Source organism: Ranitomeya imitator, chromosome 7 (assembly GCF_032444005.1).
Source record: "Ranitomeya imitator isolate aRanImi1 chromosome 7, aRanImi1.pri, whole genome shotgun sequence".
Classification (NCBI taxonomy): domain Eukaryota; kingdom Metazoa; phylum Chordata; class Amphibia; order Anura; family Dendrobatidae; genus Ranitomeya; species Ranitomeya imitator.
This window is the reverse complement of record NC_091288.1, coordinates 223,891,832-224,036,010: the sequence shown is the minus strand read 5'-3', so window position 1 is coordinate 224,036,010 and position 144,179 is coordinate 223,891,832. Positions and strand designations below refer to the sequence as shown.

The 144,179-nt window shown below is 46.0% G+C and overlaps 5 protein-coding genes across 7 annotated transcripts; 2 read left to right on the top strand and 3 right to left on the bottom strand.

The window, feature by feature from the left end:
- Positions 1-6,392: 6,392 nt before the first annotated feature.
- LOC138646237 (taste receptor type 2 member 8-like) lies at positions 6,393-7,352 on the bottom strand. Its single transcript, XM_069735703.1, has one exon. The coding sequence runs from the start codon at positions 7,350-7,352 to the stop codon at positions 6,393-6,395; it is 960 nt and encodes a 319-aa protein (XP_069591804.1).
- A 1,795-nt stretch (positions 7,353-9,147) lies between these two features.
- LOC138645703 (uncharacterized) lies at positions 9,148-30,632 on the bottom strand. The gene is made up of 10 exons (XM_069735179.1): positions 30,538-30,632; positions 19,997-20,038; positions 19,814-19,888; positions 19,448-19,736; positions 19,103-19,294; positions 18,921-18,955; positions 13,972-14,001; positions 13,725-13,754; positions 11,554-11,589; positions 9,148-9,765 (listed from the first exon to the last, which is right to left on the bottom strand). The coding sequence occupies exons 2-10, from the start codon at positions 20,015-20,017 to the stop codon at positions 9,751-9,753; spliced, it is 723 nt and encodes a 240-aa protein (XP_069591280.1). The 5' UTR covers positions 20,018-20,038; positions 30,538-30,632; the 3' UTR covers positions 9,148-9,750.
- Positions 30,633-40,708: 10,076 nt separating this feature from the next.
- On the bottom strand, positions 40,709-71,754 carry LOC138645702 (uncharacterized). Its single transcript, XM_069735178.1, has 11 exons — positions 71,721-71,754; positions 71,094-71,182; positions 69,964-70,237; positions 67,567-67,812; positions 51,714-51,748; positions 51,432-51,485; positions 51,119-51,172; positions 48,037-48,090; positions 42,113-42,166; positions 41,809-41,861; positions 40,709-40,841 (listed from the first exon to the last, which is right to left on the bottom strand). The coding sequence occupies exons 3-11, from the start codon at positions 70,226-70,228 to the stop codon at positions 40,823-40,825; spliced, it is 834 nt and encodes a 277-aa protein (XP_069591279.1). The 5' UTR covers positions 70,229-70,237; positions 71,094-71,182; positions 71,721-71,754; the 3' UTR covers positions 40,709-40,822.
- A 6,300-nt stretch (positions 71,755-78,054) lies between these two features.
- LOC138645701 (mas-related G-protein coupled receptor member H-like) lies at positions 78,055-84,975 on the top strand. 3 transcript variants are annotated; one of them, XR_011314750.1, is made up of 2 exons: positions 78,055-80,122; positions 83,140-84,975. XR_011314750.1 is itself a non-coding variant. In XM_069735176.1 (2 exons), the coding sequence occupies exon 2, from the start codon at positions 83,180-83,182 to the stop codon at positions 84,176-84,178; it is 999 nt and encodes a 332-aa protein (XP_069591277.1). In that variant the 5' UTR covers positions 78,072-80,122; positions 83,140-83,179; the 3' UTR covers positions 84,179-84,975. The 3 variants fall into 3 exon arrangements, 2 of the variants coding, with proteins under 2 accessions (XP_069591277.1, XP_069591278.1); XM_069735176.1 differs by having other exon boundaries at positions 78,072-80,122; XM_069735177.1 differs by lacking the exon at positions 78,055-80,122 and adding an exon at positions 80,150-82,203.
- Positions 84,976-125,208: 40,233 nt separating this feature from the next.
- Positions 125,209-126,144, top strand: LOC138646236 (olfactory receptor 1G1-like). Its single transcript, XM_069735702.1, has one exon. The coding sequence runs from the start codon at positions 125,209-125,211 to the stop codon at positions 126,142-126,144; it is 936 nt and encodes a 311-aa protein (XP_069591803.1).
- The last annotated feature ends 18,035 nt before the right edge of the window (positions 126,145-144,179 follow it).

The following is a 144,179-nucleotide window of genomic DNA, read 5'->3' as shown; positions in this document are numbered from 1 at the left end:
CTAACATTTCCTCCAGTTCGGTCTTGACAGGTAAAGTGTCTCCTGTACTATTCGGACTGCATTAGAATTGGGGGAGAAGGGAAAGGATTTATATCCACGATGTACAGTCAGTCGGATAACCATTTGCAAAGACACCATAAGAGGGAACCGGTCACGTTGATCATGGAACCTGATTTATGGACAGCATGGTATAAAGAATGAGAAGCTACTGAGCTTCTGCTTCTTTACGCCACGCTGTCCACAAATCGGACTCCATGATCAACACGACAGGTTCCGAATGAAATGTATGTCAATCTGACCAGCTTCTCCTGCTCTATAACATCCGGCCTACAGGTCAAATAGCATTTTCAACATGGCAGGTTCCTTGTAAGGTCAAAAGAAAAAATACTGTAACACCAAAGATGAGCGAATCTATTCTAAATAACTGAAACTGTTCAGAAGTTCCAAAAATGTGAAGATTCCCAGAGATTCCATCCCACTCACTATCAAGCAGTCTTTACCAACCATTTGTTATCTCTCAATTATTATCCATGATTCATCATCCAACATTTGATCTCCACCATTCATAGTCTTATTCATTACCACTCACTTGTTATTTATTGTTTATTCATTGTCCACTATTCTTTATCCTACATTCTTTTATCCACCATTCTTTATTCACCATTCTCTGTCCCAAATTCTGTATTCACCACAGGTCACCGGGTATAAGATTCCCTCTATTCCTTCAGATCTTCTCTCCATGCCACGTTATCACCACTCGTATTATGAAAGCCAACACAGCGTTACATGATCACATACACATATGTCTCAGAAACCTCATAGGACAATATTAACCACAAAGAGCCTCAGCAAGACGACACCTGGACAATACGTCAGCTGTGATCAAGAGTATTACACCTTTATTATATTTACCTTTCATGCATGATGTCTACAGTATCAAAAAGAAATGGCACAAACCTACTAAAATGAGTCCAAATTGTGAAAAGTAAACGTTATTGTTATGTTTTCTTACATCAATATTCACTTTATAGATAGAGGAAACAAGTCCAGAGTCTTCCATTGGTTGCCAAGGAACCTCATGGAACCTTCACAGATGGAACCACAAAACAAGAGCAAACTTTAGAAAATTTGGTTTTGATTCGTCAAAATTGCCTATAAAGTTCTTAATAAATCTTAAGTTCTCCAAAAAGACTTTTTATATTCTGAATTCTTACTTGCCCCACGTGACCACATGAGGTAGAGTCAGGTAGAGTAAACTGAAGAAGACAATCAAAGGAGGACAAGTGATGGGGGCCTAGGACAGGTGACTATGATGTATTACTAATTTCCAACCTTGTCCTGGCCTTCAAAAAAAAAATCCAGCACAATGGTGACTCGTTTGGCTGCCATGTTTTTTGATTCATTTGTATCCAATCTTGTAAAATTCCGAATTCTAGAAAATCCCAAATTTTCATGAAATTAATGATGCATCCAGATAATTTTGTTTTCTCCCATCTTTAGTGCCCAACGTTTATCCTTAGTTTTCTGCCATTTCATGCTTAGCACAGTACCCAGTCCTGATGTCCTCATGTCCTGATGTCTCCTGGGCCACCTTTATTTCTAATGTCTACAGCTCCTCACACACTTCATCAGCTCTTTCCATGCTCTCTTCAGCTGCGGGTTACCAACGACAAGAAGCACAGACTGAACCGAAGTAAATGAGGACAAGAGGATAAGAGATACCCAAAACCCTGGGCTCATCTCTGTGAAAACAGGCAAATAAAAGAGCAACATGTCAGCAAAAAACAGAGAAAAAAAGAACAATAGCCGCAGCATCCTGAAGACAGCGCTTCCGTATGTTCCCAGCTGGATGTTGCCCGAAGGTCCCATGTTCTGCTCCATCTTTAGCGTGTGCCGCCTAAGGACCACAGCCGTGGAGATAGTGGTGACCAAAACAGTGAGTAAAGGCAGGAAAGTGACGACTATGACTATATATATGAATTGGCGTCTGAGTTCTCTCACCCCAAAAGCGCTAAATGAGACGGAAGCGTTATTCACTGATGCTGGAGGGACAATGATAAAAAATACACTGAAAAAGCTCCCCAAAGATACAAGTTCTGCCACCAGAATAACCCAAGATACAGTGGAGCTGATATTTGTCTTTGCCCAAACTAAAAATCTGTTCCTCACGTTGACAATCTTGACGAAGTAGAAGAAGCTGAGAGTGGCGCTCAGCCAGGAGCACGAGCTGATGCAATACATGGTGAGCGGGTACAATATGTCAGTAGTGAAGGTTCTCCTCTGCTTCGTGGGCCAATAGAAACCACTGAAGACATTGGCAGTTGTTATGATGGAAAAATAGACGTTGGACAGGCCCAGAGCGATCCGGATCTTATTTCCAGTCCTCATGTTTTTCTTTTTATGAAAATCAAGAAGAATTATGATGATGACGTAGACACTGGACAGGACCCCAGCACCGGCTTCAAATATCACTACTGTAATACAAGCTAGAGTCGATAGCTGAATGGTGTCCATGACTTGGAGAAGACGCCTCTGACCTTCAGATCTACAACCTTCACTGCTTCTGTTGGATAATGTGTTCAATATCCAGTTTTCAGGTGGCAGAGTATCGTGTCACATATTTGCCCCTTGTCCCCAAGGAAATGATCAGAGACCTTTCTCACATCTCCATCCAGCTGCACGAGTATTTCTTCTTTTTATGGTCTAGCATAGCCTTTCTTGTATGGAAACTATGGATGTATTGAATTTCTTTCAGACTTTGCATAGCTGGCTGTAAATGTGATCATCACACGCAAGTCATGGTCTTGACCTCTAGGTATCAGAAATCCTTAAACACCACTCACCTTCCATCCATTTTTTTAACTAATCGTCCTGATATGCATAACATTTTTCATTGTCCTTCATTAAATAAAAATTATGAAAAAACCTTTGTCACAAAATATAATCTTTAGAGTCTTTAATAAAGATGTGCAAAACAAGGCAATTCACCAGATTTGTGAAGGGTGGGATTCAGGACTATTCTAGAGAGGGGCAATAAGTTGGAGAGTAGCAGAGGTTGTCCTTGAGATCATCTCTTAGAAGAAACCACTAAAGAAGGCTGAGAATGGTTCACAATCCAGCCAGCCAAGCTTGAATCCAACAAATGTACGGATCATGGAACCAGCAGAACAAGTGATTCTGAAGATTGTTGTGAATTCTGTGGCTGAGTTCACTTCTGTGGTCACAAGTGGTATTGCAGTCTCTGGGCTTCCTCCCTCAGGTGTTTTGGTGAGCTCGTTGGCTGCCTTGCTATTTAGCTCCACCTGAGTCTGTCTTCCTTGCTCCTTGTCAATGTTCCAGTGTTGGATCTGAGCTACTGCATCTTTCCTTGGGCCTGCTGCTCTGCTAGATAAGTGCTTCTAGTTTGTTTTCTGTTTTTTCTGTCCAGCTTGCTATTAACTTTTGCTGGAAGCTCTGAGAAGCAAAGGGGTGCACCGCCGTGCTGTTAGTTCGGCACGGTGGGTCTTTTTGCCCCTTTGCGTGGTTTTCGTTTTAGGGTTTTTTGTAGACTGCATAGTTCTCTTTGCTATCCTCGCTCTGTCTAGAATATCGGGCCTCACTTTGCTGAATCTATTTCATTCCTACGTTTGTCTTTTCATCTTGCTAACAGTCATTATATGTGGGGGGCTGCCTATTCCTTTGGGGTATTTCTCTGAGGTAAGTCAGGCTTGTATTTCCATCTTCAGGCTAGTCAGCTCCTCAGGCAGTGCCGAGTTGCATAGGTAGTGATAGGCGCAATCCACTGCTGCTTATAGTTGTGTGAGGATAGATCAGGTACTGCAGTCTACAGAGATTCCACGTCTCAGAGCTCGTCCTATTGTTTTTGGTTATTGCCAGATCTCTGTATGTGCGCTGATTACTGCACGCTGTGTTGCCTGATTGCCAGCCATAACAGTACAAGGAGCCTCCTGCCCCTGTTTTGGTGGAGGGGGAATTGGAGTATATTGTGGAGAAGATTTTGGATTCTCGTGTCTCTAGACGGAAACTCCAGTATCTGGTCAAATGGAAGGGTTATGCTCAGGAGGATAATTCCTGGGTTTTTGCCTCTGATGTCCATGCCCCAGATCTTGTTCGTGCCTTTCATGTGGCTCATCCTGGTCGGCCTGGGGGTTCTGGTGAGGGTTCGGTGACCCCTCCTCAAGGGGGGGGTACTGTTGTGAATTCTGTGGCTGAGTTCACTTCTGTGGTCACAAGTGGTATTGCAGTCTCTGGGCTTCCTCCCTCAGGTGTTTTGGTGAGCTCGTTGGCTGCCTTGCTATTTAGCTCCACCTGAGTCTGTCTTCCTTGCTCCTTGTCAATGTTCCAGTGTTGGATCTGAGCTACTGCATCTTTCCTTGGGCCTGCTGCTCTGCTAGATAAGTGCTTCTAGTTTGTTTTCTGTTTTTTCTGTCCAGCTTGCTATTAACTTTTGCTGGAAGCTCTGAGAAGCAAAGGGGTGCACCGCCGTGCTGTTAGTTCGGCACGGTGGGTCTTTTTGCCCCTTTGCGTGGTTTTCGTTTTAGGGTTTTTTGTAGACTGCATAGTTCTCTTTGCTATCCTCGCTCTGTCTAGAATATCGGGCCTCACTTTGCTGAATCTATTTCATTCCTACGTTTGTCTTTTCATCTTGCTAACAGTCATTATATGTGGGGGGCTGCCTATTCCTTTGGGGTATTTCTCTGAGGTAAGTCAGGCTTGTATTTCTATCTGCAGGCTAGTCAGCTCCTCAGGCAGTGTCGAGTTGCATAGGTAGTTATAGGCGCAATCCACTGCTGCTTATAGTTGTGTGAGGATAGATCAGGTACTGCAGTCTACAGAGATTCCACGTCTCAGAGCTCGTCCTATTGTTTTTGGTTATTGCCAGATCTCTGTATGTGCGCTGATTACTGCACGCTGTGTTGCCTGATTGCCAGCCATAACAGAAGATAGCCTACTGCAAAATGCAAGAAGCAGGTCAGTCCGGTATTCTTGGACCTGATGTTCTTACTTTGGATTTAGATATTGATGAAGAGTTAAAGCGTTTAAGATTCTGCTGTGTAAATGATGGAAAGAGTTATAGACAAATGCTGGAGTTGAATGATCATCTACCAGTGACGAGAAAATTGGCCAAAGTTCAAATTCCCCCGTTCAGTCGAATTTGTCCAGGAAGTTCAATTTGCATTAAAGTTATTTGGTGCACCTTGAATGCTCTTTATTACACTCTAGCATTTCTCCAGACCCCAAACATAGGGTGAAAAGAAAATCTACCCTGCCAGTCACCTGTCCTGCTGACACTTAGTCCTCAGACATCACAGCGTATTCTTTTGACATGAAGCATATCCTATCATACCAACACAACGCAGCTCGAGGCACTGATTACAAGTTGGGTGATGCATGTTGTGACGTCTGAGGCAAATTCACTGCTGGTAGACCCGGCACTGAGTGAAGATCACTTATGAGGACGCATAAGAGCACCTGAAGAAAATAGAAGATGACTTGAGGACATGTAACAACACTTGAAGATCACTGAAGATAACCCAAGGATGTGTAAGCTGAAGATCACTCAAGATTACCAGAAGACTCATAAGTGTGCCTGAAGATCACTTAAGATGACCCAAGGAAATGTAATAGCACCTGAAGAGCACTGAAGATGACCTAGAATGAAAAAGAGCACGTGAAGATCACTGAAGATGGCGCCAGGATGTGAAAAGAGCACCTGAAAATCACTGCAATGAACCAGGATTCAAAAAAGCACCTGAAGATCACTGAAGATGACCCAAGAAGATGAAAGAGCACCTAAAGATCACTGAAGATGATCCAAGGACTCATAAAAGCACCTGGAAATCACTGAAGATGCCCCGAGGATTTGTAAAAGCACCTGAAAATCACTGAAGATGATCGAAGATAAACGAGAAGGTAAAGAAGCAAGAAGTTTGGTAAGGATGATGATCGGGAAGTAAAGGAAGAGTAAGATAAACAAGATGATTGAGGAGGCAACAAATGAATATGATTGAGGAGGTAACAAAGAAGATGAGGAAGTCTGGTAAGAAAGATAATCGAGAAGGTAACGAAGATGATGAAGCAAGAAGTCTGGAAAATATAAAGAAGAAGATTAATAAGGGAATCTTTAAATGTTCTTGAAACAGAAGAAATTTTAATCAAAACAATTTAGCCTTAATTTATTATTCAAGAAAATATGTCAAATCATTAATACAAGCCTTTATATTACTTTTTGCGACATTTCTACAGTCACTATATTATTTTGGTCAATGGTTTGATAAATAAGTATTGACAGTTATGATATTTGATGGCCTCGTATTGGTTTCAGTCAAAGATGAACTATGACCTGTTTACCATCTGTTCTATTTAGGCCTCAGGTGTAGATAGAGCATGATTCAGTTCTCTGGTGAGGAGATGTTCCTGCTCTCTTCTTCCTTTGTGGACATCACTTTCCAGTAGAAGACCTTCATCCAGGCTTTCTTCAGTTTGGTGTTAGAAAAAATTAGAAGAGTTGATTGAACTGGAGCATATAAAGATATAATAATCAGAAACACCCAAAACCCGGTGGTGTATGTGACAAATAGGTTAAAGTAGAAAAGGAACAATGTGACGTAAAACATCCCATAGAAGACTAGAAGTCGTATCATGTTGCGGACTGTATTTTCGTAAGCTTTCACATTGACAGAAGATTTTGTTTGATTTTTCTTCATCTTTTTGCGGTGTCTGTTCAAGGAACAAACAGTAGCTGCTGTGGTCACCACACTTATGAGAAACGGGAAGCAGCTGCTCACAAACGAGATGTACAAATTGTTGGAAAATATCCCATTGGATTTTGCCTTCATCTTGGCCAACTGGACCAGGGAGATGTTCTTTGAAGATTCATTGTGTTCAAGAAACTCTAGAATGTTCAGTGAGGCGGAGACAACAGATATAAGCTCGGCCATAAGGATCATCCATGGAATAGCAATGTTCACCTTCATCTTTATCCAGGAGAGGAAGCCAGATCGAAAAGTTTGGATCTTCATGAAGTAGAAGAAGCATAAGCAGGCAGTGAGCCAGGACGAGGAGGTGATCATGAATGTGGCAAAGACGTAGACGGCTGGCGTTATAAGGGTTTTCAGGAAAACTAAGGGATTAAAATAGAGCAGTAAAATATTCACATATGAGACACAGGCGTAGAGGACATTGGAGATGCTCAAAGCCAAGATGATAATATTACTGACTCTCCTGTCCAGTCCACGAGCATAATAATAGGAAAGGAACAAGATAATGACGGCATTGGTAGACACTCCATAAATGGTCTCCAGACTAAGGATAACAATGTACATAGTGATTATTGGGTCATGGTAGACCATGGCTATCCCAATACAGAGGATCACCTATAAAGAAGAAGGTGAAGACATCTACACTTTCACAAGGAGTAGATGATGGTCAATGAAGCCCTCAGGAGCCAATTCTTGTCCTGGCTTTTTATACGCTCATCATTGCTCTTGAGATTGGTCAAGTCTTTTCCTAGTTTATACGGATTGGCCAGCTGGATTCATGCACAATTGTCATCAATCCGAGACTGAACGTAAAATGTTCTCCAGAAATTACTTCTGAGACCTGAATATATGAGCAAAGACTGAAAGTCCAGAATTCATGGCAACATGCAAAACCCGAGCACATAGTGGAACTCCGTTGTGTCAACAGCTTCGGTCTACGCGTATTTGCATTTATGAACTAACCCAATACATCATTCAAATCAAGGCCACATCCAATAAGTCTGATCAATAACTGAGTCCAGGACCAGCAGCAACAGAACACTGCTCCAGAAAGTTCATGCAGAGGTACTGACAGATCCAAAAAGACATGATCCAAAGATCTGGGCAGTAGTGAAGGGGCAAGGGATTCACTCATTTGTTTTTGTGGTCAGGATGCTTAAAACATTAGTCTATATGGCAGAATTTGCACCTGATTTCCATGCAGCTCTTCACCTTCCATGTAACTGATATAAGATGATTATCTGCTATTTACCCTGTGGGATAAACATGAGTCCCGCTAAAACAGAGAGACGGGGCCTCAGAGGGCACAAGTCCCAATACTTTTCCCTGGGTGAAGCCGAGGGCCCAAAACCAGACAGAAAGATGTCACCAGCGCTGTTTCCTTATCTTAATTTATGTGATGCCTTCTGCTGGGCTATGACCCAGATGTGAGAAGACAAAGTCTATTATGGATCCCTGGACTCCTTGCCTGCTGTAATGTACGAGTATAAATGCACAGAATTGTATAAAAACGTTGATCGGTGGCAAACATCATATGGTTAGTGGGTCCAAGTCCTGCGCTCCCATCAGTCTAATGAAGGCAAAGGCAGAAACGCTTGGCTTATATCGAGGATGAGCATGAGCCAGACTTGGTTGTGGGTCTGTGCCCGGCTCTGCTCCTATTGGAGAATACACCGAGAGCTTCTGCTTCTATTGAGCAATCTGTAGGGGGCTCACGACCTGGACCCCAAAGATCCAAGCTACTAAACAGTTGCCAACAACATAAAAAATATCATTAGTACTGTAAGGCTGAAGTGTAGACTTACCCACTACAATTACACAAACCAAAGGTATGGAACTATCTATGGGTTGGCCCATGCCCCTGCGGTGTTGATCCCTCATGACCCCCACATTAGGACACAAATTCCTTCATGTCTCCAAATCTACCAATCAGAATGAGTCAATGGATCATTGTCCCATCTTCAGTAGTCGGCTGTCGTCAGGACTACTATTACTCTATAACATCTCCATTATTAGAAGCTCACTGACATCTAGGTCATATGTCTACAGACCCTCATGAACCAAACCCATGCAATAACACCATCAGACCCTAGAATATCGGGGATGCATGGTGAAGTGAGGCATAGATAGGCACGAGGGTCTCGTGTTTGGTATCCAAGACTCACTACACAGAAAGACGGGTGATATAGAAGAGATTTCCATATAGACCATTTGTGGAATCAATACGGGAAGAAATTATTGGCCTTCTGGACTCACGAGATGATTATCCTCCCGTCATTGGTGGCCGTCTTCTCTGCAGGAGATTAGAGGCTGCAATGGTGGAAAAGTCCTAAAATATTACACTGTGTGAAGAGGCTCTCGTAACTAAAGGTCAGACATCACCAAGTGACTACAGAATGTTTTATTAATTAATTGTATCAGGAGATAACAGGTGAAGCTACATGAGATAATCCCCATCTTCATTCATTCAAATACAGAATACAGAAGCCTTCACAACTTAGACAACAGACATTTCTGACCCCAGAAGACACAAGCTTTGCCGCTAAACGTTAGATAAACTTATGATCTTCTCTGATATCGACTCCACAAATGACCCCAAGTGGATGTGATCAATGATGAGATAAAACCATAAGTAATAAAAAGTCACCAGAAGTAAGAGAAATTGTGGCTGTATGAAGGGTGACGGAGAAATTGGGGCGACTCCTCTCCTCTGAGGTTACAATGTATCAGTCCAATGCGTCGTCACGGAATAGGAGATTTCTCTGTTGGACAGAATCTTCCATTGAGTGATGAGATGTAACCTCATCCGGTCGGCGAGATGCGTCACATTCTTATGGATTTTTATGTTTCTCTTTCCAACGTTGGACATATATCCTTCATCAATATATTCCGGGATTCCTGAGTCCTCAGGGCCGACAGCTGGGGCGAGCCATAAGAAGGATGTGACGAGACGAGGTGACAGAACCGGGCCAAGAAGATCCGCTCTGGGTCAGGCAAGTAACGGCTGAAAGACCAAAGAAAACTAGATGATATTATTTGAGAATAAATTTTTATTGGCACTGGTACAAGAGTATAATGGAGCACATTTGACTTCTTTAGCATGTTAGATGTTTGATGTGCGGCCTGGCGCCGGCCGTCTCTCGTGACTGTGACGTGGGCGGAGGAGGGGATGGGAGGGGTTTGAGGTCCAGGATGGGCGCGTGTGCATAAATAAAATATTTGATAGGTTGCTGGCCGGTCATGTGACCTTTATACTGGACAGCTGCCACACTTAAGCCACGCCCCTGAGGAAGCGGTAACAATGCCAAATATGCATCGAGGAACGTGGCTGTGGTCTTGTCAGGATCTACACGAACTATGGGTGATTCCTCTTGTCATTAACTGTCCCTTTTTCTATTACATTTATGGCATGCAGCATACTCAGTGATACTTTATGTTCCACTGTTCTTTCATTGGAATATTTTCTCCTTTGCTATATACTGAATATAGGAGTATCAGATGACATGGATGCCTATTACGGATCCTTTTCATAGCTGAGCTTATTTTGCATTGTTACCTTTTTAAATTTTACATTGTTCATATATTTTTCTGTGTTTTTTGTAATACGAATAAAATCTTTATATTTTTTAGCATATTTGGACTCTTTGTTAAGCAGATTATAGCGGCGCCTGCATCATGTACACTATGAGGAGGGGACTGTCATGGGGCTACGGCGACAGAGAGGTTCCAGAGAACCGCAGCGCTCTGGGCCTCGTTCACACACAGTGAACAGAAGCTCTTCACCTGTATTCTGACCTGGCTGCTTTGTGCCAGCAGTGCAGGAGTTAACTTTATTTGCTAAGTTGCTGTGAGCTGGGTCTCTCAGCTGAAGTGGATTTTGTAATCTTCTCCTCTATATAGACCCAGCCTTGACTACAGCTAGTGTCAGTGATCAGTTCTGCTGCCTGGCTTGGAGGTTGAAGGAGAGTGATATTAGGAGTTTGGAGATTGGTGTCTGCTGTTTTGGTTGTTTGTTAAACCTGTTTTCCTTCACAGTTTTCTCCTTCTCTTCCCTTCTATGTGTACCCTCTGTGGTCGTGTGAGCATTCGGTGAGTTTGAGACTTTTAGTTACTTTGTCTGTATACCCTGTTTATTGTTGTGTTTATACACTGGTGCAGTCCTCCTCCCTGGGGAGGAGAGGGGGCCACTGATAGGGCCTGCACAGGAGACAGGGATACGCTGGCGGCTCGGGCCTCTTAACCATCATAGGTACCCCCGAGATAAGGGAAAGCCAGGGCCCCATTAAAGTAGTAGGGACAGGTGCGGGTCCCAGTACGCCATCCTGCACCTTTAACGCCGCTTACGGCGTGACAGGGACATGTTGGAGGCAGTGAGCGGAGCCTCGCCTACTCCAGGTTCTGCTCCGGCAGAGTGATACGTCATGTGTGATGTCATCACATGAATGATTTGTCAGTGATGTCAGAAATCATGGCGCTTCTCATGGCTGCCGCGGTCATGTAACGTCCCTGCAAGGTCTACACTACGGAGCAGCAGAACCTGGAGCCGGGGTCCCAAAGCGAGGAGATTACAGAGGCTTTATCACTTGTCAAGGGGACTGAGAGGTTGTAAAGATGCCAAATGTTATCCTCCTCTGCCATCCCGGAGGAGACTGAGCGACTCGCTGAATGTAAACATTTGATCTAAATTTTGATGTATATGTTTATGGCGTGCTCGCACTTTCCTTACGTCTGACATTTCCGGCCCCAGATGTCGCCATTTCTGATCACGTTATTCCACTATACTATCCGTTACCTCATCCAGCTCGCCTGGTCCTCTTCTTCTGTAAGGCTACAAAGAAGAAAGATTTTAGACATTTTGTCTTGAAGAAAAGTTCTCGATAGTAAACTGAGCCAAGACATGAAGAGCAATGTTCTCCGGTCTGGGCCTGACCTCCATATTTGTCTTAGTATACCCGACTTTAGAGAGATGAATTATGATGATTATTGGCTGCACTGGAAGAAAGAACAAAGAACTGCTCGATGGATCCGAGACCCAGACGTGTAACCTTATTACTATGGAACGTGTGTGACCCCACACACTACAATCCCCCCATATACAAATAAGTATTGAACATGCCACCAGTTTTCTAAAGCTGCTATTGCCATGAAATTCTCACAGGATGTCGGTCACAACCCATCCAATCCACAGAGGCAAAGAAATCACTATAGATGTCCATATATTATGTGTAATAATGGGAAGTGACACAGGGAAACATATTGAACACTAGAAGAAGAAAAAGAGGAGCAAAAAGCCCTAAAAAGTCCTGTCACCTGATGAAATCTATCAGTAATTAGAAAGCAATCCTTCCACTTAGAGAAAAATTACATCTGCTGGCTCACCTGATGACTATAAATGGAGTCTTATTACCAGTGGGCCACACAAGAAACAGCTCATGATGGGAAATCCATTGAGCTGTCTCAAGACCTTCACAACATTACTGTTGCAAAATAAACTTATGGCATTGGTTATAGAAGAATTTATAAACTGCGGCCATAATCCAGAAGTGCAAGGAACATAATTTCACCATAAATCGGCCATGACCAGGTGCTCCCCGCAAGACTTCACCATAAACCAGAAATGACCAGGTGCTCCCTACAAGATTTCACCATAAACCAGCCATGACCAAGTGCTCCTCGCAAGATTTCACCATAAACCAACCACGAGCAGCTACTACGGGCAAGGTTTCACCATAAACCAGCCACAACCAGGTGTTCCCCAGAAGATTTCACCATAAACCGACCATAAACAGGGGCTTTCTGCAAAATTTCACCATAAACCAACTACGACCAGGTGCTCCTCGCAAGATTTCAGAAAGAGGACTGCAAGAATTATCAGAAGAGTTGTCCAAAAGCCAAGGACACCTGTGGAGAGCCATAGAAACACCTGGAATCAACAGGTACAATTGTTTCACAGAAAACTGTAAGTAATGCACTCACCCTCCATGGCCTGTATGCACTCTCACCACGCAACCTCCATGGCCTGTATGCACGCTCACCACACAAGACTCCATTGCTAAGTAAAAAGCATGTTCAAGCACGTTTACAGTTTGTTCAACAACATTTAGACAAGTCCGTGAAATACTGGGAGAATATAGTCTGGCCACATGAGACCAAAATTGTACTTTTTGGATGCCATAATTCACATACTTGGAGGTCAAAAGGCACTGAACATCACCTCAAAAACACCATACCAACAGTAAAGTCTGGAGGTGGGAACATCATGGTGTGGGGCTGACAAACTTTATTTCAGTGAAGGAAGGATGAATAGACAAATGTACTGAGACCATCTACCAGGGTGATGAAGATGAAACAAGGGTGAATGTTTCACAAGACAATGATCACAAACCCACAGCTAAGGAAACTCTGAATTGGTCTCACAGAAAGAAAATAAAGCTGCTACAAAGGCCGAACCGATCACCGGACTGGAATCCAAGAGAAAATGTATGGAAGGGACTAAAGCTCTGAGTTCATAGAAGGAGCCAAGGAAGCTTCTGGATGTGAAGATGTTTTTATGTGAAAGACTAGGCCAAAATCACACCTGAGCAATGCCTGCAACTAGTTTCTCCATGCAAGAGGCATCTTGAAGCTGCATCACCAACATACTTGTATGAACTATTAAATAAATTTCAGTAAGCCAGTTCAATGCTTTTTTGCTGTGTCATTTCCCATTATTACCCATAACTTAATTTATAGACATTTTCCGTGATTTCTTTCCCGTGTGGATTTGATCGGTTGTTACCGATATCTGGAGATAATTTCATGTCAATATCACCTTTAGAAGCAGATTTAGCTAGAGAATTTGTCACTTTTTCAATACTTATTTCACCTGCTGTGTAACAGTCTGGTGTGTGATCCGACACGGTGTAGTTCCCCATATGTAACGGTGTGATTTAAGATCACAAGTTGGTAATGATGATTTCTTACCACTGCCGTAGATGAGCAAACTGCAGAGATCTGTAAAAAGGAAACACAATGTAACACAAATAATACTGGACAAAACGAGCTGGAAAAGTAACGGTGTAGTAATCATATAGCACAGTGATAGTAAGCTGCACAGGAGACACAGAGGACTCACCACAGAGGAGCCAGGAGAGCCACAGAGGAGGAACAGAGGAGAAGACAGAGAAAGACACAGAAGAACCATCTCAGGCAATATCACCATGTAACTCACATTATTATGGACCCAAACAGCCAAAGATTCCTGGAAAGCAGAAATTCAGTTAGACTTGGCATCTAGAGCAGGTGGAGAGGTCAGAGATGGCGGAGGGTCATTGTCACATCTACGTCCCGTTCCTTAATGGGAAACTGTCAATCAATGCTGACAAAGACTCAGGCACCACAACCGCAGCCCGGCTGCCACCATGTATACTTCCATGTGTCCACTTAGCAAGAGACCTGTTAGAAGCTCGGAGAAGCTCTACAACTGTATCTTCTCTGACATCGGAGCATTTGAAAGTGACGTTTCTGGATGCGGTCATACAGCCGGGCTTCGATTCATGCTGCTGAAGCAGGTGACATTTTCCCTTACGGTCGGTCATACCCATGTGAAAGGTCTATGAGATCACCAGTACTCCCTGCAGAATGGACATTGTCCTGTATTCAAGAGATGGGACAATTCTAGAGAGAGAGAACACTGCTGACACATAGCCAGGGAATGGTTAACAGCTAGCCAGCCCTGGCAAGACGAGCAGAAGACCTTTCTCCATAAGTGCTGGTCAGAGTGCGATAGGGAGAGAAGTGAGGACTCGGAGTGAAGAGACCAGACCGCCTAGGTGAGGGAAGGAAGGACAGAGATAGCAAGTCTGTAATAGAGTCTGATACGTGACGGTGGATCTGGAATAAGGATGGCTAGTCCAGAGGTCCAGAACAGCGAGACAGGAGATAACGTCAGTGGTACGAGGCCAGAGGTGCAGAAGAGGTTCCTCCATAAGTGCTGGTCAGAGTGCGAAAGGGAGAGAAGTGAGGACTCGGAGTGAAGAGACCAGACCACCTAGGTGAGGGAAGGAAGGACAGAGATAGCAAGTCTGTAATAGAGTCTGATACGTGACGGTGGATCTGGAATAAGGATGGCTAGTCCAGAGGTCCAGAACAGCGAGACAGGAGATAACGTCAGTGGTACGAGGCCAGAGGTGCAGAAGAGGTTCCTCCATAAGTGCTGGTCAGAGTGCGAAAGGGAGAGAAGTGAGGACTCGGAGTGAAGAGACCAGACCGCCTAGGTGAGGGAAGGAAGGACAGAGATAGCAAGTCTGTAATAGAGTCAGGTACATGACAGTGGATCTGGAATAAGGATGGCTAGTCCAGAGGTCCAGAACAGCGAGACAGGAGATAACGTCAGTGGTACGAGGCCAGAGGAGCAGGAGAGGTTCCTCCATAAGTGCTGGTCAGAGTGCGAAAGGGAGAGAAGTGAGGACTTGGAGTGAGGAGACCAGACCGCCTAGGTGAGGGAAGGAAGGACAGAGATAGCAAGTCTGTAATAGAGTCTGGTACGTGATGGTGGATCTGGAATAAGGATGGCTAGTCCAGAGGTCCAGAACAGCGAGACAGGAGATAACGTCAGTGGTACGAGGCCAGAGGAGCAGAAGAAGTTCCTCCATAAGTGCTGGTCAGAGTGCGAAAGGGAGAGAAGTGAGGACTCGGAGTGAAGAGACCAGACCACCTAGGTGAGGGAAGGAAGGACAGAGATAGCAAGTCTGTAATAGAGTCAGGTACGTGACGGTGGATCTGGAATAAGGATGGCTAGTCCAGAGGTCCAGAACAGCGAGACAGGAGATAACGTCAGTGGTACGAGGCCAGAGGTGCAGAAGGTAACTGTGGGGTAGTGGGGACCCTGAGACGGCAGGAAACAGGGATAGAGGCTACGTGTAAGCCAAACCTGAAAGTGTTAGTGATAGAATCCTGGAGCTGCCGGGCCGGGGCACGGAGGCCGCACATCTGTCCCATGTGAAAGAAGAGCAGTGGGTCAGCAGCACCCAGCAGTGGCCACCACCAACCACAGAGTATTCAGATCTGTAGTGTTCAGCTCTGCAGCTGCTGAAATCCGTCTGGCGGCACTGCTCTGAGGATGGCCTTAGGGTAGGGTATTAATACAAAAGTAGTGGAGCGACCCTTTAACTCCTCAATGTCGGGCCCATTTTGGTCCACTAGGACTTTTCTTAGCCAATGTCGCTGTATTGACGTCTCTTTATCCTGGGACGAGCTGTATTTGTCAGCGGCAAAACTTTTATTTGATGCTTATACGGAAAATTTGAAAAAAAAACAAACATTTTTTTTTAGATTTTAAACTTTCTGCTTTTCCTGTGGTGTTTCCTTCATTATGAGGGTCCGTGGGATTATGGCGGCACCACATTCAGGTCTCATCACTTTTGTACCATAAATACTCTGTAAAGAAACAACAACCGTTTCTGTCACCGTCCTCCGGTTTACAACGTTCCATCATTCAGATACACAGGGGATTCATTTTTGCAGGACAAGACGTAGTTTTCACTGTTGCTCTTTTCTGGTTGATCACTTTTATTACATTTTTTGGGGATGGAATGTAAAAATAATTTTGATTTTTTTTTTTACGCACTGTTCACACTGCAATTGAATTGATGAATTGACCTTATTCTGCAGGTCAGTAAGAAAATAAAACCTTATGAATTACTACTTTTACACAAAAAATAATGTTATATTAATAATGTCATAATATTCTGAGTCCGTCACATTCTGCGTTTTTATGTGGGTAGAGCCGGGTGAGGGCCCGTTTTCAGCCGTGGTGTCATTGGTGCCATTGTTTTAATACAAACGACTTTTGATTTCATCTTATATAAGGTTGGATGAGTAAAACCCAGAAATTCCGCTATCGATTTTGTATATTTTGCTAATAACATGAATTATACTTTGTTAAACACACATTTACAGCTTTTTCTCTATAATATACAGTGGGGCAAAAAAGTATTTAGTCAGTCAGCAATAGTGCAAGTTCCACCACTTAAAAAGATGAGAGGCGTCTGTAATTTACATCATAGGTAGACCTCAACTATGGGAAACAAACTGAGAAAAAAAAATCCAGAAAATCACATTGTCTGTTTTTTTAACATTTTATTTGCATATTATGGTGGAAAATAAGTATTTGGTCAGAAACAAAATTTCATCTCAATACTTTGTAATATATCCTTTGTTGGCAATGACAGAGGTCAAACGTTTTCTGTAAGTCTTCACAAGGTTGCCACACACTGTTGTTGGTATGTTGGCCCACTCCTCCATGCAGATCTCCTCTAGAGCAGTGATGTTTTTGGCTTTTCGCTTGGCAACACGGACTTTCAACTCCCTCCAAAGGTTTTCTATAGGGTTGAGATCTGGAGACTGGCTAGGCCACTCCAGGACCTTGAAATGCTTCTTACGAAGCCACTCCTTCGTTGCCCTGGCGGTGTGCTTTGGATCATTGTCATGTTGAAAGACCCAGCCACGTTTCATCTTCAATGCCCTTGCTGATGGAAGGAGGTTTGCACTCAAAATCTCACGATACATGGCCCCATTCATTCTTTCATGTACCCGGATCAGTCATCCTGGCCCCTTTGCAGAGAAACTGCCCCAAAGCATGATGTTTCCACCACCATGCTTTACAGTAGGTATGGTGTTTGATGGATGCAACTCAGTATTCTTTTTCCTCCAAACACGACAAGTTGTGTTTCTACCAAACAGTTCCAGTTTGGTTTCATCAGACCATAGGACATTCTCCCAAAACTCCTCTGGATCATCCAAATGCTCTCTAGCAAACTTCAGACGGGCCCGGACATGTACTGGCTTAAGCAGTGGGACACGTCTGGCACTGCAGGACCTGAGTTCATGGTGGCGTAGTGTGTTACTTATGGTAGGCCTTGTTACATTGGTCCCAGCTCTCTGCAGTTCATTCACTAGGTCCCCCCGCGTGGTTCTGGGATTTTTGCTCACCGTTCTTGTGATCATTCTGACCCCATGGGGTGGGATTTTGCGTGGAGCCCCAGATCGAGGGAGATTATCAGTGGTCTTGTATGTCTTCCATTTTCTAATTATTGCTCCCACTGTTGATTTCTTCACTCCAAGCTGGTTGGCTATTGCAGATTCAGTCTTCCCAGCCTGGTGCAGGGCTACAATTTTGTTTCTGGTGTCCTTTGACAGCTCTTTGGTCTTCACCATAATGGAGTTTGGAGTCAGACTGTTTGAGGGTGTGCACAGGTGTCTTTTTATACTGATAACAAGTTTAAACAGGTGCCATTACTACAAGTAATTAGTGGAGGAAAGAGGAGACTCTTAAAGAAGAAGTTACAGGTCTGTGAGAGCCAGAAATCTTGATTGTTTGTTTCTGACCAAATACTTATTTTCCACTATAATATGCAAATAAAATGTTAAAAAACAGACAATGTGATTTTCTGGATTTTTTTTTCTCAGTTTGTCTCCCATAGTTGAGGTCTACCTATGATGTAAATTACAGACGCCTCTCATCTTTTTAAGTGGTAGAACTTGCACTATTGCTGACTGACTAAATACTTTTTTGCCCCACTGTATATATATTTTTTTTCGTTCACATTCTGTACTTTTTCCGTGTTGCATTTCCAGAGCGATCAGAGGGCTTGTACCTTGAGTAACGAGCTGTAATATTAATTGGAGCCATTTTAGAATTTGTACAACTTTGTTTCTTTGTGAGGGGAGATGAACACAAATGGCAATTTCTTTTTTTATTTATTTGTGTTTTTGCAGTGTTCACCACGTAGAACAAATAATGACAGTGTTCTAGGAAATGTTGAAGAGGGCATGGCGTTACCAAGGATTTATTGGTCCCCTTCGAGGACATGAACGTGTGGTCTTACGATGGCATCTATAGAGGGCGACACCTACAGAGGCGGCAGCACACACCTGGAGGAACCTGCTTCACTGGGAATATAATGAAACCCCTCGGCCTGTGCGACCCTGAGATGGAAACTTGTCAGCGCGTCTTACATACACGTCTGGTTGTACTTTGGGTCAACGGCAGAGATAAAAGAGAATCATCCTGGGGCCGAAACAAGCAAAAACTTCCAACACAGAAGAGACGGGGTTAGATAAAATGCAGGATTTACAGAGACTTATTTTAACTCCAGACCTTGCAGATGATTTTCTTACCAAATAATTCCACAAATTCACTGTAGTCCAAGACCCTGTAGGAGACAAAGACGAGTCAGAGATTGATGCACTTATTCTGAAATTTACCCTAAAGGTTTCTCCAGCCTGGAGCCCCATGGTACTAACATGCGGCAATACTTCACCGTCTACAACCTGCCAGATCCTCAGGAATGACCATTTACCAGCAGAGATGTTGGCCTTGATGTCCTGCAGCTTTTGGTCCAGTAGATGTGGGTGCCGCTTCTCGTTGCCAGTGACCAGTATCAGGTCTCGGGAGTAGATTGTGATATCGGGCTGACCATCCAGAATACGGCGCTTCTCTTGGTAGTCGCTCTTCTCCAGGTCATCCACCAAAACAATCACATTGTCCCTGCCTTAAAGTAAAATAAATGTTCCGATTATTTCCAATAGACCTGAAATCATCAGGAAGATATCTCGATCAGAGCTGGAGCTTGTAGATCTCAGGGTACAATCATTGCCACCACCCAGTGACCGTGGGAACAATCGCAGCCATCACCAGACTTTACCTTTAGAAGAAGCCATGTATGTCAGCTCCTCATCGTATAAGGAGTCCGTCACGTTGATGATGTTGATCCTCCCACGGTTCTTGGTGTGATATAGAATGACAAAGTCACAGTCTTGGACGGCCTCTCGGAAGTGACACTCGTCCCTGTTGGAGATGTACACGGGCCGGGGCTCTGCCACAAGACCAGTAAACATGGGGGATTTCAAGGCCATCATCAGCCACTCGTAGTCAACCGTGGCAGAGCGTGAGAAAATCCCAACAACACGAGGGGAGAAAAAGGAGCCACAAATCTGTGTAGGATGGAGAGACGCAGATATAATGGCGGTAATAATAATAATAATGAATAAATGTTACACTTCATCCTTACCAGAGACACCAATACTGATACCGAGTAACGTAAAAGGACCCCCAAACAAGCAAAAGGGAAGCAGAAGACAGAGACCTGAGGAGAGAAGGCCAGCATATGGATGAGTAATGGTGACCACCGTAGTCTGGACACAAACTCCATGTGATGGGGAATATGGGAAGAATGGATAGGACCACATCTTACCAGGCAGGAGAAGTAGGACATGATGACCACTGTCCCAGAGCTCTACAGAGAGAAGAAAGACAGAACTTCAATGATGGGAGGCCGAGAACAAACCCCTGACGTATTACTTCCCAGATGTGTCATATCTGGATAAGTGTAAGAATGTAATAGTATGCTGGTTCTGACTATGTCATCACGGAACAGACAGTCCAACAGTTGAGGGGTTTAATAACAGGAATCAGGTTCTCCTCGCAGGGAGGAAGCAATGGAAAATAACTAGCAACAAAACAATGCAAAAATATGGGAGTCAAACGATGTAACAGAAGTAAGCAGGATTTCTTGAGAAAAGAACACTTATCAGTCTGATGAGGACTTGCTTGAAGGGTCGTCTTCTCCAATGTAGGCACCGAGAAACAGCGGCACTTGTCGTCCCTCTGTTGTCCGTGGGCTGAGTAGTCTTTAGGAGCCCGCTGCCTGGGGTTTCGGGAGTTAATGTGATATGCACAGGCTCTGAGTCTTTAGCTTTTACAGCACAGCCTATCCCAGGAAAACAATGGTCAGTCTATTATTGAGTCTCTCACCAGAAGTCAGGGGCTCTGCACTGATAACGTGGGTACCAGGGGTCACAGTCTCTGTACTGATGCCGCGGGTACCAGGGGGTCGCAGTCTCTGCACGGGCCAATGTCTTTACACGGGTCTCAAAGTGCCCCTCTCCAGTCAAAGCAGAGTCCGCTTTCATGTACTCCCAAGATGCAGTATTTCTGGGCAATTTCCCTGTAATTGTCCTCTGACCGGGAGCTCTCTCTCTCTCCCGGAGCGCAGCTGCACCCTGCTCTGACCACTATTCACGCTGCTCTGTTCCTTGCGCGGGTGCCTTTCTGTTGTGAATTCTGTGGCAGAGCTCCCTCCTGTGGTCACAAGTGGTACTTCGGCTGATTCTCTCTGTGAGCTTCCATTGGTGGAGGAAAGTGGTACTGCGGCTTCTGAGTTTCCTCCCTCAGGTGATGTGGTGAGGTCGTTAGGTGCTTCTCTACTTAACTCCACCTAATGCTTTGATCCTGGCTTCCTGTCAATGTTCCAGTATTGGACTTGTTTTTCCCTGGATCATTCCTGTGGCCTGCTGCTCTGCATAGCTAAGTTCTTCTTTGCTATTTGTTTGCTATTTTTTCTGTCCAGCTTGTCTAATTGTTTTGCTGGAAGCTATGGGACGCAAAGGGTGTACCTCCGTGCCGTTAGTTCGGTACGGAGGGTCTTTTTGCCCCCTTTGCGTGGTTTTCTTTAGGGTTTTGTGTAGACCGCAAAGTTACCTTTCCTATCCTCGCTCTGTTAAGAAAGTCGGGCCTCACTTTGCTGAATCTATTTCATCTCTACGTTTGTCTTTTCATCTTAACTCACAGTCATTATATGTGGGGGGCTGCCTTTTCCTTTGGGGTATTTCTCTGAGGCAAGGTAGGCTTATTTTCTATCTTCAGGCTAGTTAGTTTCTCAGGCTGTGCCGAGTGGCATAGGCAGAGTTAGGCACAATCCACGGCTGCCTCTAGTGTTGTTTGGAGAGGATTAGGGATTGCGGTCTGCAGAGTTCCCACGTCTCAGAGCTCGTTCTATGATTTTGGGTTATTGTCAGATCACTGTATGTGCTCTGACCGCTATGTCCATTATGGAACTGAATTGCCTTTCATAACAGTACAGGAAGCCAAAAGTGCTAATGATTCTCAATAGAGGGAAAAAAGAAGTTCTGAGACCATTTTTTTTTCTTTGCACTGTGTTTTGCCTTTTTTTCCCCCTAGACATTTGGGTGGTTCAGGACACAGGTGTAGCAATGGACATTAAAGGTCTGTCTTCATGTGTGGATCAGCTCACGGCAAGAGTTCAAAATATTCAAGATTTTGTGGTTCAGAATTCTTTGTTAGAACCGAGAATTCCTATTCCAGATTTGTTTTTTGGAGATAGAACTAAATTTCTGAGTTTCAAAAATAATTGTAAACTATTTCTGGCTTTGAAACCTCGCTCCTCTGGTGACCCAGTTCAACCAGTTAGGATCGTCATTTCTTTTTTGCGTGGCGACCCTCAGGACTGGGCATTTTCTCTTGCGTCAGGAGATCCTGCATTAAGTAATATCGATGCGTTTTTCCTGGTGCTTGGATTGCTGTACGATGAGCCTAATTCAGTGGATCAGGCAGAAAAAAAATTTGCTGGCTCTTTGTCAGGCTCAGGATGAGATAGAGGTATATTGTCAGAAATTTAGAAAGTGGTCCGTGCTCACTCAATGGAATGAATCTGCGCTGGCAGCTATGTTCAGAAAGGGTCTCTCTGAAGCCCTTAAGGATGTCATGGTGGGATTTCCTATGCCTGCTGGTTTGAATGAGTCTATGTCTTTGGCCATTCAGATCGGTCGACGCTTGCGTGAGCGTAAATCTGTGCATCATTTGGCTGCATTACCTGAGCTTAAACCTGAGCCTATGCAGTGCGATAGGACTTTGACCAGAGTTGAACGGCAAGAACATAGACGTCTGAATGGGCTGTGTTTCTACTGTGGTGATTCCACTCATGCTATCTCTGATTGTCCTAAGCGCACTAAGCGGTTTGCTAGGTCTGCCACCATTGGTACGGTACAGTCAAAATTTCTTCTGTCCGTTACCTTGATCTGCTCTTTGTCATCGTATTCTGTCATGGCATTTGTGGATTCAGGCGCTGCCCTGAATTTGATGGACTTGGAATATGCTAAGCGTTGTGGGTTTTTCTTGGAGCCCTTGCAGTGTCCTATTCCATTGAGAGGAATTGATGCTACGCCTTTGGCCAAGAATAAGCCTCAATACTGGACCCAGCTGACCATGTGCATGGCTCCTGCTCATCAGGAGGTTATTCGCTTTCTGGTGTTGCATAATCTGCATGATGTGGTCGTGTTGGGGTTGCCATGGCTACAAGCCCATAATCCAGTATTGGATTGGAATTCCATGTTGGTGTCCAGCTGGGGTTGTCAGGGGGTACATGGTGATGTTCCATTTCTGTCAATTTCGTCATCCACCCCTTCTGAGGTTCCAGAGTTCTTGTCTGATTACCGGGATGTATTTGATGAGCCCAAGTCCGATACCCTACCTCCGCATAGGGATTGTGATTGTGCTATCAATTTGATTCCTGGTAGTAAATTCCCAAAAGGTCGATTGTTTAATTTGTCCGTGCCTGAGCACACCGCTATGCGCAGTTATGTGAAGGAATCCCTGGAGAAGGGGCATATTCGCCCGTCATCGTCGCCATTAGGAGCAGGGTTCTTTTTTGTAGCCAAGAAGGATGGTTCGCTGAGACCTTGTATAGATTACCGCCTTCTAAATAAGATCACGGTTAAATTTCAGTACCCCTTGCCATTGTTATCTGATTTGTTTGCTCGGATTAAGGGGGCTAGTTGGTTCACCAAGATAGATCTTCGTGGTGCGTATAATCTGGTGCGAATCAGGCGAGGCGATGAATGGAAAACTGCATTTAATACGCCCGAGGGTCATTTTGAGTATCTAGTGATGCCATTCCGACTTGCCAATGCTCCATCAGTGTTTCAGTCCTTTATGCATGACATCTTCCGAGAGTACCTGGATAAATTTCTGATTGTGTACTTGGATGACATTTTGATCTTCTCGGATGATTGGGAGTCTCATGTGAAGCAGGTCAGAACGGTTTTTCAGGTCCTGCGTGCTAATTCTTTGTTTGTGAAGGGATCAAAGTGTCTCTTTGGTGTGCAGAAGGTTTCATTTTTGGGGTTCATCTTTTCCCCTTCTACTATCGAGATGGATCCTGTTAAGGTCCAAGCCATCCATGATTGGACTCAGCCGACATCTCTGAAAAGTCTGCAAAAATTCCTGGGCTTTGCTAATTTTTATCGTCGCTTCATCTGCAATTTTTCTAGTATTGCCAAACCATTGACCGATTTGACCAAGAAGGGTGCTGATGTGGTCAATTGGTCTTCTGCTGCTGTGGAAGCTTTTCAAGAGTTGAAGCGTCGCTTTTCTTCTGCCCCTGTGTTGTGTCAACCAGATGTTTCGCTTCCGTTCCAGGTCGAGGTTGATGCTTCTGAGATTGGAGCAGGGGCTGTTTTGTCGCAGAGAGTTTCTGATTGCTCAGTGATGAAACCATGCGCTTTTTTTTCCAGGAAGTTTTCGCCTGCTGAGCGAAATTATGATGTGGGCAACCGAGAGTTGCTGGCCATGAAGTGGGCATTCGAGGAGTGGCGTCATTGGCTTGAAGGAGCTAAGCATCGCGTGGTGGTCTTGACTGATCATAAGAACTTGACTTATCTCGAATCCGCCAAGCGCTTGAATCCTAGACAAGCTCGTTGGTGGTTGTTTTTTGTCCGTTTTGACTTTGTGATTTAGTACCTTCCGGGCTCTAAAAATGTGAAGGCGGATGCTCTGTCTAGGAGTTTTGTGCCCGACTCTCCGGGTGTATCTGAGCCGGCGGGTATCCTCAAAGAGGGAGTAATTGTGTCTGCCATCTCCCCTGATTTGCGGCGGGTGCTGCAAAAATTTCAGGCTAATAAACCTGATCGTTGTCCAGCGGAGAAACTGTTTGTCCCTGATAGGTGGACGAATAAAGTTATCTCTGAGGTTCATTGTTCGGTGTTGGCTGGTCATCCTGGAATCTTTGGTACCAGAGAGTTAGTGGCTAGATCCTTTTGGTGGCCATCTCTGTCGCGGGATGTGCGTGCTTTTGTGCAGTCCTGTGGGATTTGTGCTCGGGCTAAGCCCTGCTGTTCTCGTGCCAGTGGGTTGCTTTTGCCCTTGACGGTCCCGAAGAGGCCTTGGACACATATCTCTATGGATTTTATTTCAGATCTTCCCGTTTCTCAAAAGATGTCAGTCATTTGGGTGGTCTGTGATCGCTTTTCTAAGATGGTCCATCTGGTACCCTTGTCTAAATTGCCTTCCTCCTCTGATTTGGTGCCATTGTTCTTCCAGCATGTGGTTCGTTTACATGGCATTCCAGAGAATATCGTTTCTGACAGAGGTTCCCAGTTTGTTTCGAGGTTTTGGCGAGCCTTTTGTGGTAGGATGGGCATTGACTTGTCTTTTTCCTCGGCTTTCCATCCTCAGACTAATGGCCAGACCGAACGAACCAATCAGACCTTGGAAACATATCTGAGATGCTTTGTTTCTGCTGATCAGGATGACTGGGTGTCCTTTTTGCCTTTGGCTGAGTTCGCCCTTAATAATCTGGCCAGCTCGGCTACTTTGGTTTCGCCATTTTTCTGCAATTCTGGGTTCCATCCTCGTTTCTCTTCAGGACAGGTTGAGTCTTCGGACTGTCCTGGTGTGGATACTGTGGTGGACAGGTTGCAGCAGATTTGGACTCATGTAGTGGACAATTTGACCTTGTCCCAGGAGAAGGCTCAACGTTTCGCTAATCGCAGACGCCGTGTGGGTCCCCGACTTCGTGTTGGGGATCTGGTTTGGTTATCTTCTCGTCATATTCCTATGAAGGTTTCCTCTCCTAAGTTTAAACCTCGTTTCATTGGTCCGTATAGGATTTCTGAGGTTCTTAATCCTGTGTCTTTTCGTCTGACCCTTCCAGATTCTTTTTCCATACATAACGTATTCCATAGGTCATTGTTGCGGAGATACGTGGCACCTATGGTTCCATCTGTTGACCCTCCTGCCCTGGTTTTGGTGGAGGGGGAGTTGGAGTATATTGTGGAGAAGATTTTGGATTCTCGTGTTTCAAGACGGAAACTCCAGTATCTGGTTAAATGGAAGGGTTATGCTCAGGAAGATAATTCCTGGGTTTTTGCCTCTGATGTCCATGCTCCCGATCTTGTTCGTGCCTTTCATGTGGCTCATCCTGGTCGGCCTGGGGGCTCTGGTGAGGGTTCGGTGACCCCTCCTCAAGGGGGGGGTACTGTTGTGAATTCTGTTGCAGAGCTCCCTCCTGTGGTCACAAGTGGTACTTCGGCTGATTCTCTCTGTGAGCTTCCGTTGGTGGAGGAAAGAGGTACTGCGGCTTCTGAGTTTCCTCCCTCAGGTGATGTGGTGAGGTCGTTAGGTGCTTCTCTACTTAACTCCACCTAATGCTTTGATCCTGGCTTCCTGTCAATGTTCCAGTGTTGGACTTGTTTTTCCCTGGATCATTCCTGTGGCCTGCTGCTCTGCATAGCTAAGTTCTTCTTTGCTATTTGTTTGCTATTTTTTCTGTCCAGCTTGTCTAATTGTTTTGCTGGAAGCTATGGGACGCAAAGGGTGTACCTCCGTGCCGTTAGTTCGGTACGGAGGGTCTTTTTGCCCCCTTTGCGTGGTTTTCTTTAGGGTTTTGTGTAGACCGCAAAGTTACCTTTCCTATCCTCGCTCTGTTAAGAAAGTCGGGCCTCACTTTGCTGAATCTATTTCATCTCTACGTTTGTCTTTTCATCGTAACTCACAGTCATTATATGTGGGGGGGCTGCCTTTTCCTTTGGGGTATTTCTCTGAGGCAAGGTAGGCTTATTTTCTATCTTCAGGCTAGTTAGTTTCTCAGGCTGTGCCGAGTTGCATAGGCAGAGTTAGGCACAATCCACGGCTGCCTCTAGTGTTGTTTGGAGAGGATTAGGGATTGCGGTCTGCAGAGTTCCCACGTCTCAGAGCTCGTTCTATGATTTTGGGTTATTGTCAGATCACTGTATGTGCTCTGACCGCTATGTCCATTGTGGAACTGAATTGCCTTTCATAACACCTTTCCCTCTCTCTGCCCGGCTTCCTTCCTGTCCTAGTGTCTAAGTCTGCCCCCTGGGGAACCTGTAGCACAGCTCAATGGTTCCAGGCACAGAGCCGAGAAGGTAACGGCCCCCGGACTCTTCTTGTGCTTCACCTCCTTACAAGAACCATATCCTTACGCTGTTATCACTGGAGACTAAATCATAAGCGGGAACCCCGAACTTCTCCTGAGCTGCCCCATGTGTCATATGGACAAGTGTAAGAACCACATCCTGGTACCATTATCTCTGGAGACTAAATTATAGGAGAGAACCCAGAGCTTCTCCAGAGCTGCTCCATGTGTCATATGGATAAATGTAAGAACCACATCCAGTTACCATTATCACCCAAGACTAAATTATAGGAGAGAACCCAGAACTTCTCCAGAGCTGCCCCGTGTGTCATATGGATAAATGTAAGAACCACATGCTGGCACTGTTGAAATCTGGATGAGGGACGGCCACAGGATGAGAGGTACAACAGCAATCAGCAGACTCGCACAAAGATTAGATAATATAATATGAATATTTACTAACCAGTTTCTAAAGAATGGAAGGGAAACAGTGTATAAGTAACAGACACAATGACAGCAGTTACTATCGATAACACTAAGAGCATACACAGATACAGTAACAGATACAATGAGGGCAGTTACTATCGATAACACTAAGAGTATACACAGATACAGTAACAGATACAATGACAGCAGTTACTATCGATAACACTAAGAGTATACACAGATACAGTAACAGATACAATGACAGCAGTTACTATCGATAACACTAAGAGTATACACAGATACAGTAACAGATACAATGACGGCAGTTACTATCGATAACACTAAGAGCATACACAGATACAGTAACAGATACAATGACAGCAGTTACTATCGATAACACTAAGAGTATACACAGATACAGTAACAGATACAATGACAGCAGTTACTATCGATAACACTAAGAGTATACACAGATACAGTAACAGATACAATGACAGCAGTTACTATCGATAACACTAAGAGTATACACAGATACAGTAACAGATACAATGACGGCAGTTACTATCGATAACACTAAGAGTATACACAGATACAGTAACAGACACAATGACAGCAGTTACTATCCATAACACTAAGAGTATACACAGATACAGTAACAGATACAATGACAGCAGTTACTATCGATAACACTAAGAGTATACACAGATACAGTAACAGATACAATGAGGGCAGTTACTATCCATAACACTAAGAGTATACACAGATACAGTAACAGACACAATGACAGCAGTTACTATCGATAACACTAAGAGTATACACAGATACAGTAACAGATACAATGATAGCAGTTACTATCGATAACACTAAGAGTATACACAGATACAGTAACAGATACAATGATAGCAGTTACTATCGATAACACTAAGAGTATACACAGATACAGTAACAGATACAATGAGGGCAGTTACTATCCATAACACTAAGAGTATACACAGATACAGTAACAGATACAATGACAGCAGTTACTATCGATAACACTAAGAGTATACACAGATACAGTAACAGATACAATGACGGCAGTTACTATCGATAACACTAAGAGTATACACAGATACAGTAACAGATACAATGATAGCAGTTACTATCGATAACACTAAGAGTATACACAGATACAGGTAAATTCTGCATTTAATTTGGAAATCCAGGTCCCAGAGTCTGGAGGAAGAGTGGAGAGGCCACAATCCGAGCTGCTGGAGGTCTAGTGTGAAGTCTCCACCATCAGTGATGGTTTGGGGAGCAATGTCATCTGCTGGTGTAGGTCCACTGGGTTTTATCAAGACCAAAGCGCAGCCGTCTACCAGGACATTGTAGAGCACTTCATGCTCATGCTTCACTTTTTGATGATATTCTCGTTTTGTGAGACGCCCCTGTATAGTTGAGCATGGTGGGTCAGATTTTCGCACTGTACTATATAAAAGGCAGCACGTTGGCTCGGTAGTTAGCATTTTAGTATATATGGGAGCACAGTGGCTCAGTGGTTAGCACAGTACTATATACAGTATGTATAGGACAGCACGGCGGCTCAGTGGTCAGCACAGTACTATATACAGCATGTATAGGACAGCACAATGGCTCAGTGGTTAGCACCGTACTACACATAGGGGAGCACAATGGCTCAGTGGTTAGCACAGTACTATATACAGTATGTAGAGGACAGCACAGTGGCTCAGTGGTTAGCACCGTACTACACATAGGGGAGCACAATGGCTCAGTGGTTAGCACAGTACTATATACAGTATGTAGAGGACAGCACGGTGGCTCAGTGGTCAGCACAGTACTATATACAGCATGTATAGGACAGCACAATGGCTCAGTGGTTAGCACCGTACTACACATAGGGGAGCACAATGGCTCAGTGGTTAGCACAGTACTATATACAGCATGTATAGGACAGCACAATGGCTCAGTGGTTAGCACAGTACTATATACAGTATGTAGAGGACAGCACGGTGGCTCAGTGGTCAGCACAGTACTACATGTAGGGGAGCACAATGGCTCAGTGGTTAGCACCGTACTACACATAGGGGAGCACAATGGCTCAGTGGTTAGCACAGTACTATATACAGCATGTAGAGGACAGCACAGTGGCTCAGTGGTCAGCACAGTACTATATACAGTATGTAGAGGACAGCACGGTGGCTCAGTGGTTAGCACAGTACTATATACAGTATGTAGAGGACAGTACGGTGGCTCAGTGGTTAGCACAGTACTATATACAGTATGTAGAGGACAGCACGGTGGCTCAGTGGTTAGCACAGTACTATATACAGTATGTAGAGGACAGCACGGTGGCTCAGTGGTTAGCACAGTACTATATACAGTATGTAGAGGACAGCACGGTGGCTCAGTGGTCAGCACAGTACTATATACAGTATGTAGAGGACAGCACGGTGGCTCAGTGGTTAGCACTGTACTATATACAGTATGTAGAGGACAGCACGGTGGCTCAGTGGTTAGCACAGTACTATATACAGTATGTAGAGGACAGCACGGTGGCTCAGTGGTTAGCAGAGTACTATATACAGTATGTAGAGGACAGCACGGTGGCTCAGTGGTTAGCACAGTACTATATACAGTATGTAGAGGACAGCACGGTGGCTCAGTGGTCAGCACAGTACTATATACAGTATGTAGAGGACAGCACGGGGGCTCAGTGGTTAGCAGAGTACTATATACAGTATGTAGAGGACAGCACGGTGGCTCAGTGGTTAGCACAGTACTATATACAGTATGTAGAGGACAGCACGGTGGCTCAGTGGTTAGCACAGTACTATATACAGTATGTAGAGGACAGCACGGGGGCTCAGTGGTCAGCACAGTACTACATATAGGGGAGCACAATGGCTCAGTAGTTAACACTGTAGTAAATATAGGTAGCCCAGTGGCTCAGAGGAAAATAAATATGTATCACTGTATATAATGACCCCCGGCTACAGGAGATGACGGAGTAAGGCTGAATGCAAAAGCCGAGATAAGAGGAACAGCATGAAGCCCCTTACTGAGGTCCGTGAGATGTTCGGTCTGGAGACCCCTGACCACTGCGGACCCCGTGGTCTGTGCTCTGATCACCAATGTCCACGTGTGAACCCGGCCACAAAGACCGATGTCCCTCACATCCCAGACCTCACCCTGGAAGTCCACGGCCCAAGAGGTCCACTACCTGTCATCTCAGAGATCCCCTCCCCCACACATTGTGAGAAGCTGGGGGTTATCCTCCTCCTCCTCCTCCTCCTCCTCATCACAACCCCATCATCATCATCATCATCCTGAGAATTTAGCATTTATTTTATACTCACATAAAGGCGCAGTCTCCTGAAATGTTCACAACCAGGAAGACGCGAGAGAGAAAGTGAAAGTGAAGAACAGAAAGTGTAAAGATAATGTCCGACCGGGGCGGAAATGACAATGATAACATAAAATAATAATAATAATAATAATAATAATAAAAGATACAATATTACTGATACATTGTAACTGATAACAATAAACAACAAGACAGGAAAGAGAAAGCAACATGAGTGGCCATTACTCCCTGTTATCAGCCATTACTGGGGGACGTTACTGGAGGATAAAAGATGATGGTGAACAGCAGAATAGTGAGTGCAGCTCTGGAGGTGACTGGAGGATAAAAGATGATGGTGAACAGCAGAATGGTGAGTGCAGCTCTGGAGGTGACTGGAGGATAAGACATGATGTAACAGCAGAATAGTGAGTGCAGCTCTGGAGGTGACTGGAGGATAAGACACGATGTAACAGCAGAATAGTGAGTGCAGCTCTGGAGGTGACTGGAGGATAAGACCCGATGTAACAGCAGAATAGTGAGTGCAGCTCTGGAGGTGACTGGAGGATAAAAGATGATGGTGAACAGCAGAATGGTGAGTGCAGCTCTGGAGGTGACTGGAGGATAAGACCCGATGTAACAGCAGAATAGTGACTGCAGCTCTGGAGGTGACTGGAGGATAAGACACGATGTAACAGCAGAATAGTGAGTGCAGCTCTGGAGGTGACTGGAGGATAAAAGATGATGGTGAACAGCAGAATGGTGAGTGCAGCTCTGGAGGTGACTGGAGGATAAGACATGATGTAACAGCAGAATAGTGAGTGCAGCTCTGGAGGTGACTGGAGGATAAGACACGATGTAACAGCAGAATAGTGAGTGCAGCTCTGGAGGTGACTGGAGGATAAGACCCGATGTAACAGCAGAATAGTGAGTGCAGCTCTGGAGGTGACTGGAGGATAAAAGATGATGGTGAACAGCAGAATGGTGAGTGCAGCTCTGGAGGTGACTGGAGGATAAGACCCGATGTAACAGCAGAATAGTGACTGCAGCTCTGGAGGTGACTGGAGGATAAGACATGATGTAACAGCAGAATAGTGAGTGCAGCTCTGGAGGTGACTGGAGGATAAGACACGATGTAACAGCAGAATAGTGAGTGCAGCTCTGGAGGTGACTGGAGGATAAGACACGATGTAACAGCAGAATAGTGAGTGCAGCTCTGGAGGTGACTGGAAGATAAGACATGATGTAATAGAAGAATAGTGACTGCAGCTCTGGAGGTGACTGGAGGATAAGACATGATGTAACAGCAGAATAGTGAGTGCAGCTCTGGAGGTGACTGGAAGATAAGACATGATGTAATAGAAGAATAGTGACTGCAGCTCTGGAGGTGACTGGAGGATAAGACATGATGTAACAGCAGAATAGTGAGTGCAGCTCTGGAGGTGACTGGAAGATAAGACATGATGTAATAGAAGAATAGTGACTGCAGCTCTGGAGGTGACTGGAGGATAAGACACGATGTAACAGCAGAATAGTGAGTGCAGATCTGGAGGTGACTGGAGGATAAGACACGATGTAACAGCAGAATAGTGAGTGCAGATCTGGAGGTGACTGGAGGATAAGACACGATGTAACAGCAGAATAGTGAGTGCAGCTCTGGAGGTGACTGGAGGATAAGACATGATGTAATAGAAGAATAGTGACTGCAGCTCTGGAGGTGACTGGAGGATAAGACACGATGTAACAGCAGAATAGTGAGTGCAGATCTGGAGGTGACTGGAGGATAAGACACGATGTAACAGCAGAATAGTGAGTGCAGATCTGGAGGTGACTGGAGGATAAGACACGATGTAACAGCAGAATAGTGAGTGCAGATCTGGAGGTGACTGGAGGATAAGACACGATGTAACAGCAGAATAGTGAGTGCAGCTCTGGAGGTGACTGGAGGATAAGACATGATGTAATAGAAGAATAGTGACTGCAGCTCTGGAGGTGACTGGAGGATAAGACACGATGTAACAGCAGAATAGTGAGTGCAGATCTGGAGGTGACTGGAGGATAAGACACGATGTAACAGCAGAATAGTGAGTGCAGATCTGGAGGTGACTGGAGGATAAGACACGATGTAACAGCAGAATAGTGAGTGCAGATCTGGAGGTGACTGGAGGATAAGACACGATGTAACAGCAGAATAGTGAGTGCAGATCTGGAGGTGACTGGAGGATAAGACACGATGTAACAGCAGAATAGTGAGTGCAGCTCTGGAGGTGACTGGGGATAAGACATGATGTAATAGCAGAATAGTGACCGCAGATCTGGAGGTGACTGGAGGATAAGACACGATGTAACAGCAGAATAGTGAGTGCAGATCTGGAGGTGACTGGAGGATAAGACATGATGTAACAGCAGAATAGTGAGTGCAGCTCTGGGGGTGACTGGTGGATAAGACACGATGTAACAGCAGAGTAGTGATTGCAGCTCTGGAGGATGAGACACGATGTAATAGCAGAATAGTGACTGCAGATCTGGAGGTGACTGGAGTATCAGACACGATGTAACAGCAGAATAGTGAGTGCAGCTCTGGAGGTGACTGGAGGATAGGTGCCCACAATCAGTCACACCCTGCTAGGAGCAGCACCTGTCTTGTGAGCTCCAGCACTTCCAGCAGGAGGCCCAGAGTCGGCCTCTCTTCTCCCCAGGGAGAGGCAGGCTTCCTGGGAGGCCGGCATGGCTTCCCAGGCTTCTGTTCCCCGGTCTGTGCCGGCGGGGGACAGAGAGCAGCTGCGGCAACCGGCCCAAGAGGGACTGAGGAGGTCGGGACGGGTGAGAAGAACCATACCCACCTACCCCAACCCTGAGACGGCTCATCGTCCGCCCAGAGAGGGAGACAGGGGCGCCCCAGGCCCCAGGAAGGAGAGGAACATCCTGGGGGGAGACGAGCTCCGGCGAGTCCACGAGTACCTTCTCCTCCCGAGTGGTCGCCATGCTACGTGAGTACAAGGACGCCGGCAAAGCACTGACCGGGCTGAAGGAGAAGCTGCGGGAGGCTCGGGTCCTGAACACCCAAACCTCTAACAAAGAGAGACCCGCGACCTCCCAGAGGTCCAGAGCCCTCAGAGATGAGGTGGTCCGGTTAGTGCTCCTCCGGGAGGGGATTGAGAAAAGTGCAGGTCCCTTCCTGGAGAGGTTTAAGAACCAGCGGCGGTTCTCAGAAATGAAGGGGTTAAATACCTCAGGAGAGTCGCCAGCCGGCGTCCTAAGCGACGAGGAGGAGGAGGAGGACGACGTGGCTGTGACTGGAGTCCTACAAGCTGGAACCAGCCGGGAGAGTGAGTCGCAGAGCCGACAACAGGGAAGCGGCCTCCCGACACGGCAGAGGACTCCGACAGCACAGGCTGGAGTGTCAGCGGAGGAAGAGGAGGAGGGCGGTCTGCTAGAGGAGGAAGAGGAGGGTGGTCTGCTAGAGGAGGAAGAGGAGGAGGGCGGTCTGCTAGAGGAGGAAGAGGAGGAGGGCGGTCTGCTAGAGGAGGAAGAGGAGGAGGGCGGTCTGCTAGAGGAGGAAGAGGAGGAGGGCGGTCTGCTAGAGGAGGAAGAGGAGGAGGGCGGTCTGCTACAGGAGATACGAGAGCTGGAGTCTCCAGTGAACCTGGACCGCTTTTCCTTTGGTGATGACGAGCCAGCAGAGGAATCCAAGAAGAGGAAGAAGAAGACGAAGGAGACCGCACGGGAGGTGGTGAGATACAGATATGTACTGATGGATGATGTTACACCTACCGCCTCCTGTGTAAACCCCACCAAACCTAAAGGCACGGGCTCTGCAGTGGGTCCGGGGCATAGGCAAGGTGGGGAGAGGAGGAGGACGTCCGGCGGTGCTGCCGTCTGTGCGGGGAACAGTGCAGGGGGCGAGGCTGTGGTGGTACTCACGGCGCCGGACATAGGGGACCCCGAGGAGTTTCCCTCACTGCCCTCTGCGGCTAAGCCGGTTATCACCGGGGCCAAGGAGGGCGAGGGGGATGTCCATGCTGTTGCGAAAGTGGGACGGTGTGGGCAGACTCCATCCCTGCTCACTACGGCTGAGCCGGCCGACGCCGGGGCTGTGGGGGGCAGGTCCGAGAGACTTGGTGCGGCAAAAGGGGGGCGCACTGTTGTGACGGGCGCAGGGCGCCTCAACAGAGGAGAAGAGTCATGCGGCTGCGACAGGGGGGCCGTGTGTCAGGAATCTTCCTGAATATAAGAAGCAGGGGAAAAAGTCTGCAAACAACACTAGGCTCCTTGCCGCAACGGGGGGACAGTGTACCCGAGTGACCAAACAGGTCACTAAAATCCTGAAGTCTAGGGGTGCAAGGCAGGCGTCTGACAGTCTACCGAGGACAATAAGGGGCACGATGCTCCAAAAGCACAGTAGAAAGTCATCACTGTTCCAAAAAAATGGGTGCGGTGCTGCACCCGTCCCCGGTCCAGCAGGTGTGAGTGCAGAGATGCCAGACACAAGGGAGGAAGGAATGGATGTGATTGTGGAAGGTGCAGAGAACAGTGGGACCAATGGTGGTTAGAATACTGGTAATGGGGTGTCAGGAGGTGACAGGTAAGGGGAATGAAAGCTGTGCAGAAAATAATGGTAGTAGTGGAGTGAATGATGGGAGGAATAGTGGAGTGAATGAGGAGAGCAGCACTGGTGTTGGTGGAGGGGAACTAGGTAGTGGTCCCACAGCCCCCCCAGCGGTGGCGGGGCTTCAGCCCCAAGCTCTTCAGGAGCCGTCACTGCTGGGGGTAGTAGTCTTGTCTGGTGACCTTGGCGGGTTTCTCCTGAAGCGGGCCATGTAAATATGCTTTGTTTACACTTAATAGAATCCCTCTGATGTGGAGCACATTCTGATCACTGTGTTTTTTGTATACGAGATTCATACAGCGAGCTAGGTATAAAAAATGGTTGCCATCACTAAGAAAAGGGGAGGATTCAGCCTCTAAGTGATGTCACCACAGGGGGAGTGGCTTGGTTTTAGGCTAGGAAATAAGTGAGTGAAGCAGGAGTCTTCACATGTCTTTGTCCAGGGTCTAGCTGATATACAGATGTGTGTAATGCATCTAGATGTGTCCCCTCCTCCACAGCAAAGGCCAGCCATGAGATAAGATGACATCATGAAAGTGTTCTTTTCAACTTTAATCCAATTTTATTTATAATTGTACGGTACATATGATACTCGTCTTTATAATATCTTTTTATACTTTGAAAGCACTGCCTACCCTTTTTTTGGAGTAAAATATAAAACTACTAGCTTGTCTCATTGCTCTATAACGAACTGTCATGTCCTCTGAAGTGAATTACGCTACTAATCTGGGTTGGCTCCGGACCCGTGAATAATTATGAAATCGGAGCTGGTGGCAGGGGATTTGTCCTGTGCGGTTGGGAGTCTTTGTAGCGACTGGCGGCGTTGATAATTATTGTTCCCGCCTGTCACCAATACGTCACAATCGGGGTGACCTTTGGCCAGCCCACTGCTATCACATGTGCAGGGGCTTATCTTAGTTATCACTCCACTGCTCCAATGTGATGAAAACACAAACAAGGCTATTGACCTCTTAGTTTACCGCAGGGGCTTATTTTAGTTATCCCACTGCTCTGCTATATAACACGAACTGCAGGGATTTATGTATATCCCACTTTACACTTGAAAACTTGCAGCTCTCTGGCACCCCCCTTTCCCTCAGGTCAGATTAGGTACTGCACCTAGGGTAATTAGTCGCCAGAAAGGCTGCCTGCTATCTACTGGCTATTGGGCATGCTGCAACGAGGGCGATATAACTACTCCCACTCAGGCAGGAACAATAATTAATGTCGCCGTCGCTACAACGACTCCCCAAAACGCAGGACAAGGTATGCCACCACCAGCTTCGATTAACGGGTCTGAAGCTAACCCAAAACAGTAGCGCAATTCCCTTCAGAAGACTTAGGGTACGTTTTAGAGCAGGAGAACAAAGCTAGTATTTTAAATATTTTACTCCATAAAAGAGCAGGCAGTGTTTATAAAAAAAAAAGGTATACAAAGATGTTACAATATGAGACAAAGTATGTATGTACAAAGCAATTATAAAATAACATGGATTAAAAAAGAAAGTAACACTTACATGTGCTCAGATCATATCAGGCAACCATGCTGGTAGGCGGAGCCAAATATCCCAGTTCATGAGATAGTCTTTCTATAGTGAGAGACCAGGCAAAAAACTGAAGGCTGGGTGAAGTGCAGGAACTTATACCAGGTCGGCTGTGACATCACTAAAAAGGCTGGTTTCCCTGGACCCTCCCCTTTCCTCAGACTATAACTTTTAACAGTAATTCTTACAATTATCCCATCTTCGCTCGAGAACGTGTCAGAATCATAACACACACCTCATGCATCTTGTAATAAAATTGGCTTTCTATTGGTACAAAATTTGTCCTAGTGGTTCCACACAGTTCCGGAGAAATCCGCACTTTGTACTTGATGTGTTTAGTGGCTCGCGCTTACAGTGTTTTTCAGTTCTACCGATGGAAGTTAGCAATATGTACTAATTATTTTCCTAGCCCAAATCGGTGGCACAATATCTTACTATATTATAACAAAGAACCTCCTGTCTTGAGGGACAGATCAGACCACTTTCAACTGGAGTTGGATGGAGATTTGTGCATCTACAAGCGCAATAAAAATTCTTGTGGGGGGGTCATGAGGGATTTGGGATCCACATACACACATCTCAGCCAGCAGAAACACAGAGAGGAGGGGTGTCAAAGCCCACAGTGGTGTGCTATCAGGGAAAACTAATAATCATATTACATTTTATACATTATCGTGACACCATGCTGCCTGGAATCAAGAACATTGATTGGATGGAGGAAGGAATAATATTTCTGTTGGACATGACTTGGTTGAGAACATTATTATTATTATTATTTTGGCGCCATTTATTCCATGGCGCTTTACATGGGAGGAGGGGTATACATAAAAACAAGTACAATAATCTTGAACAATACAAGTCACAACTGGTACAGGAGGAATGAGGACCCTGTCCGCGAGGGCTCACAATCTACAAGGGATGGGTGAAGATACAGGAGGAGAGAGGACCCTGCCCGCGAGGGCTCACAATCTACAAGGGATGGGTGAGGATACAGGAGGAGAGAGGACGCTGCCCGCGAGGGCTCACAATCTACAAGGGATGGGTGAAGATACAGTAGGTGAGGGTAGAGCTGGTCATGCAGCGGTTTGGTCGATCAGTGGTTACTGCAGGTTGTAGGATTGTCGGAAGACGTGGGTCTTCAGGTTCTTTTTGAAGGTTTCGATGGTAGGTGAGAATCTGATGTGTTGTGGTAGAGGGTTCCAGAGTAGAGGTGATGCGCGAGAGAAATCTTGTATGCGATTGTGGCAAGAGGAGATAAGAGGGAAGTAGAGAAGGAGATCTTGTGAGGATCGGAGGTTGTGTGTAGGTAAGTACCGGGAGACGAGGTCACAGATGTATGGAGGAGACAGGTTGTGGATGGCTTTGTATGTCATGGTTAGGCTTTTGTACTGGAGTCTCTGGGTAATGGGGAGCCAGTGAAGGTATTGACAGAGGGGAGAGGCCGGGGAATAGCGGGGGGACAGGTGGATTAGTAGGGCAGCAGTTTAGAATAGATTGGAGGGGTGCGAGAGTGTTTGAGGGGAGGCCACAGAGCAGGAGGTTACAGTATTCGAGGCGGGAGATGATGAGGGCATGGACTAGGGTTTTTGCAGATTCTTTGTTGAGGAATGTACGGATCCGTGATATATTTTTGAGTTGAAGATGGCAGGAAGTGGAAAGGACTTGGATATGTGGTTTGAAGGAGAGATCAGTGTCAAGAATTACCCCAAGACAGCGAGCTTGTGGGACTGGGGAGAGTGGGCAGGCATGTACTGTAATGGATAGGTTCGTTGGGGGGGTCGTGTGAGATGGGGCAACATGACAGAGATTCCCTTGCACAATGTTTTTGTCATACAAGATGCTGCAGCTCTTTATTAGATTACAGTGTGTCTGTGACGAGAAGCCACTGAATGCCCGAGCACATGATCCTTTCATGGATCTTCCCACCATTTCTGATTTTCTAGAACAGCTCTGTATTAAGCCTCATTCAGACATCCATGTTTATTCACGTACGCAAAAAACACAGTACGAGTGTCATCAGTGATTGGGCAACAGAGACAGGAGTTTAAGGGGCCACTGCAGTGGAAGAGCTCCTCACAGTGCCCAACTCGACCGGTTCTGGAGTTGGATGTGGCCCCCTGACCTCCTGGGCCTCTGTACAGCCGCAAAGGTTGCAGCTCCTCCCATACATTACGATGTTTATCACAGGTGGCACACACTGGACGCCAATCCATCCGTGTACTGGCCAGGATTTCCAGGAACCTGTATACTTGAATGTTGCTATTTTCATCCATGACTCTGATAAGTAAAACCACGGACATGTGAAGAGCCCCATAGACTATAACAGGCAGTGTTCTACCACTGAAGATGCGGGACTGAGGGTGACGGGGATACCATAACAGAGACGGACTAAAGATTGCAGGGTTTGACTACACGTGCACCTGCACTTGTTCGATCTGCTTTGTCTTCCAGTTAAATGTACATATTTCCCTTGCTCTGTGGTTGCAAGAGTTAAACAGTTCTGTTTGTCTCCTAGAGCTCTCTGTCCTAAGTGATCTCAGCTGTTCTAAGTTCTCCACTCCCCTCTGGTATAAATGGTCACCTCTTAGCTTGAGTAGTTGCCACTGATAGCTTGCTATGACCTGGTTTGGAGGTGGAGGTGTGAGCTGTGGAAGAGAAGTCATCTGGAAATTGTCTCTGGAGATGGAGGTTTGGATGTTTGTCTGGTGCCTCCCATTACTTTACCTCCTATTTGATTTGCCAAATCTTTTCCTTCCCCTTCCTGTAGTCTGGAACCATGTTGAGTGATTACTGTTTCTTTTATGCTTGTCTGTTTCTCTTTGTGTCTTTACATTAGGGCAGGACTAGCGTTCCTGCCGCCAAACGCAGAAGTCAGGGTCACTCTCCAGGTAACATAGGGATAGGAACTGTCATGACCTGGTGGTTAGCACAATAATGGACCAGGTGGTTAAGAGCACACGGAAAGACCTGATAGTTAATAATAATACAGGACAAGCTCTGGGACGTGGGAACTCTGCTGACCGCAATCCCTAATCCTATCACACACACTAGAAATAGCCGTGGATTGCTACTAACGCTCCCTATGCAACTCGTCACAGCCTAAGGAACTAGCTAGCCCTAAAGATAGAAAAATAAAGCCTACCTTGCCTCAGAGAAATTCCCCAAAGGAAAAGGCAGCCCCCCACATATAATGACTGTGAGTTAAGATGAAAATCACAAACACAGAGAGGAAATAGATTTAGCAAAGAGAGGCCCGACTTACTGAACAGACAGAGGATAGGAAAGGTGACTTTGCGGTCAGCACAAAAAATACAAAAAAAAACCACGCAGAGGGCGCAAAAGACCCTCCACACCGACTCACGGTGCGGAGGCGCTCCCTCTGCGTCCCAGAGCTTCCAGCAAGCAAGACAAAAATCAAAATAGCAAGCTGGACAGAAAAATAGCAAACAAGAGAAAAACAAGCAGGAACTTAGCTTCTGTTGGAGAAGACAGGTCACAAGAACGATCCAGGAGCGAACAGACCAATACTGGAACATTGACAGGTGGCATGGAGCAATGATCTAAGTGGAGTTAAATAGAGCAGCCAGCTAACGAATTAACCTCATCACCTGTGGAAGGAAACTCAGAAGCCGCAGCCCCACTCACAACCACCAGAGGAAGCCCATGGACAGAACCAGCCGAAGTACCATTCATGACCACAGGAGGGAGCTTGACAACAGAATTCACAACAAGGAACATGATCACCGCATGTGGTGAAAGAGCCTGTCTAGGGATGCTAGGGAGCTCGGGGCTGCACAGGGCAAGTGTCAGTGGCGCCCCCTTTCTTCTTTCCCTAGTAGCACAGCTCCTGCGGAGCCGGGAGGCTGTGATTGCGAAGCTGGGAGACTGTGATTACGGAGCTCTGGAGGCAGAAGTGGCCCACTTATCTCTTGGGCTTCTGTGGTTACTGTTGTAGCTCCTCCTGATGTTTTGTGTTCGGGACCCCCGCTCTGGTCAGACACCCTCCCACAATAATTATCTCTGTTCTGTTTTTTTTCAGAATATTTATTGAACACATGACAGAAGATACAAGTTGTAAAGTTTTGTTGCTCTGCAGCCAATGTCACTGATTGGAGATGGTGGCCGGGTCCTGGCTCTTGTTCTTATTCTCATGGGTTACTTGAGGTCCTGCAGGTACAGACAATCTCTAAGATATTAATCATATGGACATTGGGGTCCGGAGCTGCTATACATTGACCGGCATGATGCATATAGGAAATCACCTGGAATGAACTAGTGAAGGAAACGGACAACATGAACCAAGAGACCATATGTTAATTTCTACTTTGTAGTACTACCTCCGACCACACGGTGCGCTCTAGAGAAGCAGCACACAGAACAGTCATCCAGGTCCAGGGAAGTGCATTACAGTGCCATCTATTGGTGAGAGTGTGTCAAACAGAAATCAGTCCCAGGAGCGCTGAAGGAAACTCAGACAACATATGTCGTTTGCCACAACGCGTTTCAACGGTAAACACCATCTTCTCCCACCTGAAGAAGACGGTGTTTACCGTTGAAACGCGTTGTGGCAAACGACATATGTTGTCTGAGTTTCCTTCAGCGCTCCTGGGACTGATTTCTGTTTGACACACATTCTTATCCTCCTTTGGAGGTATTCAGCTGGAGCTGCGGTGGTGCTCGACAACTCCCTTTCATCTCCCCTTCCCTGAGTCAATTCCTCTGCGCTCCCCTCTGACTGCTTTCACTTATCTTGCATCTATTGGTGAGCGTTATACTGCGACATCTGCTGGTCTAATATCTCATGTTCCCTCACCTAGTGTGTCCTCACCCACCCCCTGTAGACTGTGAGCCCTCGCGGGCAGGGTCCTCTCTCCTTATGTACTTGTGTGTGCCTTGTATTGCTCATGTTTATTGTACTTGTATATGTATGCCCCAGTTTCACAAGTAGAGCCCCATGGAATAAATGGTGCAATAAAAATTTATAATAATAATAATCTTCATCCTCTGATATTTATCTTCAATAGTAAAAGTGATAATGGATGAGGAGATTAGTGCGTGGAGAGCAGCATCCCTGAAAACTGCAATAAGCACAACTCTCACCATCATTCAGAAATTGGAAAGTGTTACCACGTACCGTGGGGCTCTGGTTATTGCATCATGGATGATCAGGAGGAATCTCCGCACCATCTAAGGGAAGACGTAGAATCCATGTAATAATTGTTACAGTGTGAATCTATGAATGCTGGAGTCGGGGGACGATGTGCAATATACTGCTCCTCAAATACGAGGCACCTGCCAAAGCGAACAATGAGAGATCACCGTACAGGGGCCGGGGGTCCAAGCAAAGATAGTAAGGGACCCCCTATTGTGATTGATGGTCAGTGGTGAATGTGGCATTAGGGAAAGTATCACCCCCATCATCCCAGGAAGCTTCTTACCATGACACACTGGATGGACTCTTTATAGACGAGATAAATGACTCTCACTGGCATCTAAAGAAAACAGAAAATCATCTCTCGATTCAGATAAAAAGTTCAAAACCCCAAAAATATAAAATGTCCCGAACATCGAGCATTATATAAATGAGAGAGAAAGACATCAAACTGCCCCGAAGCAGCACAGAGATCTGACCACCGCTCCCACATCAAGGGCGGCACGGGAGAACTGACCATCGCTCCCACATCAAGGGCGGCACGGGAGATCTGACCACAGCTCCCACATCAAGGGGGGCACGGGAGATCTGACCACCGCTCCCACATCAAGGGCAGCACGGGAGATCTGACCAACGCTCCCACATCAAGGGCGGCTCGGGAGATCTGACCACAGCTCCCACATCAAGGGCGGCACGGGAGATCTGACCACCGCTCCCACATCAAGGGCGGCACGGGAGAACTGACCATCGCTCCCACATCAAGGGCGGCACGGGAGATCTGACCACAGCTCCCACATCAAGGGGGGCACGGGAGATCTGACCACCGCTCCCACATCAAGGGCAGCACGGGAGATCTGACCAACGCTCCCACATCAAGGGCGGCTCGGGAGATCTGACCACAGCTCCCACATCAAGGGCGGCACGGGAGATCTGACCACCGCTCCCACATCAAGGGCGGCACGGGAGATCTGACCACCGCTCCCACATCAAGGGGTGCACGGGAGATCTGACCACCGCTCCCACATCAAGGGCGGCACGGGAGATCTGACCACAGCTCCCACATCAAGGGCGGCACGGGCGATCTGGCCACCGCTCCCACATCAAGGGGGGCACGGGAGATCTGACCACCGTTCCCACATCAAGGGCAGCACAGGAGATCTGACCACAGCTCCCACATCAAGGGCAGCACGGGAGATCTGACCACAGCTCCCACATCAAAGGCGGCACGGGAGATCTGACCACCGCTCCCACATCAAGGGGGGCACGGGAGATCTGACCACCGCTCCCACATCAAGGGCGGCACGGGAGATCTGACCACAGCTCCCACATCAAGGTCAGCACGGGAGATCTGACCACCGCTCCCACATCAAGGGCGGCACAGGAGATCTGACCACCACTCCCACATCAAGGGCGGCACGGGAGATCTGACCACAGCTCCCACATCAAGGGCAGCACAAGAGATCTGACCACAGCTCTCACATCAAGGGCGGCACGGGAGATCTGACCACAGCTCCCACATGAAGGGCGGCACGGGAGATCTGACCACCGCTGCCACATCAAGGGCGGCACAGGAGATCTGACCACCGCTCCCACATCAAGGGCAGCACGGGAGATCTGGCCACCGCTCCCACATCAAGGGCGGCACGGGAGATCTGGCCACCGCTCCCACATCAAGGGCGGCACGGGAGATCTGACCACCGCTCCCACATCAAGGGCGGCACGGGAGATCTGACCACCGCTCCCACATCAAGGGCAGCACAGGAGATCTGACCACTGCTCCCACATCAAGGGCGGCACGGGAGATCTGACCACAGCTCCCACATCAAGGGCAGCACAGGAGATCTGACCACAGCTCTCACATCAAGGGCGGCACGGGAGATCTGACCACAGCTCCCACATCAAGGGCGGCACGGGAGATCTGACCACCGCTGCCACATCAAGGGCGGCACAGGAGATCTGACCACCGCTCCCACATCAAGGGCGGCACGGGAGATCTGGCCACCGCTCCCACATCAAGGGCGGCACGGGAGATCTGGCCACCGCTCCCACATCAAGGGTGGCTCGGGAGATCTGGCCACCGCTCCCCCATCAAGGGGGGCACGGGAGATCTGACCACCACTCCCACATCAAGGGCGGCACGGGAGATCTGACCACAGCTCCCACATCAAGGGCAGCACAGGAGATCTGACCACCGCTCCCACATCAAGGGCAGCACGAGAGATCTGACCACCGCTCCCACATCAAGGGGGGCACGGGAGATCTGACCACCGCTCCCACATCAAGGGCGGCACAGAGATCTGATCACCGCTCCCACATCAAGAGCGACACAAGAGATCTGACCACCGCTCCCACATCAAGGGCGGCACGGGAGATCTGGCCACCGCTCCCACATCAAGGGCGGCACGGGAGATCTGGCCACCGCTCCCACATCAAGGGTGGCTCGGGAGATCTGGCCACCGCTCCCCCATCAAGGGGGGCACGGGAGATCTGACCACCACTCCCACATCAAGGGCGGCACGGGAGATCTGACCACAGCTCCCACATCAAGGGCAGCACAGGAGATCTGACCACCGCTCCCACATCAAGGGCAGCACGAGAGATCTGACCACCGCTCCCACATCAAGGGGGGCACGGGAGATCTGACCACCGCTCCCACATCAAGGGCGGCACAGAGATCTGATCACCGCTCCCACATCAAGAGCGACACAAGAGATCTGACCACCGCTCCCACATCAAGGGCGGGACGGGAGATCTGGCCACCGCTCCCACATCAAGGGCGGCACGTGAGATCTCACCACCGCTCCCACATCAAGGGCAGCATGGGAGATCTGACCACCGCTCTCACATCAAGGGCAGCACGGGAGATCTGACCACCGCTCCTACATCAAGGGCGGCACGGGAGATCTGACCACAGCTCCCACATCAAGGGCAGCACAGGAGATCTGACCACCGCTCCTACATCAAGGGCGGCATGCGATGAAGTAGTCACAGAGCTGACCCCTCTCATGTCAACAGGGGGGCTCATGTCAGGGAGACAGAAATCTTCCCCCCTCCTGTGTCTGTAATGGGGGGCTTGTCCTATGGAAGCACACTTAGATGGAGACCTGTTGCTGTATCACACATATCGGCATTTGTTCTGGCACTTGGCTACAGGATGAAAAACACCACGCAGTACTCTGCAGATGAGTAATAACAAAACGCGTCTGCAGCCTGGTGAAGTGGTCCACCATCTCATATCAGGAAGGACTGGAAGAGGGGTATTAGTCACCTCCTGTGCATTGTGTCCGCTGCGACCATTCTATTCATTTATTTGATGCCTGTACTTGGGGGCAGCTATTAATATGGTAAATGGTGCAGGTGGTTATAGGTCAGACACCGCCAGTCAGTGAGTCATCATCACCGAAGCTACGCCGCTGGGATATCTTATCGGTACAATACTGACAGCACTACAGGGAGATAATGACAGCGTATCGCCCAATGGTGCTCCAATCCTCTCCATCTCTTCCTTGCTCTGCCGGACGGCCATCTGTCACGATTCACACCGTGACCGTCATCCCTACGTCACGGATCGGGGTGACTTTAGGCCAACAGACGGCTATCACATGTGCAGGGGGCTTATCTTAGTTATCCCTCCACTGCTACAATGTGATGACAAAACACACACAAGGCTATTGACCTCTTAGTTTACAGCAGGGGCTTATTTTAGGTATCCCACTGCTCTTCAATATACCACGAATTGCAGGGATTTATGTATATCCCGCTTACAGTTCCACTTGAAACTTGCAGCTCTCTGGAGCCCCCCTTACTCTCAGGTCAGATTAGGTACTGCACCTAGGGTAATTAGTCGCCAGAAAGGCTGCCTGCTATGTATGCTATTGGGCACACTGCAACGAGGCGCTATAACTACTCCCGCTCAGGCAGGAACAATAATTATCAACGCCGCAGTCGCTAGAACGAATCCCAACTACCCATAACACGGTATGCTGCCACCAGCTTCGATTAAACGGGTCCGAAGCTAACCCATAACAGTAGCGTAATTCCCTTCAGAAGACTTAGGGTACGTGTTAGAGCAGAAGAACGAATCTAGTATTTTAAATATTATACTCCATAAAAGATTTAAGGCAGTGTTTATAAAAAGTCATATAAAGATGTTACAATATGAGACAATTGAAAATATGTACAAGGTAAATTATAAAATAAACAGGGATTAAATAAGAAAAGGTACAACTCACATGTTCTCAGTTCATTTCAGGCAAAACCATGCTGGTGGGCGGAGCTCCCAAATGTCCCAATGCATCAGGTCTGGCAGTGAGGGCTCCTCTGGTAAAGCTCAGACTCAGACTGAAGGCTGGGTTAAGGGTAGAGACTTTTAAACCCCAGCCTTGTGACATCACTAAAGGGGTTGGTTTCCTCGGACCCTCCCATCTCCTCAAACATACCAAATGTTACACAAAGTTTTATAATGCTCGTATCTCCGCTCCAGAACATGCCAGAATCCCAGCACACCCCTCATTCAGCTTATTTTAAAATTGGCTTCCTAATGAAACCAAATTTTGTCTATTTGGGACATACAGTTCCAGAGAAATCCATACTTTTTTACCTGGTGGAATTAGAGGCTCGGGCTTACAGTGGCTGATAGATCCGCCGATGGAGGTTAGCAATATGTACTTATTATTTTTCTAGCCCAATTCAGTGGCCCAATATCTTACTATAACAGAACAAAGAGCCGCATGTCTTATCAGACTAGTTTCAGCTGAAGGGAGAATTGTGCCGCCACAAGCGCAATAGACCTTCCTGGGCTTGGGGGAAGGGCAGAGCATTGAGAGGAATAGTTTCACACACACATAGAAACAAAGAGAGACAGAGAGAGAAGGGGGGGGGGGGGTTAGCCCGCAGCATGGGTCTAACAGGCAAGCTACAAAATCATATATAGTAACATAGTAACATAGTAACATAGTTAGTGAGGCCGAAAAAAGACATTTGTCCATCCAGTTCAGCCTATATTCCATCATAATAAATCCCCAGATCTACGTCCTTCTACAGAACCTAATAATTGTACGATACAATATTGTTCTGCTCCAGGAAGACATCCAGGCCTCTCTTGAACCCCTCGACTGAGTTCGCCATCACCACCTCCTCAGGCAAGCAATTCCAGATTCTCACTGCCCTAACAGTAAAGAATCCTCTTCTATGTTGGTGGAAAAACCTTCTCTCCTCCAGACGCAAAGAATGCCCCCTTGTGCCCGTCACCTTCCTTGGTATAAACAGATCCTCAGCGAGATATTTGTATTGTCCCCTTATATACTTATACATGGTTATTAGATCGCCCCTCAGTCGTCTTTTTTCTAGACTAAATAATCCTAATTTCGCTAATCTATCTGGGTATTGTAGTTCTCCCATCCCCTTTATTAATTTTGTTGCCCTCCTTTGTACTCTCTCTAGTTCCATTATATCCTTCCTGAGCACCGGTGCCCAAAACTGGACACAGTACTCCATGTGCGGTCTAACTAGGGATTTGTACAGAGGCAGTATAATGCTCTCATCACGTGTATCCAGACCTCTTTTAATGCACCCCATGATCCTGTTTGCCTTGGCAGCTGCTGCCTGGCACTGGCTGCTCCAGGTAAGTTTATCATTAACTAGGATCCCCAAGTCATTCTCCCTGTCAGATTTACCCAGTGGTTTCCCGTTCAGTGTGTAATGGTGATACTGATTCCTTCTTCCCATGTGTATAACCTTACATTTATCATTGTTAAACCTCATCTGCCACCTTTCAGCCCAAGTTTCCAACTTATCCAGATCCATCTGTAGCAGAATACTGTGGCACAATACAATATTGTGGCACCATCGTTCTGGGCTATAGGTGCAGTGGGTCTCGGCAGTTACATCTGCAGATATATGGCTGCTCTGTGCACAGTGCAGGATCACGTAGAGTTCTGCAGGTCTGAATTGTGTTTAATGATTAAGAGGCTGGATCCTCCCATAGATGACGCCATGCTCCTCCCAGAGAGCATTCTGCCCCTGGACAATTGGATATTCTCTATAAACTGTGTCCCGGCTATTTCTGGGGATTATTAGGAGGAGAACGTTGTGGTTTCCGCGGTTTGTTTGTGTATTAAAAGTTAATTTTTAATACCAATTTCTGTACTTTCAGTGGTGGACGTGGTATTTTGGAAAGTATCACCCCCATCATCCCAGGAAGCTTCTTACCATGATGCCCCGGATCGACTCCTTATAGACGAGATAAATGACTCTCACTGGCATCTAAAGAAAACAGAAAATCATCTCTCGATTCAGATAAAATCCCAAACCCCAAAAATCAAAAATATTCTGAACATCGAGGATTATATAAATGAGAAAGACATCAAGCTGCCCCGAAGCGGCACAGAGATCTGACCACCGCTCCCACATCAAGGGCGGCACAGAGATCTGACCACCGCTCCCACATCATGGGGCGCACAGGAGATCTGACCACCGCTCCCACATCAAGGGCGGCACAGAGATCTGACCACCGCTCCCACATCATGGGGCACACGGGAGATCTGACCACCGCTCCCACATCATGGGGCGCACAGGAGATCTGACCACCGCTCCCACATCATGGGGCGCACAGGAGATCTGACCACCGCTCCCACATCAAGGGCGGCACAGGAGATCTGACCACCGCTCCCACATCAAGGGCGGCACAGAGATCTGACCACCGCTCCCACATCATGGGGCGCACAGGAGATCTGACCACCGCTCCCACATCATGGGGCGCACAGGAGATCTGACCACCGCTCCCACATCAAGGGCGGCACAGGAGATCTGACCACCGCTCCCACATCAAGGGGGGCACAGGAGATCTGACCACCGCTCCCACATCAAGGGCGGCACAGAGATCTGACCACCGCTCCCACATCAAGGGCAGCACAGAGATCTGACCACCGCTCCCACATCAAGGGCGGCTCGGGAGATCTGACCACCGCTCCCACATCAAGGGCGGCACAGGAGATCTGACCACCGCTCCCACATCATGGGGCACACGGGAGATCTGACCACCGCTCCCACATCATGGGGCGCACAGGAGATCTGACCACCGCTCCCACATCATGGGGCGCACAGGAGATCTGACCACCGCTCCCACATCAAGGGCAGCATGGGAGATCTGACCACCGCTCCCACATCAAGGGGGGCATGGGAGATCTGACCACCGCTCCCACATCATGGGGCACACGGGAGATCTGACCACCGCTCCCACATCATGGGGCACACGGGAGATCTGACCACCGCTCCCACATCATGGGGCGCACAGGAGATCTGACCACCGCTCCCACATCAAGGGCGGCACAGAGTTCTGACCACAGCTCCCACATCAAGGGCGGCACAGGAGATCTGACCACCGCTCCCACATCAAGGGCGGCACAGAGATCTGACCACCGCTCCCACATCATGGGGCACACGGGAGATCTGACCACCGCTCCCACATCATGGGGCGCACAGGAGATCTGACCACCACTCCCACATCATGGGGCGCACAGGAGATCTGACCACCGCTCCCACATCAAGGGCAGCATGGGAGATCTGACCACCGCTCCCACATCAAGGGGGGCATGGGAGATCTGACCACCGCTCCCACATCAAGGGCGGCACAGAGATCTGATCACCGCTCCCACATCATGGGGCACATGGGAGATCTGACCACCGCTCCTACATCAACGGTGGCACAGAGATCTGACCACAGCTCCCACATTAAGGGCGGCACAGAGATCTGACCACCGCTCCCACATCATGGGGCACATGGGAGATCTGACCACCGCTCCCACATCATGGGGCACACGGGAGATCTGACCACCGCTCCCACATCATGGGGCACATGGGAGATCTGACCACCGCTCCCACATCATGGGGCACACGGGAGATCTGACCACCGCTCCCACATCATGGGGCACACGGGAGATCTGACCACCGCTCCCACATCATGGGGCGCACAGGAGATCTGACCACCGCTCCCACATCAAGGGCAGCACGGGAGATCTGACCACCGCTCCCACATCAAAGGCGGCACAGGAGATCTGACCACCGCTCCCACATCAAGGGCGGCACTGGAGATCTGACCACCGCTCCCACATCAAGGGCAGCACAGAGATCTGACCACCGCTCCCACATCAAGGGCGGCACAGAGATCTGACCACCGCTCCCACATCAAGGGCAGCACAGAGATCTGACCACAGCTCCCACATCAAGGGCGGCACAGGAGATCTGACCACCGCTCCCACATCAAGGGCGGCACAGAGATCTGACCACAGCTCCCACATCAAGGGCGGCACAGAGATCTGACCACCGCTCCCACATCAAGGGCGGCACAGAGATCTGACCACCGCTCCCACATCAAGGGCAGCACAGAGATCTGACCACCGCTCCCACATCAAGGGCGGCTCGGGAGATCTGACCACCGCTCCCACATCAAGGGCGGCACAGGAGATCTGACCACCGCTCCCACATCAAGGGCGGCACGGGAGATCTGACCACCGCTCCCACATCATGGGGCACACGGGAGATCTGACCACCGCTCCCACATCATGGGGCACACGGGAGATCTGACCACCGCTCCCACATCATGGGGCGCACAGGAGATCTGACCACCGCTCCCACATCAAGGGCGGCACGGGAGATCTGACCACCGCTCCCACATCAAGGGCAGCACAGGAGATCTGACCACCGCTCTCACATCAAGGGGGGCACGGCAGATCTGACCACCATTCCTACATCAAGGGCGGCACAGGAGATCTGACCACCGCTCCCACATCAAGGGCGGCACGGGAGATCTGACCACCGCTCCCACATCAAGGGCGGCACGGGAGATCTGACCACCGCTCTCACATCAAGGGCGGCAGGTTCTGACAAAGGCACACAGTTGACCCCTCTCATGTCAGTAATGGGGGGCTCATATCAGGGAAGCCGAAATCTTCATCCACTTCTATGTCAGTAACAAGGGGCTCTATAGTGATTTGTTATAAAGCCTGCGACAGATTGGGTTGTCATGTTGTAAATGACTTGGATGTGACCGTACAATACTGAAAAATTAGGATCTGATAAATGGTGATATCAGTGTGTGAAAGGTCCTGCAGGGCTCTAGAGAGGATTCTCCTATTCCAGAGATGGATGGAGCACAAGTCCTTGTAAAACTGAGGTTTGGTGCAGGATTTTACAAACATAGAACACTCATTCTGTTGACTGCGTCCCTCTGTCTTTTTTTTTGCTGGAATGGGGATGCTCTGCTGGCGTAAAGCACGTGATGTCTATTACTTACCATGACCCAGAAGATGACCGTATTGTAGTAAGACAGAATGACTGACATCACCGCCTGTAACGACACAAACCACAGCTGCTGTCAGATAAAATCAGCTTCATATTCCACAAATGCAGTAATAATGGCCGCTCGGTCACCGCCTCCAAATCCTGAACGCTGATGACCCGTGGAAGGTCTCGGCATGGCTGCAGGTCGGTGGACGGGTTTGGTGTCGGATTTTACCAAATTAAGCCTTGGACTTTTATTGCACATGGGGGGTTGTTCATGTAGTAACTAGAAGTCCCCCAATGCTATATGTTTCCTTATTACGCACCGCGACAGCCTGTCCCAGGACATAGAAGGCGAGCTGCACGAGGTCCATCACCGTCTAAAGACAAACACAAGATCACATGGGATTTACAACATGAGTCTCCAAAAACCCATCAATGTTACAACTGCTGCGAGGGAGCAAAGCATGCTGGTCTGACCGGAGAATGGTATCGAGAGAATGATGAGAAGTAGCCAAAAAGCTGCTCTATAGACATCAGCTCCAAAGACCGAGAGGTGAGAAGAGGGTGGACACAATTATCGACCATCATCTGGGAGGACTACTTACTGCGACGCTCTGGTTCTTCCCACTTTTCTTTGAAGCTGTAGGTAAGAAACATAAATGAGACTGGTGACACAGGAGACATCTCCACCATGACAGTCCTCAAGAACCACGAGGCTCCAATTGTCCTGAGCACAACAGCAGAGGAGTATCTGGACCACAAATTAAGAACATATCATAAACTGCTGCCTATCATCCTGCAACATTCCCTTTACTGGTACAATCTCTGCTTCCTGTCAACTGCTGCCTATCATCCTGCAACATTCCCTTTAATGGTACAATCTCTGCTTCCTGTCAACTGCTGCCTATCATCCTGCAACATTCCCTTTAATGGTACAATCTCTGCTTCCTGTCAACTGCTGCCTATCATCCTGCAACATTCCCTTTAATGGTACAATCTCTGCTTCCTGTCAACTGCTGCCTATCATCCTGCAACATTCCCTTTAATGGTACAATCTCTGCTTCCTGTCAACTGCTGCCTATCATCCTGCAACATTCCCTTTAATGGTATATAACAGTGCCTGCTGAATGTTTGCTAAATTCATTTGTTGCATTATGTAGCAATATGTTATATGTTCATGTGGCCTCTAGGGGTCTCACTACTTTAATGTGTGTTCTATATTCTTTGTTTGGAACTTGTTGTACTCGGAATTCATGTAATGGAGGTTGAGACATGATGTGAATAAAGAGCCTGGAGATACTCACAGAGTGTGATTTATGACAGGATTCATCAAACAGAACATGGTGGCAGCCGGGCACAGAACCTGCAAATTCTTAGAGCTTCTATGAGGCTGGAACTGCACAGATCACTGCAACTGTAAGTACAGATTCCCTGACAGTACAGAAAAATGGAGACTGGTCTGAAGCCCCCTCAGAGACTGGATGTCACTTCATGTAATCTGTCCCAGACTTGGAGACATTGGAAGGAAGAGTTTACACTGTATGTGGATCTGACTGTGGGCCCCACTGATGACAAACAGAAAGTAAAGCTGTTTTATTACCTAATTGGGGAAAATGGCAGAGAATTAGCCCACACCTTGCTCCCAGACACAGACAGCCTCCTCCTAGCAGACATTGTGCAGGCATTTGATAAACACTGTGACCCAAAGAAGAATGAGACAGTGGAAAGATATAAGTTTTTCACAAGACATCAGGAGGACGGTGAAAATGTGGACAGATATCTGACAGAGCTGAGGAGACTTGCAGAAACATGTGGCTTTGGAGAGATCAGGGACAGTCTGATCAAGGACAGAATGGTGTGTGGCATAAAGGACAGTCATCTCAAAGAAAGATTACGGAGAGAGGAAGGCATGACTTTAGAGAAATGTATGCAAATCTGCAGGGCTGCTGAGCTCACAAAGCACAGCCTGAAGATGATGGCAGGCACCAGTGAGAATGATGATGACGACAAGGTACATGCAGTATCTATGACAGGAAAGACAGGACCAGACTACCCTATAAACACTGTCCACTGCAAGTATTGTGGGAAAAGACATGAGAGAGACAAAACCAAGTGTCCAGCATATGGGGAAACCTGCAGGTCATGTGGCAAGAAGAACCATTCCTCTGCTGTCTGCAGGCAAGGAAGAGGCAAACAGTACAGACAGCTCCACACTGTGACACCAGACACTGACAGTGCAGAGGACATTACATGGCTACAAATGCAGTCTACAACAGAGAAAGTCAATGTAGTCGGGCAGTCAGTAGTGAAGGATGCCAAGCAGCTGTATGCAACATTCTTGTTGGATGAGAAGCCCATTAGATTTCAGCTGGATTGTGGAGCAAGCTGCAATGCAATTTCATTTGATCTGCTAAACAAACAGGTTTCTATTGAGCCAACTGACAAGGTACTGGTGATGTACAACAAAAGTGTTCTGAAACCAATGGGGACATGTAAGCTAAAAATACGAAACCCATGTAACAGAAAGAGTTATAGAGTTGAATTTACCGTGTTACGGGGTGGTAACCATGTACCATTACTGGGAGTAAAAGCAGTTCAGGCAATGGACTTAATAAAAGTACAGTCTCAGAACATTATGTCTGTTGAAGTTGCCCAGGATATACAAAATCCAAAACTAAATGCAGAGCACAACTTGGACATGCAGAAAATAAAAGCAGAGTATGCTGATGTATTTGAAGGTGATGGATGCTTTGAAGGTAAATATAGGCTAGAAATTGACAACACAGTGCAGCCCACCAGATTACCTACAAGAAGAGTGCCTGTAGCTTTAATGCAACCGCTGAAAGTAGAACTGCAAGATCTACAGAGAAGAGGCATGATAGCACCAGTCCATAAGAGCACAGATTGGATCAGCAGTTTGGTCATAGTGCAGAAACCATCGGGCAAGAATATGTATTGATCCTAAGCCACTCAACAAGGCGCTGAAACGAAATCATTACCCAATGCCAACATTAGATGATGTTCTACCAGATTTATCAAAGGCTAAAATATTTTCTGTATGTGATGTAAAAAATGGATTCTGGCATGTGGCCCTGACTGAAGATTCAAGTTTATTGACAACATTTTCTTCACCATTTGGACGCTTTAAATGGCTGAAAATGCCCGTGGGACTAAAACCTGCTCCAGAGATATTCCAGCAGAAATTGATGCAGGCTTTGGAAGGACTTACTGGAGTGAAGACAATAGCGGATGATATCCTAGTAGTGGGAGAAGGTGAAAATATGGAATCTGCAATCAAGGATCACGATCAGAAGATGATACAATTTTTGGACAGATGCAGAGAAAAAAACATAAAGCTGAATTTGGACAAATTCAAATTGAAAATGACAGAAGTGGCCTATATTGGTCATCGACTGACTTCAACTGGGGTCAAAGTGGATCCTGAGAAGGTGAGAGCAATACAAGATTTGCCTACCCCTACTGATGTTTCTGGAGTACAACGATTTTTGGGCATGGTGAATTATCTCTCAAAATTTTGCAGACATCTGTCAGACATGTGTGAGCCACTGAGACAGCTAACCCACAAAGATGTGCGCTGGGAATGGACAGAAAGCCAGGAGACGGCTTTCCGAGCAGTAAAGAATGCCATTGCAGATACAGCAACCCTAAAGTATTTCGATCCAGATCGAGAAGTGGTGGTACAATGTGATGCTTCGGAAAAAGGCCTTGGAGCCACATTAATGCAGAACAAACAGCCAATTACATTTGCAAGCAGAGCCCTTACAACAACAGAGCAGGGATATGCGCAGATTGAGAAGGAACTACTGGCTGTGGTATTTGGGATGGAGAAGTTTCACCAGTACACCTACGATCGACGGGTAACAGTGCAGTCAGATCACAAACCATTGGAGAGCATTACAAAGAAACCATTACTAAATGCCCCAAAGAGACTACAGCGCATGCTGTTGCGACTTCAGAAATATGATGTTGACATCGGGTACTGTCCAGGAAGAGACTTACTGATTGCAGATACGCTAAGCAGAGCTTACCTTCCTATCACAAATGATGAGGAGGAAGACATTGAAACCATCAATATGTGTAACTACCTTGCAGTGTCAAAAGAAAAGGTCAAGGAGACATTGCAACCTCGTGAAATTCCACATAGGCCTTGGTCAAAAATAGGAACAGACTTGTTCACATGGAATGAGAAAGAATACCTGATTACAGTGGACTATTTCTCTAACTTCTGGGAGGTTGATTTGGTGCAGGACACAAGGGCGAGAACAGTGATTAAAAAACTCAAGGCCCATTTTGCCAGGTATGGCATTCCAGATATCGTTTTCTCTGACAATGCGGCACAGTTTACGTCGGAAGAATTCAAAACTTTCAGTAAGAAATGGGAATTTGAACACCAGACGTCTTCTCCAAGATATCCTCAGAGTAATGGGAAAGCAGAGTCAGCAGTAAAAATGGCCAAAAGACTCATGCAGAAAGCAAACCAGGCGGGTGCTGATGTATATCTGTCTATACTGGATCATAGAAACACACCCACCCAAGGCCTAGACAGCAGTCCGGCACAGAGGCTCATGAGTAGGCGTCCAAAGACACTAGTACCAACTGCGTGTCATCTGTTAGAGCCAAAGCTGCTGGGAAACATCGAAGCTAAATTATAGAAGAATCAAGCTAGGCAAGCTTTCTATTACAATAAATCGGCAAAGGATCTGCCTGAGCTCCAGAGAAATGACAACATTCGGCTGCAGCCAAGCACCACATTTGACAAACACTGGCAAAAGGCAAAGGTTGTCCAGAAACTGGGACCGCGGTCTTACGAAATTCTAACGGATGACGGAAGAAGACTAAGGAGGAATCGAAGATATTTGAGGAAAACGCAAGAAAGAGATGATTCATGGCCTTTTGAACAGTATCCAGACACCCAAGACAACGAGGCAGCAAGTACAAGTCAGGCACCAACAGTGACAGCTGACCATCACGGTGAGGACTCTGGCCAGAGACAGACAATATCAGAAGAACTACCAGATGTACCAGATGTAGAAAGTGACACATCTTATATTACCAGAGCTGGCAGAATTAGCAAAAAGCCGGCGCACCTCAAAGATTATATCTAACTGGACGTACTAGGTTAATTTCTAACTTTGTCATACATTAGTTTAGTATCCTTTATTGTTCCTCTAGTTAAAAGAGAAAGGATGTAGCAATATGTTATATGTTCATGTGGCCTCTAGGGGTCTCACTACTTTTATGTGTGTTCTATATTCTTTGTTTTGGAACTTGTTGGATGTTGTTGTACTCGGATTTCATGTAATGGAGGTTGAGACATGATGTGAATAAAGAGCCTGGAGATACTCACAGAGTGTGACTTATGACAGGAATCATCAAACAGAACACATTATATTAAATACTTAGTGCTGTACATCCATGCTGGGGTCACAGGAGATATTATCTTGTGCAAGGTGTTAGAGCATATGGATGTAGCCTGGCCCAGTGCCTTTGATCATGTAACCTCCCCTGGGGTGTTGGCTATTTGCTAATTTATCCCAAATAAGGACCCACAATCCCTCTCACCTGATCCTTTACTCAGTCCTATAAACTTAGTAGCATCTTAAGGGGTGCTCGCGTGTAGGGTCAGGCACGCACATCCCTGCAGCAAAGCATCAAGCAGCTAAGCATACAGACGCCGCAGTTATTTCAATGGCAGTTAGTCACGGCAGGAGTCGGGACCCCACTCTATGTATCTGTCTCTTTTGAGCATATCTGCTGAATAAACACTTCTTATTACTTGGATCTAGCTTTTCTATTAACCCATCTTACTCCATCATGTTTACATATGCCCTTACAGTGTTTGCTCCATTAATCCTCTAACCAAATAATCGTCTCCCCTTCCCTCTTACCTCCCCACCTGTCCTCCTCTGCTGACCTGCTCCTCAACCTCAAATCTGTCCTAATAAAACATAAAACAAGAAGGCCACTCTCCTTCTCCCACCTGCTCTCCCTTTCTCTGCTTCTCCTCACTGCTGGCGACATATTTTCCAATCTTGGACCCCCACAGCTCATACCTCCCATTACTACCCCCTCCTACCACTTCCTATCTAATATGAACTACCGCAATCTTTCCAACATAAAACCCGTGCCCCTGACGCCCACCCCCTTGCTCTCGCTCTCTTTGGAGCACTCTGGAATGCCCACTCAATCTGCACAAAGCTTCATGTAATTCATGACCTTTTTCTCTCACAAGCTTGCCTTCCTTGGCCTCACAGAAACATGGCTAACACCCTCTGACACCGCCTCTCCTGCTGCGCTGTGTTATGGCGGCCTCCACTTCACCCACACCCCTCGTCCTGGCAACAGACATGGTGGAGGAGTGGGTCTTCTCCTTTCCTCTAACTGCACCTTTAACCCAATCCCACCTCTACCCTCCCTTATTCTCCCCTCTTTTGAAGTCCACTCTGTCCGCATCTACTCTCAATTCAACCTCCAAGTGGCCGTCATATACCGACCTCCGGGCCCGGCCACAGCCTTTATTGACCAATTCTCCACCTGGCTTCTTCACTTTCTCTCTGCTGACATTCCCACTATCATCATATGTGACTTCAACATCCCCACTGATACCCCTCAGTCAACAGCCTCCAAACTTCTGTCACTTACTTCATCTTTTGGACTTAGTGGTCCTTCGCAGCCACCCACACAGCCGGACATACCCTAGACCTGGTCTTCACCCATCTCTGCTCTCTATCTAACTTCACCACCTCCCCTCTCCCTCTATCCGACCACCATCTGCTCACTTTCTCATCCCTATCCTCCTCACCGGTCACCCATGTCCAGCAACATGCGCACCCACGCAGAAACCTTGCACACCTAGACTCCCAAACACTCTCTGACTCTATCCTACCACTGAAATTCAAGGGAAAAGAAAGTGGTCACTAGGGAGCGCTGTGAGGGTCACAGTTACAATTGAAAGCAAAAGGTCCACCGCAGCTCCAGCCGTTAACCTTCTAGGAGGATACAAAATGCAGTAAATAGTAATAACGGTCCTAGGAGTGCTGGGAATGAGACCAAAACAAGGATTTTAGTGTTGAACCACAACGCGTTTCAACTGTTAAACCGTCTTCATCAGGTGGAAGTTTTAACTTCCACCTGATGAAGACGGTTTAACCGTTGAAACGCGTTGTGGTTCAACACTAAAATCTTTGTTTTGGTCTCATTCCCAGCGCTCCTAGGACCGTTATTACTATTTACTGCATTTTCTATCCTACCACTGGCATCCATATCCTCACTCCACGACACAGACAGTGCCACTGCTTTCTACAATGACACTCTCGCATCAGCTATTGACACAGTCGCCCCTCTCATTCATGGCAGAGTGCGACGTATCAATAGACAACCCTGGCACAATAACACTACTAAAATGCTCTGGCATGTGTCCAGGGTTGCAGAGCGGCATTGGAAGGAGACAAATTCGCAAGACGACTTCACTGCATTCAAACAGGCAACACTCGCTTTTAAATCTCACCTCGGCTAAACAGGCCTACTTCACAACCCTCGTATCCTCCCTATCCTACAACCCCAAAGTTATTCAAAACCTTTAACTCCCTCCTCCGCTCCCCACTGCCCCCTCCAACCTCCCTCATCTCTGCTGAGGACTTTGCCACCCTTTAAAAATAAGATCGACCAAACAAGGCAAGTCTTTTGTTATGAAAGGCAATTCAGAATCACAATGGACATGGAGGTCAGAGCACATACAGTGATCTGACAAATACCCCTAAATAATAGAACGAGCTCTGAGACGTGGGAACTCTGCAGACCGCAATCACTAATCCTATCAAACCACACTAAAGGTAGCCGTGGAGCGCTCCTGACCAGAACCTAGGCGCCTCGTCACAGCCTGAGAAACTAGCTAGTCCTGAAGATAGAAAAATAAGCCTACCTTGCCTCAGAGAAATTCCCCAAAGGAAAAGGCAGCCCCCCACATATAATGACTGTGAGTAAGATGAAAACACAAACATAGAGATGAAACAGATTTAGCAAAGTGAGGCCCGACTAGCTGAACAGAACGAGGATAGGGAAGATAACTTTGCGGTCAGCACAAAAACCTATAAATAACCACGCAGAGGGGACAAAAAGACCCTCCGCACCGACTAACGGTACGGAGGTGGTCCCTCTGCGTCTCAGAGCTTCCAGCAGGCAAGAAAAACCAATAAAGCAAGCTGGACTAAAAAATAGCAACAAAATAACATTAGCAAAACTTAGCTTTGCAGAGCAGCAGGCCACAGGAAAGATCCAGGGAAAAAACAAGTCCTACACTGGAACATTGACAGGAAGCATGAATCAAAGCATCAGGTGAAGTTAAGTAGAGAAGAAGCTAACGAGCTCACCAGATCACCTGAGGGAGGAAACTCAGAAGCTGCAGTACCACTTTCCTCCACAAACGGAAGATCCCAGAGAGAATCAGCCAAAGTACCACTTGTGACCACAGGAGTGAACTCTGCCACAGAATTCACAACAGTACCCCCCCCTTGAGGAGGGGTCACCGAACCCTCACCAGAGCCCCCAGGCCGACCAGGATGAGCCACATGAAAGGCACGAACAAGATCGGGAGCATGGACATCAGAGGCAAAAACCCAGGAATTATCTTCCTGAGCATAACCCTTCCATTTAACCAGATACTGGAGTTTCCGTCTTGAAACATGAGAATCCAAAATTTTCTCCACAATATACTCCAATTCCCCCTCCACCAAAACCGGGGCAGGAGGCTCAGCTGATGGAACCATAGGTGCCACGTATCTCCGCAATAATGACCTATGGAATACGTTATGTATGGAAAAAGAATCTGGAAGGGTCAGACGAAAAGACACAGGATTAAGAACCTCAGAAATCATATACGGACCAATAAAACGAGGTTTAAACTTAGGAGAGGAAACCTTCATAGGAATATGACGAGAAGATAACCAAACCAGATCCCCAACACGAAGTCGGGGACCCACACGGCGTCTGCGATTAGCGAAAAGTTGAGCCTTCTCCTGGGACAAGGTCAAATTGTCCACTACCTGAGTCCAAATCTGCTGCAACCTGTCCACCACAGTATCCACACCAGGACAGTCCGAAGACTCAACCTGTCCAGAAGACAAACGAGGATGGAACCCAGAATTGCAGAAAAACGGTGAAACCAAGGTAGCCGAGCTGGCCCGATTATTAAGGGCGAACTCAGCCAAAGGCAAAAAGGACACCCAGTCATCCTGATCAGCAGAAACAAAGCACCTCAGATATGTTTCCAAGGTCTGATTGGTTCGCTCGGTCTGGCCATTAGTCTGAGGATGGAAAGCCAAGGAAAAAGACAAGTCAATGCCCATCCTACCACAAAAGGCTCACCAAAACCTCGAAACAAACTGGGAACCTGGGAATATTCTCTGGAATGCCATGCAAACGAACCACATGCTGGAAGAACAAAGGCACCAAATCAGAGGAGGAAAGCAATTTAGACAAGGGTACCAGATGGACCATCTTAGAAAAGCGATCACAGACCACCCAAATGACTGACATCTTTTGAGAAACGGGAAGGTCAGAAATAAAATCCATAGAGATATGTGTCCAAGGCCTCTTCGGGACCGGCAAGGGCAAAAGCAACCCACTGGCACGAGAACAGCAGGGCTTAGCCCGAGCACAAATCCCACAGGACTGCACAAAAGTACGCACATCCCGCGACAGAGAGGGCCACCAAAAGGATCTAGCCACTAACTCTCTGGTACCAAAGATTCCAGGATGACCAGCCAACACCGCACAATGAAGTTCAGAGATAACTCTATTCGTCCACCTATCAGGGACAAACAGTTTCTCCGCTGGGCAACGATCAGGTTTATTAGCCTGAAATTTTTGCAGCACCCGCCGCAAATCAGGGGAGATGGCAGACACAATTACTCCTTCCTTGAGGATACCCGCCGGCTCAGATAAACCCGGAGAGTCGGGTACAAAACTCCTAGACAGAGCATCCGCCTTCACATTTTTAGAGCCCGGAAGGTACGAAATCACAAAGTCAAAACGGGCAAAAAACAACGACCAACGAGCTTGTCTAGGATTCAAGCGCTTGGCAGACTCGAGATAAGTCAAGTTCTTATGATCAGTCAATACCACCACGCGATGCTTAGCTCCTTCAAGCCAATGACGCCACTCCTCAAATGCCCACTTCATGGCCAGCAACTCTCGGTTGCCCACATCATAATTTCGCTCAGCAGGCGAAAACTTCCTGGAAAAGAAAGCGCATGGTTTCATCACTGAGCAACCAGAACCTCTCTGTGACAAAACCGCCCCTGCTCCAATCTCAGAAGCATCAACCTCGACCTGGAACGGAAGAGAAACATCTGGTTGACACAACACAGGGGCAGAAGAAAAACGACGCTTCAACTCTTGAAAAGCTTCCACAGCAGCAGAAGACCAATTGACCACATCAGCACCCTTCTTGGTCAAATCGGTCAATGGTTTAGCAATACTAGAAAAATTGCAGATGAAGCGACGATAAAAATTAGCAAAGCCCAGGAACTTTTGCAGACTTTTCAGAGATGTCGGCTGAGTCCAATCATGGATGGCTTGGACCTTAACAGGATCCATCTCGATAGTAGAAGGGGAAAAGATGAACCCCAAAAATGAAACCTTCTGCACACCAAAGAGACACTTTGATCCCTTCACAAACAAAGAATTAGCACGCAGGACCTGAAAAACCGTTCTGACCTGCTTCACATGAGACTCCCAATTATCCGAGAAGATCAAAATGTCATCCAAGTACACAATCAGGAATTTATCCAGGTACTCTCGGAAGATGTCATGCATAAAGGACTGAAACACTGATGGAGCATTGGCAAGTCCGAATGGCATTACAAGATACTCAAAATGACCCTCGGGCGTATTAAATGCAGTTTTCCATTCATCGCCTCGCTTAATTCGCACAAGATTATACGCACCACGAAGATCTATCTTGGTGAACCAACTAGCCCCCTTAATCCGAGCAAACAGATCAGATAACAATGGCAAGGGGTACTGAAATTTAACCGTGATCTTATTAAGAAGGCGGTAATCTATACAAGGTCTCAGCGAACCATCCTTCTTGGCTACAAAAAAGAACCCTGCTCCTAATGGCGACGATGACGGGCGAATATGCCCCTTCTCCAGGGATTCCTTCACATAACTGCGCATAGCGGTGTGCTCAGGCACAGATAAATTAAACAATCGGCCTTTTGGGAACTTACTACCAGGAATCAAATTGATAGCACAATCACAATCCCTATGCGGAGGTAGGGTATCGGACTTGGGCTCATCAAATACATCCCGGTAATCAGACAAGAACTCTGGAACCTCAGAAGGGGTGGATGACGAAATAGTCAGAAATGGGACATCACCATGTACCCCCTGACAACCCCAGCTGGACACCGACATGGATTTCCAATCTAATACTGGATTATGGGCTTGCAGCCATGGCAACCCCAACACGACTACATCATGCAGATTATGCAACACCAGAAAGCGAATATCCTCCTGATGTGCAGGAGCCATGCACATGGTCAGCTGGGTCCAGTACTGAGGCTTATTCTTGGTCAAAGGCGTAGCATCAATTCCTCTCAATGGAATAGGACACTGCAAGGGCTCCAAGAAAAACCCACAGCGCCTAGCATACTCCAAGTCCATCAAATTCATGGCAGCGCCTGAATCCACAAATGCCATGACAGAATACGATGACAAAGAGCAGATCAAGGTAACAGACAGAAGAAATTTTGACTGTACAGTACCAATGGTGGCAGACCTAGCGAACCGCTTAGTGCGCTTAGGACAATCAGAGATAGCATGAGTGGAATCACCACAGTAGAAACACAGACCATTCAGACGTCTATGTTCTTGCCGTTCAACTCTGGTCAAAGTCCTATCACACTGCATAGGCTCAGGTTTAAGCTCAGGTAATACCGCCAAATGGTGCACAGATTTACGCTCACGCAAGCGTCGACCGATCTGAATGGCCAAAGACATAGACTCATTCAAACCAGCAGGCATAGGAAATCCCACCATGACATCCTTAAGGGCTTCAGAGAGACCCTTTCTGAATATTGCTGCCAGCGCAGATTCATTCCATTGAGTGAGCACTGACCACTTTCTAAATTTCTGACAATATACCTCTATCTCATCCTGAGCCTGACAAAGAGCCAGCAAATTTTTTTCTGCCTGATCCACTGAATTAGGCTCATCGTACAGCAATCCGAGCGCCAGGAAAAACGCATCAATATTACTTAATGCAGGATCTCCTGACACAAGAGAAAATGCCCAGTCCTGAGGGTAGCCACGCAAAAAAGAAATGACGATCCTAACCTGTTGAATTGGGTCACCAGAAGAGCGAGGTTTCAAAGCCAGAAATAGTTTACAATTATTTTTGAAACTCAGAAATTTAGTTCTATCTCCAAAAAACAAATCAGGAATAGGAATTCTCGGTTCTAGCAAAGAATTCTGAACCACAAAATCTTGAATATTTTGAACTCTTGCCGTGAGCTGATCCACACATGAAGACAGACCTTTAATGTCCATTGCTACACCTGTGTCCTGAACCACCCAAATGTCTAGGGGAAAAAAAAGACAAAACACAGTGCAAAGAAAAAAAAATGGTCTCAGAACTTCTTTTTTCCCTCTATTGAGAATCATTAGCACTTTTGGCTTCCTGTACTGTTATGAAAGGCAATTCAGAATCACAATGGACATGGAGGTCAGAGCACATACAGTGAACTGACAATAACCCAAAATAATAGAACGAGCTCTGAGACGTGGGAACTCTGCAGACCGCAATCCCTAATCCTATCAAACCACACTAAAGGTAGCCGTGGAGCGCTCCTGACCAGAACCTAGGCGCCTCGTCACAGCCTGAGAAACTAGCTAATCCTGAAGATAGAAAAATAAGCCTACCTTGCCTCAGAGAAATTCCCCAAAGGAAAAGGCAGCCCCCCACATATAATGACTGTGAGTAAGATGAAAACACAAACATAGAGATGAAACAGATTTAGCAAAGTGAGGTCCGACTAGCTGAACAGAACGAGGATAGGGAAGATAACTTTGCGGTCAGCACAAAAACCTATAAATAACCATGCAGAGGGGACAAAAAGACCCTCCGCACCGACTAACGGTACGGAGGTGGTCCCTCTGCGTCTCAGAGCTTCCAGCAGGCAAGAAAAACCAATAAAGCAAGCTGGACTAAAAAATAGCAACAAAATAACATTAGCAAAACATAGCTTTGCAGAGCAGCAGGCCACAGGAAAGATCCAGGGAAAAAACAAGTCCTACACTGGAACATTGACAGGAAGCATGGATCAAAGCATCAGGTGGAGTTAAGTAGAGAAGAAGCTAACGAGCTCACCAGATCACCTGAGGGAGGAAACTCAGAAGCTGCAGTACCACTTTCCTCCACAAACGGAAGATCCCAGAGAGAATCAGCCGAAGTACCACTTGTGACCACAGGAGTGAACTCTGCCACAGAATTCACAACAGTCTTCATTGTTCAACCACCACAACCCCTTTGTATACCAGATCAATGCCCAAACCCCATAACCTCCCTATCCAAGATCACTGAAGGGGGGCTTAATTGTCTCCTCTCCAAATTGCACCTCACCACCTGTGCGCTTCACCCCATCCCATCCCACGTCCTCCCCAACCTCACCACCACTCTTATCCCATCCCTAACCCACCTCTTCAACCCATCACTAACGTCTGGCACCTTCCCTTCTGCTTTCAAACGTGCCACAATCACGCCTATCCTTAAAAAGCCAACCCTTGACCCAACAGCTATGTCCCACAATCGCCCAATATCTCTGCTCCCGAACTTACACTTTGACAATCTACAATCTGGTTTCCACCCCCATCACTCAACTGAGACAGCCCTGACCAAAATCACAAATGACCTACTTACAGCCAAAGCTAACGGACAATACTCTGAACTCCTCCTTCTAGACCTCTGCTTTCGACACAGTTGAACACTGCCTCTTACTACAGATCCTCTCCTCCTTTGGCCTCAAAGACATCGCCCTATCCTGGATCTCCTCGTACCTTTCCAACCGCACATTCAGCGACTCCCACTCCCACACTACCTCCTCATCCCACCCCTCTCTGTTTTAGTCCCCCAAGGCTCTGTTCTAGGAGCCCTACTCTTCTCTATCTACACACTTGGCCTGGGACAACTCATAAAGTCCCATGGATTCCAGTACCACCTGTATGCAGACGACACTCAGATCTACCTCTCTGGCCCAGACGTCACTTCTCTGCTGTCCAGAATCCCGGAGTGTCTATCGGCCATATCCTCCTCCTTCTCCTCTCGCTTCCTCAAATTCAATGTGGACAAATCTGAACTCATCATCTTTCCTCCATCCCATAGATCTTCCTTACCTGACCTATCTATCGCAATTAACGACATCATGCTTTCCCCCGTACCGTCCTTTCCTTAACCGTCAATCTACTAAAAATGCTTGTGCATGCCCTCATCATCTCCCGCCTTGACTACTGCAACATCTTTTTCTGTGGCCTCCCTGCTAACACCCTTGCACCTCTCCAGTCCATCCTTAACTCTGCTGCCCGACTAATTCATCTCTCTCCTCGCTATTCCTCTGCTTCCCCCCTCTGCAAATCTCTTCACTGGCTCCCATTCCCTCAGCGTATCCAGTTCAAATTACCAATACTGACCTACAAAGCCATCCATAACCTGTCTCCTCCATATATCTCTGACCTAATCTCCCGATATCTTCCCTCACGTAATCTCCGGTCCTCCCAAGACCTCCTCTCCTCCACACTTATCCGCTCCTCACCCAACCGCCTCCAAGACTTCTCCCGAATATCCCCCATCCTCTGGAATTCTTTGCCCCAACACGTCCGACTATCAACCACATTCGGATCCTTCAGACAGAACCTGAAAACCCATCTCTTCAGGAAAGCCTACAGCCTGCACTGACCCCGCTGCCTCCTCACCACTATCGAAGCTACCGCCTCCCCAACACCAGAGCTCCTGCAACCCTCAACCTACTGTCTCCTTCCCCACCATCCTGTAGAATGTAAGCCCGCAAGGGCAGGGTCCTCGCCCCTCTGTATCAGTCTGTCATTATTTGCTTACTGTAAGTGATATCTGTAATTTGTATGTAACCCCCTTCTCATGTACAGCACCATGGAATCAATGGTGCTATATAAATAATAATAATAAACCTAAAAATATGATACACAACCAATATGTATGGAAAAAATGTATAACATGTATTAACAAAATAATTTAATCAAAATATTTACATCTCATGACTAATAAACACAAAAAGGAAAAGCCACCGGGTGGCAAGAAGGTACAGGGTTCCGCAAAAGGATATGGATTCTTAAATACACTTACTCAGTAGAATAAGTTAGACAAATAAATAGACATAAAAAATGATATATTATTATAAAGAATATATAGTATGAATTGATGAATATATAATACTAGCATTCTGTGTATCATAAAGTCCAACAATGATTGTTGATCAATTTATACATATTCAGCCAAAGACTGCGAGTTCGGTATGACTAGGCTATTACAGTGATTAACAAAATATTAATATATACAAATGTGTTGCTGCGCAAAAATAAATCATTAGTGCATGTATAGACTCCGATGGAGACTCAATATAATTACAAATGAACGACATCTATAGCAATGAATAAAAGAGCTTAAATAAACCTCCATTGCGGAGGAGAAAGTGAACGCAGCGCAATGTTAGATGAATAATTCAATCCAATAGGGTGGACAAGAGAAAGTGGATCAATGGCAGTAAAAAATATACAAGGTGACAGTATTACGTAACCGCTACTAAACCACTAACGAGCCAGTGCTTATTAGAGTGTCATTGTGCAGACGAGGAACTAACATGATAGTCAATTGTCGAAGAAGCACATACTCAAGTGCTGGAGTCTACTTCCTCATGGCCAAGGCGAAACGGGTCTGTGCGGGTCCAGCACTTGGGTATGTACTTCTGCGGCAATACTGAGTGTATTTCGTAATCCATATCCTTTTGTGGAACCCCGCACCTTTTTGCCACCTGGTGGCTTTTCCTTTTTGTGTTTATTAGTCATGTCATGTGATGTAAATATTTTGATTTAATTATTTTGTTAATAAATGTTATATATTTTTCCTTATATATTGGTTGTGTATCATATTTTTAGGTTTATAATGTTCAGTGGATACACGTCACTGTAATTATCTGTATTTTTTCTATATCCACAAATTAATAACAGCCAGACATGTCTCCACTGCCACTGCCTGATAGGAGGTCACCGATCTCCTCCTCCTCCATCAGACCAGACAGAGGGAACCTCCTGGAGCTTTAACCATGGTTCCCTCAGAGGCAGCACAGATTGTACTGATGAGGATGTCATGGCTTCAGAGACATGGAGACACATGCACCCAGTAATTACCCTCTGAGCTGGTGCTGGGACTTCCTGCTGGAATAGGGGAGAAGGAGCCACCTTTTCTGGAGATGAAAGATGTTATTTTCTGGAGTTTTTCTTTTAAACGTTCTGATGAATTTTTATCTTCTCTACTTATGAGGAAAAAGCCAGTGGCCATTTGTTCAATGAGAGGCTGACCCTGGAGAATCTTCGTTCGGATCTCTGAAGAGCTGCTGTCCAGGTCGTCGGCCACCACAATCACGTTGTCCTTACCTATAGAAATGAGGCAAGTTTTACAAGGACAAGGTTGTCTGGACTGGGGTTCTATGGGGAAGAGACGGTTGGTTTGGATTGTGGGGTTCAAATCGCCCCTGAAAGATGGAATAGTAACATAGCTACTATGATTGAAGGGAGACAAATGTCAAAGATCAGGGAATGTCCCGCTCTGACCCCTCATGTTGGCAATCTCCTGCTCTGATCCTTCATGTGGAGATTCTCCCGCTCTGACCCCTCATGTTGGGAATCTCCCGCTATGACCCCTCATGTGGAGGTTCTCTCACTCTGACCCCTCATATGGGAAGAATCTCCAGCTCTGATCCCTCTTGTATGGAATCTCCCGCTCTGACCCCTCATGTATGGAGTCTCCCACTCTGACCCTTCATGTGGAGATTCTCCCGCTCTGACCCCTCATGTTGGGAATCTCCTGCTATGACCCCTCATGTTGGCAATCTCCTGCTCTGATCCTTCATGTTGGGTATCTCCCGCTCTGACCCCTCATGTTGGAAGAATCTCCAGCTCTGATCCCTCTTGTATGGAATCTCCCACTCTAACCTCTCATTTAGGGAAACTCCTGCTCTGACCCTTCATGTGGAGAATCTCCTGCTCTGATCCTTCATGTAGGGAATCTCCCGCTATAACCCCTCATGTGGAGATTCTCCCACTCTGACCCTTCATGTGGAGATTCTCCCACTCTGACCCTTCATGTAGGGAATCTCCCGCTCTGACCCTTCATGTGGAGAATCTCCTGCTCTGATCCTTCATGTAGGGAATCTCCCGCTATAACCCCTCATGTGGAGATTCTCCCACTCTGACCCTTCATGTATGGAGTCTCCCACTCTGACCCCTCATGTGGGAAGAATCTCCTGCTCTGACCCCTCTTGTAGAGAATCTCCCGCTCTAACTGCTCATGTAGGGAAACTCCTGCTCTGACCCTTCACGTAGGGAATCTCCCGCTCTGACCCCTCATGTAGGGAATCTCCCGCTCTAACCGCTCATGTAGGGAATCTCCCGCTCTAACCGCTCATGTAGGGAATCTCCCGCTCTAACCGCTCATGTAGGGAATCTCCCGCTCTAACCTCTCATGTAGGGAATCTCCCGCTCTAACCGCTCATGTAGGGAATCTCCCGCTCTAACCGCTCATGTAGGGAATCTCCCGCTCTGACCCCTCATGTTGGGAATCTCCCGCTCTGACCCCTCATGTAGGGAATCTCCCGCTCTAACCTCTCATGTAGGGAATCTCCCGCTCTAACCTCTCATGTAGGGAATCTCCCGCTCTGACCCCTCATGTAGGGAATCTCCCGCTCTAACCTCTCATGTAGGGAATCTCCCGCTCTAACCTCTCATGTAGGGAATCTCCCGCTCTGACCCCTCATGTTGGGAATCTCCCACTCTAACCTCTCATGTAGGGAATCTCCCGCTCTGACCCCTCATGTGGAGAATCTCCTGCTCTGACCCCTCATGTGGAGATTCTCCCACTCTGACCCCTCATGTATGGAGTCTCCCACTCTGACCCTTCATTTATGGATTCTCTCTCTCTGAACCCTCATGTATGGAATCTCCCGCTCTGACCCTTCATGTGGAGATTCTCCCGCTCTGACCCTTCATGTGGAGAATCTCCCACTCTGACCCTTCATTTATGGATTTTCTCTCTCTGACCCCTCATGTATGGAATCTCCCGCTATGACCCCTCATGTGGAGATTCTCCCACTCTGACCCCTCATGTAGGAAATCTCCCGCTCTGACCCCTCATGTAGGGAAACTCCTGCTGTAACCTCTCATGTAGGGAAACTCCTGCTCTGACCCTTCATGTTGGGAATCTCCCGCTCTGACCCCTCATGTGGGAAGAATCTCCCGCTATGACCCCTCATGTGGGAAGAATCTCCCGCTATGACCCCTCATGTGGAGATTCTCCCACTCTGACCCCTCATGTATGGAGTCTCCCGCTCTGACCCTTCATGTGGAGAATCTCCCGCTATGACCCCTCATGTGGAGATTCTCCCACTCTGACCCCTCATGTATGGAGTCCCCCACTCTGACCCTTCATTTAAGGATTCTCTCTCTCTGACCCTACATGCAAGGAATCTCCCTCTTGGGGAAGTGTTGCTGATTGAGGGAGAGTTAGGGGGATGTCGCTGATTTTCTTACCTAATTTTATGGACAAATCAGTGATTTCCTCATCGTACAGTGAGTCGGTAACGTTGGTAATGTTCAGTCTGCCGCGATTTTTCGAGTGATACAAGATGGCACAGTCACAGCGGGAAACCTCCTCCCTGAACTTACAGAGGCCATCATTGGTGATAGTGAAGCTCCGCACCTTCCTGACTGAGTCCTCTGCCAACAGGGCATCTCTGAGGAAACTGAAGCTGCTGTCACTCTCCCGGGAGAAGATCCCGACGACTCGCTGCATCATTGATGTGTCCTAGAGAAGAAAGTAAAATAAAACATTTCTCCTCTGTCCGCTCTTTCCTCTGTCCACCTCTCCTCTACCACTCTCTCCTAAGCCTCTCATCTGCCCTCCTGTCCTCAAACCCCCTCTCCCCATTGATGATTCCTTTTGCCTTCAGCCCTCTCTCTACTCTGTACCTCTCCAACTGCAGTATGTGAATGCTTTCCAAAGGAAAAATAATAAAAAACACCTGGCCTCTGTTGCTGTCTCTGCTGCACGCCTCTTGATCTTACCTTGTCTCCTCTGCCCTCTCTCTCTTTGGACCCTCTCTTCTCTGACCCTCTCTCCTTTACTCTTATCCTCTGTCCCATTCTCTGCCCTCCTCAGTCGTCTGTCTTATTAATGGACCTCTCCCCTTCTCCTATTTCTTCTGCCCACTCCTCTGCCCCACTTCTGCTTGCAACTCAACTTTGATCTTTCTCTTCTGCCCAATTTACCCTGTTCCGCTTTCCTCTACCCCTCAAACCTTTGCCTTTTCCTCTCTGAAATCCATTTTTCTACCCCTCACTCCTCTGTCTCCGTCATCTGCCTCTCTCCTCTGTCCCCATAATTCTGTAACCTTCTCGTCACTTTTCTCTCTGTACCTCCCTCCTGTGGCCCTTTCTCATCTGACCATCTTATCTGCCCCTCTGTCGTCTTCTGCTCCTCTCTCCGATACTTCCTTCTTCTCTGCTCCTCTGTTCTGCCCGCTCTCACCTCAGACCCCTCTCTCTTCACTCTTCTCATCTCCTCTCCCTGCCCCTCTCTCTTCTACTTCCTCCATTCTTCTCTGCTCTCCTCCCCATTGTTCTCTCTTCTCCATTGCCCTCTGCTCCTGGCCTCCCCTCACCTCCTCTGCCCTCCACTCTTGGCCTCCTCTCTGTTCTCCGCTGGCAGCCTCTTCTCTCCTCACCTTTTTCTCTCTTCTTTTTCTTGTTTCTAAATGAAAATGAAAATGAAAGTGTTTATTGCACAAATGAACTTTACTCCAGAGACAGAACTCTGACCCCCATCATCATCACTGACAACAACTCTCACACTATATAAAGAGGCAAAGCAACTCAATATCACTCCTTCTGTATACAGTCTATTATTCCCTGTTATCAGCCATTACTGGGGGAGGAGACTGTAGGACCGGAGACTACAATCACTCACACCCTGCTAGGAGCAGCACCTGTCTTGTGAGCTCCAGCACTTCTTTTCCCCATTCTATGCCGGCGGGGGACAGGGAGCAGCAGCAACAGGCCCAGGAGGGAGTGGGGAGGTCAGGACAGGTGAATAAGACCATACCCACCTGTCCCAACCCTGAGGCGGCACATTGTCCTCCCAGAGAGGGAGACAGGGGCACCCCAGGCCACAGAAAGAAGAGCCCAGGAACATCCTGGAGGGAAATGAATTCTAGCGAGTCCACGAGTTCCTTCTCATCACGAGTGGTCGTAATGTTACGCGAGTACGAGGAAGCCGGCAAACCACTAACCCAGCTGAAGGAGGAGGCCCAGGTCCTGAACATCGGTGCCTCCAACACGGAAAGACCCGTGACCTCCCAGAGGTTTAAAGCTCTCAGAGATGAGGTAGTCAGGTTAGTGCTCCTCCGGGAGGGGATTGAGAAAAGCGCAGGTCCCTTCCTGGAGAGGTTTAAGAACCAGCGACGGTTCTCAGAAATGAATCGGTTAAATACCTCAGGAGAACCACCAGCCGGTGTCCTAAGCTAGGAGGACGAAGAGGACGAAGTCATAACTGGAGTCTTACGTGCTGGAACAAGCTGGGAAAGTCAGAGGCAGCGCCTGAGACAATACTGAAGCGGCCTTTCTACACGGCAGAGGACTCCCAGAGCAGAGGCTGGAGTGTCAGCGGAGGAAGAAGAGGAGTGTGGATTACTGAGGGAGATCCGAGAGCTGGAGTGTCAGTGGAGGAAAAGGAGCAGGAATGTGGTCTGCTGAAGGAGATCCGAGAACTAGAGTCTCTTGTGGACCTGAATAGGTTTTCCTTCGGGTAAGACGTACCAGTGGAAGACACCAAGAAAAAGAGAGAGAAGACTGTTGTGAATTCTGTGGCTGAGTTCACTTCTGTGGTCACAAGTGGTATTGCAGTCTCTGGGCTTCCTCCCTCAGGTGTTTTGGTGAGCTCGTTGGCTGCCTTGCTATTTAGCTCCACCTGAGTCTGTCTTCCTTGCTCCTTGTCAATGTTCCAGTGTTGGATCTGAGCTACTGCATCTTTCCTTGGGCCTGCTGCTCTGCTAGATAAGTGCTTCTAGTTTGTTTTCTGTTTTTTTCTGTCCAGCTTGCTATTGTCTTTTGCTGGAAGCTCTGAGAGGCAAAGGGGTGCACCGCCGTGCTGTTAGTTCGGCACGGTGGGTCTTTTTGCCCCTTTGCGTGGTTTTCGTTTTAGGGTTTTTTGTAGACTGCATAGTTCTCTTTGCTATCCTCGCTCTGTCTAGAATATCGGGCCTCACTTTGCTGAATCTATTTCATTCCTACGTTTGTCTTTTCATCTTGCTAACAGTCATTATATGTGGGGGGCTGCCTATTCCTTTGGGGTATTTCTCTGAGGTAAGTCAGGCTTGTATTTCTATCTTCAGGCTAGTCAGCTCCTCAGGCAGTGCCGAGTTGCATAGGTAGTTGTTAGGCGCAATCCACTGCTGCTTATAGTTGTGTGAGGATAGATCAGGTACTGCAGTCTACAGAGATTCCACGTCTCAGAGCTCGTCCTATTGTCTTTGGTTATTGCCAGATCTCTGTATGTGCGCTGATTACTGCACGCTGTGTTGCCTGATTGCCAGCCACAACAGTACAAGGAGCCTCACCAATGATTCCCAATAGAGGGAAAAAAGAAATCCTGACATCATTTTTTTTTCTTAGCTCTGTCTTCAGTCTTTTTTTTCCCCTAGACATTAGAGTGCTTCAGGACACAGCTGTGGACATGGATATTCAGGCTCTGTGCTCCTCAATGGATAATCTCGTTGTAAATGTACAAAAGATTCAAGATACTATTGATCAGAAATCGATGCTAGAACCAAGAATTCCGATTCCTGATTTGTTTTTTGGTGACAGAACTAAGTTCCTGAGCTTCAGAAATAATTGTAAGCTATTTTTGGCCTTGAAACCTCATTCTTCTGGTAATCCTATTCAACAGGTTTTGATTATTATTTCTTTTTTTGCGCGGCGACCCACAGGACTGGGCGTTTTCTCTTGCACCAGGAGATTCTGCATTGAGTAATGTTGATGCATTTTTCCTGGCGCTCGGATTGCTTTACGATGAGCCTAATTCAGTGGATCAGGCTGAGAAAAATCTGCTGGCTTTATGCCAGGGTCAGGATGATGTAGAAGTATATTGTCAGAAATTTAGGAAATGGTCAGTACTCACTCTGTGGAATGAATCTGCACTAGCGGCTTTGTTCAGAAAGGGTCTCTCTGAAGCTCTTAAGGATGTAATGGTGGGATTTCCTATGCCTGCTGGTTTGAATGAGTCTATGTCCTTGGCCATTCAGATCGGTCGTCGCTTGCGCGAGCGTAAATCTGTGCACCATCTGGCGGTACTGCCTGAGAGTAAACCTGAGCCTATGCAGTGCGACAGGACTATGACTAAAGTAGAACGGCAAGAACACAGACGTCTGAACAGACTGTGTTTCTATTGTGGTGATTCTACTCATGCTATTTCTAATTGTCCTAAACGCACTAGGCGGTTCGATAGCTCTGCCGTTATTGGTACTGTACAGTCCAAATTCCTTTTGTCCATTACCTTAATGTGCTCTTTGTCATCATATTCTGTCATGGCGTTTGTGGATTCAGGCGCTGCCCTGAATCTGATGGATTTGGATTATGCTAAACGTTGTGGATTTTTCTTGGAGCCTTTGCGGTGTCCTATTCCGTTGAGAGGAATTGATGCTACACCTTTGGCCAAGAATAAGCCTCAGTACTGGGCCCAGCTGACCATGTGCATGGCTCCTGCACATCAGGAAGTTATTCGCTTTCTGGTACTGCATAATTTGCATGATGTGGTCGTGTTGGGGTTGCCATGGCTACAAACCCATAATCCAGTATTGGATTGGAACTCTATGTCGGTAACCAGCTGGGGTTGTCAGGGAGTACATGGTGATGTTCCATTTTTGTCTATTTCGTCATCCATTCCTTCTGACATCCCAGAGTTCTTGTCGGACTTTCAGGATGTATTTGAAGAGTCCAAGTCTGATGCCCTACCTCCGCATAGGAATTGTGATTGTGCTATCGATTTGATTCCTGGTAGTAAATTCCCTAAGGGTCGTTTATTTAATTTGTCCGTACCTGAACACACCGCTATGCGCAGTTATGTGAAGGAGTCCCTGGAGAAGGGACATATTCGCCCATCGTCGTCACCATTGGGAGCAGGGTTCTTTTTTGTAGCCAAGAAGGATGGTTCGCTAAGACCGTGTATTGATTACCGCCTTCTTAATAAGATCACTGTTAAGTTTCAGTATCCCTTGCCATTGATTTCTGACTTGTTTGCTCGGATTAAGGGGGCTAGTTGGTTTACTAAGATTGATCTTCGTGGTGCGTATAATCTGGTGAGAATCAGGCAGGGAGATGAATGGAAAACGGCATTTAATACGCCCGAGGGTCATTTTGAGTATCTGGTGATGCCGTTCGGACTTGCCAATGCTCCATCTGTTTTTCAGTCTTTTATGCATGACATTTTCCGTGAGTATCTGGATAAATTCTTGATTGTTTACTTGGATGACATTTTGATCTTCTCAGATGATTGGGAGTCTCATGTGAAGCAAGTCAGAATGGTTTTCCAGGTACTGCGTGCTAATTCCTTGTTCGTGAAGGGATCAAAGTGTCTCTTCGGTGTGCAGAAAGTTTCATTTTTGGGGTTCATCTTTTCCCCTTCTACTATCGAGATGGATCCGGTTAAGGTTCAGGCCATCCAGGATTGGACTCAGCCGACATCTCTAAAAAGTCTGCAGAAATTCCTGGGCTTTGCTAATTTTTATCGTCGCTTCATCTGTAATTTTTCTAGCATTGCCAGACCATTGACCGATTTGACCAAGAAGGGTGCTGATTTGGTTAATTGGTCTTCTGCTGCCGTGGAAGCTTTTCAGGAGTTGAAGCATCGTTTTTGCTGTGCCCCTGTGTTGTGTCAACCTGATGTTTCTCTTCCGTTCCAGGTCGAGGTTGATGCTTCTGAGATTGGTGCAGGGGCGGTTTTGTCACAGAGAGGTTCTGGTTGCTCAGTGTTCAAACCATGTGCTTTCTTTTCCAGGAAATTTTCTGCTGCTGAGCGTAATTATGATGTGGGCAACCGAGAGTTGCTGGCCATGAAGTGGGCATTCGAGGAGTGGCGTCATTGGCTTGAGGGTGCTAAGCATCGCGTGGTGGTATTGACTGATCATAAGAACTTGACTTATCTCAAGTCTGCCAAGCGCTTGAATCCTAGACAGGCCCGTTGGTCGTTATTTTTTGCTCGTTTTGATTTTGTGATTTCATACCTTCCGGGCTCTAAAAATGTGAAGGCGGATGCTCTGTCTAGGAGTTTTGTGCCCGACTCTCCGGGGTTATCTGAGCCGGCGAGTATCCTCAAGGAAGGAGTCATTGTGTCTGCCATCTCCCCTGATTTGCGGAGAGTGTTGCAGAAATTTCAGGCTAATAAACCTGATCGTTGTCCGGCCGAGAAACTGTTCGTCCCTGATAGGTGGACTAGTAAAGTTATCTCTGAACTTCATTGTTCGGTGCTGGCCGGTCATCCAGGAATCTTTGGTACCAGGGAGTTGGTTGCTAGATCCTTCTGGTGGCCATCTCTGTCACGGGATGTGCGTGCTTTTGTGCAGTCCTGTGGAATTTGTGCTAGGGCTAAGCCCTGCTGTTCACGTGCCAGTGGGTTGCTTTTGCCCTTGCCGGTCCCGAAGAGGCCTTGGACACATATTTCGATGGATTTCATTTCTGACCTTCCCGTTTCTCAAAAAATGTCGGTCATTTGGGTGGTCTGTGATCGCTTTTCTAAAATGGTCCATCTGGTGCCCTTGGTTAAATTGCCTTCCTCCTCTGATTTGGTGCCTTTGTTCTTCCAGCATGTGGTTCGTTTACATGGCATTCCTGAGAATATTGTTTCTGACAGAGGTTCCCAGTTTGTCTCGAGGTTCTGGCGAGCCTTTTGTGGTAGGATGGGCATTGACCTATCTTTCTCCTCGGCCTTCCATCCTCAGACTAATGGCCAGACCGAACGAACCAATCAGACCTTGGAAACATATCTGAGATGTTTTGTTTCCGCTGACCAGGATGATTGGGTGTCATTTTTGCCGTTGGCTGAGTTCGCCCTTAATAATCGGGCCAGCTCGGCTACCTTGGTCTCTCCATTTTTCTGCAATTCTGGGTTCCATCCTCGTTTCTCTTCAGGACAGGTTGAGTCTTCGGACTGTCCTGGTGTGGATTCTGTGGTGGACAGGTTGCAGCAGATCTGGACTCAGGTAGTGGACAATTTGACCTTGTCCCAGGAGAAGGCTCAGCTTTTCGCTAATCGCAGACGCCGTGTGGGACCCCGACTTCGTGTTGGGGATTTGGTTTGGTTATCTTCTCGTCATATTCCTATGAAGGTTTCCTCTCCTAAATTTAAACCTCGTTTTATTGGTCCGTATAGGATTTCTGAGATTCTCAATCCGGTGTCTTTTCGTCTGACCCTCCCAGACTCCTTTTCCATACATAATGTATTCCATAGGTCGTTGTTGAGGAGATACGTGGCACCTATGGTTCCATCTGTGGAGCCTCCTGCCCCTGTTTTGGTGGAGGGGGAATTGGAGTATATTGTGGAGAAGATTTTGGATTCTCGTGTCTCTAGACGGAAACTCCAGTATCTGGTCAAATGGAAGGGTTATGCTCAGGAAGATAATTCCTGGGTTTTTGCCTCTGATGTCCATGCCCCAGATCTTGTTCGTGCCTTTCATGTGGCTCATCCTGGTCGGCCTGGGGGTTCTGGTGAGGGTTCGGTGACCCCTCCTCAAGGGGGGGGTACTGTTGTGAATTCTGTGGCTGAGTTCACTTCTGTGGTCACAAGTGGTATTGCAGTCTCTGGGCTTCCTCCCTCAGGTGTTTTGGTGAGCTCGTTGGCTGCCTTGCTATTTAGCTCCACCTGAGTCTGTCTTCCTTGCTCCTTGTCAATGTTCCAGTGTTGGATCTGAGCTACTGCATCTTTCCTTGGGCCTGCTGCTCTGCTAGATAAGTGCTTCTAGTTTGTTTTCTGTTTTTTTCTGTCCAGCTTGCTATTGTCTTTTGCTGGAAGCTCTGAGAGGCAGAGGGGTGCACCGCCGTGCTGTTAGTTCGGCACGGTGGGTCTTTTTGCCCCTTTGCGTGGTTTTCGTTTTAGGGTTTTTTGTAGACTGCATAGTTCTCTTTGCTATCCTCGCTCTGTCTAGAATATCGGGCCTCACTTTGCTGAATCTATTTCATTCCTACGTTTGTCTTTTCATCTTGCTAACAGTCATTATATGTGGGGGGCTGCCTATTCCTTTGGGGTATTTCTCTGAGGTAAGTCAGGCTTGTATTTCTATCTTCAGGCTAGTCAGCTCCTCAGGCAGTGCCGAGTTGCATAGGTAGTTGTTAGGCGCAATCCACTGCTGCTTATAGTTGTGTGAGGATAGATCAGGTACTGCAGTCTACAGAGATTCCACGTCTCAGAGCTCGTCCTATTGTTTTTGGTTATTGCCAGATCTCTGTATGTGCGCTGATTACTGCACGCTGTGTTGCCTGATTGCCAGCCACAACAGAAGACCAAGGAGACTGCACGGGAGGTAGTGAGTTACAAATATGTACCAATGTCTCATAAACCTGCATAAACCCCACCAAATCTAAAGGCATGAGCTCTGCAGTGGGTCCAAGGCATAAACAAGGTGGGGAGAGGAGGAGGACATATTCCGCCTGTCCATCATGTTCCATACTGTACCGCTGCTGCCCGTGCTTCTGCACATATTCCGCCTGTCCATCATGTTCCTTACTGTACCGCTGCTGCCTGTGCTTCTGCACATATTCCGCCTGTCCATCATGTTCCATACTGTACCGCTGCTGCCCGTGCTTCTGCACATATTCCGCCTGTCCATCATATTCCATACTGTACCGCTGCTGCCCGTGCTTCTGCACATATTCCGCCTGTCCATCATGTTACATACTGTACCCCTGCTGCCCGTGCCTCTGCACATATTCTGCCTGTCCATCATGTTCCATACTGTACCCTTGCTGCCCGTGCTTCTGCACATATTCCGCCTGTCCATCATGTTCCATACTGTACCGCTGCTGCCCGTGCTTCTGCACATATTCCGCCTGTCCATCATGTTCCATACTGTACTGCTGCTGCCCGTGCTTCTGCACATATTCCGCCTGTCCATCATGTTCCATACTGTACTGCTGCTGCCCGTGCTTCTGCACATATTCCGCCTGTCCATCATGTTCCATACTGTACTGCTGCTGCCCGTGCTTCTGCACATATTCCGCCTGTCCATCATGTTCCATACTGTACCGCTGCTGCCCGTGCTTCTGCACATATTCCGCCTGTCCATCATGTTCCATACTGTACCGCTGCTGCCCGTGCTTCTGCACATATTCCGGCTGTCCATCATGTTCCATACTGTACCGCTGCTGCCCGTGCTTCTGCACATATTCCGCCTGTCCATCATATTCCATACTGTACCGCTGCTGCCCGTGCTTCTGCACATATTCCGCCTGTCCATCATGTTACATACTGTACCCCTGCTGCCCGTGCCTCTGCACATATTCTGCCTGTCCATCATGTTCCATACTGTACCCTTGCTGCCCGTGCTTCTGCACATATTCCGCCTGTCCATCATGTTCCATACTGTACCGCTGCTGCCCGTGCCTCAGCACATATTCTGCCTGTCCATCATGTTCCATACTGTACCCTTGCTGCCCGTGCTTCTGCACATATTCCGCCTGTCCATCATGTTCCATACTGTACCGCTGCTGCCCGTGCTTCTGCACATATTCCGCCTGTCCATCATGTTCCATACTGTACTGCTGCTGCCCGTGCTTCTGCACATATTCCGCCTGTCCATCATGTTCCATACTGTACCGCTGCTGCCCGTGCTTCTGCACATATTCCGCCTGTCCATCATGTTCCATACTGTACTGCTGCTGCCCGTTCTTCTGCACATATTCTGCCTGTCCATCATGTTCCATACTGTACCGCTGCTGCCCGTGCCTCTGCACATATTCTGCCTGTCCATCATGTTCCATACTGTACCCTTGCTGCCCGTGCTTCTGCACATATTCCGCCTGTCCATCATGTTCCATACTGTACCGCTGCTGCCCGTGCTTCTGCACATATTCCGGCTGTCCATCATGTTCCATACTGTACCGCTGCTGCCCGTGCTTCTGCACATATTCCGCCTGTCCATCATGTTCCATACTGTACCGCTGCTGCCCGTGCTTCTGCACATATTCCGCCTGTCCATCATGTTCCATACTGTACCGCTGCTGCCCGTGCTTCTGCACATATTCTGCCTGTCCATCATGTTCCATACTGTACCGCTGCTGCCGTGCTTCTTCACCCTGCCTGTACTGTATACACACTATTCTCCATATTGTACAGCTCCTAATGCCGCTATCACGGCGTCTATAGGGCCATACATCTCTTGATGCAGATTTGTCGTGTATGGCTGCTCTGCCATGATCTGGGCTTCTACTTGGGACAATGAGTTCCCTTCTGAGGTGCTATATTTGCATACACACGAGTCTATATACGCCCAGGAATGCCGTAATGAGACGAGCGCCGGTGATGAGGAAATCTCAGACTATGGAGGCTTCTAGCCAAGTAAGACTCGCTGCGTCCCAGCAGACACCGACATCCAGTCCTTGTGACTCCTCGCATTGAGAGCAGCGGATTTTCCCACCATCCTCCCTGGTAAGTGCAGCTCCATTGATCTACATATCAGGTGGACACTGATTAGATATCTGAGGTGGGAGATACTGGCAGATGTCAGAGAAGATCAGAAGATGCCTCCATCTGCCCACAATTTCCTACAGACATACCAATGCAGGACAGAAAGGCCATGTAAGAACTAAATTAATCTCTGAGCACTGCCTAACCCTACCTGAACTAATCATGTCCCCAAGACGATGCTTAACTCTACTAATCCTAACCCTGAACCTAGATATTACCCCAGTAACACTAAACCCAAAACGAAGCCTAACCATAGTAATCCATAAACCATAGTCCTAGTAATCCTAACCCTGAACCTACCCTTTCCCCTACCAGTCCTGACTCCAATGCAAACCTTAACCCTACTAATATTAATCCCTAGACTAAATATTACCCTACTAAGCCGAACTCCAAAACGAACCCTAGCAAAAATAATCCATAAACCATAGTCAAAGTAATCCTAATCCTATTAATCCTATCCCTAAAAGTAACCATGACACCAGTAATCCTGACCCCAATACCAGAGATGAGAGAATCTGCAGAGATTCTAATTCAGAAAATCGCGCTAATTTGTCAGGAAATTTCGATTTGCGGGGAACTTATGTGATGAAAATGAAATGTTTCTTATTATTTTCTGTGGTCTCCAAAGCATCAGTCACCACTCACCTCACTACTCCTCCACCCCACACCCATTAAGCAGTCAGGTGGAGTCAATTGATCTATCTGAAATTTGGGGAAGTTTTCTAGGGCCAGCCCAGCGAATGTAGATCATGTTTTGCTTTGAGGGAGAGGTTTATGGCCAATTTCCATTGCAAGATGGTTGGTACTCTTGATGACACCGTGTGTCTGGTCACACACCACACATTTTTGGGCCATAAACACAACCTCGGTCAGGAATAGTTTATCTACAGTCCTATGCTATCGTTTGGGGTCCACGTATAGTGGACACATTTTAGGGTCATCTGTAATGGGGATTCCCATGCGGTTGTGCTGGAGCTGACCCACTTGGGCCCAGTATCCCCTATACGCAGTGTAACACATACAGTGAAGAACATATCATCCTGCAGCTCTGTCACTATAGTTCCTGAAACATGTTTAGGAACTTCCAAGGCCGAGCTCCCAGTGCTCAGCGCTCATCGATGCCACAATCTGTCCCCCACTCGCTTCTTTTCCGGTCATGTATTGGATCCAAGCAGTATTCCAGCAAAAGGGCATGTCAATGGGATGTAAGTCCAGGTCCAAAGGATCCAGTAGCACCTAGGACAAGGGGCAATTCCACAGGACGAGGTTGGGAACCCAGGAACAAGGGCTGAAGGACATGTTCCAATTGGAGCTACTGGTTTGGATGGTTTAGCTCTTTTAGCATTTGGACGGGTTTAAAGGAATGGGCCACAAAGATCTGACCAAGGTAAATCAATCTTTTCCTTCCCCATATGCAGTAGGTCCCCATTCCAGAATTGACGATTCAGTGAGGGTTTTGTTATGCCATAGTGGGGTGTGGCTGGGACCAAAGATAAATCTAAATCTCTATTGATACCAATCCTAACCCAAAACCTTACAATAATCCTCCTAACCATGAGCAAATCTGATGAAATTCTGAAATTCATACTGGCCATGCATCTCGAAGTTTCCTAGGAAATTATCTTTGCTTCAAATTTATTCAATGCAAAACAATTGTGTTATCATCATAAAAGTACATAAAAATTACACTTGTCTCGCAACCCACGGTCCGAATGCCGCAGCTGCCCACCCTATCGTCCAAACTCTGCTGGCTACTCCAGTGTCTTTTCCATTGTGCCGACGGACGTCCACTTCCAGATCTTCAGTCTGTGGCAGCGCTTTAATTGTTGACTAAGCATCGGGCAACATAGTGAAGTTGTGACTTGAGCCCTCACGACGTGTGAGCTGGGTCTAGTCAGAAGTGGAAGCGCAGCCAAAGACTTCATGGAATCACCCAAGAGGTTGTCCATCAGCAAACCTCAAGAGAAGAAACCACAGCACGGATGTGGAGAGAAGGGATGGCCAGGAGGGAAGCTGCAGCGATGGGAGAGGCGAGCACCGAGGTGAGTACAAGTTTTTAAACTCCTCTCCAGCCGGCCTCCATTTTGCTGAATTTGCTCATAAAAAAATGGGTAAATCTGTTTTTTTTAAAATAATATTTGAGAAGAATTTGATTCCTTTTGAATTGATTCGCTCATCACTATGAAGGACCAATCTCCATCCTAATCCTTGAAGGCAACGCATGAAATAAATGAGTCTGTATATATAACAGCCCATTACGGTGCAATGGGCTTCGCCGGTGGTCCCTCCATCCTTTTGTTATATCTGACTATGCCAAAAATACTAAGCGCTTGATCCAATGTATCCCTATCTCATAATCATGTATGAAATCGAGAGGTCTTCTGGAACACAGCTTCTGGGCTGCAGACCTCCGGGCATCACGTCGGGATTTTCCATAAAGATGATGTCTGTGCCCCTTTCTGATATACGGACAATGAAGAAACCACCTGAGCATTACTACAAAAGTCCTGACAATGTGGCCTGTAGGCAGAAGCCAAGACGGTTCCTCAGACTGATCATAAATTTCATAAAGTTCTGCAGTTACACTGCGCAGTGTGCACACGGTCAGGACTTTCCATCTGCTTCTCTCAATAGAATAACGAAAGAAGGAGGAAAATTTGACCATGACCACAAGTATGCAAACACATGAATTCCCACTCGAGATGGAAATAACTGGGAATCATGACAGTGTGCACATTACACGCCGCCACAATTCAGCAAACTGTGGTCACATACTGACTGCAGAAATGTATGTTGAGCCCAGAAAACTACTTTCATGGCTTCTTTAATGGCTGTATTTTAGAAACCCGGTCATCCAGTACAATGGAGAGACCTGAATAGCAGGTGATGCAGTTCTAATGAGGATTAGGGTTAGGGTTGCCTTTTTTAAATTGTTTTGTGCTTGAAATTTACTAATTATTATTTTTTTTGCTTTTCAGGGGAATGGACATTCACAGACTCCAGTAGATATAGAGAAAAATGTCCCTCAACTCATCAGTCAACAATACGAACCCACCAGTCCAAGCCTTCAATGCAGATCTGTCCTTGGTCACCATTCCAATCACCATCTGCCTGGTGACGGTTCTTGTCTGCCTGGTTGGTCTGGTTGGTAACGGCCTCACAATATATCAGTTGTGTTTCCGCATCAAGCTGAACCAGTCCACAGTCTATATCTTGAATTTGGCTTTCGCAGATTTCATCTATCTGTTCTGCTGTTGCATGGTCTCCTTGTACTTTCTATGCTTGTATAATGGAGTGCCCAACACGTCGGACAATGGCAGGACATTCTCCATCTTAGGCGAGTTCCTACACAGTTTTGGGTTTAATTCCAGCTTGTTCTTTCTGGCCACCCTTTGCCTTGAACGATGTCTCTCCGTTTGCTTTCCCATATGGTACAAGTACCGTCGCCCAAAGCACTTGTCAGTCATATTGTGTGGGATCATATGGATCCTGTCAGTCCTGATAACTGTTCTGGAGAGGTTCCTCATCCCGGAGCACAGATCTACCGTCTACACCGTGGTGTCAGTCATATTTCTAATTGTGACTCTGGCCATGATTGGATCCAGTGTTATCCTTCTGGTAGAAATCCAGAAGACCTCCATTCGATACCGACCCATGAAATTGTACATAGTGGTTGTCACTGCGGTCATCACCTTCCTCATTTCCCTGGTTCCGGCCACCATGGTGAGACTCTTGGCCCTCTTTGGCTTCATCCCTACAGGAAGGATAAGGGTACTCACCTACATCATGATTTCACTGTGTTCTGCCATCAATTCCACTGTCAATCCCTATATCTACATCATTGTGGGGCGATGGAAGACCAGCATCTCCACAACACAAGCTCTCCAGTCTGTCTTCAAAGACAAGGATGGAAGGTCATCAGATGGACACGACTCGGCGGAGATGCAACAAAGTGGCATTGAGCAAAAACCGAGCACCTTTAGGATGAATGAAGAGGAGAAGCCCGAAGACTCCTAGCAGTCTCTTTATTTCATCATCACTTTTACCTCCAGCTCCACCAATACGCCGATCCATTATTCCACCATTACTATTGGTCGACAGATTGTTTACATCTGGGAATAAAATACTAAGATAAAATGTATCAAAGAAAGAATCAAAAGTCACTGTGATGTAATGTGTGATACCAAAGCTTTCATTCTACAGGGTGGGCCATGTATATGGATACACCTCAATAACATGGGAATGGTTGGTGATAACTTCCTGTTTGTGGCACATTAGTATATGGGAGGGGGAAACTTTTCGAGAAGGGTGGTGACCATGGCGGCCATTTTGAAGTCGGCCATTTTGGTTCCAACTTTATTTTTTCCCAATGGGACGAGGGTCATGTGACACATCAAACTTATTGAGAATTTCACAAGAAAAACAATGGAGTGTTCGGTTTTAACGTAACTTTATTCTTTCATGAGTTATGTACAAGTTTCTCTTTGTTTGCAGCCATTGACATGTCGCGGAGATAACACGTGAGGAGCGGATAGAAATTGTGTTGATGTCTGGTGAACGCAGTACCCGGGTCATTGCAGCAGATTTCAATGCAGACACCCTACGCAAGAAAACGGTCACCATTCCCATGTTATTTCGGTGTATCCATATAAATGGCCACCCAAAAAAGTATGCCTCACTGAACATAATGTCCTGTGTAAACTGAGGGTAATGTTCCAGTTTTTGTTTTGCCCATTTTGTAGATTCAGCGGCCGATCTGGCTCATCCTCGTTGAGGTTCTGCAGCAGCTGGATTTAGACACAAAAGAGAATAGTAAAACCAAAAACACTCAGTTTGAAAAAATGTTGCAGTAATCCGCAAGTGCTAGTAAAAGATGTAAAAAAACAGGGTATTTGGTTGATACGTTTTTTGCAAAAAATGTATACTAAGCTGCTCTACCAATCTTCACGGTATACCCTTATCAGAGCAGTCCTAACTAATGTATGCAATCCCTATCTGATGTATTTAAAAACCTGATCATCTGTATATAACCTGTGTGAACAGGGTTCAGAGAGGAAAAATCCATGTGTGCATACAGGGTAGAACAGCTTTTGTGCAGATAGCCCAAGAGGAGTGGTGGAACTCCCCAGTCTTGTAGACACAAAAGAACAATTATGGAAACAGGAACACATGGGCTACTTGCACAGTGAACAAGTCTGTATGATCATGTTGTTCTACCCTGTATGCACACATGGATTTTTCCTCTCTGAACCCTGTTCACACAGGTTATATACAGATGATCAGGTTTTTAAATACATCAGATAGGGATTGCATACATTAGTTAGGACTGCTCTGATAAGGGTATACCGTGAAGATTGGTAGAGCAGCTTAGTATACATTTTTTGCAAAAAACGTATCAACCAAATACCCTGTTTTTTACATCTTTTACTAGCACTTGCGGATTACTGCAACATTTTTTCAAACTGAGTGTTTTTGGTTTTACTATTCTCTTTTGTGTCTTCAGGTTTCTTGGTGGTGTGTGAACATGATCATACAGACTTGTTCACTGTGCAAGTAGCCCATGTGTTCCAGCAGCTGGATTTAGTAAGGTTCCATTTATGAGGAGCTAATATCCTCCGAAGGGGCGTTCAACTGATGCCAGATCGGCGCGCTGAATTTGCAGAATGGGCAAAACAAAAAGAACCGCTTGGTTTTCCTCTCCTGGTTGTGTGAGCCGAGGTCCTGCAGCAGGAGGTCTACGAGAGCTCCGACAGTGTGGTGGTCACACATCTCCCGGCTGCTGTCGGTGAAGACGTCTTGCTCCTGTTGGTATATTGCACAGATGTGACATTACGGGGCGCAGCTCTCCCTCCGCACTCCTCACGTCATGTCGTGTTTATAATTAGCAGATCATTATTATAATTACCTTTTCTTACAATGTAAAGTGGATGAACCTGACGGTCTCCTTTTGTCGGGAACTCTGCTGATGACATGTATGGAAAGAAAAGAAAGAAATTTCCTCCGACATCTCCCGAATCCCCTAATGCCGTGACTGATATTATCACTATGGCGGCCATAGTCTACGCACTCTCGTGTACGGTGAGTCCTCGCGGGCAGGGTCCTCGCTCCTCCTGGACCCGGCGTGACTTGTATTGTCCATGATTACTGCACTCGTTTTTATTATGTACACCCCTCATCACATGTACAGCGCCATGGAATAAATAATAAATAATAAGAATTCACAGTCCTCACCTTTATCTTCCTTTCCTATCTGGTTTTCTATTTAGTATAATTTTGTTTCTCTTGTATATATATATATATATATATATATATATATATATATATATATATATTGGAGGCTGAAGATAATAAATCGAAGTACACAAAATATTAAAATAGTATACAGTATATTCTAAATTTGGAATTATATAGAGGCGTTGTACACAGCTTCTATGATTTCATGTGTTGTTGATACCAGGGGTGTTACCACCACAGTCGCAGAGGTCGTGACCAGGCCCAGGACCTGCCAACATCAACACAAACTTCAACTGGATGTGTGTCGTCGGACGCACATTAAGATGAAGTGCATTGTGGTGCAGAGACCCAACGGGTCCGTAGGCTGCCGACTTCAGAAGAGGATGTCGAATAGCGGGGGAGCAAAGGGAAGGTGAGTATAATGAAACATATACCAGGATGATGAGGGATATATATTCCAGGATAGGCCCTGGATGTAGGATATATATATATATATATATATATATATATATATATATATATATATATATATATATACTAGGATACGGGGGCAGTCCAAACTTTGCACCAGGACTCATTGGACTCTAGTTACTGCACTTTATGTTACAACACCTAGATTTCTAGATCTATACCCTTCATCTGAGCTCCAGGGATGAATACATTTGTAGTGAACAAAATAGAAATCTGAGTTTACAGAATAATAATAATATTTATTTTTATATAGCGCTAACATATTCCGCAGCGCTTTACAGTTTGCACACATTATCATCGCTGTCCCCGATGGGGCTCACAATCTAGAAACCCTATCAGTATTGTCTTTGCAATGTGGGAGGAAACCGAAGTGCCCGGAGGAAACCCACGCAAACACGGAGAGAACATACAAACTCTTTGCAGATGTTGTCCTGGGTGGGATCCCCAGCGCTGCAAGGCTGCTGTGCTAACCACTGCGCCACCGTGCTGCCCCATGTCACACATCATACATCATGATGAGCCAGAGCACAGCAAGGTAGTTATACTGCATCAACAAGGCAGTTATACTGCATCAGCAACGTAGTTATACCGCATCAGCAAGGTAGTTACACTGCATCAGCAAGGTAGTTATACTGCATCAGCAAAGTACTTATACTGCATCAGCAAGGTAGTTATACTGCATCAGCAAGGTAGTTATACTGCATCAGCAAGGTAGTTACACTGCATCAGCAAGGTAGTTATACTGCATCAGCAAGGTAGTTATACTGCATCAGCAAGGTAGTTACAATGCATCAGCATGGTAGTTACACTGCATCAACAAGGTAGTTACACTGCATCAGCAAGGTAGTTATACTGCATCAGCAAGGTAGTTACAATGCATCAACAAGGTAGTTACATTGCATCAGCAAGGTAGTTATACTGTATCAACCAGGTAGTTATACTGCATCAGCAAGGTAGTTACACTGCATCAGCAAGGTCGTTATACTGCATCAGCAAAGTAGTTATACTGCATCAGCAAGGTAGTTATACTGCATCAGTAAGGTAGTTACACTGCTTCAGCAAGGTAGTTACACTGCATCAACAAGGTAGTTACACTGCATCAGCAAGGTAGTTACAATGCATCAACAAGGTAGTTATATTGCATCAGCAAGGTAGTTATACTGTATCAACAAGGTAGTTATACTGCATCAGCAAGGTAGTTACACTGCATCAGCAAGGTAGATAAACTGCATCAGCAAGGTAGTTACACTGCATCAGCAAGGTAGTTACAATGCATCAGCAAGGTAGTTACAATGCATCAGCAAGGTAGTTACACTGCATCAGCAAGGTAGTTACACTGCATCAACAAGGTAGTTATACTGCATCAACAAGGTAGTTATACTGCATCAACAAGGTAGTTACACTGCATCAACAAGGTAGTTACACGGCATCAGCAAGGTAGTTACACTGCATCAACAAGGTAGTTATACTGCATCAACAAGGTAGTTATACTGCATGAACAAGGTAGTTACACTGCATCAGCAAGGTAGTTATACTGCATCAGCAAGGTAGTTACACTGCATCAGCAAGGTAGTTATACTGCATCAACAATGTAGTTATACTGCATCAACAAGGTAGTTACACTGCATCAGCAAGGTAGTTACACTGCATCAGCAAGGTAGTTACACTGCATCAGCAAGGTAGTTATACTGCATCAACAAGGTAGTTATACTGCATCAGCAAGGTAGTTATACTGCATCAACAAGGTAGTTACACTGCATCAGCAAGGTAGTTACACTGCATCAGCAAGGTAGTTACACTGCATCAGAAAGGTAATTATACTGCATCAGCAAGGTAGTTATACTGTATCAACAAGGTAGTTATACTGTATCAACAAGGTAGTTATACTGCATCAACAAGGTCTCTCCCGGGCAAAAATGTCAAAGCAGAATGGGGGTTCAGGTTCTTTTGAAGAAGCCCAAAATCTGAGCAATGTGAGGACTGCAGATGCCACAGAAACTTAATGCAGCAGATGAGACTCACTGTTGTGAATTCTGTGGCAGAGCTCCCTCCTGTGGTCACAAGTGGTACTTCGGCTGATTCTCTCTGTGAGCTTCCGTTGGTGGAGGAAAGTGGTACTGCGGCTTCTGAGTTTCCTTCCTCAGGTGATGTGGTGAAGTCGTTAGGTACTGCTCTACTTAACTCCACCTAGTGCTTTGATCCTGGCTTCCAGTCAATGTTCCAGTATTGGACTTGTTTTCCTCCTGGTTCCTTCCTGTGGCCTGCTGCTCTGCATAGCTAAGTTTTCCTTTGCTATTTTGTTTGCTTTTCTTCTGTCCAGCTTATCTATTCGTTTTGCTGGAAGCTCTGGGACGCAGAGGGTGTACCTCCGTGCCGTTAGTTCGGTACGGAGGGTCTTTTTGCCCCCTTTGCGTGGTTTTTAGGGTTTTGTGTTGACCGCAAAGTTACCTTTCCTAACCTCGCTCTGTTCAGAAAGTCGGGCCTCACTTTGCTAAATCTATTTCATCTCTACGTTTGTCTTTTCATCTTAACTCACAGTCCTTATATGTGGGGGGCTGCCTTTTCCTTTGAGGTATTGCTCTGAGGCAAGGTAGGCTTATTTTCTATCTTCAGGCTAGCTAGTTTCTCAGGCTGTGCCGAGTTGCATAGGGAGCGTTAGGCGCAATCCACGGCTGCCTTTAGTGTTGTTGGAGAGGATCAGGGATTGCGGTCAACAGAGTTCCCACGTCTCAGAGCTCGTTCTATGTTTTTGGGTAATTGTCAGATCACTGTATGTGCTCTGACCTCTATGTCCACTGTGGTATTGAATTGCCTAAACATAACAGTACAGGAAGCCAAAGTACTAATGATTCTCAATAGAGGGAAAAAAGAAGTTCTGAGACCATTTTTTTTTCTCTGCACTGTGTTTTGCCTTTTTTTCCCCCTAGACATTTGGGTGGTTCAGGACACAGGTGTGGACATAGATATTCAGGGTCTGTGCTCTTCAATGGATAATCTCGTTATAAATGTACAAAAGATTCAAGATTTGGTGGTTCAGAATTCTATGTTAGAACCAAGAATTCCTATTCCTGATTTGTTTTATGGTGATAGAGCCAAGATTGTGAATTTCAAAAATAATTGCAAACTGTTTCTGGCCTTGAAACCTCGCTCCTCTGGTGACCCAGTTCAACAAGTGAGAATTATTATTTCTTTTTTGCGTGATGACCCTCAGGACTGGGCATTTTCCCTTGCGCCAGGAGATCCTGCATTAAGTAATATTGATGCATTTTTCCTAGCGCTCGGATTGCTGTACGATGAGCCTAATTCAGTGGATCAGGCAGAGAAAAATTTGCTGGCTTTGTGTCAGGGTCAAGATGAGATAGAGGTATATTGTCAGAAATTTAGAAAGTGGTCCGTACTCACTCAATGGAATGAAGGTGCGCTCGCAGCGATTTTCAGAAAGGGTCTCTCTGAAGCCCTTAAGGATGTCATGGTGGGATTTCCTGTGCCTGCTGGTCTGAATGAGTCTATGTCTTTGGCCATTCAAATCGGTCGACGCTTGCGTGAGCGTAAATCTGTGCACCATTTGGCGGTATTACCTGAGCTAAAACCTAAGCCTGTGCAGTGCGATAGGACTTTGACCAGAGTTGAACGGCAAGAACACAGACGTCAGAATGGGCTGTGTTTCTACTGTGGTGATTCCACTCATGCTATCTCTGATTGTCCTAAGCGCACTAATCAGTTCGCTAGGTCTGCCACCATTGGTACGGTACAGTCAAAATTTCTTCTGTTCGTTACCTTGATCTGCTCTTTGTCATCGTATTCTGTCATGGCATTTGTGGATTCAGGCGCTGCCCTGAATTTGATGGACTTGGAGTATGCTAAGCGTTGTGGGTTTTTCTTGGAGCCCTTGCAGTGTCCTATCCCATTGAGAGGAATTGATGCTACGCCTTTGGCCAAGAATAAGCCTCAGTACTGGACCCAGCTGACCATGTGCATGGCTCCTGCACATCAGAAGGATATTCGCTTTCTGGTGTTGCATAATCTGCATGATGTGGTCGTGTTGGGGTTGCCATGGCTACAAGCCCATAATCCAGTATTAGATTGGAAATCCATGTCGGTGTCCAGCTGGGGTTGTCAGGGGGTACATGGTGATGTTCCATTTTTGTCGATTTCGTCATCCACCCCTTCTGAGGTTCCAGAGTTCTTGTCTGATTACCGGGATGTATTTGATGAGCCCAAGTCCGATACCCTACCTCCGCATAGGGATTGTGATTGTGCTATCGATTTGATTCCTGGTAGTAAATTCCCAAAAGGTCGATTGTTTAATTTGTCCGTGCCTGAGCACACCGCTATGCGCAGTTATGTGAAGGAATCCCTGGAGAAGGGGCATATTCGCCCGTCATCGTCGCCATTAGGAGCAGGGTTCTTTTTTGTAGCCAAGAAGGATGGTTCGCTGAGACCTTGTATAGATTACCGCCTTCTTAATAAGATCACGGTTAAATTTCAGTACCCCTTGCCATTGTTATCTGATCTGTTTGCTCGGATTAAGGGGGCTAGTTGGTTCACCAAGATAGATCTTCGTGGTGCGTATAATCTTGTGCGAATTAAGCGAGGCGATGAATGGAAAACTGCATTTAATACGCCCGAGGGTCATTTTGAGTATCTTGTAATGCCATTCGGACTTGCCAATGCTCCATCAGTGTTTCAGTCCTTAATGCATGACATCTTCCGAGAGTACCTGGATAAATTCCTGATTGTGTACTTGGATGACATTTTGATCTTTTCGGATAATTGGGAGTCTCATGTGAAGCAGGTCAGAACGGTTTTTCAGGTCCTGCATGCTAATTCTTTGTTTGTGAAGGGATCAAAGTGTCTCTTTGGTGTGCAGAAGGTTTCATTTTTGGGGTTCATCTTTTCCCCTTCTACTATCGAGATGGATCCTGTTAAGGTCCAAGCCATCCATGATTGGACTCAGCCGACATCTCTGAAAAGTCTGCAAAAGTTCCTGGGCTTTGCTAATTTTTATCGTCGCTTCATCTGCAATTTTTCTAGTATTGCTAAACCATTGACCGATTTGACCAAGAAGGGTGCTGATGTGGTCAATTGGTCTCCTGCTGCTGTGGAAGCTTTTCGAGAATTGAAGCGTCGTTTTTCTTCTGCCCCTGTGTTGTGTCGGCCAGATGTTTCGCTTCCGTTCCAGGTCGAGGTTGATGCTTCTGAGATTGGAGCAGGGGCTGTTTTGTCGCAGAGAGGTTCTGATTGCTCGGTGATGAAACCATGCGCCTTCTTTTCCAGGAAGTTCTCGCCTGCTGAGCGAAATTATGATGTGGGCAATCGAGAGTTGCTGGCCATGAAGTGGGCATTCGAGGAGTGGCGTCATTGGCTTGAAGGAGCTAAGCATCGCGTGGTGGTCTTGACTGATCATAAGAACTTGACTTATCTCGAGTCCGCCAAGCGGTTGAATCCTAGACAGGCTCGTTGGTCGTTGTTTTTTGCCCGTTTTGACTTTGTGATTTCGTACCTTCCGGGCTCTAAAAATGTGAAGGCGGATGCTCTGTCTAGGAGTTTTGTGCCCGACTCTCCGGGTTTGTCTGAGCCGGAGGGTATCCTCAAAGAGGGAGTAATTGTGTCTGCCATCTCCCCTGATTTGCGGTGGGTGCTGCAAAAATTTCAGGCTAATAAACCTGATCGTTGCCCAGCGGAGAAACTGTTTGTCCCTGATAGGTGGACGAATAAAGTTATCTCTGAGGTTCATTGTTTGGTGTTGGCTGGTCATCCTGGAATCTTTGGTACCAGAGAGTTAGTGGCTAGATCCTTTTGGTGGCCATCTCTGTCGCGGGATGTGCGTGCTTTTGTGCAGTCCTGTGGGATTTGTGCTCGGGCTAAGCCCTGCTGTTCTCGTGCCAGTGGGTTGCTTTTGCCCTTGCCGGTCCCGAAGAGGCCTTGGACACATATCTCTATGGATTTTATTTCAGATCTTCCCGTCTCTCAAAAGATGTCAGTCATTTGGGTGGTCTGTGATCGCTTCTCTAAGATGGTCCATTTGGTACCCTTGTCTAAATTGCCTTCCTCCTCTGATTTGGTGCCATTGTTCTTCCAGCATGTGGTTCGTTTACATGGCATTCCAGAGAATATCGTTTCTGACAGAGGTTCCCAGTTTGTTTCGAGGTTTTGGCGAGCCTTTTGTGGTAGGATGGGCATTGACTTGTCTTTTTCCTCGGCTTTCCATCCTCAGACTAATGGCCAGACCGAACGAACCAATCAGACCTTGGAAACATATCTGAGATGCTTTGTTTCTGCTGATCAGGATGACTGGGTGTCCTTTTTGCCTTTGGCTGAGTTCGCCCTTAATAATCGGGCCAGCTCGGCAACCTTGGTTTCACCGTTTTTCTGCAACTCTGGGTTCCATCCTCGTTTCTCTTCAGGACAGGTTGAGTCTTCGGACTGTCCTGGTGTGGATACTGTGGTGGACAGGTTGCAGCAGATTTGGACTCATGTGGTGGACAATTTGACCTTGTCCCAGGAGAAGGCTCATCGTTTTGCTAATCGCAGACGCTGTGTGGGTCCCCGACTTCGTGTTGGGGATCTGGTTTGGTTATCTTCTCGTCATATTCCTATGAAGGTTTCCTCTCCTAAGTTTAAACCTCGTTTCATTGGTCCGTATAGGATTTCTGAGGTTCTTAATCCTGTGTCTTTTCGTCTGACCCTTCCAGTTTCTTTTTCCATACATAACGTATTCCATAGGTCATTGTTGCGGAGATACGTGGCACTTATGGTTCCATCTGTTGACCCTCCTGCCCCGGTTTTGGTGGAGGGGGAGTTGGAGTATATTGTGGAGAAGATTTTGGATTCTCGTGTTTCGAGACGGAAACTCCAGTATCTGGTTAAGTGGAAGGGTTATGCTCAGGAAGATAATTCCTGGGTCTTTGCCTCTGATGTCCATGCTTCCGATCTTGTTCGTGCCTTTCATGTGGCTCATCCTGGTCGGCCTGGGGGCTCTGGTGAGGGTTCGGTGACCCCTCCTCAAGGGGGGGGTACTGTTGTGAATTCTGTGGCAGAGCTCCCTCCTGTGGTCACAAGTGGTACTTTGGCTGATTCTCTCTGTGAGCTTCCGTTGGTGGAGGAAAGTGGTACTGCGGCTTCTAAATTTCCTTCCTCAGGTGATGTGGTGAAGTCGTTAGGGGCTTCTCTACTTAACTCCACCTAGTGCTTTGATCCTGGCTTCCAGTCAATGTTCCAGTATTGGACTTGTTTTCCTCCTGGTTCCTTCCTGTGGCCTGCTGCTCTGCATAGCTAAGTTTTCCTTTGCTATTTTGTTTGCTTTTCTTCTGTCCAGCTTATCTATTCGTTTTGCTGGAAGCTCTGGGACGCAGAGGGTGTACCTCCGTGCCGTTAGTTCGGTACGGAGGGTCTTTTTGCCCCCTTTGCGTGGTTTTTAGGGTTTTGTGTTGACCGCAAAGTTACTTTTCCTATCCTCGCTCTGTTCAGAAAGTCGGGCCTCACTTTGCTAAATCTATTTCATCTCTACGTTTGTCTTTTCATCTTAACTCACAGTCATTATATGTGGGGGGCTGCCTTTTCCTTTGGGGTATTTCTCTGAGGCAAGGTAGGCTTATTTTCTATCTTCAGGCTAGCTAGTTTCTCAGGCTGTGCCGAGTTGCATAGGGAGCGTTAGGCGCAATCCACGGCTGCCTCTAGTGTGGTTGGAGAGGATCAGGGATTGCGGTCAACAGAGTTCCCACGTCTCAGAGCTCGTTCTATGTTTTTGGGTAATTGTCAGATCACTGTATGTTCTCTGACCTCTATGTCCACTGTGGTATTGAATTGCCTAAACACAACAACTCACATCATAATCATTTTCTTATGAAATCGGATGTTGTCCAACAGTGCCATTATCTCAGAACTGGCAAAAAGCACTGGGAAACTCAGACATCCATTAATGTTATGAGATGTCTGGCCAGATAAGGTCTTCATGGATGAATTGGAGCTGATGGTGGAGGTGACGGGTGGTCACCAGATACTGATGATGGAGGTGACGGGCGGTCACCAGATACTGATGATGGAGGAGACGGCGGTCACCAGATACTGATGATGGAGGAGACGGGCGGTCACCAGATACTGATGATGGAGGAGACGGGGGGTCACCAGATACTGATGATGGAGGAGACGGGCGGTCACCAGATACTGATGAGAGAGGTGATAGGTGGTCACCAGATACTGATGATGGAGGAGACGGCGGTCACCAGATACTGATGATGGAGGTGACGGGCGGTCACCAGATACTGATGATGGAGGAGACGGGCGGTCACCAGATACTGATGATGGAGGTGACGGGCGGTCACCAGATACTGATGTTGGAGGCGACGGGCGGTCACCAGATACTGATGATGGAGGTGACGGGCGGTCACCAGATACTGATGTTGGAGGCGACGGGCGGTCACCAGGACTTATATTTCTCTTTTCTCACTTTGCATTTTGTTAAATACTAAAACTAAACTAATGAATCTTCTATTTGTGAAAGCTTCTTACTTTGCAGGATATTTTCCACACTTGCCAAAAACCTCTGATTTCTTTGGTTTTTAATTCCAACAGTTTTTATATGACCTCCATGTAATGGTTCAATTACTAAATTGTGAGAATTCCAGAAGAATTGTTATTCTTCTACAATAGCCATCTTGACGGCCGTCTGTGAGGTTCACATTAATCCTTCAGATGCCGCACTGAGTAGAGGAGCATAAGGCTTTGATAAGGAGGAGAACCTGCACCTTGTGCTACTCATGTGTACAGGAAGGGATGGGACGGTGCCAATAGGTGGAGTCTACCATATAAACATCTATTTATATATTATACAAGCCGAGGATTGTTCTGCCCCATTAATTAATAGACAGATATGCATAAAGTAACCACCCATGTACCAGACAGGAGCTGACATACAGGAATAGCCAAGGATCTGGAGAAAAACAGGATCACAAAACCACAGGCTGTTCACCGAGACCTGGTATGCCACTATAGTCCCTTCCCTAGGAGACGTCATCATAGATCCTTACTAGGTCCTCTACACAGCTGTACTGTGAACATTACTATGACCTCTACATGGATCTACCATCTCCTCACTAGAAGATGTTATCATAGATCATTACTAGGACCTCTACACAGCTCTACAGTCTCCTCAATAGGAGATGTCATAATAGATCATTACTAGGACCTCTACACAGCTCTACAGTCTCCTCAATAGGAGATGTCATCATAGATCTTTACTAGGACCTCTACACAGCTCTACAGTCTCCTCAATAGGAGATGTCATAATAGATCTTTACTAGGACCTCTACACAGCTCTACAGTCTCCTCAATAGGAGATGTCATAATAGATCATTACTAGGACCTCTACATGGCTATACTGTCTCCTCACTAGAAGATGTCATCATAGATCATTACTAGGTCCTCTACACAGCTGTACTGTGAACATTACTATGACCTCTACAGGGATCTATCATCTCCTCACTAGAAGATGTCATCATAGATCATTACTAGGACCTCTACACAGCTCTACAGTCTCCTCAATAGGAGATGTCATAATAAATCATTACTAGGACCTCTACATGGCTATACTGTCTCCTCACTAAGAGATGTCATCATAGATCATTACTAGGACCTCTACATGGCTATACTGTCTCCTCACTAGAAGATGTCATCATAGATCATTACTAGGACCTCTACATGGCTATACTGTCTCCTCACTAGAAGATGTCATCATAGATCTTTACTAGGACCTCTACACAGCTCTACAGTCTCCTCAATAGGAGATGTCATAATAGATCATTACTAGGACCTCTACATGGCTATACTGTCTCCTCACTAGAAGATGTCATCATAGATCTTTACTAGGACCTCTACACAGCTCTACATCTCCTCACTAAGAGATGTCATCATAGATCATTATTTGAACCTCTACATGGCTGTACAGTTTCCTCACTAAGAGATGTCATCATAGATCATTACTAGGACCTTTACATTGCTCTACCATCTCCTCACTAGAAGATGTCATCATAGATCATTACTAGGACCTCTACATGGCTATACTGTCTCCTCACTAGAAGATGTCATCATAGATCTTTACTAGGACCTCTACACAGCTCTACAGTCTCCTCAATAGGAGATGTCATAATAGATCATTACTAGGACCTCTACATGGCTATACTGTCTCCTCACTAGAAGATGTCATCATAGATCTTTACTAGGACCTCTACACAGCTCTACATCTCCTCACTAAGAGATGTCATCATAGATCATTATTTGAACCTCTACATGGCTGTACAGTTTCCTCACTAAGAGATGTCATCATAGATCATTACTAGGACCTTTACATGGCTCTACTGTCTTCTCACTAGGAGATGTCATCATAGATCATTACTAGGACCTTTACATTGCTCTACCATCTCCTCACTAGAAGATGTCATCATAGATCATTACTAGGACCTCTACTTTGCTCTACTGTCTCCTCTCTAGGAGATGTCACCATAGATCATTACTAGGACCTCTACAGTGCTCTACCATCTCCTTACTAGAAGATGTCACCATAGATCATTACTGGGACCTCTACATGGCTCTACCATCTCCTTACTAGAAGATGTCACCATAGATCATTACTAGGACCTCTACATGGCTTTACCATCTTCTCACTAGGAAATGTCATCATAGATCATTAATAGGACCTCTACATGGCTATACCATCTTCTCACTAGAAGATGTCATTATGTCATCATCATTACTAGGATCTATAATATACATTTCTGGTAGTGAATCGAGGATCCTGGGTCCTGATCTTATAGTTTTATTTGACATACAATTATTAAACATCCCCATGATATGTATAAATCTGTATAATCAGTGATGTCGGCCCAGAAATCTCTTTGCACCAGTCAGAAACCCCCATAAATATGAATATCCTGAAGAAGACCCCAAGTGTCCTACAAGAAGAGTAATTACATCCGCTCCTGTTGGCTTATACTTCTTGTAATGTGCACATTGGGTGACCGGACGAGTGATCGGGTGACCTGACGAGTGATCGGGTGACCTGATGAGTGATCGGGTGACCTGACGAGTGATCGGGTGACCTGACGAGTGATCGGGTGACCTGATGATGAGTGATCGGGTGACCTGACGAGTGATCGGGTGACCTGACGAGTGACCGCCTTTACATGCGCCATTTACTATCTTACAATATATGAGGTGGGACGGGGGTCCGTGTCGCTCACGTCAATAGTGCAGACCCTGGGCTATTATATAAGGATGATGTGGAATCCGGCTGATATTTTTTTCTCTCACATTATCTGGTTATTCCTGAGTTATGATTCAGTCCATGTCACAACAATGAACCAAAATGACAGGAGACAATAGAAGGATAAAGAGGCGCTGCGGTGCCATGGGACATAGAGACACTGCTCCAATAATTTACTGTCACAATAATCTTCACTAATTGATTTAATTATTCTTAGAACAGCCGGACTGGGACTCGTTATAGGAGAAAACAATGTCTAACAAGAGATGTCACTCTGCAAGCACATAGGGAACGTCTCTGAAGACGCGAAAAAGGAGGAAAACAAGAGACTCCACCGAGAGTCCACCCAGAGGAGATCAACGCTCCATAACAACCTCAATAAGAACAAAACAGAGGCTAATATGGTGCAAATATCCACATCAAAGTCAGCAAATATAACTGTACTACGTGAAAGTGTAAGAACCGAGTATATACCACTGTACATCAATAATCAACTAGGAATTATGTAATTATAGTAATACAGAGGCTTCGCACAAAACAAGAACATCATCAAAAAGTGAATTTATTTCAGTTCAATACAAAAAGTGAATCTCGTATATTCTATAGAGTCATTACACACAGAGTGATCTATTTCACGGGTTTATTTCTGTTAATGTCGATGATTATGGTTTACAGCCAATGAAAACCAAAAATTATCTTAGTAAATTAGAATACTTTATAACACCAGCTGGAAAAATGATTGTGAAATCCCAAATGTCGTCCTACTGAAATGTTTGTTCAATAAATGCACTCAATACTTGGTCTTTGTTCCTTTTGCATCAATTACTGCATCAATGCGGCGTGGCATGGAGGCGATCAGCCTGTAGTTCTGCTGAGGGGTTATGGAAGCCCAGGTTGCTTTGATAGCAGCCTTCAGCTCGTCTACATTGTTGGGTCTGGTGTCTCATCTTCCTCTTGACAATACTCCATAGATTCTCTATGAGGTTAAGGTCAGGCGAGTTTACTGTTAATCAAGCGCAGTGATACTGTTGTTTTTACACCAGGTATTGGTACTTTTGGCCGTGTGGACAGGGGCCAAGTCCTGCTGGAGAATGGACATTTCCATCTCCAAAAAGCTTGGTCTTGGTCTTGATAAAACACAGTGGACCTACACCAGCAGATGACATGGCCCCCAAACCATCACTGATTATGGAGACTTCACACCAGACCTCCAGCAGCTTGGATTGTGGCCTCCACTCTTCCTCCAGACTCTGGGACCTTGATTTCAAACGTCTAGCGTGAAGTCTCCACAATCAGTGATGGTTTGGGGCCCATGTCATCTGCCGGTGTAGGTCCACTGTGTTTTATCAAGACCAAAGTCAGCGCAGCCGTCAATTAGGACATTTTAGAGCTCTTCATTCTTCCTTCAAGCTTTTTGGAGAAGGAAATGTCATTCTCCAGCAGGACTTGGCCCCTGTCCACACGGCCAAAAGTACCAATACCTGGTGTAAAAACAACAGTATCACTGGGCTTGATTGGCAGAAAAGTCGCTTGACCTTAACCCCATAGAGAATCTATGGAGTATTGTCAAGAGGAAGATGAGACACCAGACCCAACAATGCAGACGAGCTGAAGGCTGCTATCAAAGCAACCTGGGCTTCCATAACCCCTTAGCAGCGCCACAGGCTGATCGCCTCCATGCCACGCCGCATTGATGCAGTAATTGATGCCCAAGGTTTCCCGACCAAGTACTGAGGGCATTTACTGATCATACATTTCAGTAGGACATTTCAGATTTTACAATCATTTTTCCAGTAGGTGTTATAAAGTATTCTAATTTACTGAGATAACAACTTTTGGGTTTTCATTGGCTGTAAGCCATAATCATCAAGATTAACAGAAATAAACAAGTGAAATAGATCACTATTATAATACTGCCCCCTATGTACAAGAATATAACTACTATAATACTGCCCCTATGTACAAGAATATAACTACTATAATACTGCTCCTATGTACAAGAATATAACTACTATTATACTGCTCCTATGTACAAGAATATAACTACTATAATACTGCCCCTATGTACAAGAATATAACTACTATAATACTGCCTCCGATGTACAAGAATATAACTGCTATAATACTGCCCCTATGTACAAGAATATAAATACTATAATACTGCCCCTATATACAAGAATATAACTACTATAATACTGCTCCTATGTACAAGAATATAACTACTATAATACTGCTCCTATGTACAAGAATATAACTACTATAATACTGCTCCCTATGTACAAGAATATAACTACTATAATACTGCCCCTATGTACAAGAATATAACTACTATAGTACTGCCCCTATGTACAAGAATATAAATACTATAATACTGCCCCTATATACAAGAATATAACTACTATAATACTGCTCCTATGTACAAGAATGTAACTACTATAATACTGCTCCTATGTACAAGAATATATCTACTATAATACTGCTCCTATGTACAAGAATATAACTACTATAATACTGCTCCTATGTACAAGAATATAACTACTATAATACTGCTCCCTATGTACAAGAATATAACTACTATAATACTGCCCCTATGTACAAGAATATAACTACTATAGTACTGCCCCTATGTACAAGAATATAAATACTATAATACTGCCCCTATATACAAGAATATAACTACTATAATACTGCTCCTATGTACAAGAATGTAACTACTATAATACTGCTCCTATGTACAAGAATATATCTACTATAATACTGCTCCCTATGTACAAGAATATAACTACTATAATACTGCCCCTATGTACAAGAATATAACTACTATAGTACTGCCCCTATGTACAAGAATATAAATACTATAATACTGCCCCTATATACAAGAATATAACTACTATAATACTGCCCCTATGTACAAGAATGTAACTACTATAATACTGCTCCTATGTACAGTAATAAAACTACTATAATACTGCTCCTATGTACAAGAATATAACTACCATAATACTGCCCCTATGTACAAGAATATAACTACTATAATACTGCCCCTATGTACAAGAATATAACTACTATAATACTGCTCCTATGTACAAGAATACAACTACTATAATACTGCTCCTATGTACAAGAATATAACTACTATAATACTGCCCCCTATGTACAAGAATATAACTACTATAATACTGCCCCCTATGTACAAGAATATAACTACTATAATACTGCCCCTATGTACAAGAATATAACTACTATAATACTGCCCCTATGTACAAGAATATAACTACTATAGTACCGCCCCCTATGTACAAGAATATATCTACTATAATACTGCTCCTATGTACAAGAATATAACTACTATAATACTGCCCCTATGTACAAGAATATAACTACTATAATACTGCTCCTATGTACAGTAATATAACTACTATAATACTGCTCCTATGTACAAGAATATAACTACCATAATACTGCCCCTATGTACAAGAATATAACTACTATAATACTGCTCCTATGTACAAGAATATAACTACTATAATACTGCTCCTATGTATAAGAATATAACTACTATAATACTGCCCCTACGTACAGGAATATAACTACCATAATACTGCCCCTATGTACAAGAATATAACTACTATAATACTGCCCCTATGTACAAGAATATAACTACTATAATACTGCCCCTACGTACAGGAATATAACTACCATAATAATGCCCCTATGTACAAGAATATAACTACTATAATACTGCCCCTATGTACAAGAATATAACTACTATAATACTGCCCCCTATGTACAAGAATATAACTACTATAATACTGCCCCTATGTACAAGAATATAACTACTATAATACTGCTCCTATGTACAAGAATATAACTACTATAATACTGCCCCTATGTACAAGAATATAACTACTATAATACTGCTCCTATGTACAAGAATATAACTACTATAATACTGCCCCCTATGTACAAGAATATAACTACTATAATACTGCTCCTATGTACAAGAATATAACTACTATAATACTGCCCCTATGTACAAGAATATAACTACTATAATACTGCCTCTGTGTACAAGAATATAACTACTATAATACTGCTCCTACGTACAAGAATATAACTACTATAATACTGCTCCCATGTACAAGAATATAACTACTATAATACTGCCCCTATGTACAAAAATATAACTACTATAATACTGCCGCTATGTACAAGAATATAACTACTGTAATCCTGTCCTATGTAAAAGAATATAACTACTATAATACTGCTCCTATGTACAAGAATATAACTAGTATAATACTGCCCCTATGTACAATAATATAACTACTATAATACTGCTCCTATGTACAAGAATATAACTACTATAATACTGCTCCTATGTACAAGAATATAACTACTATATTACTGCCCCTATGTACAAAAATATAACTACTATAATACTGCTCCTATGTACAAGAATATAACTACTATAATACTGCTCCTATGTACAAGAATATAACTACTATAATACTTCTCCCTATATACAGGAATATAACTACTATAATACTGCTCCTATGTACAAGAATATAACTACTATAATACTGCTCCTATGTACAAGAATATAACTACTTTATTACTGCCCCTATGTACAAGAATATAACTACTATAATACTGCCCCTATGTACATGAATATAACTACTATAATACTGCCCCTATGTACAAGAATATAACTACTATAATACTTCTCCCTATATACAGGAATATAACTACTATAATACTGCTCCTATGTACAAGAATATAACTACTATAATACTGCTCCTATGTACAAGAATATAACTACTATAATACTTCTCCCTATATACAGGAATATAACTACTATAATACTGCTCCTATGTACAAGAATATAACTACTATAATACTGCTCCTATGTACAAGAATATAACTACTATATTACTGCCCCTATGTACAAGAATATAACTACTATAATACTGCCCCTATGTACATGAATATAACTACTATAATACTGCCCCTATGTACAGGAATATAACTACTATAATACTGCTCCTATGTACAGAATATAACTACTATAATACTGCTCCTATGTACAAGAATATAACTACTATAATAATGCCCCTATGTACAGGAATATAACTACTATAATACTGCTCCTATGTACAAGAATATAACTACTATAATACTGCCCCCTATGTACAAGAATATAACTACTATAATACTGCCCCTATGTACAAGAATATAACTACTATAATACTGCCCCTATGTACAGAATATAACTACTACAATACTGCCCCTATGTACATGAATATAACTACTATAATACTGCCCCTATGTACATGAATATAACTACTATAATACTGCCCCTATGTACAAGAATATAACTACTATAATACTGCCCCTATGTACAATAATATAACTACTATAATACTGCCCCTATGTACAAGAATATAACTACTATAATACTGCCCCTATGTACAAGAATATAACTACTATAATACTGCCCCTATGTACATGAATATCACTACTATAATACTGCCCCTATGTACAGAATATAACTACTATAATACTGCCCCTATGTACAGAATATAACTACTATCATACTGCCTCTATGTACATGAATATCACTACTATAATACTGCCCCTATGTACAGAATATAACTACTACAATACTGCCCCTATGTACATGAATATAACTACTATAATACTGCCCCTATGTACATGAATATAACTACCATAATACTGCCCCTATGTACAAGAATATAACTACTATAATACTGCCCCTATGTACAAGAATATAACTACTATAATACTGCCCCTATGTACATGAATATCACTACTATAATACTGCCCCTATGTACAGAATATAACTACTATAATACTGCCCCTATGTACAAGAATATAACTACTATAATACTGCCCCTATGTACAGAATATAACTACTATAATACTGCCCCTATGTACATGAATATAACTACTATAATACTGCCTCCTATGTACAAGAATATAACTACTATAATACTGCCCCTATGTACAGGAATATAACTACTATAATACTGCTCCTATGTACAGAATATAACTACTATAATACTGCTCCTATGTACAGAATATAACTACTATAATACTGCCCCTATGTACAGAATATAACTACTATAATACTGCTCCTATGTACAAGAATATAACTACTATAATACTGCTCCTATGTACAGAATATAACTACTATAATACTGCCCCTATGTACAGAATATAACTACTATAATACTGCTCCTATGTACAAGAATATAACTACTATAATACTGCCCCTATGTACAAGAATATAACTACTATAATACTGCTCCTATGTACAAAAATATAACTACTATAATACTGCCCCTATGTACAAGAATATAACTACTATAATACTGCTCCTATGTACAAGAATATAACTACTATAATACTGCCCCTATGTACAAGAATATAACTACTATAATACTGCAACCTATGTACAAGAATATAACTACTATAATACTGCCCCTATGTACAAGAATATAAGTACTATAATACTGCCCTATGTACAGGGATATAACTACTATAATACTGCCCCTATGTACAAGAATATAACTACTATAATACTGCTCCTATGTACAAGAATATAACTACTATAATACTGCCCTATGTACAGGGATATAACTACTATAATACTGCCCCTATGTACAAGAATATAACTACTATAATACTGCTCCTATGTACAAGAATATAACTACTATAATACTGCTCCTATGTACAAGAATATAACTACTATAATACTGCCCCTATGTACAAGAATATAACTACTATAATACTGCTCCTATGTACAAGAATATAACTACTATAATACTGCTCCCTTTATACAAGAATATAACTACTATAATACTGCCCCTATGTACAAGAATATAACTACTATAATACTGCCCTATGTACAGGGATATAACTACTATAATACTGCCCCTATGTACAAGAATATAACTACTATAATACTGCCCCTATGTACAAGAATATAAGTACTATAATACTGCCCTATGTACAGGGATATAACTACTATAATACTGCCCCTATGTACAAGAATATAACTACTATAATAACATATAGTAACATACTCAGAAGGGAGGTAAGAACATTTCTAAAACAATCCACAGCGAGGAGATTGGAACAAAACAAAATCCTCTAAACTGCATGCTCGCAAACGCCAGAAGCCTGACAAACAAGATGGAAGAACTAGAAGCAGAAATATCTACAGGTAACTTTGACATAGTGGGAATAACCGAGACATGGTTAGATGAAAGCTATGACTGGGCAGTTAACTTACAGGGTTACAGTCTGTTTAGAAAGGATCGTAAAAATCGGAGAGGAGGAGGGGTTTGTCTCTATGTAAAGTCTTGTCTAAAGTCCACTTTAAGGGAGGATATTAGCGAAGGAAATGAGGATGTCGAGTCCATATGGGTCGAAATTCATGGAGGGAAAAATGGTAACAAAATTCTCATTGGGGTCTGTTACAAACCGCCAAATATAACAGAAACCATGGAAAGTCTACTTCTAAAGCAGATAGATGAAGCTGCAACCCATAATGAGGTCCTGGTTATGGGGACTTTAACTACCCGGATATTAACTGGGAAACAGAAACCTGTGAAACCCATAAAGGCAACAGGTTTCTGCTAATAACCAAGAAAAATTATCTTTCACAATTGGTGCAGAATCCAACCAGAGGAGCAGCACTTTTAGACCTAATACTATCTAATAGACCTGACAGAATAACAAATCTGCAGGTGGTCGGGCATCTAGGAAATAGCGACCACAATATTGTGCAGTTTCACCTGTCTTTCACTAGGGGCACTTGTCAGGGAGTCACAAAAACACTGAACTTTAGGAAGGCAAAGTTTGAACAGCTTAGAGATGCCCTTAATCTGGTAGACTGGGACAATATCCTCAGAAATGAGAATACAGATAATAAATGGGAAATGTTTAAGAACATCCTAAATAGGCAGTGTAAGCGGTTTATACCTTGTGGGAATAAAAGGACTAGAAATAGGAAAAACCCAATGTGGCTAAACAAAGAAGTAAGACAGGCAATTAACAGTAAAAAGAAAGCATTTGCACTACTAAAGCAGGATGGCACCATTGAAGCTCTAAAAAACTATAGGGAGAAAAATACTTTATCTAAAAAACTAATTAAAGCTGCCAAAAAGGAAACAGAGAAGCACATTGCTAAGGAGAGTAAAACTAATCCCAAACTGTTCTTCAACTATATCAATAGTAAAAGAATAAAAACTGAAAATGTAGGCCCCTTAAAAAATAGTGAGGAAAGAATGGTTGTAGATGACGAGGAAAAAGCTAGCATATTAAACACCTTCTTCTCCGCGGTATTCACGGTGGAAAATGAAATGCTAGGTGAAATCCCAAGAAACAATGGAAACCCTATATTAAGGGTCACCAATCTAACCCAAGAAGAGGTGCGAAACCGGCTAAATAAGATTAAAATAGATAAATCTCCGGGTCCGGATGGCATACACCCACGAGTACTAAGAGAACTAAGTAATGTAATAGATAAACCATTATTTCTTATTTTTAGTGACTCTATAGCGACAGGGTCTGTTCCGCAGGAGTGGCGCATAGCAAATGTGGTGCCAATATTCAAAAAGGGCTCTAAAAGTGAACCTGGAAATTATAGGCCAGTAAGTCTAACCTCTATTGTTGGTAAAATATTTGAAGGGTTTCTGAGGGATGTTATTCTGGATTATCTCAATGAGAATAACTGTTTAACTCCATATCAGCATGGGTTTATGAGAAATCGCTCTTGTCAAACCAATCTAATCAGTTTTTATGAAGAGGTAAGCTATAGACTGGACCACGGTGAGTCATTGGACGTGGTATATCTCGATTTTTCCAAAGCGTTTGATACCGTGCCGCACAAGAGGTTGGTACACAAAATGAGAATGCTTGGTCTGGGGGAAAATGTGTGTAAATGGGTTAGTAACTGGCTTAGTGATAGAAAGCAGAGGGTGGTTATAAATGGTATAGTCTCTAACTGGGTCGCTGTGACCAGTGGGGACCGCAGGGGTCAGTATTGGGACCTGTTCTCTTCAACATATTCATTAATGATCTGGTAGAAGGTTTACACAGTAAAATATCGATATTTGCAGATGATACAAAACTATGTAAAGCAGTTAATACAAGAGAAGATAGTATTCTGCTACAGATGGATCTGGATAAGTTGGAAACTTGGGCTGAAAGGTGGCAGATGAGGTTTAACAATGATAAATGTAAGGTTATACACATGGGAAGAAGGAATCAATGTCACCATTACACACTGAATGGGAAACCACTGGGTAAATCTGACAGGGAGAAGGACTTGGGGATCCTAGTTAATGATAAACTTACCTGGAGCAGCCAGTGCCAGGCAGCAGCTGCCAAGGCAAACAGGATCATGGGGTGCATTAAAAGAGGTCTGGATACACATGATGAGAGCATTATACTGCCTCTGTACAAATCCCTAGTTAGACCGCACATGGAGTACTGTGTCCAGTTTTGGGCACCGGTGCTCAGGAAGGATATAATGGAACTAGAGAGAGTACAAAGGAGGGCAACAAAATTAATAAAGGGGATGGGAGAACTACAATACCCAGATAGATTAGCGAAATTAGGATTATTTAGTCTAGAAAAAAGACGACTGAGGGGCGATCTAATAACCATGTATAAGTATATAAGGGGACAATACAAATATCTCGCTGAGGATCTGTTTATACCAAGGAAGGTGACGGGCACAAGGGGGCATTCTTTGCGTCTGGAGGAGAGAAGGTTTTTCCACCAACATAGAAGAGGATTCTTTACTGTTAGGGCAGTGAGAATCTGGAATTGCTTGCCTGAGGAGGTGGTGATGGCGAACTCAGTCGAGGGGTTCAAGAGAGGCCTGGATGTCTTACTGGAGCAGAACAATATTGTATCATACAATTAGGTTCTGTAGAAGGACGTAGATCTGGGGATTTATTATGATGGAATATAGGCTGAACTGGATGGACAAATGTCTTTTTTCGGCCTTACTAACTATGTTACTATGTTACTATGTTACTATACTGCTCCTATGTACAAGAATATAACTACTATAATACTGCCCCTATGTACAAGAATATAACTACTATAATACTGCCCCTATGTACAAGAATATAACACCTATAATACTGCCTCCTAGCTGTGAGGTTGTGTGTCTGTAGCTCTCCTGATGTCTGGAGCAAGCCCAGGGAGGGGCCACCCTGGGCGGGGAAGCTCCCCAGGCAAGGCCCAGGCTTCTCGGCCTACACTGGGACAAGGCTCCCAGACCTCTCTGAATGGGAATATTAATCCCAAAGCCTCTGTGAGACCAGTGAATGCAGCGGCCAAAGCTGCAGCAGTTCTGTGAAGGAGGAAAAACTTGCGAGTAAAGTTTTGGGAGGAAAATCTACTCCAAGTCCAGCAAAGAAGCCAGAAGGTAAAGTGTTGGTGAGTGATGTTCCACAGCACAGTGTGAAGTCCTGTAACTCCCCGGTCAGTCAGCCGCCCCTGCCTGAGGCTCAGGTGAGATCGGTCTCAGCTGTACCAATCACCTCTCCTGCATCCAGGCAGAGACGGACGTCTTTGGAAAGACAGACTATCCAGGAGAACTTGCAGCAACATGGCAGTGTGGCGCTGTCAGGACGCACCCGGTCACAGTCAGGTGGCAGCGATAAATCTGCTGCGGAGCCGGCATCCAGCCGAGGAGCCACAAAGCCATCTGTGGTGGAACCGCACAAGGCAGTGTTCAAAACCCCTGTACCCGTGGTGAAGACAAAACCTGTGCAGCCGGCGCGTGCACCCGAGCTGCAGCTAGCGGACGAGATACCGGGACTTGTCAGAAAGCTGGGTGAGTTACAGCAGCAAAAAAAAGCGCTGCAAATGGAAGTAGACTTTATCTATAGTCTAAAGACCACTAACCCTGCCAGTAATGATGTGTATGACCTGAGGCTGAACACACTGGGGGTGCAGCTGGCAAGTGTGGTGCAGGACATTGAATCTGTGCTGGAGGGCATGGGGCCCCTGGCGGAGACCTACAGGAACCGGGAGCGGTTCGCCTCCTATAAGCAGGACTGTGCTGTAGAGACCGGGACCCCCCAGCAGCGGACACGGCCAGTGTTACAGGCTGCCCGCTTCTGCTTCCAGGAAGGGAAAAAACTGCAGCAGCAAGCAGCTGAGTGTGAACAGGAGCATGCACTTCAGACTCCAACAGAGGCACCACAGGTCCCAGAATGCCCCACGCAGGAGCCGGACTGTATTTGTGAGACTGTTTGTGCTGCTGAGGCAGCTGAGTGTGAACAAGATCATACACTTCAGACTCCAGCAGAGGCACCACAGGTCCCAGAATGCCCACGCAGGAGCAGGACATTATTTGTGAGACTGTTTGTGCTGATGAGGCCGAGGCTGAGGCTGAGGCACAGACTGGGGCTGGTGATGTTGTGCCCATGGGGTCGGGGGTTGGGGAGGTTTCACATTCTGTCATGGACGTGGCACTGTCTGATGATAATGATGCTGCTAATGATAATGTGCATGATATGTGTGACTATCCCCCATTACCATCTAGTCCACAAGGTGTGGCAGCCCCCCCTGCTGCAGACCCTCTCCCTGTCAGTCGGCCCAGTGTGACCCGGCAGGTGCCCCCCAGGAATGCCTGGAGCCGCGGCGCCCCATCCTTCACTTCCAGCGCCAGGTATACCGGCCAGACATTTAAGCGCATTAATGTGGTGCGGTTTAAGTACATAGGTGCCAAGGAGGATCTGCCACAGCGCAGGTATGTGGTGAGAGAGCTGCTATGCGGCCAGATGGGGTTTGTGGCAAACGAGATACTGGCGGTGTCCAATCTTCTGGACAGACAGGGCTACGAGGTCAGCTTCAAGCTGCAGTGTGCCTGGACAGGTTCTGGTCCAATTACCCCAGGTTCAGAGACGCTGAAGGCTGGAATAAGTTTATATTGGTTCCTATCTCCAGGCCGGACACTGTCACAGTGAATATCACCTTCTGGAATGAGGCCGTTCCCCCACAGGACATCGAGGTGTGGCTCCGGAGACACTGTGACCTCGCCTCTGGACTCTCCAAGGTCAGAGATGAGGATGGTATCTGGACAATGGGGTGGAAAGCTGTGGTGAAACTGCGGCAATTTAATAACATTACTGCCCATTTACCCAACTCCTTCTTCATTGGGAGGGAGAAGGGAAGATGTTATTACCCCGGGCAGCCCAGGAAATGCTTCAAATGTGGTGAGAAAGGTCATCTGGCCAACGCCTGTACTGTGGTGAAGTGCAGCCTGTGCGGGGATATCGGCCATGTCGCTGTGGATTGCCGGGATGTTAGGTGCAACCTCTGCGGTAAGATGGGCCACCCTCACAGGGACTGTCCAGACGCCTGGCATAATATCTGCAGAGTCTTCCCTGATGAGGCTGTACTGGCAGGGGCAGAGGCTCAGGAGGATGAGGATGTGGTGGCAGGGGCGCATGAGGGGGAGGATTTAATTTCAGGAGAGATGGTGACCAGCCCAGATGCCCAGCAGGAGTCCACTCATAAGCAGGGTATAGAGGGTGCAGAGGGGAACTTGGAGGTCTCTCCTCAGGTCCAGCAGCCTCAGGTAGCCCCCCCTTCAGCATCACTGTCTGAATCTGATGACTGGAGCGTTAATCACAATAAAAGGAAGAAAAAGAGCACGTCCTCCCGTAAACCTGAGGCAGAATATGACGCCCGTCAGAGTGCTACTATGAAGGTTCAGAATTGTGCAGGAGTGATGGTTGTGTCCAACAAGTATGGGGTTTTATCGGAGTCTAATGATGATGATTATGAGACAGAGTTGAGGAAAGTTGATGCAGAGTGTGACAGGGACATAGAGGACCACCCTCCGTCAAAGCGGAAGCCTTTATCTGTGGACCCTCGGGTAGAGTCTGACATGGACACCGGTGGTGGACAGAACATCCCTGACTCATGATGATGGCAGTTACTGTGCTCCTTCTCTATTGTGTTGTGATGGCGGGGTTCTCATTAACACTAACCTCAAGTAATGTCAACAGTATTAAGGCAAGGAGGACGAGACATGTGGTGTATGAACATCTCACACATCTGGACACCGATGTCATTTTCCTGCAGGAGACACGACTGACATCTCTGGGGCTTATGAGAGAGGCTGAGAGGGAATGGCGGTGCGGTCCTTCTTTCTGGTCACTGGCTGTGGAGCCTTACGCCGGAGTCGCTGTCCTGTTTAACACCAATGATGTGACTGTGCATAGGATGACGGAGGTGGTCATGGGAAGATGTTTGGTCCTGGAAGTCACTATTCATGGGAGGCGACTCCGGCATATTAACATCTATGGGCCACAGACAGTGACTGACAGGATCCAGCTATTTAATAACGTTAAGCCATACCTCTTCACTTCTCTTCCGGTGGTGATGGCAGGGGACTTTAACGCCATACTGACGTCAGGTGACAGTTCCTCGGGCAGGACAGTGACCAGGGACGGGAAGGTCCTACATAACATTATAATGCAGGCTGGACGGACTGACTGACGTTTTCGCACAGGGAGGTCGACAGCCAAAATTCACATATTCATGTTCCAACAGGAGCAGTTGGGTTGATTTTGCTTTTGTGAGTCCTACTGAGGCTGTTGACACCCTGAGTGAGAAGGTCGTCCCTTACTCTGATCATCTCGCCTTGTGCTTCTGTCTGGGGACCTCTAACCGTCTGGAGATCAGTCGAGGGTTGTGGAGGCTCAATTCCAGTCTCCTGGATGATGCTTATGTTCAGAGTCGTGTCTACTCCCTTATCCAGCTTCATCTAGATAGGGTTGACTTCTATGACAACATGACCGGCTGGTGGGAGGACGTCAAGGAGGATATCAGATCCCTCTTAAAGAGACTGTCAGTTAATAAAGGGAGGAATAAGTACAGCCAGTACCTAAAGCTGCGTAAAGAATTGGAGTCACTATATTCGGCAGGCGGGGATGACAAAGTTAAGATCGACCGACTGAAATCTGAGATAAGGCAGTATCAGTATAGTAGGTATACCTCCCTGGTTCTTGAACGGGATTATGGGTCCTTAGGGGCCCCTGATCCCTTTGAGAATTGCAGGGAGAGGGTAGTAAAAAAAATGGTCACGGGTCTCACTGACTTCCAGGGTGCATTGCAGGATTCACGGGAGGGTATCCTGGAGGTGGTCAGATCTTACTATGCTGACTTGTTTCAGAGGAAAGTTTTGGATAAAGATAAGATGGCTCAATTCTTGGAGGCAACTCCTGCGCCTGATACTAATGATCTGGACTTTTCTCCTTTGACAGCGGAGTTAACGGTGGAGGAAGTTAAGGAGGCTATTGATAAATTACATCTGAAGAAGGCACCAGGTCCAGATGGCATAACAGCAGAATTTTATAGGAAATTCAGAGACCTCCTGGCTCCAATCCTCATGGATGTGTATAAAAGTTGTCTAGAAAATCACCTGATGCCTCCATCCATGAGAGTGTCCTCGTTGATTCTGCTGTCTAAAGGTAAAGAGCCAAGCGACATCAAGAACTGGAGGCCAATTGCCCTCTTGAATGTGGACAGGAAGATTCTAGCAAAGATCCTGTTTTCTAGATTAGTCTGTTTGTCCCCAGCACTGTTGGCAGGCTCTCAGTTTGGCACAGTAAAAGGGCGGAACATCTCTGGAGCAGTCATCTCGATACGGGAGATGTTTGAGAGATGTAAAGCTCTGCGGTGTGGGAAATATATTGTTAGTTTGGACCAGGCGAAAGCCTTTGACAGGGTTGATCATGACTATCTGTGGGCCACTTTGTCAAAGTACGGTATTCCGGGACAATTTGTGGATTGGCTGAAGACATTGTACAGAGAGGCGGTGAGCTTTCCTCTGATTAATGGTTGGCAGGGTGACACTTTTGGAGTTGGGGCAGGGGTGAGACAGGGTTGTCCACTGAGTCCTCTCCTGTAGGTTTTTGCCCTAGACCCGTTTCTGAGGTCACTGCAGGAGTGTGATTTTCAGGGGGTGCCGGTCCCCCATTGCCAGCCTCTGAATGTTGTTGCCTATGCGGATGATGTGACGTTGGTGATCTCTAATCTTCGAGAGGTGCAGATGTTATCTGCGTCTATCAGAAGTTACTCAGAGGCCTCCGGGTCTCTGGTCAACCTTGAGAAGAGTCAAGCTCTGTGGACATTAGATACTGACCCCAGCTATGATCTGCTGCAGTTTGCCAAAGCCTCCACCCATATTAAGATCCTCGGGGTTAAATTTGGGAGGGATGATAATGCCACCCTAAATTGGGAGGAGAAATTGAAAGCCGGAAATGCAAAGGTTCAGCGATGGAAGAACTGGAGGCTGACCTACAGAGAAAGGGTCGCAATGTTGAAGACTTACCTGGTCCCTGTTTTCTTGTATGTCTCTGTCATTTTCCCTTTGCCAGAATCTTTCTCGGCGAAGCTCTTCAGCCTGTTCTTCCAGCTCTTGTGGGGGAATAGGTTGAACCTAATAAAGAGGGGAATAACGTACCTACAGCGGAGAGAGGGTGGGCTGGATATGTTGAATCCAAGGGTTTTCTTTGACTCCTTGTTTCTAAAGGTAAATTTTGGGAACATGAACTCAAACAGTAGCTCCCTGTGGGTAAATAGTATCAGGTACTGGATATTGCCTTTTGCAGAATCTTGGTTGCGAGGCGGCAGTCTCAAGAGGAGGAGATGGACAGGTGACCACCTCCCCCAGCATCTGGACTATGGTCTGAAGTGTGTTTGGAGGTGGGGACTGGAGAAGTCTTACATTGAGAGCAGTACGAGAAGAGACCTGTATGCTCATGTATGTAGGACTTTCTTCTACTCTCCACTGGCCCTGAGAGATTGTGTCACCACCACCCTGCAGGAAAGCCTTAGGTTCCTAAACGGGAAAAGACTTCCTCCTAAACTGTTTGACATCACTTGGCTTTCGCTGCATAGTCGGCTTTTTGTCAGGGGGAACCTGAAACATCTGAGTGTCTCTGATCGGAATTGTCCCCTTGGCTGTCAGCAGGAGGAGACTATGGAGCACTTTATATGTGATTGCTGGGGAGGGAGGAAGATCTGGGAGGAAGTGTCTGATAATCTAAGAATCCCCAGACTGCGGACTCTAAAGTATCCTGACATTATCTATGGTGTCCCCTCCACTGTTAGTAACATCGACAGAGAGACGATGTACATTATAATAAGCGTCGTCAAATACTATCATTGGCACATGAGAACCCGGGTGTCACTGCACAATGAGCTGTTTGATCACACCGCTGCGGCTGGTCAGGTAATGTCAGAACTCCGGTGGATAAAATCGCTAGAAGTTGGAAGGAGTCCGAGAAATATTAAGCAATGGAGGAATGTAAAATTCAGTTAGAAAATATGATATGACTTTTTTTTTTTTTTTTTTAATTTTCTTCTACCTCCAGGTGTGGACACTTTAATTTATGTATCAATATGATCTGATTATTTAGTACTTGTGTATATATGACCAAAGTGAATTGTGTTTTGTAATTCTTGTAATTCTGGGTGATTTTTGTTTTTATTATAATTGTATTTATGTTTGGTTTTTATAATAAAAATTGCCCCTATGTTCAAGAATATAACTACTATAATACTGCTCCTATGTACAAGAATATATCTACTATAATACTGCCCCTATGTACAAGAATATAACTACTTTAATACTGCCCCTATGTACAAGAATATAACTACTATAATACTGCTCCTATGTACAAGAATATAACTACTATAATACTGCTCCTATGTACAAGAATATAACTACTATAATACTGCTCCTATGTACAAGAATATAACTACTATAATACTGCCCCTATGTACAAGAATATAACTACTATAATACTGCCCCTATGTACAAGAATATAACTACTATAATACTGCTCCTATGTACAAGAATATAACTACTATAATACTGCTCCTATGTACAAGAATATAACTACTATAATACTGCCCCTATGTACAAGAATATAACTACTATAATACTGCCCCTATGTACAAGAATATAACTACTATAATACTGCTCCTATGTACAAGAATATAACTACTATAATACTGCCCCTATGTACAAGAATATAACTACTATAATACTGCCACTATGTACAAGAATATAACTACTATAATACTGCTCCTATGTACAAGAATATAACTACTATAATACTGCCCCTATGTACAAGAATATAACTACTATAATACTGCCCCCTATGTACAAGAATATAACTACTATAATACTGTCCCTATGTACAAGAATATAACTACTATAATACTGCTCCTATGTACAAGAATATAACTACTATAATACTGCTCCTATGTACAAGAATATAACTACTATAATACTGCCCCTATGTACAAGAATATAACTACTATAATACTGTCCCTATGTACAAGAATATAACTACTATAATACTGCTCCTATGTACAAGAATATAACTACTATAATACTGCTCCTATGTACAAGAATATAACTACTATAATACTGTCCCTATGTACAAGAATATAACTACTATAATACTGCTCCTATGTACAAGAATATAACTACTATAATACTGCTCCTATGTACAAGAATATAACTACTATAATACTGCCCCTATGTACAAGAATATAACTACTATAATACTGCCCCTATGTACAAGAATATAACTACTATAATACTGCTCCTATGTACAAGAATATAACTACTATAATACTGCCCCTATGTACAAGAATATAACTACTATAATACTGCCCCCTATGTACAAGAATATAACTACTATAATACTGCTCCTATGTACAAGAATATAACTACTATAATACTGCTCCTATGTTCAAGAATATAACTTCTATAATACTGCTCCTATGTACAAGAATATAACTACTATAATACTGCTCCTATGTAGAAGAATATAACTACTATAATACTGCCTCTATGTACAAGAATATAACTAATATAATACTGCCCCTATGTACAAGAATATAACTACTATAATACTGCTCCTATGTACAAGAATATAACTACTATAAGGGTATGTTCACACGGTGCGGTTTTTGCTGCGGATCCGCAGCGGATTTGACGCTGCGGATCCGCATCAGTTTTCCATGTGGTGTACAGTACAATGTAACCCTATGGAAAACAAAACCCGCTGTGCACATGATCCTGAATTTCCCTTAAAAAACCGCGCGGAAACGCTGCGGAAAAAAAGAAGTACCATGTCAATTCTTTCTGCGGATTCCGCAGCGGTTTTCAGCCTGCACCAATAGGAAAGTGCAGTTGAAAACCCGCAGAGGAATCCGCAGAAGAAACCGCATGAAAATCCGCAGTGAAAACCGCATTGATTTTGCACTGCGGATTTTCAAAAACAGCTGCGGAAAAATCCGCAGGGAAATCAGGAACGTGTGAACATACCCTAATACTGCCCCTATGTACAAGAATATAACTACTATAATACTGCCCCTATGTACAAAAATATAACTACTATAATACTGCCCCTATGTACAAAAATATAACTACTATAATACTGCCCCTATGTACAAAAATATAACTACTATAATACTGCCCCTATGTACAAGAATATAACTACTATAATACTGCCCCTATGTACAAGAATATAACTACTATAATACTGCCCCCTATGTACAAGATTATAACTACTATAATACTGCCCCTATGTACAAAAATATAACTACTATAATACTGCCCCTATATACAAGAATATAACTACTATAATACTGCCTCCTATGTACAAGAATATAACTACTATAATACTGCTCCTATGTACAAGAATATAACTACTATAATACTGCTCCTATATACAAGTATATAACTACTATAATACTGCCCCTATGTACAAGAATATAACTACTATAATACTGCCCCTATATACAAGAATATAACTACTATAATACTGCCCCTATGTACTAGAATATAACTACTATAATACTGCCCCTATGTACTAGAATATAACTACTATAATACTGCTCCTATGTACAAGAATATAACTGCTATAATACTGCCCTCTATGTACAAGAATATAACTGCTATAATACTGCCTCCTATGTACAAGAATATAACTACTATAATACTGCTCCTATATACAAGTATATAACTACTATAATACTGCCCCTATGTACAAGAATATAACTACTATAATACTGCCCCTATATACAAGAATATAACTACTATAATACTGCCCCTATGTACTAGAATATAACTACTATAATACTGCCCCTATGTACTAGAATATAACTACTATAATACTGCTCCTATGTACAAGAATATAACTGCTATAATACTGCCCTCTATGTACAAGAATATAACTGCTATAATACTGCTCCTATGTACAAGAATATAACTACTATAATACTGCTCCTATATACAAGTATATAACTACTATAATACTGCCCCTATGTACAAGAATATAACTACTATAATACTGCCCCTATATACAAGAATATAACTACTATAATACTGCCCCTATGTACTAGAATATAACTACTATAATACTGCCCCTATGTACTAGAATATAACTACTATAATACTGCTCCTATGTACAAGAATATAACTACTATAATACTGCCCCCTATGTACAAGAATATAACTGCTATAATACTGCCTCCTATGTACAAGAATATAACTGCTATAATACTGCTACTATGTACAAGAATATAACTGCTATAATACTGCCTCCTATGTACAAGAATATAACTACTATAATACTGCCCCTATATACAAGAATATAACTACTATAATACTGCCCCTATGTACTAGAATATAACTACTATAATACTGCCCCTATGTACAAGAATATAACTACTATAATACTGCCCCTATGTACAAGAATATAACTACTATAATACTGCCCCTATGTACAAGAATATAACTACTATAATACTGCTCCTATATACAAGAATATAACTACTATAATACTGCTCCTATGTACAAGAATATAACTGCTATAATACTGCCTCCTATGTACAAGAATATAACTGCTATAATACTGCTTTTTCTATAGATTAGTACCAATGGTTTTGGCTGCGGTTCTTTCCTTGCACTGAGGCGTATTGAGGTTGCGGTATAACATCTGGTTCCTTTTCCCCGGGGCTATGGGACGTGTCGTGCGTCTTCCTGGTGATGGATTGTGTCTTGGCTTTGAGAAGATGACACATTTCCATATCCGGAATCCTTTGCACAGAGTTCTCATTGTCTTTCCTGCTTCTGTAGAAATATGTGATGTCACAGTCTCCTGTTTGCGGACGGCTCCTGGTGAAGCTGCGGCCCCCGGCGGCCATAGTGAGACCCTCTTTATCGATCTGTGGCTCAGAGGTCACTGGTCCCTGACATTTTCGGAGCTCTCAGGATCAGGGTCCTTCTTATTCTGCATTTTTCTATATATAATACTAATCTCAGGACTCTTGATGAGACTCTAATATGAAACATACATTTTGTTCTTTTACATAAGAGGATCGTCTACACTTGTGCACTGTAACAAACCCTCAGTTGTCAGCTTTATTAAGTAAGGAGTTGATTTCAGGGGCAAAGCACATCAGATTGTGTCTCTATATGAGTAATTTCTGGAATCAATGGTGCTATATAAATAAATAATAATAATTTCTATGTCAGGCAGATTTTAGGAGTGGAGCGCCTCTCGCCTTCTGATGTAGCACATTCTGGGGAGCAGGTGCAGCACTGGAGGAGTCCGGCTGCATGAAGTGGATTGAAGCTTACTTCTGCAGCGCCCCAGAGTCCTGGTTTGTTGCAGTAATGTTGTTCTTCCACCAGGGGGAGTGATGTTACATCTAAAGGCAATGAAGGAGATCTTCTGTCCAGGTATAACAGCCACACACACACTTCACACTCCAGTCCACCAGGGGGAGCAAAGTTTCTATCTACTAGGTCACTCCTCACACAGGGTAAAACTGGTGGGTTGGTTAGGAAGTTAGAGAGAGCTCCTGGCTGGAGGCCGACGAGGAAAGGTCTCCAGGCTGAGATGGCTGGAGTGATCTCCAGTCAGATCCAGACTGCGGTCTGAGGAGGACGAGGGTACACGGAGCTGCGTCTGCATCCCATGCGGCAGCATCCTAGGAAAGGACATGAAAGGAATTGTGTCGTAGTGAGTGAGCAACGAAGTCATAGCAACAGGAGTGAAACATCAGGGGGAGATCAGCTAGAAGCAGGCTGCCTCCTTCTGAAGCGCACTACCGGTAGCCAGAACACCGAGGGAGTAAAGAGCTCTATGCTGTTACTTCAGTGACTGGCAGGGCAGTTAATTCCACGTTGACTGCCCGACCATATACCCAGGAGGCTCAGTGGCAACTTGTGGGGGCCGGGGCATCTCTAGGGTAACTATAAAAAGCCTCAGGCCACCGGTCATACATGTTTTGTTCTATCCGACCACGGGGAACAGTGAGAGGAGTAACAACAGTGAGGACCTTATTGGAGCTTATGCAAGTAGGGACCTACTGTATTACTGTGCGCTAGAGGAAGGCTACTGATTTCCACCTGGATAAGGGGACTCTGGACTTGCCTCCAAACCAGCCGGACTCTGCCTACCCTGTGATCTGGTGCTCTTGACTGTGCTGTGGATACTGAACCTTCAGTAAAAGGTAAAGAGACTGCGCCTCACACAATCCACTACCTACATTCTGGGAAGCCCTGGGGACATACTTCACCTGTGGGAAGGTATACCATCTAGCTGCCATCACATCACCCCAGTGGACCCCTAAGAAGCGTCGGTCCCCACTGACCGAATACCACAGGTGGTGTCATGAACATTATCCCTTTAAAGACCTTTCCCCCACCATTTCATCAACGGACCTCCCAAGGGCCACGGACCAGGTCCGCCACCGTGACATCCCCACTGAGAACAGAAGAAGGGGCCCGGATCCGAGTAACCCCATTGCCCTGACCTGGGGGCGATCCACTTCCATGTGTTGACCTGGGCTGTACATGGAACCTTTCTCCTGCAAGTCACCTACAATGGATTTTCCATAGCGTACATTGTTGTCTGTGCAGTCTGGACCCTTGGGGATTTCAGCATTGCCTTTGCCTTGAAGGTGCATTGACCATCAGGGACATAATGACAAGATGCAGCACTCCATAATGAAGTGTAGACCACCATGTGGAGAAGTGAGGTTAGTAAGGAGGTGCCCTCTGGGGTCCATGTATCTCGTTTTATAAATGATTTCTGTGTTTGTTAATCATCAGAATTAGGGAAAGCTCCTGAGATCTGGGTCCTCTGAGGATTTCCATGCTTTATGCTGAGGCTGTTGAGTAATGAGGTCCATGGGGGCATCTCTGCAGGCTATTAAGGCTCCTGGATTTCTATGGAAGGTTTACACAGTTCACGTGTCACCTCCAGCTGTAGATTCTCGTTATCTGATTGTCAGCTATGGTGTCTTTGTTCTCCAGTGATCCACAAGGCACACGGATATAAGAGGAGAATGTACAGTGAGTCTTTGTAAGTAGAACATCATCACTTCAATTGCCCCTGGCCTCCATGTCTACAGTACCTGACGATGACACCGGACCTTCCCCAAGACCTCCTGCAGTCATCTACTCTCTTGTCCTATAATGGTAGCTAAGGATTCTACATTCTACATGGCCGACCAGATGGCCAATGGTTATGACTTGGCGATGAACTTGTATAAAGACAGAGGGCACCCATTACATTCATACATTGGTAAAAAACCTCAGCAGTCTAGCAGGACTAGGTCAGGGCAAGTGTTGGGTCTGTACATAATGGCAGGTTCTAGAAGAGTGTGATGTCGATGTAGAATGGACCATCATGTATGAGGACCATGCCAGAAGCATCTGACCAGACTGCGGCTTCTATTTTCTTAGAGCAGGTGAGACTCTGATTACTTTATCAGTTACACTGAATATTGTGCACGGGCTAAGCACCTGATAGAAGGTTCTAGAAATGGCCATTGCCAACTCTTGGGCAGTGTGTCTACTCTAACTGGAAATGCCCTCTCGTATATAGATGTCTAAAACTCCACGAATGGTGCTGATCTCGTCAGGATTGGTCTCCATCTAACACATATAGAGGCCACCAGCCTCTTCCCTGACAGATGTTGGAGAAGAAAAGAATCGAGTATTTGGAATTGTAACACCTGACCCTTCGCTCTCCAGTTTTCTCCTCTCTCCCCAGTGAAAAGTATAAGCATCCTGCAAACCAGATATTCATATGTATCAGGGAATGGCGAAAGACAATGGTCAGCCAAGCGAATGTTCCCTGAACAGCTCTCACACGCATGGCCAGCTTTAATCCCCAGTCCCAGTATGGAGCCTTGTGGTCTCCAATATTCCCAGTACAAATTCTTGTGGTCTCCTTTACTCCCAGTACAGATCTTTATGACCTTCACTTACCGTAGTTCATTTTGATGTCCACTTCTCCTGTTAGAAATACAAATGATCTTCCTTAGTCCTGGTAAAGATCCTTGTGGTCTCCACTGCTCACAGTACAGATCCTTGTGGTCTCCACTGCTCACGGTACAGTTCTTTGTAGTTTCAACTGGTCCTGGCACAGATCTTTGTGGTTTCCGCAGCTCACAGTATAGATCCTTGTCATCTCCACTTCTCCCAGTACAGATCCTTGTGGTCTGCACTGCTCCCAGAGCAGATCCTTTTGATTTCCATTGCTCTCAGTTCAGATCCTTGTGGTCTCTTCCACTGCTCCCAGTACAAATTTGTGTGTGTTTACATTGCCCCCAGTACAGATCCTTGCGGTCTCCTCTGCTCGCAGGAAAGATCTTTGTGGTCTCCTGTGCTCCCAGTACAGACCCGTGTGGTCTCTTCTGCTCCCAGTTCATATCATTGTGCTACTGCTCCTAGTACAGATCCTTTTGGTTTCCACAGCTTCCAGTACAGATCCTTGCGGTCTCCTCTGCTCTCAGTACAGATATTTGTGGTCTCCTCTGCTCTCAGTACAGATCCCTGTGGTCTCCACTGCTCCCAGTACAGACCCGTGTGGTCTCTTCTTCTCCGAGTTCATATCATTGTTGTCACCACTGCTTCCAGTACAGATCTTTGTGGTCTCCTCTGCTCTCAGTACAGATCTTTGTGGTCTCCTCTGCTCTCAGTACAGATCTTTGTGGTCTCCTCCGCTCTCAGTACAGATCTTTGTGGTCTCCTCTGCTCTCAGTACAGATCTTTGTGGTCTCCTCTGCTCTCAGTACAGATCTTTGTGGTCTCCTCCGCTCTCAGTACAGATCTTTGTGGTCTCCTCTGCTCTCAGTACAGATCTTTGTGGTCTCCTCTGCTCTCAGTACAGATCTTTGTGGTCTCCTCTGCTCTCAGTACAGATCTTTGTGGTCTCCTCTGCTTCCAGTACAGATCTTTGTGGTCTCCTCCGCTCTCAGTACAGATCTTTGTGGTCTCCTCCGCTCTCAGTACAGATCTTTGTGGTCTCCTCTGCTCTCAGTACAGATCTTTGTGGTCTCCTCTGCTCTCAGTACAGATCTTTGTGGTCTCCTCCGCTCTCAGTACAGATCTTTGTGGTCTCCTCTGCTCTCAGTACAGATCTTTGTGGTCTCCTCTGCTCTCAGTACAGATCTTTGTGGTCTCCTCCGCTCTCAGTACAGATCTTTGTGGTCTCCTCTGCTCTCAGTACAGATCTTTGTGGTCTCCTCTGCCCCCAGTACAGATCTTTGTGGTCTCCTCTGCTCTCAGTACAGATCTTTGTGGTCTCCTCTGCTCTCAGTACAGATCTTTGTGGTCTCCTCTGCTCTCAGTACAGATCTTTGTGGTCTCCTCTGCTCTCAGTACAGATCTTTGTGGTCTCCTCCGCTCTCAGTACAGATCTTTGTGGTCTCATCTGCTCTCAGTACAGATCTTTGTGGTCTCCTCTGCCCCCAGTACAGATCTTTGTGGTCTCCTCCGCTCTCAGTACAGATCTTTGTGGTCTCCTCCGCTCTCAGTACAGATCTTTGTGGTCTCCTCCGCTCTCAGTACAGATATTTGTGGTCTCCTCCGCTCTCAGTACAGATCTTTGTGGTCTCCTCTGCCCCCAGTACAGATCTTTGTGGTCTCCTCTGCTCTCAGTACAGATCTTTGTGGTCTCCTCTGCTCTCAGTACAGATCTTTGTGGTCTCCTCCGCTCTCAGTACAGATCTTTGTGGTGTCCTCTGCTCTCAGTACAGATCTTTGTGGTCTCCTCTGCCCCCAGTACAGATCTTTGTGGTCTCCTCTGCTCTCAGTACAGATCTTTGTGGTCTCCTCTGCTCTCAGTACAGATCTTTGTGGTCTCCTCCGCTCTCAGTAATAATAATCTTTATTTTTATATAGCGCTAACATATTCCGCAGCGCTTTACATTTTTGCACACATTATCATCACTGTCCCCGATGGGGCTCACAATCTAAATTCCCTATCAGTATGTCTTTGGAATGTGGGAGGAAACCGGAGTACCCGGAGGAAACCCACGCAAACACGGAGAGAACATCCAAACTCTTTGCAGATGTTGTCCTTGGTGGGGTTTGAACCCAGGACCCCAGCGCTGCAAGGCTGCTGTGCTAACCACTGCGCCACCGTGCTGCCCCAGTACAGATCTTTGTGGTCTCCTCTGCCCCCAGTATAGATCCTTGTGGTCTCCTCTGCCCCCAGTACAGATCTTTGTGATAGGCTGCCTAACAGCCAAGAGACATGCAGCTGCAAGGACTCGATCATATCCTTTGAGCACACCAAAGACACTCGGCAAACACCAAAGACCCTCGGCTAGCATAGGTAGCGCCTTATCCGAGCTCGTTCGCTCATCACCACCAGCAGTTTGCAGCTATGGAGTTTAAATCTCTCAATACATGTGGATGAACATATGAATTACTGAGCTTAACTCCCTCAGTACCCATGGCAGGGGCTTTATCACATTTTTTTTTTTACACAGATCCACTTATTCTTTTGGTAAGTTGGGTGGTGAACTTCGATTATCTCTGTCCTGAATGATATCATGACAGATCCTTGGTGAGCACAGATGAATAGTTCCTGTTAATATGTCAGTCTTCCTTTTTCCCTTCCCATGGTCGTCATTAGGAGGGTCTATCATAGCTGATGGATAGTACATTGCTGAGGAGTTTGGGAGTCTGTTACACACAAAGTAATGTTCTGTACGATTAGGATCCACCAAGCTAAGAGAGAGCGTATAGGAAATGTAGTTCGGTAGTGAAAGCTTAAATAATTGGACAAGTCATAAAGCCTTGCACTGCAGGAACATCAGAGGAAAAAACATGGTACAAAATACCAACATCTTAGTGAATTTTCAGTATTTCAGTGGATAACTGTCACGCAGTGATTGTATGTGATTAGGGAAAGGGGTCCTGAACCGTCCCTAGGACTGGGCCCTAACTATCCCTGCTCCCAAAGGTACCTCTGAAGGTGAGGAGGTATGGGCCACCAGCCTTAATCTTCTCCTATTATTCCCTAAACTGCCCCACTCCCTCCCCCAGGAGGCATGAGACAGAAATGCTAGTGTATTAACATATAGGACAGACAGAGATAACAGAAAGCAACAAACATACAAAACACTCACAAAATGTCGAGAGGTATACAGGGAGGCATAACAATGTATCAACCAAACGGGAATACGACAATGAGGAACGCAAACACCCAAAAACAGCACGCAACAATCTCCAGTAGCAACAATGATCTCCAATTCAGCACAGCGTCTCCAAGGAGCAAGGAAAAGAAGGTCTGACCAGATTTTATAGGGAGAGTAAATGACCAGGTCAGGACCAGCTGTGAGATGGAGCTGCAAGTTTCTAACCAGCATAGAAAGGGTTGGTAACCTCTTCAGCACCAAAGGAAACTAACTGCATTTAGTATAAACACAAACACACTGGCTAAATGGAAGATCCGCAATTCACAATACCTTGTTACTTTCTAACCCCAGATTTCCCAGGAGGACGGGACCCACTTGTGACAATAACATGTAGGTGAAAAGTTTTCAGTATTTTTATGACTCCTGGAAAATCCCTTTAAATCTTCCCTATTTAGCATTAGTAGCCCCCAACGTGACCGTAGTTTATTTCCCATGTGATTGTATTGTGATGATTGTTATTGCAGCTTCCGGATCCAAATTGTCGGAGATGAGATCAACAAATTTTACCAGAGTGTCAGAATTTGTGTTTGTTGGGTTATCGGACCTGCCCGGTGTCCAGCTGCCCTTGTTCTTGCTGTTCCTCTACATCTATCTGATATCTCTGGCTGGGAATCTCCTGATTGTCCTCTTGATCATCGTTGATGGAAGCCTTCACACTCCCATGTATATGTTCCTGAGTAACCTGGCTGGGTTGGATGTCTTCTACTCCTCCGTCACTTCCCCCAGATTGCTGTCTGATTTCTTCTCTGACTCTAAAGCCATTGCTGTCCATCACTGCATCACTCAGTTCTTCTTCTTCTTCTCCTTCATTTGCATCGAGCTCTATTTGTTGGCGGCGATGTCCTACGACAGGTACATAGCCATCTGCCACCCCCTCCATTACATCGCCATAATGCATCCTAAGATCTGTGCTCAGATGGTCTCGGCCGCCTGGATCGTCGGCTTCCTCACATCATTAATACACACGTTGTGTATCAATAGGTTGGACTTCTGTGGACCCAATGTCATTAACAGCTTCTTCTGTGATCTCCCCCAGTTATTTCTGCTTTCTTGTACTGATACTTTTATTAACATCTTGGTGATGTTCCTGGTTGGTATAATAATGGGATCTGGTGCCTTCAGCATGACCTTAATCCCATATATCCGGATAGTTCGCACAATAATGGGAATTCACTCCCACCATGGAAAGCTGAAGGCCTTTTCCACGTGCACGTCCCATCTAACTGTGGTCTTCATCTTCTATGGAACGCTTGTTTCCACTTATCTTCGGCCAAGTCCAACCTCCAGCTCCTCGGGAGACCGCTTGGTGTCTGTCATGTACACGGTGGTGACTCCATTAATTAATCCAATAATTTACAGTCTCAGGAACAAGGACCTGAAGGCTGCACTCAGGAAGTCTCTCCATAGAATTGGCATATTCTGAAGGGTCATCAACAGACTTCATGAACTGGCCTTTATGAGGAATTGAGGCAACAAGAATGGAAAAGATTTCATTGTCAACAGTCGATATTTGCTGTGCACCACAATGTCCACCTCCAGAATAAAACACAGAAAATATTATTCATAAAAGGCTACAATGAAAAAGATTCTGGTGGCTTGGACTGTGGAATAAGCCCAATAATTTACCAGTTTGGTTCCTATATACAGGGGCTTTCACAAAATCAGAATATCAGCAAAAAGTGAATTTATTTCAGTTCTTCAATACAAAAAGTGAATCTCCTATATTCTGTAGAGTCATTACACACAGAGTGATCTATTTACATAGTAACATAGTAACATAGTTAGTAAGGCCGAAAAAAGACATTTGTCCATCCAGTTCAGCCTATATTCCATCATAATAAGTACCCAGATCTACGTCCTTCTACAGAACCTAATAATTGTATGATACAATATTGTTCTGCTCCAGGAAGACATCCAGGCCTCTCTTGAACCCCTCGACTGAGTTCGCCATCACCACCTCCTCAGGCAAGCAATTCCAGATTCTCACATATTTATTTCTGTTAATGTTGATGATTATGGCTTACAGCCAATGAAAACCCAAAAGTCATTATCTCAGTAAATTAGAATACTTTATAACACCAGCTTGAAAAATAATTGTAAAATGTTGGCCTACTGAAATGTCTGTTCAGTAAATGCCCTCAATACTTGGTCTTTGTTCCTTTTGCATCAATTACTGCATCAATGCGGCGTGGCATGGAGGCGATCAGCCTGTGGCGCTGCTGAGTGGCTATGGAAGCCCAGGTTGCTTTGATAGCAGCCTTCAGCTCGTCTGCATTGTCGGGTCTGGTGTCTCATCTTCCTCTTGACAATACTCCATAGATTCTCTATGGGGTTAAGGTCAGGTGAGTTTGCTGCCAATCAAGCCCAGTGATACTGTTGTTTTTACACCAGGTATCGGTACTTTTGGCAGTGTGGACAGGGGCCAAGTCCTGCTGGAGAATGACATTTCCATCTCCAAAAAGCTTGTCGGCAGAGGGAAGCATGAAGTGCTCTACAGTGTCCTGGTAGACGGCTGCTCTGACTTTGGTCTTTCTTTCAATGTTCTTCTTATTAAGAATTTTAAGCTTGAGAGCTTTAAAACAGAGGTAAGATATAACATGGTCATAACAACGTAGAAATGAGGTACAAAGAGCGAGTACAGAGAGCTCTGAAATTACACTGTCAGAAGCTTGAGTACCTATAATAAGAGAGTGACAATTCTCCTCCCAGAGATGAGGAGTTATATTAACCATTAATCAACCAAATAAAGAGGAGAGAAAGCGTCAGTAAGATAGAATAAGAGAGAGGGAATGAGGGAAGGACGGGAGGGAAGGACGGGGGTGGAGGAGGGAAATGGTGACACATTGGAGTCAGTACACCAATTTAGCGGTTATATCGCAGAGTAAAAAGTAGGTTGTGACCGGAATCGAGTCCAAGGTTTCCAGATATTTTGAAATTTATCAGTAGAATGGTTAAAGGGAACCTGTCGCCTGAACTTGGCGGGACCGGTTTTCGGTCATATGGGCGGGGTTTTCGGGTATTTGATTCACCCTTTCCTTACCTGCTGGCCGCAATATTGGATTGAAGTTCATTTTCTGTCCTCCGTAGTACACGCCTGCGCAAGGCAAGATTGCGAACACCGCTGTTTTAAAATGAGTGTCTTGAATGTGAAGGCCCAAATTTTCATAGCGTCTCCTGTAGGAAAGTCCAGTCAACCCTATCGAAGGCTTTCTCAGCATCAATGCTCATTAGTGCAATCGGTATTTTCTTTAGTGTTGCATATTGCTTTGTAAGTATTATCTTTCCCCTCTCTACCTTTCACAAATCCAGATTCATTGATGGAGATTCATTGAGGAAGCGTAACTGCAATTCTGTTGGCCAGTAATCTCGCGTATATTTTTAGATCCGTGTTCAACAATGAGATCGGCCTACAGCTGCCACATTGTTCCGGATCCTTCCCTTCCTTATAGATCAGTGAGATTCTGGCTTCCAGAAACTGACGTGGAGCTTTCCCACCTCTCTGAAGAGAATTGCACATATTGAGTAGATGAGGGAGTAAGATACCAGAACTGGATTTGTAGTAATAAGCTGTGAAGCCGTCCGGCCCCGGGGCTCTCCCGTTAGGGCTCTTCAACATGGCCGACCAGAGCTCCACCAGAGTAAATGGTTTAGGTAACTGTTCTTGCTGAGGAGCAGATAAGGCCGGGAGATTTAGACTTGAAGAAGGATTGGATATCTTGTTTTCTCTGACTCTTTTCTTTCTCTCCTTCTTCGGGACGTAGTTGGTATAAGGATTTGTAATAATTTATAAACTCTTTCTCTATCTGAGAGTAGTTTTGGTTTTTTGGCCTGTTTTAGTTTTGATAGAATGGATAAATGTGCGCGCCTGCTTCTTTTTGATAAGTGACATAGTTAATCTATAGGCTTTATCCCCATGTACAAATTTGCGGTTTTTCCAAGAGGCGTAACATTTCGCTGATTGTTCTCTGAAGATATCTTTTAGTCTTTGCCTCTTGGCCGAGAGTTCTAGAAGAGTTTGTGGTAACAAAGTCTTCTTATGTTGGGATTGTAAGCGTCTTATCTCCTCATGTAGAACATTTAATTCTTTATTTTTGATTTTATTCAGGTAGGATGCCATAGACATAAGCTCCCCTCGAATCACAGATTTGTGAGCCTCCCACAGTATTAAAGGTGAGACCTCAGTATTGTTATTCAAACCAAAGTACGTTTTAATGGCTTTGACAATGCGAGGTTTAGTGGAGGGATTATCTAGGAGTGAGTCGTTTAATTGCCAGGATCTGCTTGGGGAGAAATGTTTAGATAGAATTAATTGTACCGTTACATACGAGTGATCTGAGAACAGGGGGGTTTATATCTGTCCGCTGTATATTGGGTAGTAAAGATCTAGGTGTAAATAAATAATCTATTCGGTGATAGGAGCCATGTGGATGAGAAAAAAAGGTGAAGTCCCGTTTAGTCGGATGCACGTAGCGCCAAACGTCTATTAGATTCAATGAGTGGAGAGCCTGTTTCAATCTTACCAAGTCTTTCAGGGAGATTGCGCTTTTTTTCTTTGTTCTATCGATCGGGGGTTCAAGGGCCGGTTGAAGTCTCCATGTATATCCATGATCTGGCCCAGCAAAACTTCCACACTCAGATTCTATTTTAACAATCGTATCTTTACTGTTATACATTTTCTTTAACACAGCGGAACACAATAATATACAGTACAAAATATGCCTATTCACAGAGATAACGTGTAATAACAAACTGTCCCTCACTTTCCCTATCCACACGTTACCAGTTCCTTTGTTCCAAGAGGTTATCTTCCCACGTCGCAGGCCTGTCTGTCACTGCAGGGGGACGCTCCAGCCGAAGAGAAAAACAACAGGGATTGAACAAAACTCCATCCCTCAGGTCCAGACTGTAGTCCTTGGGGTTCAACAGGTAAGGGTGGAATGTTCGGCCTCTCAACAGAGGACCCGCTTACAGTTCATGGGCTCCAGGGTCTGTGAAGATGTCACCGTTGGGTGCTCCGCAGTGTGGGAGCTGGGAACAATCTGGATGTCAGCTTCCAAGAGATAGCGGTCATCCAGGCAATCTTCTATATCGCCTCTACAGGACGCCAGCAGACACAGACCTCTCTCTGCACACACCAGTTTCCCGGGCTTTCTCTTTTTCTCCCCTTCCTGTTCACATGACATCACAGGGGGAAGTTTTGCCAATACAGTTTGTCCCTCTGTAATCACATTTGGCATGGGTATAACTTCTGGCCACACGGGGGCAGTGTCTGTCACAGATTCTATGTCAATGATAACAGAACAGTCACAGCCGGCCAGCTCACTACACGCCCCCCCGCTTAAAGGTTGGCAGTCCCTGTCAACGACTGTCTCCAGGGCGGCGATGGCTGTGGAGGTTGTAGGACCCGGCTGCGAAAAGGGCCACACATATTGGTCTCTGTAGGACTGTCCCGGGGGCACTCCTGCGGTGGTCCTCGTCCGCCTAACGGGTGCTAACCTCTCTTCCCGATCAGTCACCCCACTCTCTGCCCCAGTCGGTAAGTCAGTCGAGGAGGTAAGGGGTTCAGACGCTTCAGTCAGGCGAGCAGGGGTAGGGATGTCTTCCACCTCTACATCCCCGGTATCGGTGTCTCCCACAGTATTAGTGATATCCATCTCTCTAGGTATCACAGGAGGGGAGTCAGGCTGAGAACGACAGGGGCGCAACATGTTGCCGTGCAGGGTGCGGAGGCTGCCGCTGTCTTCGCCTTGTACTTGGTAGACGGGGCCACCAGGGTACGGGTGTCCAATTATTCGATAGACTTCGGTCTCCCACTTGGGCCGGAGTTTTCCTTGCGGTTTCTTTATACGAACTAGGACCAGTTGACCCACACTCAGTAGGTCTTCTTGTACTGGAAGTGGATCAGCGTGGACCTGGTCCTGGATCTGCTGTTCCACTAGCCGGTAGACAGTTTCCATCCTTTGACGGTGTGCTTGTAGCTAGGAAGGATAGGTACCACAGGTGTCTTCATCAGAGTTAGACAGGTGTAGCTCATAGATGCCTTTGCCTGGGCGGCCAAAAAGGAGGGTGTAAGGCGTGTATCCGGTGACAGAATGAACTTGATTGTTATAGGCCCACAGCAGTTCTGGGAGGAATCGAGGCCAGTCGGGCTTTTTGTCTTCTGCTAAGGTTCGGATCAGTTGTAAGAGGGTCCGGTTGAAACGTTCACACGCGCCATTCCCTTGCGGATGATACGGGGTGGTCCTGGACTTTTTGATTCCATACATCTGCTGGAGTTCTTCAATGACTCGCCCTTCGAAACACGCCCCCTGATCAGAGTGTAGCCGCTCCGGACACCCGTAGACCCGAACGAAGTGCTGACAGATGGCCTGTGCAGCTGATTCGGCAGTCTGATCTTTGGTAGCAACAGCGACGGCGAATTTCGGGAAGTGGTCTACCATCACCAGACAGTACTGGTAGCCACTATTCGCCGTTCCAATCAACAGATAGTCCACCATCAACAATTCGAGGGGCCTGGATGTGCTAATAGTCTGGACGGGTGCACGCTGCTCAGTAGACTTGTGGAGTTCACATGTACGACATCCCAGGCAGACGTTTTCAACCAGCTTACGGAGTCCTGGGCAAAAAATGAATTGCTGGGTCCACCGGAGGGTCTTGTCTATGCCGAAGTGGCCGTTCCTTCTGTGGGCTTCAGCCACCATCTCATGGGCCAGCTGCACCGGGACGACAATCTGCAAACATTCTTCCAGCATATGGGATAAAAGGGCCCTGCGATACAAAACTCCATCCTTCACGATCAGCCGATCCCATTGGGCAAGTAGGGCAGAGGTCCTGGTTGAGAGTCGGGCTCTTACTTCGGAGGGTGGTTTCTCTTGTGTCTTCACGTACTGTTTCAGTAAGACGTGTTCAGGGTCTCGATCTTGAAGCTTGGCCCATTCTTGTTGGGACGGGGGGACCCCACTATGGCTTCGATCCCGCCTACAGCATACTGGCGGCTATCTTCTATTTGTTTAGCTAGCCGGGCAAAGTCGGGCAGTTCATCTTCCTCCAACTCTTCATCCCGGTCCCCCACTGGCGAGGATGATGTCACTCTGGAAAGGCTGTCAGCATTCTGATTCTCCGTCCCCGCTCTGTATTTAATTTTGTATTGGAATCTAGAGAGCCTTGCCATCCAGCGCTGTTCCATTGCCCCTAGTTTGGCATTTTCTAGGTGGGCAAGAGGATTGTTGTCTGTCACGACCAGCACCTCCGCCCCTGTCAGGTAGCCAGCAAATTTCTCTGTCATAGCCCAGGTCAGGGCCAGGAGTTCCAGGCGGAAAGAGCTGTAGTTGACGGGGTTCTTTTCGGTGTCACGGAGGGATCTACTGGCATAGGCTATTACGCGTTCCTTGTTATCTTGGACTTGGGAGAGGACCGCCCCGAGACCTTGAAGGCTGGCGTCTGTGTATAACTGGAACGGCAGGGTGTAATCTGCAAATGCCAGAATAGGGGGCGATGTCAAAGCAGCTTGAAGCGCCCGGAAGGATTTTTCTTGGTCGGGCCCCCAGCTGATGCGTCGTCCTCTGGGACTGTTTGCGGTCCCTCGGAGAGTCTCATGCAGTGGTTCCGCAAGCCGGGCAAAGTCCTTGACAAATCGGCGGTAATAGCCCGCTAGTCCCAGGAAAGCCTGGACTTCTTTGATGGTAGTTGGTTGTGGCCACTCTCGGACAGCTGCTATCTTCTCTGGAGAGGGTTGGACACCTTCGGCTGAGATCCGGTGTCCCAGGTAATCGATCTCCTGCTGGAATAGACGGCACTTGCTGGGCTTCAACTTCAAGCCGTGTCTCTTCAAGCGCTGGAGCACTTTGCCAAGCTTGTGAAGATGATCCTCAAAGGTGGCAGAGTATACCACGATGTCATCAAGGTATATCAGCGTGAATTCGAAGTTGAAATCTCCCAGACAGCGTTCCATCAGTCTCTGAAAGGTCCCTGGTGCGTTACTCAAGCCGAATGGCATCCGGTCAAACTCGTACAGGCCCATGGGAAGGATGAAGGCGGTCTTTTCTCTGTCCTTCTCACTCATGGGGACCTGCCAATATCCACTGGCCAAGTCTAGAGACGAAAAATATTTGGCCTTCTTCAGGGCGGTCAGTGACTCTTCGATCCGGGGGAGTGGATAGGAGTCCCGGATCGTGCACGCGTTCAGCCGACGGTAGTCTACGCAAAATCTCAGGGACCCATCTTTCTTTTTGACTATCACCACGGGTGCAGCCCATGGGCTCTGGCTCTCCCGCACCACTCCAGCGTGTAGCATAGATTCTAAGAGGCTTTTCACCTCCTGGTATTGTTGAGGTGGTATTTGTCGGTACCTCTCGCGAATAGGGGCAGTATCGCCCGTGGGAATCTCGTGTTGGATACTGGTGGTGTACCCGAAGTCGGTGTCATGCTTTGCAAAGGAGTCTTGGTGTTCTCGCAGTAGTCCCTCCACTTGAGACACTTCCTGTTTGGTGTACTGGGACGGGTCCAGTTGCACTTTTTCCAGTAATTTTCGCCCAATATCTTCATCATCTGCTTGAGCATTTATGGCTGAGACAGTTACCGTCCAGCCATCTTCTGTAGACGGGGTGAATTGTAAGGGCCCCATGGGGTTCACTTCTGTGGGTAGAGCATATACTCTGGCAAGTTGCGTGCCAGCTTCGAGGGCTACACCTACGTCTGCGGTGTTGTTCAGCCGGACAGGGACTCTTCCGTTCCTCACGACGGCTAGGGTGCGGGCGACCAGTGGGTTTAGCTTACCCCCACTTGGAGCCCTCGGCTCGATTAACACTTCAACTCCTTCAAGCTGTCGGTTGGTGTTAAGAGGCAGGGAAATGACTGTCTCTTTTTCAGCGGGCAAAGTAATCTAGGTACAGCGGGGCACTTTAATGGCTGCTAGGGGTAGTTGTTCCTTTGCCATCTGTTGGAGTCCAACGGTCCGGATTACGCGCTGGAACGCCAGACGAGTCGGTTTATGTTTCGTAACTTTCTGCCAGTACTTGGGCCCTTTTCTTGTCAACAGCATAAGATCCAGGTCTTTCAAGATATTCATTCCGATTATTACTGGGGTCTCGGAGCCGAAGCCTTCCTTGACAATGACGATTCCTCATTTCCCTAGGTCTTGTCCGCAGGCCTTCGTATCCATCCAGGCGACTCCGGTTACTGGAATGGGTAGGTTATTAGCCGCAATTATCTTAATGGCGGTATCTGGATCACAAGCAGTCCTTGGTTTGAGGTACTTTTCATAAAACTGTTCAGAGATCGTGGTCACTTGCGACTCAGTGTCCATCAATCCTTGTACTGCAACTCCCTCCAGAATAACTTCAAGTGTAGGACTACTCGAGGCAAGAGTACTCCATTGCTGGCTCTGTTTTTCTACACCCCATTCTCTGTCCCCCCCTGCTGCTCGAACCTCAGCTGCAGGGGTGTCTAGTTTAACGGCGGCCATTGTGGTGAGACCTGGCGTGGCTGCTCTGCTCGTGGATGTAGCTGATATTCTGTTCGTCGTGGTAACTGATGGTTTGTTCGTTGAGGACAACGATTCGCCCTATGACGAGGATCACCACATGACCAACACGGTCCTGCGGGACGGCTAGGTTGCATCCGCTGGTCTCTCTGTCGTTCTAGTGTTAACTGTGACACCTGTTGCTGTAAATCTGCTACCATCTGTTTCAGCTCCTCGGTGTCACTGTTGGGCTGTTTAACGTCTAATATGGATCTGCACGCAGCGCTTTGAGTCCCCACATCCATGACGGGTCCCCTAGAACGTTCTATGGCCTCCTGCTTGACTTCAGCGAAGGTGAGAGTCGGCGTCATCCGAATCAAGTCCTGTAGCGTACGGTTAAGATACTGGTCTCTCAGCCCTATAACAAATTGGTCTCTCAGTACCAGGTCACGAGGAGCTATAGTAGTCAGTTGTTCCCCTTTTGCACAGACTTGTTCAAGGAGTACCTGAAGGGCATTTGCATATTGGGGGATGTCTTCCCATTCAAGCTGTGTCCGTCTAAAGAACAGGTATCGCAGTGTTCCCTGGTACGTAGTAGGTCCATAGGTCTTTTCCAGCACCCGCACCAAGTCCTCCAACGTACGCTGCCCCCTGACCGTCTCCAGTCTGACTGTCGTCCATGCCTCCCCCTCTAGCGTCAGTACCGCCATTTCTGCCAAGGTCTTAGGGTCAATATTATACATTTCTCCCAGTATCCGCACTTGTTCCGCCCATTCTGGTACGGGGTAGTTTCGCCCGCCAAACTTCCTGACCTGGTTTACAATGGACACTGGCGGCGGTTTCTGACTGTACACTGGGTGGGAATCCTGCTGGGCACAGATCCTGCCGACTACGCCAGATGAAGTGACCGAGGGCAAGGTCGCCCATGTATATCCATGATCTGGCCCAGCAAAACTTCCACACTCAGATTCTATTTTAACAACCGTATCTTTACTGTTATACATTTTCCTTAACACAGCGGAACACAATAATAGACAGTACAAAATATGCCTATTCACAGAGATAACGTGTAATAACAAACTGTCCCTCACTTTCCCTATCCACACGTTACCAGTTCCTTTGTTCCAGGAGGTTATCTTCCCACGTCACAGGCCTGTCTGTCACTGCAGGGGGACGCTCCAGCCGAAGAGAAAAACAGGGATTGAACAAAACTCCGTCTCTCAGGTCCAGACTGTAGTCCTTGGGGTTCAACAGGTAAGGGTGGAATGTTCGGCCTCTCAACAGAGGACCCGCTTACAGTTCATGGGCTCCAGGATCTGTGAAGATGTCACCGTTGGGTGCTCCGCAGTGTGGGAGCTGGGAACAATCTGGATGTCAGCTTCCAAGAGATAGCGGTCATCCAGGCAATCTTCTATATCGCCTCTACAGGAGGACGCCAGCAGACACAGACCTCTCTCTGCACACACCAGTTTCCCGGGCTTTCTCTTTTTCTCCCCTTCCTGTTCACATGACATCACAGGGGGAAGTTCTGCCAATACAGTTTGTCCCTCTGTAATCACTTTTGGCATAGGTATAACTTCTGGCCACACGGGGGCAGTGTCTGTCACAGATTCTATGTCAATGATAACAGAACAGTCACAGCCGGCCAGCTCACTACACGTGCACCTTCCCTGAAGTCTCTAATCTTTTTGAGAATGCCTAGAATCCATTTTAATTGCTTCTTATTTGGAGCATAGATATTACAGATGGTGACAGCTACCCCCGCCAAAATACCCTTAATCATTAGATATCGGCCATTTGCATCTGCCATCTGGTCGTGAAGTAGGAATGAAATATCTTTAGCTATGGCTATTGACACTCCTTTTGATTTAGTCTGAGGTGAGGTAGCGTGGAACCATCTATCATAGTGTGCTTTCCCAAAAGAGAGGACCTTGTTGTTAGTGAAGTGAGTTTCTTGTAGGAGTAGTACGTCAACACCTTTTTTCTTGAAGTGCGAAAGGGTTTGACTTCTGGATGACGGGGAGTTGAAGCCATTAGTGTTGAAGGTGAGTAATTTGAATATCTTCTGGTTATCAGCCATCTGGAAGAAAGTCACATAGTGAAGGTCATCCCAAGGTCCTTTACGTCTTGTTTTCTGAGATTTAGGGGTGGAAGTCGGCTGCCATGGGGTAGGGAGAGGGAGGGGTTGTAATATTGAAGCTGCATGGAAGGTCTCGATGTCAGGGTATTGTCCAAGGGTAATGTTCAGTTCTTTGCACATTTTTCAGATGTCTGCTGAAGATCTTGCTTGTAGTCTTTTGTCTTCAGTAATGATTTGTATTCCGAATGGGTATAGCCAACGGTATTGGAATTTTTTCTGAAGGACCGCTTCAGTAAACGGTTTAAGCAAAAAGCGCTTCCTCAGAGTAATTGCTGAGAGATCTTGAACAAGTTTGAGACCCGAATCTTCAAATTTGATGTCTTGAGCCTCTCTCGCCCGTTTTAGTATCAGATCTTTGGTGCGGAAGTCCAAGAATCTGCACAGTACACCTCTGGGCGGTTGTCCTTGTTTAGGCTTAGGGCGGAGCGCCCAATGTATTCTTACTATTTCAATATCTTGGGGATCTTGATCCAGGAGTAAGGAGCGAAAGGTCTCGGTAGCAGCTTTAATTAGAGCCTCGGAGGCGACAGACTCTGGTAAGCCTTTTATTCGGATGTTATTTCTGCGCTCTCGGTTTTCATGGTCTTCTAGCGTAGAATGGACCATATGTAGCTGCTCTTCTTGGGCTTTAATGCAGGACAGGATAGCGTTGGAATATTCTGTGCAGCTATTTTGTGAGTTTTCCAAGGCCTCTATTCTATGACCTTGTTGTGATATTTCCGATGGGCTCTAGTGCCTTGGATAAGATGCGTGTAATGAAGGAGCGAGTCACCGGCTGTTCTTTACCACCAGAGCCCATATCAGAGTCGCTTTCCATGTTGGAATCTGTTTCTCCCTCCGGAGCTAAGCTAGGAGGGTAGTTTGTTTTAGCAACACTGGGGGTAGAGAGTCGCTTTTTTAGATATTTGTCTAGATCCGATTGTTTTAGTGCTAGATTTAACCATCGTGCGTTATGTAGTAATATTGATGCAGTTTTTAATTCCTCTTCCAGCTAGCAAGCGATAGCATTACAGCTCCGTTTTACTTGGGTAATCACAGTGTAGACAGTCTGCTGTCACAGCTATTAGTATGTTAAAGGTCTTATCTTTAGTATAGCCGCTAGGTGTCAGTGGAGGACCACACTATTGCAGGCAGCTAATGCGAGATCTCTCAATAATAAAGTGCCTTAGGAATCTCTAGTTTCAATTTATATCCCAAGGTATAGAGTTATCCCACAAGGAAATCTTTGGTGGCCAGGCTTTTGTTTAGGTGTATTACAGTAGACAGGAGTAACCGCTTGTGTGATCTTGTGGGCAGTTTCCGGGAGGGTATCCTCAGAGTGACTAATAGTGGCCAGGTCTCGGATAGAGAGGTTGGGGGCTGGTGGACAATGCTAGATGGTCAAGCAGGCCCTCTCCAGCGCCGAGCATATGTAGATCCAGTATAATGGAGTTCTGTGCTAAAATGGCGCCCTTTTTTGTGGAAATCGCTCAATGCCTCCCTTCTTCACAGTTCCCCTCTGGCAAAGCTAAGGAGTATCCTCAGTAGTTAGGTCAGTGCGTCTCCTTAATTAGTCCTAGGCAATAGGACCCGCTGCCCTACAGCCTGCGTTCCACTTATTCCCTGTCAGAGAGGGCAGGGTGCCTCACCCTCCGTGAGGAACGGCCAGCAGGGGGACGCTCCGGGGCCCCAGCCCTAGAACACTCACCGCCAAGCGAGCTCAGTCCAGGGAAGCGGCGGCTATGGACAGCCCCTCCTCACCTCTCCGGCCGGCCGGGTGGGATTCTCCCCGCAGCACACCGCCGGCAGCCGCTACAGGGAACCACACGTCTGGAGGCAGGTCAGGGGAACAGGCACCACTTCAGAGGGGTCGCTCCGGAGCATTCACCCGACGGGTAAGCAGTGAGCGCTTTCCTCTTGTGGCGCACTACCTCCACGTTAGGCGGAGCACAGCCGGAAACTGCTGCAGAAGATGGCGGGCGGGTGGCGCTTCCGAAGTGACCGACGCCTCCAGAAACCGAAGCACACATGGGGAGCGTCGGAGGGTCAGGATGTTCCAAAGGAGGGCTCTTCCTTCACTCTCTTGGAGCAGTATCTCTCCGGGGGGGTAGAGAAGGCGGGATGAGCACACCAAACAGGTTGCAGTTAGGGAGTACTTCCAGCGTGTTTCAGGCCTGTTCGTAGGCCTCAGTCCTCCGCTACGGTCCCTGTCTGTATTTGTGGCCAATCCGGCCTAAAGCAGGCTCCAATGTCTTTAGGCAAGTGAATGCCACCCTGTGATGGTATGGATGGGCCTTGCAGGGTTTTAGATTAAGCAGATTAAGGCAGCTATCAGTAGAGCTCGGGGATCACACATCCTTCTCCTTCGGCTGCAGTCATCCCATGACACAGCAGCCTATTCCCAGGCTCCTAGCTACCTCATCATACAGACTGCACTTTATTCTACTATCTCAGATCAGAAAACATTGATAAAGGCCAATGTAGGCCGAAACGTTGGGTTCTGTTTTCTATGCCAAGTGTGACGGCAATAAACGCATAACATACTGATAGACTGGATTTTGTGCAAAGGTTCTTCTTCTATTATAATGACAAAATGAGTCATGGCGCAGTATACACAACATTGCAACCAATTACATTACTTAAGCATTAAGCAAAACGTGACAATAAAAACGTGAAATATTTAAAAAGAAATTATTTCAACAAATTATCACAAAATAGAGTGTACACATCTGACACATCGGAAAAGACCGACATGTAAAAAGTTAATAATGATACACGGTCTCTTTTCGAGCATTCCTTTCTCATACCATGTCATCTGCAGAAAAGAACTGTGACATTGGAAATAAAGAACATTTAGCCGTTAAAGTTGCCTTCTCCGAATGGAGACATCTTTTGAAAGGGCCAATCATCCGGTAACTGTCCTTACGGGACACAAAAATGTAGAATTTATCAGTACATCTAAGAGGTTGTCTGCAAGACAAGCACGTTGGGTCTTATTTTTCTCCAGGTTTAATTTTATAGTTTCTTATCGGAAACGGCAAGGCTGATGCTCTGTCCAGGATATATGCTGAACTTCAGGAGAGATCTTCTATTTTAACCATCCTTCTACACACATTGATCTTCATTTTAAGGACGGGTTTTGGATGTAGAACCACCAAATATATGTCCTCGAATCTGCTCGACTTGAAGTCCTCAAAGTTGTCCATGATTCTAAACTTGTAGGACACCACGGAGCCATGAAAATGCAAGAACTACTGCTTCATTCTTTTTGGTGGCCTAATTATAGGACGGATGTGAGAAAATATGTTTCTTCCTGTTTAACATGTGCACGGAACAAGACACCACAATCTTCTCCTCTAGGACTCCTTCAAGCTCTTCCAGTTCCATCCAGGCCTTGGGGATCTATCTCAATAGATTTTATAGTGAGCCTACCTCCCTCAAAAGAAATACATAGTAACATAGTAACATAGTTAGTAAGGCCGAAAAAAGACATTTGTCCATCCAGTTCAGCCTATATTCCATCATAATAAATACCCAGATCTACGTCCTTCTACAGAACCTAATAATTGTATGATACAATATTGTTCTGCTCCAGGAAGACATCCAGGCCTCTCTTGAACCCCTCGACTGTTAATGACTGTTATCTTGTTGTGGTGGACTGGCTTACCAAGATGGCCCAGTTTAGTCCAACTAATGTGATTCCTACCACTGAACAAACCGCACAATTAATGGCCGAAGAGATATTTGGACTGCATGGAATTCCTGACAGTGTCGTTTCTGATAGAGGTGTTCAGTTTAGATCAAGATTTTGGAAAACCTTCTGTACAGTGTTAGGAGTGACTGTCAATTTGTCCACTGCCTTCTACCCACAACCAATGGCCAGACATGGATCCCTCACTCATTGCATGAGTATTGTATCTAGCTATTTAGCCTTCTTCGGTCTCAAGACACTTGTTCTGAGAACTATCTTAACTAGATTGTTCCCACTTCTCTATGGATTGCTGCAAGAACTTCTGCTGCTACCTGCTGTTTCTTGTTATTGCTCCTCCGGCAACTGGATTCCAGCAGTGGCACACCAGTATCGTAATAGGAAACGAAAGCAGCGAGTGAGGGATTCATGTGGCTTTAAGTACCGTAGGCCCAAACAGGATACAGGATGGATTCCACAGGTTGAGACTCCGACATCTTAGTAAAGACCATTTCAGAACACAACAGCAGCCTCCGATGGTAAGACGTGGAACAGCAGCACAATATCAAGGTGAACAATAGCAGCCATTAGTGGTTAAACTAAAGCAGGACAACCGGTATTCTGAGACATTTTCCTTCCTGGATAAGACCCAGTGCCTGACTTGAGGGTGTAGGACGCTTCAGCAGCTGAGGCGCATCTTCAATTCAACGAGTAAATGCACAATGGGCGCAACAAGACTGGGAAGGGGGAAATAAAGACAACTTTGGCCATTTGTGGCCATCAACAGGTGGCAGTCCCATGGGCCACTTACCAAATGGGATCGTAGCCTTTTATGAAGGTGCAAGTAGCACAACTTGGCAGTCTGACTCACATATCATTTCTTTCCTTATAGCTAAGAATGAGGCGCTCAGGCACAGGCCTCTTTGACCCCCATTCTCTTTACAAAGACCGCAGAGAGAACTCAGTGGGCCACAAATACCATACTATCTCCAGCAGTCTCATGCTTTTGTACTCTAACGAGGGCCCGCAGGAACTCAACACAGTCTTTCCACTGTGATTGCTTACTCTAGGCCCCAGGTGCATGATGGTCCCTGAGTTGGACACCTCCTGACTAGGCTAGATGGCCAGCGGTACTCCGACCTGGCTCATGTGATGACAATTGCAAACTAGCCTTGTGGTCCATTTCCCTTCAGAAACTGGGTGCGTTCGCCTTCCTCCAGAAAAGGTCTCCACCAGAAAAGGTCTCCACCAGAGGAAACTGGTGTTAACCTAGACCTTGTGTCCGATTATCTCTCCCATTACAAAGCCAAAACCCTGTCTGCAATCACAGTGCATAACGGTACTTCGAGTCATTTGCCACACAAATTCTTCCCCACCAGAATGGTCTACCTGGGCCAGTACCCAAACTTCCCTCTCCTTTTTGCCTCTGATGACACCCACAATCCATTCTGCCTCAGTGGCAAAAGACTTCCCTACAGGTGCAGGAGCGGTCTCAGGGACAGAAAGCGTGAGGTCCGGGTCGGGGATGAGTCTTTTTGTGGCATTGGTGGAGTACCCACCAGGCACTGAGCCAACAGGGCTGTTATCCAGAGGCTAAACTGAAATGAAGGCCTCAGCTTCCGAATCAGAGTTGAAGGATTGGTCGACTTTCTCCACCAAGTTTCCCGATCTTGTCTCTTGCTCTATTTGGGCCGTAAGCCTCCATCACCCCCAGGTTGGGTATGCTACAGCGCCCCAGAGACCTGGTCGTTGCAGTATGGCCCCAAGGCGAGTAGCGGTACGTCCGATGGCACTAAAGAATTCTCCTGACCAGGTATCACCAGAACACATTACACTTCACACTCCGGCCACTAGGGGGAGAAAAAGGCTTTATTTATTGGGCCACTCCTCACACTGGTAAAACTAGGGGCTGGGGAGGAAGTTAGTCAGAAGCTGACTGGGTTGGAACCAGGCAACATCCCGTGGCAGGGGGTGTTGCGGGGAGAAGACACAGGGGGGTCCCTGTCAGGCGTGGGAACCTGGCAGGTGCCTAGCGACAGAACAGAACGTTACGGAACCGCGCCTGCACACCTTGCGGCGGTATCCTAAGGAAGAGACAAGAGGGGAAGAATATTGTGGAACAGTGTAAACGAGATCAGCACAAAGGAGAGCCAGTAAGAGTCATGCCGAGAGGAAGGCAACATCTTACTGAGGCACGTAGTCGGTGGCCGGATCACCGTAGGAGTAACTGACTTCACGCATTACTTCAAATTCCGCTGGACAGTCAATTATAGGTTGGCTGTCTACCTTCTACACCTACGAAGACATAGGGGCAACATTGGGAGAGGGGCGTCTCTAGGGTCCCGGAAGACCTCCAAGCCTTCCCGTCAAATGGGTGGCGTCCTAGCCATACTTTATCTGGGGGACGTTAGAAACTAGCAACATCTGGAACCAAAGAATGAGAGAGAGAGAGAGAGCTGTAGAGAACGAACGAAAGAGAACAGCAGTTGTGAGGACTATTCCGAATGCTCAGCAGGGTAGGACTACAACACACAGGTGCTATTGGTAGGCAACGATTTCCATCTGCGAGGGAAACTCTGGATGTGCCCATCGGACCGGCCGGTCTCTGATAGCCCGGTTGAACGTGCTCTGGACTGAGTGTACTGAAGCCTTCAGTAAAAGGTAAAGAGACTGCAACCCTGTATCCTCGTTATTGCCTGCACCTCACACCATCAGCATCCACCTTACTGGGAAGCCCTGGGGACATACTTCACCTGTGGGAAGGTATACCATCTAGCTGCCATTCCATCACCCCAGCGGACCCCACAGCAGCGTCGGTCACCCTGACCGAACACCACAGGTGGCGTCACGAACTCCTGACAGACTATACTACCACCTTCATTGGACGCCCCTTGGCAGGGTCGCGGACCGGGTCTAGCCACCGTGACAGCCTCAGAACCGAACCAGAGAGGCCCGGTACCGAAACGTCGTGGCCCTGTGTCTGGGGGCGATCCATATGCCATATCAAAGCCCGGTGTTCTCCACACAGGATCTTCAGTCCATCAAGCTCACACACTGCTTCCTCATCAATTCACAACCCACAAATGGCGCCACCTCTCTCTAGCTGACCATCTGGCTGCCTGTTTCCCTGAGTGACACCCTATTGGGCGGGTCTTTTCCTTCCACTTTACTTTGCAGCAATGGCCCCTCTCCGTGGTAGGCTTGGCATTGTTTTTTATTAGGGATGAGCAAAAAGCTTCGGATAACTCCTCATCTGAATGGCTATAGCATTTACAGAATAGCTGCATCGGGAACAAATCCCTAGTTAGACCGCACATGGAGTACTGTGTCCAGTTTTGGGCACCGGTGCTCAGGAAGGATATAATGGAACTAGAGAGAGTACAAAGGAGGGCAACAAAATTAATAAAGGGGATGGGAGAACTACAATACCCAGATAGATTAGCGAAATTAGGATTATTTAGTCTAGAAAAAAGACGACTGAGGGGCGATCTAATAACCATGTATAAGTATATAAGGGGACAATACAAATATCTCGCTGAGGATCTGTTTATACCAAGGAAGGTGACGGGCACAAGGGGGCATTCTTTGCGTCTGGAGGAGAGAAGGTTTTTCCACCAACATAGAAGAGGATTCTTTACTGTTAGGGCAGTGAGAATCTGGAATTGCTTGCCTGAGGAGGTGGTGATGGCGAACTCAGTCGAGGGGTTCAAGAGAGGCCTGGATGTCTTCCTGGAGCAGAACAATATTGTATCATACAATTATTAGGTTCTGTAGAAGGACGTAGATCTGGGGATTTATTATGATGGAATATAGGCTGAACTGGATGGACAAATGGCTTTTTTCGGCCTTACTAACTATGTTACTATGTTACTATGTTACTATGAACCCGGATACCTGGAGCGCTCCTGATAATCAGGTGTACGGTGCCACAGCTGAATGTTGCGGCTTTGTGACAATCACAGCACATGCATGGAGAGCCCGTGTGTTGTGACTGTCACACAGCCACGACACAGGCAGCTGCGGCGCTGAACAGCTGATTATCGGGAGCGCTCCAGGTATCCGGGTTCCCGATGCTGCTATTCGGTAAACGCTATAGCTATTCAAATAAGGAGTTATCCGAAGCCATTCGCTCATCCCTACTTTCTACCCTTTGGTTTCTTCTACACCCACGATGGGCGAGTCTCCTTGCTG

Coding starts and splice junctions, on each gene's coding strand:
- LOC138646237 (XM_069735703.1), bottom strand. CDS start 7,352: ATGGTCTACCATGACCCAATAATCACTATGTACATTGTTATCCTTAGT.
- LOC138645703 (XM_069735179.1), bottom strand. CDS start 20,017: ATGTCCTACTTCTCCTGCCTG. Junction 19,295..19,447: donor ATACATGGCTTCTTCTAAAG/GTAAAGTCTGGT, acceptor TTTTACTTTAAG/GCAGGGACAATGTGATTGTT. Junction 14,002..18,920: donor TGAATTTGTGGAATTATTTG/GTAAGAAAATCA, acceptor TCTGCTTTCCAG/GAATCTTTGGCTGTTTGGGT.
- LOC138645702 (XM_069735178.1), bottom strand. CDS start 70,228: ATGATGCAGCGAGTCGTCGGGATCTTCTCCCGGGAGAGTGACAGCAGC. Junction 67,813..69,963: donor TGATTTGTCCATAAAATTAG/GTAAGAAAATCA, acceptor TCATTTCTATAG/GTAAGGACAACGTGATTGTG. Junction 48,091..51,118: donor CGGTCATCTTCTGGGTCATG/GTAAGTAATAGA, acceptor TGTTTTCTTTAG/ATGCCAGTGAGAGTCATTTA.
- LOC138645701 (XM_069735176.1), top strand. CDS start 83,180: ATGTCCCTCAACTCATCAGTCAACAATACGAACCCACCAGTCCAAGCC.
- LOC138646236 (XM_069735702.1), top strand. CDS start 125,209: ATGAGATCAACAAATTTTACCAGAGTGTCAGAATTTGTGTTTGTTGGG.